General features: G+C 36.2%; 3 protein-coding genes across 4 annotated transcripts; all 3 read left to right on the forward strand.

Moving 5' to 3' along the window:
- Positions 1 to 3,401: 3,401 nt before the first annotated feature.
- On the forward strand, positions 3,402 to 62,207 carry LOC131039602 (derlin-2.1). The gene is made up of 6 exons (XM_057972395.2): positions 3,402 to 3,804; positions 24,900 to 24,999; positions 42,438 to 42,652; positions 42,937 to 43,020; positions 61,592 to 61,645; positions 61,731 to 62,207. The coding sequence occupies exons 1-6, from the start codon at positions 3,706 to 3,708 to the stop codon at positions 61,899 to 61,901; spliced, it is 723 nt and encodes a 240-aa protein (XP_057828378.1). The 5' UTR covers positions 3,402 to 3,705; the 3' UTR covers positions 61,902 to 62,207.
- Positions 62,208 to 87,454: 25,247 nt separating this feature from the next.
- Positions 87,455 to 141,499, forward strand: LOC131039599 (uncharacterized). 2 transcript variants are annotated; one of them, XM_057972389.2, is made up of 6 exons: positions 87,455 to 88,348; positions 88,565 to 88,645; positions 89,086 to 89,206; positions 92,907 to 93,103; positions 93,458 to 93,546; positions 93,736 to 93,919. In XM_057972389.2, exons 1-6 carry the CDS (start codon positions 88,158 to 88,160, stop codon positions 93,888 to 93,890), a joined length of 834 nt encoding a protein of 277 aa, XP_057828372.2. In that variant the 5' UTR covers positions 87,455 to 88,157; the 3' UTR covers positions 93,891 to 93,919. The 2 variants fall into 2 exon arrangements, with proteins under 2 accessions (XP_057828372.2, XP_057828373.2); XM_057972390.2 differs by lacking the exons at positions 92,907 to 93,103; positions 93,458 to 93,546; positions 93,736 to 93,919 and adding exons at positions 116,186 to 116,485; positions 136,852 to 136,917; positions 141,023 to 141,499 and having other exon boundaries at positions 87,501 to 88,348.
- On the forward strand, positions 106,885 to 109,360 carry LOC131876337 (uncharacterized). Its single transcript, XM_059221410.1, has 2 exons — positions 106,885 to 107,166; positions 107,290 to 109,360. The coding sequence occupies exon 2, from the start codon at positions 107,298 to 107,300 to the stop codon at positions 108,366 to 108,368; it is 1,071 nt and encodes a 356-aa protein (XP_059077393.1). The 5' UTR covers positions 106,885 to 107,166; positions 107,290 to 107,297; the 3' UTR covers positions 108,369 to 109,360.
- Positions 141,500 to 144,179: the final 2,680 nt, after the last annotated feature.

Below are 144,179 nucleotides of genomic sequence, written 5' to 3' on the forward strand. Positions count from 1 at the left end.
TCCATCACTCTTTTCTCGACATATCTTGTCCCATGATATCAGTTTCATTTTGTTCTTATCCTCTACACCATTCCAATAGAAATCTCTGATTGTTTGAGTTAATTTCTTATAGGCCCCTTTTGGAAGTGGTATACATGATAGAAGATAGATAAGCATTGCTGCTAAGATTGTTTTTATTAGGGTTAATCTTCCTGCCCCTGTCAGCCATAAGGCTTTCCAAGATGACAACTTCTTCCTCACCCTTTCAATCAGGGGATCCTAGAGTTTGTTGGTTCTAATACCTTTGTCCAGAGGCATCCCTAAATACGAGAATGGTAGATGGTCTATTTTGTACCATAGACACGAAGCTATTCTGTATTCCTCCCGTGCCTCCATATTGAAAAAGAATATTTACAATTTCTCCTTGTTTACCATCTCTCTAGAAGCCAGCCCATAAGATTGTAATATTTTCTTGATTTCCTTAGCTTCCTTTAACTGTCCTTTCCCCAGAATCATTTCATCGTCAGCAAACTGTTGATGGGTACAAGGATCTACCCCTCTAGTGATCTGAATCCTCGTCAGTCTAGTAGACCTCTGTGATGCATCCAGGGTTCTACCTAAGGCTTTAGACATAATTATAAATAAGAATGGGGATAAAGGGTCCCCATGTCTGAGTCCCCTGGATACTCCAAAGAAGCCTTCTGGTTTCCCATTTAGTAAGATAGAGAACCTAGGGTTTGATATGAAGAAGTAAACCCAATTGACCCATTGTTTGTTAAAGCCAAAGGCCTTCATGCAGCTACAAAGGAAATACCAATCCACTTTGTCATAAGCCTTTTTGATATCTAATTTTATCAACATATTAGGTTTCCCTTGAACTTGATAGGAGTGTATAGTTTCTTGTACGATAATAATTCCATCCAAAATTGGGTACAAAGCATGTTTGTTCTTTTGATATTATGGTAGGCAATAGTTTTTTAAGTCTATTGGCCATGACCTTAGCTAGTAGTTTATAAGTCATGTTACATAAAGAAATGGGTCTAAATTCTTCCCACTTTGAGGGATTCTCCTTCTTTGGAATTAAGGACATAAAGGTGTTATTGATCTCTTTTAGGAATTTCCCTACATTGCGAGTTGATTCAAAGGCATTAGTAACCTCACCCCCTAAGATTTGCCAACATTTTTGAAAAAAACTAGTAGGGAAGCCATCAGGTCCAGGGGCTTCGTCTCCCTGAAATTGTGCCAAAGCCGTTTTGACTTCATCATGGGTGATTTTAGAGTTTAACATTTTATTATCACCCTCTGTTATTAGTTTGGGTATGTTACTTAATAAGATTCTATTGTTAGGGAGGTCTGAGTGTTCCCAGTTGTTGAGAATATTTTCAAAGTACTTGGTTGCATCTTTTGTGATCAGATCTTGATCTGTAATGATCTGATCATTGTCATTGGTGATTTGAGTAATCTTATTTGCTGCCCTTTTCATCTTGAGACTGTTGTGAAAAAAATTGGTGTTTCTATCTCCATCTTCTAACCATGTCTCTCGAGATTTCTATTTCCAGTATATCTCTTCTCTAGCCAGAATGCCTTCATATTAACATAAAAGCATTTTCTCAGCCTCATGTTTCAGAGGTCATCCTGTTTTGCATCACATCAATGTTTATTGTCTCCAACTCTTTCTCAATTCTTGACTTCTCCTCGAAGATGTTTTTAAATTTATTTTTGTTCCAATCTAGTAATTTATGCTTAATCTCTTTCAATTTGGAGACCACACAGTACATTTTAGATCCTACAAAGACACTATCATTCCACCATTTTTGTATGTTGGGGAGGAAGTCTTCATGTGTAAACTAGAATTTTTTCAAACTTGAAGGGACACCTAGTTTGCTTTGTTTCCCCCATAAGTTCTAAAAGTACCGAGTAATGATCAAAGCCTGACCATGGTAATACTGCAATTTTTATTTCTGTTTTGAGATCGGTTAGATCTCCTTTAAAGAAAAATCGATCAAGTGTTTTTGCAATGTTGGAGAAATCTTTTCTTCTGTTATTCCATGTGTGAAAACCCGTCTCAGTTTTGATTTCAAGTAAGTTATTGTTATTTATCTAGTTTGCGAAGTCTTTTTGTGGTTGTCTAATGGTTTTTATACCACCGCTTTTATCATATGAGTACAAGATGGTGTTGAAATCACCACCTATGATGATGTGTTTTTGATCCTGAGTATTTAAGTAGTGTTCAATTTCCTGCCAAACTAATCTCTTTTTATCTGTTGGAATTGGGCCATATACATTAATGACAATATACTCAAGATTTAGGCTAAGGGCTCTTACTTTGCCAACCATCCAATTTTGCATCTTGGTTTGACATGTGAATGCAACTACATTTTTTCTCCACATTATACCCAGTCCACCCGATGGCCCTGTAGACTCCACTGCTTCCATCTACCATTGGGTGAATTTTCTACTAAAATTGTTCATATTAGTCTTGCCTAGTTTTGTTTCTTGTATTATTTAAATTTCATAGACCAATCAAAAAGCTAAAATCAATTATTTTTTTAAAACCAAATAAAAAATCATCAATTTATTTTTAATTTTTTTAATTTACACAAACTTCGAGACAAATTAATGAAAAACCAATAGTATCCCTACTATGACCTAAATTTCTTTTGTCAAACAATTTTATTGTGATAGATAGTCACTCTAAGTTGCCTTTCAAATATTAGGGGAGAGGACCTATGTGGAAATTTTAAATCACTCACAAGTTTTATACTGACTTACTTTTAAGTCAGCTTTAAAGTCACAACTAGTAATACAATATTATTAAAAATACTAGACATTAATTAAACTATAACAACTATTGAAACATATTCAACAACTACTAGATCATTTAGACCTAATTAAAATATTAAATATAAAATATACTCTAAATTAAGATACTTTACATATTCAAATATTAGGGGAGAGGACCTGTGGAAATTTTAAATCACTCACAAGTTTTATAATGACTTACTTTAAGTCTACTTTAAAATCACAACTAATAATACAATATTATTAAAAATATTAGACATTAATTAAACTATAATAACTATTGAAACATATTCAACAACTACTAGATTATTTAGACCCAATTAAAATATTAAATATAAAATATACTCTGAAATTAAGATACTTTACATACCAAATGGTTATAAATATACATTGAAAGAAAGCTTAAGTGTGGGTTCTAAAACTCAAGAGAAGTGATGAGCGTAACATTAAGTCACTCGAAAATGCTGGGTGTTTGATCTAACTAAATATATATACAGTGGACTTGTCTACATTTAGAGCATAACATCCTTCTTAGAATGTGGACTTTATTAAAGCCATCGTTTAACATTATCTGAAAAATAAAATAAAATAAATACATTCCTATTATTTTTTGGTTCCCAAGGAACGGAGCCCATCGAACTAGGTAAATAATAGTATGACAAAAAATTGTCGTCTTCATGATAGAAAATGCAACACAACCAAAAGAAGACCAAAAAAATAACAGTCAGCGGGGTTTTGAACTGGTGCTGAAAGGATCGATATGTATTACAAAGAAAACAAAACCAAACATCAATCCGGCTAAATTTTGAGGACTTAGGGTTTGAAATTGTTAAGGTTAAAGATATCCTCTGTAGATTTCTGTCAAATTAGGGTTTGAAATTAACAAAGAAGAAACTAAAAAAATTCGAAATCCTTCGGCCTTCCATGGCGCAAGCAGTAGAAGATTGGTACAAGCAAATGCCTGTGATTACGCGCTCTTATCTCACAGCAGCAATCGTCACTACCGTTGGATGCTCCCTTGATGTATGTATACAAATATTTTCTTGCGTATTTGGAATCGGTTTGCGTTAATTGTAGATATTTTCCATTATAATGGAGTGCTTTCAATAAAATTCATCCACTGCACCATTTTGCAATGGTTTTAATTTATTTGTAGAGGTTTTGCATTGTTATGGCGTTCTTTCGAATGCATCTTTTATTTGCGTTGCCTTTGAATAGTTTCCAGCCAATTGCAGAAATTTTGCTTTATTACGGAGCACTTTCAGATAAATCTTATAATTGTATTAGTTTGAATAGGTTTAGGTTAATTATCTAGGCTTTGCTTTGTTTAGGAGTATTTTAGAGCTGATTTCAGAGATTTGGTTTTGTTTTGGCGTGCTTTTAGGTTGATTACAGAGATATTCGTTATTATGGAGTATTATTAGGTTTATTGCAGAGATACTGCATTGATGAGTGATATTAAGTTGAATACAGAGGTTTTGCAAAAGTTTGGTGTTGTCTAGGTTAATTGCAGAAAGCTTGTACTATTTTGGAGTATTTTCGGGTTATTTGTGGTTTTGGACTGCGTTTTATATGAGTTGCAGAGAGATTACATTTCTTTGAGGTTAACTGCAGAGATTTGGCATTGTTTCAAGAATTGTTTGGTTAATTGTGGAGATGTTTGTATTGTAAATATTTTCACGAGAATTGCAGAGATTCAGAATTATTTTGGTTTTTGTTTTCAATAATTGCATAGATATTGCATTATTTTCGAGTATTTTGAATTTTCAGGTCAACTTCAGAGCTTTTTAATAAGTTTGGAGTTTTTTGTAGTTGAATTTTAGAGGTCTTCTATTAGTTTAGAGAAGTGTTAGGTTAATTGAAGATATCTTTTTCTTTTCAGATTAATAGGTAATGGATATGATTTGTAACCCTCACCCAGAAATGTTCCTAAGGAAACGAAAAGAATGTACACATGGCTAAGCACTGAAACAAGTCAACATAAATCACAAGACTAGCTGCTGCAAAAGGCACCTGAAACATAACGAAAGAATTCTAGAAAACTATATAAAACCATTCTAAAAGATATTAAAAAAGACACTAAACTTATGACTGGGTGAATACTTAGGCTGCGATGGCAATCGGGTACTTCCTGCCGTGGGCCAATGTCTGGCATTGCTGCCACATTCTCATCTACATTCACTGGATGTTGATCCACATTATTAGTTAGTCCTTCATTCAGTCTCTGATGAGCATTATTGACCATGCTCCTTCCTCCTCATCTTCCCCAACCTCTTCCTTTGCTTCCTATGCCTCTGCTTCTTCTTTTGCAATCTTTTTTAGTTTGCACTTGATGAAAAGGTTTCTATGTGTTTGTTTCACTTAGGTATATTATCTAAGTTACCAGTTTGGGTTCGGATCGGGTCGGGTATGAATTCGTGGATTCGGCAATATATTTTTTTTCTTGGGTACGGGTACGGGTTCGTCCGTACACACACACATATATATTTTAATTATATATATACACATATATTATATATATGCTCAATATATACAATCCATACAAAAATAAAATATACAATGTGACTTTCCATACATAAATGATAAATCCGTAATTGCCAATGCCAATAAATATTCATATATCGCAAATGTAATCAGTAAACTAATAACTAAAGTCTAATATCATATTCATAGTTTGCAAAAAAGATAATATTCAAGTTTCAAGTTTCAACTGATTCAAGTTTCAAAATGTGAATATGTCATGACACAATAAAAATTCAAATTACAAGCCATCTATGGGATTTAAATTCCATATTCATTTTCATCTGAACCATCCAACCCAAGCCCAAGGTCATCAAGTGGTTCAAATCCAACATCAATTGAACCACTATCGAATGGAATGCCACTCCCACTAGCCATGTCTCTCTCAAGTTCCATAGCTGCCTCGTCTATAGAGACTTGGTCAAGTTGTGCAATTGTAGCATCTAAATCTGCACACTCAGGGGCTAGATCCCAATTCCTTGTTGCACCCACATTATATCCAGGGTCCTTATGTGACAACAAACGAAGGTTGGAGTGTACGTAGACCAAATCCCTAGCTCTCTTTGCACCCAAATGATTACGTTTGACTGAGTGAATGAAGGAGTATGTACTCCAATTCCGCTCAGCTGAAGAAGAACTTGCAACCTGTTAAAAGTTAAAACATAATTAGAAATTTATATATTATAAAATAAAAATATGATAGCATCAAATGGAATTGGAAAACTATAAAAATAAAAAGATTCATACTTGGGAGAGAAGTTTAATTGCAAGAGGCTGCAAGTAAACGGAGCCTTGACCATGTACATACCACCACTCATCAGCTTCCATCCCATATCTAGCATTGAGAGCTACAACATCATGGTTTTTTGTGGATACAAATTGACCAAACTCCTTCATGACAACATTTCTTGTCTCCTCATCTTGATATATCTTTTTAAAGGCAGCTCTATGTAATGTCCCCACTTTGAAATAAACTTTAATAATAAATGATAATAATAAAATTAAAATATTTAAAATTAAATTAAAATATAAAATAATATAATTAAATATGATTAAGTAAAAATTAATTAAGTTAATGAAAAGTCAAAAGACATGAAAGGAAAAGTTTTGACTCCCTCAACAATGAGATACAAAAGGGAGAAGAGAACCTCATTTGAGAGGGGAAATAATTTGAAAATGAGAGGTGCAGATCTGATTTAAATAATAAATGCAGATCTGATTATGAGAGGTTGTGTCCCTTTCAAAGGGCATAAATAATGAAGAGTTGCACTCTTTCAAAGGGTGCTAATGGTGAAAGGGTGTGTCTCTTGCCAAAGGGTATACATGATGAAGTGGTGTGACCTCTCCCTCACATTGAGAGATATAAAGGAAAGGAATCAAAGCATCCAATAACATCACCATGGATTGATAAGATCAGAACTGTTATTATGTTACAAGCAGTAACATCTTTGTTCTTAGTGGTATGCATGGGGATGAGCTGAGTTGTTCATTCACATTTTGGCATAAAGTGGTTATAAACTTATATATACTTATGGATAGAAAACCGGAAGAACACCACCATCATTTGCCCAGTTGGGTGGTTCTATATGCACAGAGTCAGTAAACCAGATCGCATGAAGACATGGATTGGTGTCAAGGATGACAGTATATACATAGCATAGTGACAAAGAACTACAACACAAACCACGACAGTACAATTTCCATTACAAAATCAGTCATAGACACAAATTGCATACTCATATCAATGAATGACACCTTCAGAACTGCTGGTATCATTAACTCTATCAGTCATAACATATCCTCAATTGTCAAAATCCGGAAAGCTGATCAAGAGAAGCTCCATTATTCGAATTAATCTCAGAATTTTATAGTAAAATATATCTAATTCTGATAAAATTGTATTTATTAATATATTACCATTCTAATTTGTGGTTAGAATGGATGTCTCAGGTTTAAATTAAGGGAAATCCCAAGTGGGGACATTACACTCTATAGCCAGAAGCAACCTCTGCATCTCTATATGGTGGTACCGTCCTTGGTGTTGCAAGCATCTCTGTACTATAAAATTTTGGTGTCAAAGCAAATGTTAAGAGATGTAAGGGATTGGTCATCTTGTTCTAACGGTCAACAATAATATTCTGCACAATTTTGAAAAATGTTTCCGTTGGGTCATTTACTTTTCTTTTTATTACTTCTCTTATTTTCTCCACCATGCAATCCATGCCATCATAAATCTCACCCAAACATGGGCGATCAGTATCAACATACCTAATGATGCCCATGATGGGCTCAGTGAAATTCAAAACATATTCCACATTATCCCACCATTTCTCATCAAAGGATCAATGCTCTTACTTTTAGAGCTCTTTCTGTCTGGGCCTGCTTCCATACACTTCACAATCCGTTGATGACCATAGAACTTAAGGCCTCTCGCACCTTCACAAGTCGTCTTAAGACGAGTGTGTGAGATGCAAATCGTGTTTCAGCTACCTAACATGACATAAAAAAATATACAACATATATCAATTATAAAAAATAAAAACAAAAAAATTAAAAAATAAAATTTAAATTAGTGATTACCTTCAAAAACTCCAACTTGGAGAAGGTCCTAAAAATGGCTTGTGAAATATGATGATTAGTCACAAACATGTGAATCTCCTCGCCCTCCTCATACAGTTTTTTCACCCAATCAATTTGTGTGCCAATCTTTTGCATGATTAAATTGAGTGAGTGGACTGCACGTGGTGTCCAAAAGATGTGACCGTATGTAGCCTCCACTATAGTCCCTGCTGCCCTACAATCTTTAGCATTGTCCGTTATGACTTGGACAACATTTTGAGGCCCCACCATGTCAATGCATTCTATGAGGATATTGGCAATGAAACTTGCATCTTTCACTTGCCCCTCACAATCCACCTCTTTAAAAAACATTGCCCCTTTAGGGCACACTGCTATAACATTGATCAATGGCCTATTTTTACAATCTTTCCATCCATCAGAAACGATGGTCAAACCTGTTTCCGGCCATGTATCTTTGATGACTTTCAACTATGACTCTACGGATGCTTTCTCCTTTGCCAATAAGGTGGTTCTCACCTTTTCATACCCTGGACAAACATAATTAGAAGGTGTGTTGCAAAGGGTATGTACCATTTCTCAAAAGTAAGGTGATCTAACAAGGTTGAAAGGAAGCCCATTGCCATAAAGGCAACGCCCAATGCTTTGATCTGCAATCTCTTTCATTTCATTTTTGAAGGCAGTATCCAATGGGCCTCTTTTCCGTGAAGCCACAACATTTTGATTCTCTAGTGGAGCAACTGGTGGTTTTGGCATGAAAGGATGCGAACCGGCTGGTCTTGTGGAGCCAATACTACTAGAAGGCCTCGTAGTCTTCAAGCTTGACTGGACAAGAGGATGATCAGTCTTTGCTTTGCCACTTCTCCTATCAGCTTCCTCTTGTTCTCTAATATATTCCAAAACTAGAGCTTTTGACAGCCCCTTGCCATCTGATCCCTTACAAAATTTTATTCCACGCCCGAGGATGAAACAAAGGTGGCCTTTCACTCGATAGTATGAGCTGGTATACTTAGTGCCACAATGGTTACACTTCCAAACAAAACCCCCACTACCAGACACTTGCTTGATCATTGTTGTATAATGCCAAAGTGGTGAATCTTGATCAATTTTAAAGGGGTTATTTTCAGTTCGGGTATGGGCAATTGAACTAGAGCTTGCACTTGCACTTCCAGTTTCAGCCATTATGTATGATTACATGAATAATGCACCTAAAATAAAAAGAGAAAACACAACATTTATGAAAAAAATTGATAAAATTTCGGCATTATAACCCCATACTATGCTTACAAAGTGTAAAAAAATATACAAGACTTATTTAAAAAAATTTAAATTTTTTAAAATTTTTTTAAAAATTTGAAAAAATTCTTGAAAACTTGTAAAAAATTCAGATTCACTCACCTTTGATGGCTAAATCTTCCTTCTCTAGTGATTCCTACGTTTTTTATGCATGTCTCACATTTTCATAGTGTCCACCTTCGAAGAAAAATGCAAAAACTAAGAAACCTGACTTTAGAGAAAAAATCTTCAAAAATGCAAATAGAATGAGTTGAATGAATGTTTTGATGCATGAAATGCATCATAAAGAGGCAAATTAGGGTTTTATTATTAAAAAACTATTTTAAAAAGTCTTTTTTTAATTGTTTTTTTGACCCGTGGGCCCCGTTTTTGGGAACCCATGGGCTTGGGTTCACGCGAGTCCTCCTGGGTTCACCCGGTTCCTCCTGGGTTCGACCTAGGTTCCACCCGGGTCCTTAGTATATTATCCATCACTGTGAATGAAATGCACCTTCCACGCAAGATTGTCATTCTTGCCTAAGTGTCTAAGGTCAGAGAGCAGACAAAAAGGGTCTTTAAAAATTTCATCCAGACCTATAAGAGGGAGCTTGTGGTGCACTTTTGCTGATGGTTGTTGAGCTCTGAGCAGAGGTCCTACCAAATCTGCATATTTTCTTGAATTACCATCAGCTGCCATCATCTGCCTTATTGGGCAACTTGAACTCTTGTCTGGGAAGGTCACTACCCAACAGATGGTCAACACCTCTATCCGTTACTGCCCTTGCTACTTTAATTTGCTTTGTCATACTCAGGATGGGTGTGATTTTTCTATTAACATTTTAAGTTTCTCACCCAACAAAGAAAACCTAGATAGAAAATCCTAATTCAGCAAATACCTTTCTTGAACCAGGGCATCATCTGTCCAAATGAATAAATCCTTGAATTAGACCTTTAACAAGTGAGCAAGCGCTTCAGCCTCATTATTAGTACTGTAGTTTAAATGAATGGCCATGGCATCCATAAAAATGCCCACATCATTGTGAATAATACAACCAGCCTCAGTCTTGCCTGGATTGCTTCTTGAAGCTCTGTCAAAATTTAATTTCCAATATGTAATACTCCCTCCTTAAAACTAAATTAAGATTTATCCAACACCCATCATACATGCCTGTGGGTATTAAGAATTTGGCATTTAAGGGATGAGTTTTAATTGTAACTGCTGGGTGGTGGAATATGTAAATCAAACCTTAAGATTAATCCAACACCCATCATACATGCCTGTGTGTATTGAGAATTTGGCATTTAAGGGATGAGTTTTGATTATAACTGCTGGGTGGGGGAATATGTAAATCAAACCTTCTAAAGTTAATATGGCAGCCTATTCAAAAATGAGAGTTTATAAACATGCTACACTGATTTATAATCTGTGATTCATATTTACAATACTAAGATGCCAGCCATCTCGTGGTATTTGGTCATATCCCAGTGATTTCTGTAAGGAAGGATAAAGTAATAAAAAATTTAAACTAAAACTAAAGTTTTAGGTTCAGTAAAAGTCAAAAGGCACATGAAGAGTTATGTCAATTGAAGGAAAAAGGTATATAATGAAGACCAAGGAAGGTGAAGGAGATGATATTGACAATTCATTTTATATTTGATTATTTTTTATTGTGGAGCAAGAACTATGGTTCAACCAACCATAGGATGAAACCCTTGTAGGTTTGGAATTGGAGGACAAAAGCAAACGATTCCTAAGTGTGATCTCACACAGAGATCACCATTGTGCAAATCTGAGCTTGAATTAAAATACTTTTACAATTAGAAGCAGATTGACTCTCTAGGGTCAACTGTCAAGTATCAGGCAGTATGAAAGGCAGAAAAAATACTTCATTGAGTAGTAAATCGCTGCAGAAGAGGGACTGATTTACCAGCCACTGGAAATACACAACTGGAAGTTCAGGTAGCAGAAGCAAACATGGTTAGAGAGAATGACAACTGTGATTATCAAATGAGATTGATAGGAGATTTGGCCTTATGTTATATATGATGGGGCAAATGTTACATAAGAACCAGAAAACATAGAATAATGTATGAAATTCCAACAATCAAAATTGTGAGGCAAGTTCTCCTGGAGCCAATAATAGTAACAATAATAAGCAGTGAAGTCACACACAAAGAACCAAAGTTGGCTCTGCTAATAGACCTCTTTGTCCTTCTTTCATTCAAAGGGGAGAAGAAGTTTCCATTGGAGAAACACAAAATTCAATGCAAGACAATATCATTGTATATAATGAAGAATATAGAAATCTCCTTGCAGAGATTCAAGAATCAATGCCTCTTATGAACTACATGAGCTCTAAGTAAGTCAACATTATCTACATTTGATGATTCTAATAAATGTATTGCTCTTGTGTGGGTGCAAAAGTTAGACACATACCTATTGCTAAAACTGTTGACCAAGGATGACGCCATCAAATTTGCCACCTTACTCTTGGAAGGATTAGCTCACGATAATTCTACCATGGGTTGGTTCCAAGGTCATTAGCTAATAGACACATATGATGAATTTTGCAAAAAATCGATTGAAAGGTTGGATAGGAAGGATCTTGAAGTCCATTTTATTGAGTTGGCCTAGTTAAAACAAGAAGGAACAATGGATAAATATGTAGAAGAATTCCAACAACTATATGGAATGATGCTTGATGTTACGGAAAGAAGATTTGTTGTCCTTTTTATTGAAGGGTTAATTAGACCTCATAGGGGTTGATTATGGCATTTGATCCATTGAACCTTCAAGAGGCTATTAAAAGAGCCTTGAATTTAGAAACTTCAGTGACCAAAAACAAGTTCTTTCAAAAAACCCTTCCTATAGGCTGAATATGAAACCTTTTCAAAAAGGTTTTTCTCAACAAAAGGCATTACCACAAAGCACATTTTTGACGAAGTAACCAAAAATGAACTTTGTCATAACAAATTATGTTTTTCTTGTAGAAACCCATGGGAACCTAGAGACCGTTGTTTAGCAAAGGCCAATTACATTGCATAGAAGTAATGTTTGATGAGGAGAAAGAATTGGAGCCTGGAGTAGGTGAATGTGAACCTTAATAAAAAATAAAAGAAAAAGGTGAACTTTTGAAGGGTGCACTTGTAATCTTGTTAGGTGCTCCTAAATATCACCCTTTTCAATCATGGAGAGTTTTGCAAGGGCACAAAGTTACAGCTCTATTTGATAGTGGGGCAACCCACAACTTCATTGACGAAGGGTTGGTGGCTATAAGAGGATTACAAGTAGAAGATTTCAATGGATTCAATGTTATAGTGGTTGACGGTTTTACCATTCCATGCACTTAGAAAATTCAATAGTTGGAAATTGCTTTTGGTAGACATAATATGCAAGGTGACTTCTATGTGGTGGCATAGAAGAAATTGATGTTGTTTTAGGAGTGTAATGGCTACACTCTTTGGGAAAGTTTACATAAAATTGGCACTTGCACCAAAAGGAGGTGCATTGGATATGTCAATTGTATATTATATAAAATGTGTTGCCATTTCAGCTTAAGATGGGAGGTGATTTGCAAAAAAATTTACTCTTATTGAACCAAATTATTATTCTTAAGGAAACATATGCCCAACATTAATTTTGATTGAAGACATGCGGCAAATATTAAATACACTACATTTTCGAAGATTGCTCATAAAACAAATAGACTTAATGTTGAACATATGTTTTCTTATAATAAATGTATTAGTTAATGATTAATTAAAGTGTATCCTTATTAAAATTTATCATATACTTAGCTTTAACAATTAATAATTATTTAAATAAAAATGAATCCAAAGCATATTATTATTTGTACAAACCATTAAACTACGAGGATGTGTTTGCCCCCCCCCCCCAAAAAAAAAACGTTTTTGGGATGGGGAAGCGGGGACAGGGACAAGCCGTTTCACCACCGCTGCTAGTACATTCGGAGACAGGGGAAATGGGCATTTCCGAGACATATCGGGGATGCGTAGGCGTCCCTCGCGCGTCTCGTTGCCAGACGTAAACAATGCAAAAAGTGTATTTTGTTTTAAATTTCAAATTTTGTTGCATTTTTAGGGCTAGGGTTGACCCCTAATTTGATGTGGGCCCCATCCATGCTCTCTATGCCTTACAAAACCCCCTCAAACCCTAATTTATAGTTCTTCAGCTGTTGAGAGGAACTGGTCTACGTATAGCTTCATCCACTCTCTGAAGAGGAACAAACTTACCTCTAGGAGAGTAGAGAAGCTTGGGGTTGTACATAGTGCTTTGTGTCTCCTTGACTGCAAGACTCTTGTGTACAAAGAGAGTCCAGCATCACAATGAGATGTATAGAGCCAAAGGAGCCATCACAAGTTGATGAGGATTGTCATGTCCTTGTCATGACATTAAAATCAACCATCGAGTGATCTCTGGAAATTGTCTTATGAACAGTAAGACTTCACAATTTCCTTTTCTCTATTGTTAACCATAGCACTAAGTCTACAGATTGACAACGGACTGCATGGGTGGAATTCTTCTTTCATAACTGTTGGTGTTGGGAATAAGCCACACCCGGACCAACGATGGACTGGTCCAAGAGGGGCCAGTAGCTCAGTGGTAGAGCACTCCAGCAGCGTATGGAAGGTCCTAGGTTCGAGTTCTAGCTGGTCCATGTCTCAACATGGTATCAAAGCCAGGTCCAGGCTAGGAGCCCCAAGCACACGAGAGGTGTGGCTTAAGGGGGGGTGTTGGTGTTGGAAATAAGCCACACCCGGACCAACGATGGACTGGTCCAAGAGGGGCCAGCAGCGTATGGAAGGTCCTAGGTTCTAGTCCTAGCTGGTCCATGTCTCAACATGGTATCAGAGCCAGGTTCAGGCTAGGAGCCTCAAGCACACGAGAGGTGTGGCTTAAGGGGGGTGTTGGTGTTGGAAATAAGCCACACCCAGACCAACGACGGACTGGTCCAAGAGGGGCCAGTAGCTCAGTGGTAGAGCACTCCAGCAGTGTATGGAAGGTCCTAGGTTCAAGTTCTAGCTGGTCCATGTCTCAACAATAACAAATTGGTGTTTGCTATTTTGTATCGCTCTCAATCCCTCATGGCAGCAATCATTAGGGAGAAGCACTGGTTAAGAAGACAGCGAAACATAGGACATGAACATAAATATTAACTTAGTTCATTGCGTTCAGAACAAATCATACATAGAAGTGATCTCATTGATTATTTAAGTAATAAGAATAGTGTTTACTAATGATATTGACAAGTGTTGTTATTAATCTCTGAAAAGGTGTGGTTGCCTTAGTTATTATTAGAGTATTAGAGTCAAAGGGCATATAATCTACGGTCATCACTTTGGGAGAAGACATAACCGTCCAAGCTGATGACGGGGTATAAGAGAACAACATCTATGCATTCAAGGAGAATAAAAAGGGATTCAGATGGATATTTGACAAGATATTAATACTCAGCAAGTTCGATTGGCTGTGTGTCATATCCCCCTCATATTCTAAATTAGAGGGGATCCAGAATAATCATACAAGCAGCAAAGCTTTTGTGCGATAACATCTACACCATTGCGATTACAAGGCAATCCAGGAAAGGGACATTGCAAGTTTGAGACTAAGAACAGATTTAAGGAGGATATGTTAAGACCCTATGAGCAGAAAATCTCAGACATTCGTGAGCAGAAATCAGACACATATGTGGAGCAGTCCTAAGGCAGAATTTTGTGAAGGTTTCTTTCAGATTTGAGAACTATCAATTGGAAAATCTGATCTGATAAGAATAGACTGAGTTTGTTACACAGTAAGATACAGCAGTCCATTCCCAAAACAGAAGCACCGAATAAGAGCAGATCTGATAAAGGGCAAAAGCTAGGGCATTTACAAAAAGGGGACATTAAAAGTGGTATCAGAGCATGTGCCTGCCAACCTGAGGGAAAGCAATTAATGCAACTGAGTCAGCGAGCAATTAGGGCTCTAGAAAGGGAAAAGAGGAATGCTATCCACTGAAACAACACAAAGGACTCACAAATGGAGTATGAATTGAGGGGTTTCATGGAAAGAAACGAACAAGCAACCCAAGCATTACTTCAAGCCCTTCAAAACATAAACAATACTCTTAAACCAAACCAAAGGCATGAAAGGGAAGATACCCCCAGCCAATCGGAGAACAATCATGAAACTAGAATAGGGTCAAACCGAAGCACAAATAGACCCCCCTTCTTAAATGAGGAGGGATAATCAAGGGAAAATAGAGAAATCAATAACTCAACTATGAGGGAACTTGCCATGGAATATGCAGGATTGGACCCTGAGGTGAAAAGAAGTATTCCATTCGCAGCATATTGTGAGGCTGGGATGAGGAGCATCCATAGGAAAGGAGATAACCGGCCTAACCTAAGTGTACAAAATAAAATAGGGAAATTGTCCATCCCAAATTTTGATGGATTAGGGAAGGTTACTGCCCATGCATGGCTGCAAAAACTAGAAACAGACCTAACCCTTTATCCTATGACAGAAAGGGATGCCATCACATTTGCCATTTAACACTTAGAAGAAATGGCACACGATTCGTGGCATCATGGCCTAGTTACCCAAGACCACAAGAATATAAAAATCTATGATACCTTCAAGAAAAAACTTATTGAAAGATTTGATCAAACACATCCCCAAAAATATATCAAGGAACTTACAAGGATCGGGCAAAGAGGGACTCTTGAAGAATATATCACAGAATTTCAAAGGTTAGCCATTATGGTTCCTGGGATATCTGAAGAAAGGCTCACCTACCTATTCATAGAGGGACTAAGAGATACAATCCGAGGACTAGTGAGTGCTTTGGTTCCTTCTAGTCTCCAAGAAGTGATCCTTAAGGCTACTCGGTTGGAGGCTGCCCAAACCAAGGGACAGGATCACTCTAAGAAGACAACATCAAAGGATAAGCACTTCCATGACAGGGATGACCATAAGAGTACATTCATTCCTCATGATGAACATCAGGAACTAAGGAAGAAGGGTCTATGCTTTGACTGCAAGAAGAAATGGGAACGAGGATACACTTGTAAACAAGATGAAACCAAAGAGAAAAAGGTGTGCTACAAATGCAAATAATCCAAAAGAACTTAAGCAGAAAAACTTGTGTTTCAAATGTAAAGAAAGATGGGAGGCAAGGCATAAATGTGGGAAGAGAAGCCAAGACCATAATATTGAAGCGATATCCAATAAAGAAACAAGAGATGAAGAAGAAGGATGGTAAGATGGGGGGAGAAATGACTATAGGATTCCTCACAAGGTACACTAAGCCGCAACTATTCTGGTTCCAAAACCATCCGTGTTATTAACTCCTTCGAAAAATCACAGACGTAGTTTTCACAATCAACGGTCTATAATGCATCTCCAACTTCATGATTGTCGACTCTCCGTGGTACGTTAGTGCGTTTTTTGAGCTAGAATAGCTGCGTCTGGTACACCACCTCATATGAGATGGCGGAAGGCCACATGAGACCAAGAGGGATGGAATAGCTGCCCTTGGGCCTAGGGTAGAGGATCTCTTGGGTGCCCTATCATGCCTCCTTATCCTAACCCTTTATGATCGAACGTCCTTAATAAAATTTTATATATGAATTGATTACCCCAAGAGATGGATTTGGTCCTAGTTGGACGTTCCTGTGTCTTGTGGGCTAAGTAATGAATTGATCACCCCAAGGGATGGATTCGGTCTTGATTGGACGTTCCTGCCTCTTGTGGGCTAAGTAATGAATTGATCACCCCAATGGATGGATCTAGTCCTAGCAGGATGTTCTTGCCTCTTGTGGGCTAAGTAATGAATTGATCACCCCAAGGGATGGATCTGGTCCTGGTTGGATGTTTCCGCCTCTTGTGGGCTATGTAATGAATTGATCACCCCAAGGGATGGATTTGGTCCTGGTTGGATGTTCCTGCCTCTTGTGGGCTAAGTAATGAATTGATTACCCCAAGGGATGGATCTAGTCTTGGTCCTGGTTGGATGTTCCTGCCTCTTGTGGGCTAAGTAATGAATTGACTACCCCAAGGGATGGATCTGGTCTTGGTTGGACCTTCCTGCCTCTTGTGGGATGTGATGTAAATGGCCATGACTTGGATATTGCGTGCTCTTGGGCTTAGCTGGGTTGGGCAGTCACCGATGTCCTTTTGAGTCTCCTACCAAACTAAGCAATGATTGGTTATAGAATAATTAGCTAGTCACAATGTCATCATAATTTGCTCATTCACTAAATGCTCATTGTTTCTTAAAACCATTAATGGTAGATTGAGTTTACTTAGCATGTTATTGATTTGTTGTTTCCCTGCATAAACAAGTTGGTTCCAAAATGTGTTAGGGTTAATCTATGGATGCATTCTAGTCAATGAGAGGGATCTAATAATACTTGTCTTTGTGTGTATACTTCGTGTCTGCATATATTCATGTGTATGCTCCGTGTTTTTATGTGTATACTCCATGTTTTGCATATCTACTACATGAATATTTATGATTACTGATTTCTATCATTGTGAACCCTATTTTTGTTGACCTAGAACATGAGAATAACAAGAGAATACCAAGAGAGATGAGTTTATTTAGGAAAGAACATTGCAATTAAGGTCTTAGATGTGTGTCATGCTTCTAATCTTCATCTTGATATATGATAAGTCCTTGTGTTAACACAAAGATCAAAGTAACACAACAAAAGGGGGGATTACAAGCTAGCCTCCATGATCATGCCACTATTGCTTGAGGACAAGCAATTTTGGGAAGGGCGGACTGTCATGTCCTCGTCATGACATTAAAATCAACCATCAAGTGATGTCTGGAAATTGTTTTACGAACAGTAAGACTTCACATTTTCCTTTTCTTCATCGTTAATTATAGCACAAAGTCTACAAATTGACAACAAACTGGATGGGTGGAAATCGTCTTTCATAACAAAACGGTGTTTGCTATTCTGTATCGCTCTCAATCCCTCATGGCAGGGATCATTAGGGAGAAGCACTGGTTAACAAGACAGCAAACCATAAGACACGAACATAAATATTAACTTAGTTCACTGCACTCAGAACAAATCATACATAGAAGCGATCTCATTAATTATTTAAGTAATAAGAATAGTGTTTACTAATGATATTGACAAGTGTTGTTATTAATCTCTGAAAAGGTGCGGTTGCCTTAGTTATTATTTGAGTCAAAGGGCATGTAATCAACGACCATCACTTTGGGAGAAGACATAACCTTCCAAGCTGATGACGGGGTATAAGAGAACGACACCCATGCATTCAAGGAGAATAATAAAGGGTTTCAAATGGGTATTTGACAAGATATTGATATTCAGCAAATTCGATTGGCTCTGTGTCATATCCCCTCATATTCTAAATTAGAGGGGGTCCAGAATAATCATACAAGAAGCAAAGTGATTGTGCAATAACATCTACACCATTGCGATTACATGGCAATCCAGGAAAGGGACATTGCAAGTTTGAGACTAAGAACAGATTTAAGGAGGATATGTGAAGACCCTATGAGCAGAAAATCTCGGACATTCATGAGCAGAAATGATAAGAATTCCACCTAATACATTCAAAGGAGATAAGAATTATTAATTGTGAGTTTTCAAGAGTTAAATGAGGAATGTTTCAACTGCTCATTGCAAGTTTTGGACAATTTTTTTTCAGGCTTCAGAAATACTTAATCCCAATGGGCAATGCCCACACTAAATAGCCTATTGACTAATAATTTATACATAACACTAAATATTTATAAATAAAATAATACAAGTTAAGTTTAATACAATTTTTTGTTTTTATATTATAGATAGTTCACAAAAAATACATCATATGAGCTTTAAAGCAGAGTCTATCAGATCATAACAGTATGTATCGTATCACATCAAAAATTATACTAAGCTATGGAATCAGTCTTATCGGTATCTCCTCGGCAAATGCAAAATTACATCATGAAAGAGTTCATAATATCAACAAGAACGGTATCACCTCGGCAAATACAAAATTACATCATGAAAGAGTTCATAATATCAACAAGAAGACAGAGCTCGGGTCATTATGATTCCCATGACCCCATGATGTTATTACTCCCATCGGCCCTATCCACTTCAAACCTCCCCAGAGGGGGGTCAATCTCAGGTTCCTGAATAGCATCCCATTTTGGCTCCTCATTTTGAATGGTGTCCTTATTCCTGTTGTCAATTTCTTCCTGGGTGATATTGTTCTCCTTCAGGAATTGGTGGGTGATATTGTTCTCCTTCAGGAATGGTTCAGAGCTTCCAATTCCTCCTGATCCACCATGTCTCTGTAAGCATCAAAGAAGTGGGCACTTCTAATGTCTAATTTAAATATCAGCAGCACACCTTTCTGAACAAGGGTCATGAAACTGCTCTTTGGTAAGTCAAGCACAACAGACACCTGCAACATGATATTAAGAAATATGAGTTTAAAATTAAACTCAGCAAGACTTCTTTTCTTATCCTGAAAACTTCCTCATTCCTTTTGGACCACAAGAACCAAAGAATTTCACCAAAAAGAACCGACCAAAAGGTGATCAGACCATCAACAAGACATTCCACATACCCAGCTAGAACTTCCACCCAAGACAGACCGGGTCGGGTATTCCATACCACAGGGTGACTAATAAAAAGAGACCAGACCAGTTTAGCAAAACAGTAGTCAAAGAAAATGTGGCTAACAGACTCAATACAATTGCAGAGAGGACAACACAAGGGAGACAGACCAGCACATCCCCGACAGCAATTTTCTTTAACAAAATCAACCATCTAAGACACTGACTCAAACCATTTGAAATCTCAGGACTCATTAATCCATCTAAGAATCTTTGTATCCTCTCTGATCATCTGATAAATCTGTTTCACTTTAATACAACTGAGGGGAGTACCATCTTTAATTTTAGCTATTCAATGTATTGTTTACTTGTCAAAATCTTCCCAGGGAAGAATGAATCAGTGGCTTTGCAGATTAGAGTATAAGTCTTTTTATGAGAATGAGGAATGCCATATTTTTCACACAACTCATCCCAGGATCCAAGTCGGTTACTCACCAAGAGATCATTAATGGAGATAATTTTTAGGGAATTCCAAATTTTAGCTGAACAACACTGTGTCAAAGCAAGAGGTTTGTTATTGAGCTTCACCCCCCACCACACCGATCGGTCTAACACTGAATATGTAGGAGAATGACCAACTGCCTCTCTAGAGCAAATAAGACTTCTTACCTGAGTCCAGGTTTTGCATAAAGAGGAGAAGATGACAGTGCCAAAAGTTTTAATGTCAAAATCCCCCAAGAGAATATCCCAAAAGCCCAAACGAGACCAACTTCTACTCTATTTAGGTTTGGAGAGACGAATATTATTTCTAATTAAAATCTTCCAAGGTTCACTGCCATCAATCGCTTTGTATATCCATTTAGAAACCAGTGCTGCCCTTTGATTCTTGAGGTCCCTTAAACCAAGCCCCCCCAACTCTTTGGGAGTACAACACCAATCCCATGACACATTGTGCCTCTTCTTCTTGCCTAGCCCATCTGACCATAAAAAATCCCTCAAAATTCTCTCCAATTTAATCATCTGGTAGTTAGAAAATAACCAAGTGGAAGAGTAATAGATAGCATGAGAAGATAGAACTTTCTGCACAATTTGCACTCTTCCTGCCAAAGACAAGAGGTGCATTGCCATTTCATATGTTTCCTTTCTACCTTAGCAAAAATCCACTCCCACATATCTTTAGTTGAATGGCTGATAGCAAATGGGATCCCTAAATATCTAACAATCTTGGTCAGGCCAGCCCAGCCCCAAGCCATGTTAATAAGCCATACAGGAGGAAGTTCTGACCACCCAATCACCGTTGATTTTTGTGGGGCCACTTTAGTCCCAGAAGCAGCACAAAAGAATTGTAATCTCTTCAAAATGTTCTCAAAGTTGCTCTTGGTGAGTTCAGGGAAAAGAGCTGTATCATCTACAAATTGAGCATTCAATAGAACCTCATTATCAGGGAGCCTAATCCCCCTGACAGGATCCCCAAGTTCAGAGCATCTTAGGATGTAGAATAAAGCATCAGGAGCTATGACATAAAGGGCTGGAGCAATAGGATGTTAGCAGCAAAGAGGAGGAAAACTGAGAGGGGGGGGGGGTGAATCAGTTTTCACCGGATCAGCAAATCTAACCACAAAACATAGATCTGATAAACTGCAGCAATAAGATAGATAAGCAAATTGAAAGCACAACACACAACACCAAGATTTTGACTTGGAAAGCCCGGTTAAGGGAAAAACCACGGTAAGATGATACTTTGCAGTAGTATGTGAAATATTACAATGGGGAATGCACATGCATTCAGGCACACCGCCTAGAGCTCATTGCTCAAAAGATAATGACCCAGAAGGCTACAACCTTCAGGGAAGTCTTATTGACTTACAACAAGATTCAGACTACAATCCGGAAGAAATGAACTGAAAAAATAGCATCTCCAAATGCCTGATTACAGTTCCAGTTAAGCATAGTTGTTTGCTCAGCAACACCAATCTCTCCTCAATCACAACACCAAAGGATAAATCACTAGTTCGCACATGCACCACTCTCTGGTAATGCAGACACAACATCGACACCTAAATTACATGAATATATCACCTATTTATACAAATCGTCAACCTTGATAACAAGGTCGGCTAAACCCTCAACCCTCAATTACAAAATTACATCACACGATACAAAGATCGACTACCAGACCAATATAATGATTTACATGACATAACATGGTCCTAAAATAAATTCCCAAACGCTCAATTCCATCGGAAATTATGCCAAGATCAACTACAACACGCTACACCACTAGGAAAACCGCATAACACAAAAATCATCACTGGTTCATAGAAACCATCAAAAACTCACACAACGATCAATGCGGAAACAAATAGGACATGATCAGGAAACACCAACAAGCACGTTAGAATCATCAACAATAAGTGCACCAACACCACTTATCAAATCTTCATCGATCAACAACTGAAACTCAGGAATACTCAAACAACAACAACTGCCATGAAGAAAGATAACTTGCAGAGCACCAAATTAGGATCCATCTAAAATGAAGATACACAAGACCATCCCAAGCAATATCCCAAAAGCTCAGCTCAAGATTTGATCACACTGGAATATATTGGAGGAAATATTGAACTCAGCAAAACAGTGATGTGCAAAACAAAATTGCAAAACCGGATCATAAGATCTTTCCAATCAGCACACACCGGAGCAATTCACAGGAATATGTTGACATCAATGACAACAACATATCCTTGCAGCAGCAATGACCAATGATATCCAACATAGGACACCCTTGCCTAATAGAGCGTTGAAGATGAATCAGGTCAGAATGACATCCATTAACATTAACAACAGTAGAGGAATCCTTGAAAATAATTTCTATCCATCTGCAAAAATATGAAGGAAAACCAAATGCCTTAAGCATCCCAATGACAAAAGGCCATTCAATTCTATCGTAGGCCTTTTCAAAGTCCAGCAAAATCATAGCAGTATTTTGATCATCCTCCTTAGCCTAGTGCATCCCCTCCCAACTAGTGATCAAATTCTCCTGTATATACCTTCCCTTAATTAATCCAGTCTGTGTAACAAAGATAATTCTCCCGAAGATCCCAGAGATTCTTCTTGCCAAGGTTTTAGCAACAATTTTGTAAGAAAGGTTCAAAAGTGTAATAAGTCTCCAATTCTTAACCAATTATCTGTCACCCCCTTTAGGTAATAGCTTGATCATTCCTTTGTTAATATTCTTCCCAAGGGATCCTTTTGAAAAGGCTTCATTATACACCTCATACAATTCCAAACTAATCCATTCAATGTTTCTTTTGTAGAATTCTGCAGGCAACCCGTCAAGCCCAGGGGATTTACCATTTGCCAGGGATTTAATGGTGTCTTCAATTTCAGAGACAGAGATTTCCCTAGACAGCTCTCTAGCCTCATCTGCAGAGTTTAATACAATTTAAAAAAATTGTTAAACATAAATATTATTTAAACAAGCATATAATTTTTTATTAAGCATGCAAATAATCTAAAGATATTAATATTTTTCAAGATAATAATATTAACTATAAAGACAAATACAATTCAAATAAAAATTTAATATTTAAAAAAAAATGATTAAATATAACAAAAAAGATCAAATATAAACTTTTTTATGATTGAAATACAAGCGCTAAACAATTTAAACAAAAATTATATGAGCTAAATTTAAATTGCAACAAAAAAATTATCTGGCCATGTATGGATTCCCACAAAAACCACTGAAGCCATGGCAAATGACTTACCTCAAGATTCTGCAAAAATTGTGCTATGCTGTCAATGGTGCCAATGAGAAAAGTGGACAGCATTTGCAGGGAAAGTATAATGAAACCCTATCAGAGCAGATTTTTTTAAAATGCGACGAACCAAATAATCTCTCTACAACTGCTTCATAATATTCACAATAAATGAAAAGTAGATCTAATTATATCGAGATTTAAGAGCTACTGGATTCTTGATCTCGGGAAAAGATTTTGCAGTCTTTAATGAAAATATTGGTTGTGAGTTAATATTTGTTTAAGCGTGAGGCGAGGACTCTTTCAACTCGGTGAAAGTTTTTTTTTTAATGGTGACGTCAAATGAGGAATGTTTCAACTGCTTGTGAATTTTGGACAGTTTTTTTTTTTCAGACACAAAATGAATAGATATTTTTTCAGGTGTGAGAAATACTTAATTCTGGTGGGCAATGCCCACATTAAATAGCCTATAGGCTAATTATCAGACAATGTAGCTAAGTTTCAAAAGCTCAAGATGTAGTGTTACAAGACATCACTAGCGGAGCTCCTTGAGTTATAGCAGACAAAAGAATGAAGAGGTGTTTTAGGAGTGGACAAGTAGTATGAGCAGGAAAATGTTTAGTAATTCTACAGCCACTGCAAATAAGAAATCGTATCATGTGGACATACAAACACTCTTGGACAAGCGTAGCATGTTTTTCAAAGTCTTTCCTTCAAGATTGCCTCGTAATAGAGGGTTTCAACATATAATAGAATTAAAACTGTGGAGATTTTTATTTGCTTTGAGGTACATTTTGGGTTAGTTGAAGAGATTTGGCATTATTTTGGATTGTTTTTAGTTAAGTGCAGTTATCTGGTATTATTATGGAGTTTTTTAAGATTAGTCACAATAGTTTTGCATTGTACTGAAGTTTCTAAGGCTATTTGTAGAGATTTTGCATTGTTTTGGATTGTTATTTCAGTTATTTGCAGAAATTTTTATTGTTTTGGAGTATTTGAGGTTAATTGCAGGTATTTTGCATTGCGTTGGGTTGCTATATCAGTTAATTGCAGAAATTTTTATTGTTTTGGAGTGTCTTTAGGTTAATTGCAGGTATTATGCCTTGTTCTGGATACTTTTAGGTTAATTGAAGAAGTTGTGAATCATCGTAAGGATTTTCAGTTTAATTGCAGAGATTTTGCATTATTTTGGAGAACTTCCAGTTTGAGTAAGGGTTTATTGTAGAGGTTTTTTGCTGAAAAAACATTAGTGTTGAATCCTTTAGTATTGCAGATTTCTGATTTACTGCATTTTATGGCCAATCTGTTCCTTGGTACATAAGCATCTTTTAGTTTAAACTTTTTAATATTGACAGCAACAAGGGCTTATGAAGCTGCATTTTGTGTGCAGATAATATCACCCTATCATCTTTATTTAAATCCTACTCGAGTTTTCAAGCACTATGAGCTCTGGCGTTTTATCACAAATTTCTTCTACTTTGGAAAAATGGGTAATTATATTGAGCTAATTTAGAAAATATTACTATGTAGTACATTTTAAAAGCAACTTCAATGCTTTTTGGATTTGGTTATGTATGCAGATGTGAATTGTTACTTGAATATAAGTAATTGCTTGTTTCATTAATAAAAGGTTATTACCAATATGCACATAGAAATAGACTAATTCTGCATGAGCAGAGAGGCGCATAAAAAAGAAAATTATGAGATTCCTTAAATACTTTTGCTAAATTTTTTAATCAACCTCAATCTAGAAGTGTTCACAGGAAAGATGAAGTTGGAATAGATTTATTAGATAGTTATTTCATTAATTAGATAGTTGGTGTATCGATTTGCATAGATATTGGCTTTAATGAATTTCATTGTTCAGGGGCTTAGTCACCATTTGAGTATCTCATGAATATGGTTTTTTTTAGTAAAGGAAGATAAATTTTAGACTGAGCGTGGGTATGGGTACATTTTTCGTGCACAGAGAGCCATTTGTGTTCTCTTTCCTGTAAATTCAGCAAAAAATACATCAGGTTATGATCAGTCCAGTTCCTTTGAATCCAGAATCAAAACTATCACAGTCAGCTTCTACCCTATCCACCACTGTATCCACAGGCTGATATACAAAAATTTGAAACTATCCTGTACGGAATCAAATCTATCATGTATCCACCTTTGTTCCTTCACGTACAGACTCCAAACTAACACAGTCATCACGTATGCTAACCACCTTTGTATTCACAGTCTGATATACAAAAAATTTACAGACTCCTGTAGTTACTCACATAATCACATGAGAAATATATATCGAAAAATCGCTAGGAGACCAAGTCTCTGTTCACCTAGTCACCTTCATAGCATTCATGGTACGAACACTGAAACAAAAAAGAACCATGTCACCTGTCAATGGCGCCCTGACTGGAAACTTCATCTGTCTCTGAAGCTGTCCCCCGCTTCTTGGTGCTCTTTGCCCCCACAGGCCGATTTTGTTTGCGCTTGGTCTCATTCTTCTTCCAACCCCTTTTCTCCTGCTTTGGCTCTTCTTCTCCCTGCTGCGCTCTAGCCTCCCTCTCTCTGAGATAGTCTTTGATAGCACAATTTTTAGCCAATATTGCCATAAGTGTTCATCAGAAAATGGGTGGATCTTATCTTGACCTTTTCCAATATTAATATTTTTCAGTAGCAGGATATTTTCACAATTAATTAGGCCTGTTATTTTTTGAAAAAGGGTGAGGAGTATTTTTTGTTCAAAGTAAAAGAGAGATCATACACCATCAGTGTGGCAGTCTGGCAGCCTTCCAACAGGTTGCGTAGCAGTATATTCAATACTTGAGGAGAACCCAAGCAGCCGCCACCTGTGATAATGTTTGATATAAGCAAAATATGAAAAACAAGAAATTTAACTGTTTCTCAATTTAGACCAACTCTTTAGATTAAATGACAACTGAAAGAAATACCATAAATCTGCAAACACAGGTCATTGAGGGTGTGCCCCCCACAACATTAAAATTCAGTTCAGAAACTAAGATAAAGTCATAAAGATCATAAACAGACAATTGGTGGCATGGTATGGTTCAAATCACCAACCTTCACCATCTCGATATTTACTAATGGCTTTCTTCCAACATTACTTTCCAATTAAGTGCACAAATCATGCACCTTGTCTTTAAAGAAAGAATTGGTGATAATACAAAGATGAAAGCTGCAGAGGATTTCTATAGAATGAGGACCATGGTTACGAATATCATAAACAGAACAAAATATCTCTCTAACTTAAGTGGTAAAATTCATAAAGCAATCTTCTGGAGCAGTTCCTTTTCATTACTTGCAGCCTTGGAAATCAGGGCATTAATCTGCTTCTCTTGGTTGAGGGCTTACCCGAGGTCCTAAATTTCCCTTTTCAAATTTATATACTGCTGAAGGTGAACATAATTTGGATGGCCAATGGCATTAGGAGCAGCAGCAGAAGAGCCATACATAATTCTAGGAATCCCTGAAGATGGCAAAACTGATATGATGTTTCAAGGTACAAAGGTCTTAAATAACTGGCTTGAGCTTACTATGGATTTAATCTCTTATTTAAGTGAGTGATGGCTGTTGAACTTTTGTTGAATATGGTGCCTGGTTCTAGTGTCCCTAAGGTCAATAGGTCTGGGAATGCAATAAGGAGAGTCTTTGGAGGAATGAGGTTTTTGGAATTTTGACACAGTCCCCGTTCTATCTTATCAAGAAATTCACATTTGGTGGTAGTTGGAGTGTTGATGATATAGCTTCGGGCCTCATCCTTCTATCAATCTAATTAATAAGCAAATAAATAAGTATAATTAATAAGCAAATAAATTAGTCGTGGCTATATATATATATATTTATTTGGAGCCGATTTTTGTGAAGAGGCGCTTCATTAATGATTACCACCTTTTGTAAGTGATATGTCATTTTGCAAGAGGCCGACGTATCTTGGAGAGACGCATTGTTTGGTAGAGTCCATATCGTCTAGTATTTGTAGAGGGCCCTGCTCTCTCTATGAAGAGAATCAATTCATCAAGACAAGTGCATACTACCACAGGGAGATCGACATCTCTTTTATCAGTCAGATTGTGATTAAGAAAATATATCATTCGTTGTATAATCACACCTAGGAGTGGTGCTATTCTTATTATTTCATATTAGCCAAGCGTGTGGCTAAATTGTAAAGCAGATTTGCTGCTCCTTCATTTATTATGTAAGAGATATAATTGTTGCTGGGTATTGACTGTGTCATATTGTTCATTATTGCTTTATCTCTGTCTAACTGAATTCTGATCATAAAAACAACATGGTATCAGAGTGGTTTTAAGCAAGATCGTGATCAGATTTGTTTAAGATGCGAAACATTCTTCTCATCTTAGAGCGTCTATCTTAGCATCAAAATGGTGAATGGACTCAAGGTTGAAGATAGACTTGATGGTGCCTCTAACTTCACCTTTTGGACGTTTAGAGTTCTTATTACACTAGAAGAGAATGATATTCTCGAATTCGTGGAAAGAGAGGTGCCTGTTGTGACGTTTTCACACATCGCCCCATTGCAAATGGGGACCCTTGCTTTTTTGCTTTTTAGGGTTTGTTTTTTTTAGGTCTTTTAGGGTTTTGTTAGTTGGCCTTTGCATTTTTGAGTGCTGTCGGGGAGATCAATAGGATAGCAGAACCTGTTGGAGTGAAGTCCTGATCCTGAAAATTTGGCTAAGTCTGAAAGTCCTGATCCTGAAATTTGGCTAAAGTCCTAATCCTGAAATTTGGCTAAGTCTGGAAAGTCCTGATCCTGAAATTTGACTAAGTCTGGAAACTGAAAAACCTCAAAAAACTAGATTTTGCAATATAACTCCTGGAGGTTTGAAACCACTCTCAAACATCCTGAAAGTATATATGGAATATAAATGTCACTTATACTTAAATGTTATATTCCATAAAAATTATCCTGATAGAGAGTTCAAAAAGTCAAATTTCGCTCCTGTCCTTCACAGAGGATCCAGAGCGAATTTCGCTCCTGTCCTTCTCCAAGGGACCAAGGCAAAACGCTCCTGTCCCTCACCAAGGGACCAAGGTGACTGGCTAGGGCGCTCCTGTCCCTCTCCAAGGGACCAGAGCGATTTTCCCTCAAGGCAAGTTTTTGACAAAAGGAAAGCAAGTTTCGCGTTTGAGGTGGGTGGAGGAAGACACAATCGATCCGTTGAAGATAATTTTCGAAGCTAGCAAAGGACGAATTGGCTTGTAATTGCAAAAGTGCTCCCGTCCCTCACTGAAGGACCGGAGCTTGAATTTCAAATTTGCACTGTTCTTGCAGGATCAAGACAATTTTATGATTTGAAGAGACCAAGGAAAACATGATTTATCCATTGAATATAATTTGGAAGGCTAACAAAGGACGGATAAGCTTGGATTTGCAAAATAGCTCCTGTCCCTCTCCAAGGGACTAGGGCGAAAAACCTAATATCCAGTCCTTCTCGCCAAGTTTGGACGAATCTAGGCCAAAGCACAAGTTTGGAATGATACTTAAGGTGCTTCGGGGTGGAATGGAGTTGCAAGGACCACAAATTTCGATGACAATTGGCAAAAGCGCTCTTGTCCCTCTCCAAGGGACCAGAGCGAAGTTATCAACATTCGTTATTTTTTGCCTTATTTTAGCAAATCGCATTAGATGCCAAATTCGTTAAAAACTTCAAAATATTTTAAAAAATTTCAATTAAATTGGCATTTAATAAAGGCGCATAGCATTTAATAAATTAATTTTTGAGCCTTAGAAAAATCGAAATTTTAATTATAAAGGCATTTAAAATTAATTTTTATTAAATTAAAATTAAAAGATGAAGCGCTTGAGGTATTATTTTTATTCATTTTATCAAGTCGGCCTCTTCCTTTTTTAATTTTATTTATTTTTTGCCTTTACTTGCAAGGTCGGCCTCATGGGTAAGTGGAAGGTGAGCGCTCTATATATTGGAGGTGTTTTTTTTTCACAATTCAAATCATTCTTGCATTATCTCTCATGCGACTTGAAGAGCAATTTGAGGAAGGTGAAATTCACCTTGAAGGCTATTGGAGAGGCGTATTTCTTGCTAGATTGGAGGATAAATTCCAAATGTTTTGAAGGTATTTGAAGGCGAATTTCCAGATTTTTGAAGAGGAAGGTGGAGTTCTTTTCCAAGCTAAAGGAGGTGCATTGTATCCAAGGGAGAGCTTTGATCTACACTTTGCCTAGCAAAATTCATCTATTTTTACATCATTTCTTAGAGTTAATTCTCAAGAAGAGGTATGGCAAAATCATCTTGACACACTTATTCAAGGTTTGATTTTTTTTTTTGAGATTTTTTAGAAAAGTCTAAGTATTGCATGGTTAATTAGGAAATGATAACTCAAGATTTATCATGAAGTTTCCTAATTAAAATCTTGAATCTTCCTTTTAAAGTTTAATTTTTAGATTTCAAGATATATTACTAATTTTGAAATGTTGTGTAGGTATCAAGATGGCGACTCCCAAGCTCGAAGGATCTACAAGTCGGAAGGTTCTCCTCAAGGAAAATCAAGCCAGATCAAGGACGGTCTCCTCAAGAACGATCAAGCATCGACAAGGATGGCCTTCTTTGGACTAACGTCATCAAGGGCGACCTTCTCCAGTCTAGCATTCCAAGGCGAGGTACATCATCATCCTGCAAATCAAGGACACAAGAAGTCAGAGCAAGGGTTCGTTGAAGAAGGAGATAGTTCCAAAAGAATTAATTAAAGCTAGCTTCTCAACAACATCAAGTTGAATATTTACCAAGTTACAAGTGTCAGACGGGGTGGCATCCTAGTCATCACTTCTCCAGTCAGTGTGGTCCACCTCAGCATGTCCAAATTCAATGTACCTAACTCATGGAAGGTGGCACAAACTCTGATGTACCTACCCAGGCTATCCATTGGTCGATTTTTCTAGAGAGGACATGTGTCCAAGCAATACAATTTTATCATTGGTCAAGCATTAAATGTTATGTAATGGTTGTAACAAACCCTAATTAGGGTTTTCATTGTTGAATCTTGGCCATTGATCTCGAATTGATCTAAGCCATCGAATTGTATTGAGGGCACTATATAAGCCCTGGCATTTCATTTTGTAAAGGCAGTTAGAGAGTTAGGAAAGAGTTGGAAAGCGGTTAGAAGACAAATAGAGAGTAGTTAGCTAGTTGATAGAATAGTAATTAGAGTAGAGTAGAGAGAGAAGGCAAAGATTGTTGCCAAGATGTTGTTGTAAAAGACTTGTAACTTCATTGAAGAAATGGTGAAATTTATGGGTCGATTCGACAATTTGCATGGTCTTTATACTTCTCATATTTGATTTCATGTTATTAGATGAGTGGAAGAAATATGCTTGATTGATGGTGAAATTCGCATATCCATACTACTAGCAGTTTGTTGATTGCAGACTTGCCTTGTGTAGTCAACTGGAATCGTTCAGCTTAAGCTTAACTTCAATTGTCGCTTCTTCATTGATATGCATCAACCTGATGGTGTCTATGCCTGTAGTGATGATTTGAACATCATAAAGCTTCCCTTCGAAGATTGCACTAGCCTTGTGGAGATGGTCCTGCGATGTCAAAACAAGACCTAGTTAGAGTTTCATCAAAGATCAGTCATTGCTCCTACATTCTTAGTATTAGGATTAGATCCTCTCTTCGCCCTCATCTTTTTTTCATTTTTCAAATCTAAGGCAGTAAGTTCTTGTGTTCCAGCAATATTCAAAGGCAAATCAGAAGTTCAATCATCAAATGTAAGTCCCCTTGTGATTCTAGCAAATCACATCATACCACAGAGAGCTTATCCACACGTAGAGATCCTACATACAAGAACCTTGAAGTTTCTCCGATTGATCCTTTTCGCGATAGCTTCAGCATTCAGAAACTTTATTCAAGAGAGGATAAGGTACCCTTGGGTATTTTATTCTGTGCTAGGCTGTGTACAAAATACACGTCAACAGTGCCCCAGCCTGATGATGAGTCTTAGAAAACTCAATGGAGGAAGAATGGCACAAAGGCCAAGAAGATCTTGATTGATTCCATGAAGGATCACCTTGTGCCTATCATCGCCAAGATGAAGACGGCTAGAGACATGTTCAAGACCTTGGAGGGATTGTATGAGATCAATAACACTAGTAGAGCCTTTTCTTTAAGGCAACTGCTTCACCACATCAAGATGGCTAAAGGAGATTCAGTCATCTCCTTCTTCACGAAGATTATTGAATTGAAGGATCAACTATATGCCATTGGAGATATAGTTGAAGACAGAGACTTAGTCATGTTGGCACTTAACGGTCTTCCTCAAACTTGGGAACCTTTTATCCAAGGTATCAGTGGAAGATCTAAGCTACCAAAGTTTGATCGCCTTAGAGCTGATTGTATTCAAGAGGAATCCAGATTGGCTGCAAGAGGGATTGGTCGAAACTCTCACAATGAAGACACTCATTTACTTGCTGCTCAAACTTCCAGAAGAAAAGGAAATGTCAAGAGGAATAGAGACAAAAATCAGATTTTGCTCCTGAACCAAAGAAGAAGAAGGATCTCTCTCACATTCAATGCTTTAGATGTGACAAGTATGGTCACTATGCTCAAGATTGTCCAACAAGACCAAAACAACATGCTTCTATGATTGACGTAGATGAAGTATCACCTCAAAGGGAATCTAGAGATAACTCAGAAGGATTTCTATTCATTTCAGCTCTTTCAAGCAATGTCCCAATCGACAGTAACACTTGGTTGATTGATAGTGGTACTTCACGTCACATTACAGGATATCGAGGGCATCTTTCTGACTTGGTAGAAAGAGAAACCAACTGAAAGTGATAATCGGAGATGATGCTTATTATTCAGTGAAAGGTGCTGGAGCCACCTCTCTTCATCTAGATTCCAGCATCCCTCTTCATTCTTAGAAGGGAAAGTTCTTGCTTGGCCGAAGAACTCTAGCATCAAAACAACTAAGGTGATTGGTGTTCGCCAAGAGTGTCTATATAGACTTTCTACTAGCCTAGTTCAAGCATTGCTGCATGATTCTTCCAGTTCGAGTGAGCTATGGCATTGGAGACTTGCTCACCTTCACTTCAAAGCTCTTCCATCCATGGAGAAGATGGTTATTGGCCTTCTGAAACTCAGTCAGGAGCATGATGGTACTTGTATAGGATGTGCAATGGGTAAGAATACTAAGGGTCCTTTTCATAGTAGTGAAAGTAGATCAAAATGTATTCTAGATCTTGTTCATTCTGATTTGTGTGGACTAATGTCTATGGCATCCTTGAGTGGTTTTTGGTATTATGTAATTTTTATTGATGACTGCTCTAGAATGACTTGGATTTATTTTTTGAAGTCTAAGGAATCTAAAGAGGTACTTGAGAAATTCAAAGAATTTAAGGCTCAAGTAGAAAATTTGTCCGGGAAAAGGATCAAGATTTTGAGATCTGATAACGGAGGAGAATACACCTTTGGAGGCTTCCGTAATTTCTGTATTGAGGCAAGGATTAAGAGAGAGTTTTTTGTTCCTTACAATCCTCAACAAAACGGAGTTGCAAAAAGGAAGAATCGATCCATAGTTGAGGCAGCCAAAGCCATGATCCATGATCAAGATTTACAAACCTTCCTTTGGGCAGAAGCATCTAGAACTACAGTGTATGTTCAGAATCAGAGCCCTCATCGTATATTGAAAAATATGACTCCTGAAGAAGCATTTACAGGTGTGAAACCTGAGGTTAGTCATTTGAGAATCTTTGGTTGTCCTGTTTATATTCATGTGCCTAAAGATAAGAGATCTAAGTTAGAGTCATCTGGCAAGAAAGGGATATTTGTGGGTTACAATGAATTTTCAAAAGCCTACAAGATTTACATTCCAAGACAAAAACAAATTAGAGATCAGCATGGATGTCTCTTTTGAAGAAGATGTTGCATTCAAAAGATCTAAAGGTTCTTACATGGAGATAGGTAATGAAGAACAGGAGACTCCTCAGGACATGGATGTTGATCATACTCCTAAGGTTCAGAGGGAGTCTTCTGAACCAAAAGAGGCTATTGATCTAGTAGCCTTTGGAACCTACTGATGGTCCGAGAGATATTGCTATAGGTCGAAAGAGACCTCTATGGGCATAGACAGACTATGCAAGATGCAAAGAAGTATGCAACTTCTAGAGGCACATTCAGAGAAAGCAAAAGACCACAAAAGTTTCCAGGCTATGTGGCATTAATGAGTCACATCATTGAGTCTGAGCCTTCCAGTGTTGAGGAGGCATCAACTCAACAAGTGTGGAAAGATGCTATGACAGAGGAGTATCAGTCCATTCTCAAGAATGATGTTTGGGATGTTGTTCCTAGACCAGAAGGGAAATCAGTTGTATCTTCCAAGTGGCTTTTCAAGGTCAAGCATGTAGCTGATAGGAGCATTGAAAAGTACAAAGCAAGATTTGTGGCTAGAGGATTCTCTCAGAAAGAGGGATAGATTATGAGGAGACCTTTTCTCCTGTTGCTTGCTATATCCATCAGGACTATTAATGCTATTGCATTAGCCAAAAGATGGAAGCTACACCAAATGGACGTAAAGACAACATTCCGTGATGGTGTGATTGAAGAATAAGTGTACATTGAACAATCAGATGGGTTTGTGATTCATGGAAAGGAATCTCATGTATGTAGATTAAAAAAGGCATTGTATGGCCTTAAACAGGCATCTCGTGCTTGGTATGAGAGGATTGATCAATACTTGATGAGCTTGGGATTCTCCAAGAATGATGCAGATTCAAATCTCTACTTCAAGGTAATTGATGGTGAGACTTTAATATTGGTTCTTTATGTTGATGATTTATTTCTTACCGGAGAAGAACATCTCATTGTCAAATGCAAGGAGTTAGCTTTTGAGTTTGAGATGAAGGATTTAGGTCTTATGCATTACTTCCTAGGACTAGAAGTGTTGCAAAGACCCAATGAGATTATTCTAAGTCAAGGGAAGTACATATCTTGAAGAGATTTGGGATGTTGGCTCCAAGAATGATGCAGATTCAAATCTCTACTTCAAGGTAATTGATGGTGAGACTTTAATATTGGTTCTTTATGTTGATGATTTATTTCTTACCGGAGAAGAACATCTCATTGTCAAATGCAAGGAGTTAGCTTTTGAGTTTGAGATGAAGGATTTAGGTCTTATGCATCACTTCCTAGGACTAGAAGTGTGGCAAAGACCCAATGAGATTATTCTAAGTCAAGGGAAGTACACTATAGATATCTTGAAGAGATTTGGGATGTTGGATTGCAAATCTATGTCTACACCAATGGAAACAAATTTGAAGAAATTAAGTGAGTTTGCAGGTAGTTCAGATTTGGTAGATCCCACCATGTACATGTAGTTGATTGGATCATTGATGTATCTAGTCAATACTAGACTAGACATTTGCTATGCAGTGAGTGCCCTCTGTCAATTTATGAGTGAACCAAGGCAAATTCATCTAGTTGCAGCAAAGCATATCTTGAGATACTTACATGACACAGTAGGATATGGCTTGAGATATACTTCCAGGGTAGATCTGAAGTTACATGGCTACTCAAATTTTGATTGGGCTGGGAGTGTAACTGACATGAAGAGCACCTTTGGATGTTGCTTTAGTTTGGGGTTTGCCATGATTTCTTGGTGTAGCAGGAAGCAGTCTTCAGTGGCTCTAAGCATTTCAAAAGCCAAATATATTGCAGCATGTGTAGCAGCTTGAGAAGCAGTGTGGCTTCGGAAGCTCCTTGCAGGTTTATTTGGACAATATTTGGAGCCTACTACTATTCATTGTGACAATCAAAGCTGTGTGAAGCTATCTGTCAATCCAGTGTTCCATGACAGAACAAAACATGTTGAGATCAAATACCATTACATCAGAGATATGGTATTGAGGAAAGCTATTCAGTTGAGACATATTTGCACTGATGATAAGACGATTGGCATTCTCACCAAGCCTCTCTCCAGAGTGAAGTTTGTGCATTTTTGAGACAAGCTTGGAGTTGTGGAGAATGAAGCTCTTGCTGAGAGGGAGACTCAGCATTAGTGATCTTTTCTGATTTGCTATAATGCATTTTTCTCTAAGATGCAGAGACTTGAGGTGAAAGCCCTTGTCCATCTCTGAGACAGAGACTTGAGGTGAAAGCCCTTGTCCATCTCTGAGACAGAGATGTGGTTCTTTCCACCCTTTGGGTGTAGCCATGGTGGATGTCATGTTGAGGGACTCCATGACAACATCACGTTGAGAGACTCCGTGATGAATTCTTTGTACTTTTGTTTTTCCACACATGGGAGTAGCCATGGTGGACATCATGTTGAGAGACCCCATGATGACATCATGTTGAGTGACTCCGTGATGGGCTCTTGTGCACATGTTTCTTTCCATACATGAGTGTAGTCACGGTGGACGTCATGTTGAGTGACTCCATGACAAAGATTATCTAGAAGGATTCCTCCCTAGCTAAGAGGGAGTGTTGATGATATAGCTTCGGGCATCCTTCTATTGATCTAATTAATAAGCAAATAAATAAGTATAATTAATAAGCAAATAAATAAGTCGTGGCTATATATATTTATTTGGAGCTGATTTTTGTGAAGAGGCGTGCCATTAATGATCACCACCTTTTGTAAGTGATATGTCATTTTGCAAGAGGCCGACTTATCTTGGAGAGACGCATTGTTTGGTAGAGTTCATATTGTCTAGTATTTGTAGAGGGTGCTTCTCTCTCTATGAAGAGAATCAATTTATCAAGACAAGTGCTTACTACCACAGGGAGATCGACATTGAGTAGCAGATCAACATCTCTTTTATCAAGCAAATTGTGATTAAGAAAATATATCATTCATTAGCATTCATTTTGGGCTTCTCTATGTAGACACCGAGTCCTTGGCATAATGGTTAAAGCTTTTTTATAGCCATTGGGAAACAGCAGTGATAATTCCATCCAATCTACCAAACTACTATTTGCAGATTATATAATACTTATATTATCATATATTAATCATATATTTCAGAATTGATATATTGTCATTCTATTAGTGTTTGTTATCAGAGTTGTAATATTCATAAGGATTTAGAGTTTCTTATAAGAAGTCTCTTGCAATTGATTTAGAGTAAAGTGTCTTTTTATTCATAAGAAAATGTCATAAGGGGACATTACAAAAAGCTTCATCCACCTTTGTAGGGAGAATGATAAAATGGTGTGGTTCCACCCCTCTCCACCCAGTATGTTGACAAGAGAGATTCTACTTATAATCTTGGGGGCAGGACTAGAGCTCCTCTTAGGGTACTAAGAAGCCAAGTTTCCATAAACAAAGCAATAGCGGCACTAGAAGGGGATATTTATACAATCTTGTTTCTAAACCCAAGATCGATCATCTTTTTTCAAAGTAATTTCTTCAGGCAATCCTTTTCCATATCCATTTTAACACAATTTTGAGCTTAAATAGTGTGAGAATGTGCCAAACTTTCTTGAGCAACCTCCAAAAAGGTACCCAAAGAATCCCCAATAACCTCATAGCTAGATTTACAGTCACACCAATATATTGATGGTAAATTAGGCCGAAAACCATTAAATTTCCCAAACCACTCAGATAAGGCCGAAAACCATTAAATTTCCCAATGGAGGCATTCCTCTTGAAGGCTTTCGTCTATGTATCTACTTCTTGATTGTGATCAAAGACTACTTTTGGCACCTAATAGACTCTTTTTGCAATCAAACCATCTTTCCATGTGTCATTTACATCCTTGCAAAGCATTCCTTTTTGATCCCTGAACAGAATGCTTGAAGTTATGCCTAGGATTATTAATATTATTAAGATTAAAATTATTGCCCTTTGCAATCACTTTTTGAAGAAATCTCCTCCTGGGCTGGAATGAAACCCCAAATAACTGCTGTTGGCATTTCTTGGGTTTTCTCTCATATGACAACTTTATCTCTTGCCATTGATTTTTTTTTTTTTTCCTCGATTGTTGAAAAATGAGTGGTGGAAGTAGGGTGGTCAGTGCCTTTTTGGTTTAGTTTTTTTTTGTTTTCAAGTGAATGGACCTCAATTGAGACTCATGAGTCTTACAGGACTCATGATTCCTTCCAAATTTGCAATTTTAGTGAGGCTTGTCAAGTTAGCTGAGTTGTAATGTCCCTTTTTGGAATTTACCTTAATTTGGTCCTGAGACAACAATTCTAACTCAAGGTGAGAATTGTAAAATATAGTTTCATCAATTCTGAAGACATTTTATTATAATATTTAATTTATAATACTAAGAGTAGTTTGAAAGGCAGAACTTATCTTGCTAGCTCCCTCTGATCTATATATTTGGGATATATGCCTCAACGTTCTAAATTGTGGCTGCTCAACTGGGCCTTCAAATTAGAGTAAAATAGATCCTTCATAGCTTATGCTATAGTTCTTTTTTTTAACTGGTTCTTCGGTGCTATGTAGTGACTATGGGGCTGCCACATGGTTCTCTTCCTAAGTGTCAATCACTTATTGTTTTGACTTGTAAGAAGTATTCGATCTGATCTGATATATTTGTAATTTTGTAGTCCTATATGAATCCAAAGAATTACAATACAATTATTATAGTAATCTGCAATATGAATATCTTTGTTTCTGGTATGATTGTATAAGCTTGCAACAATGGTTGCGTTGTATCTGATATTAACTATGTAACCCGGGGACGCATCCCCGGCCTGAAAACCCCCGTCCTAGTCCCGGGGACGTTTCGGGGACTTGGGGACGGCCAGGGGATGTTTCCCCCCATCCCCAAATTGCCAAGAATTTAGAGGGGACGTCCCCGAAACAGGGGGACGTCTGCCCTAGCTGTGGGGGACGTCCGTATGTCCCGAGGACGGCTGGGGACGGCTGGGACGTCCCCAATCCATCCCAGGATGGCGAGACGTCCCCCACATCTAAGACTATTAAAAAATATTAAAAAAATAAAAATGTCGTATTTTCATTTTTTTTTTTAATTTTCTACTATGGGCCCCTATTAATTCAAATTGTTATTAAAAAATTTAAAAGGCAACAGTAATTAAATTCATATCAAACCTTTAAATTAATTCATATTATAAATAGAAAATATTTAATTGTTAAACATTTAAAAATTTAAAATTAATAAATAATAATTTATAAATAGGAAATCAAAATAATAAAATATTAATTCATTAGTACTATTTTGATTTTCATATCTATTATCTATTATGATATGCATATTGACATTCTTAGAACTCCCAAAACCATTATATTTTATTGATTTGCTTCTACCAATTGGAAGGCTGGCAGTTGTAAGTTTACTCGCTAGCATCTCTACATGCACAATTGCAAGTTTTTAGGCTAGGTTGATTGTTAGGAGCATAGATGAAAAAGTCGGGAAAAAATCATGCAAATCGCGATTTTTCCCGATTCAAACTTGCAAACTATTAAATTGCCAAAAAAATTGGCACAATTTTTACTTGCAAAATCCTTGAAAATTGCGATTTAAATAGTGTAAAATCGGCGGAAACAAAAAAAACACGAAAAAAACCCTAATATCTTTGCACGAGATATAGATGACGGGTATTTGTCGTGTTTTTCAAGTTCTTTTTTTTTGTGATCTGCAGCTGGTAACTTTGTCTCTCCATTTGGTTACTGTGTAAGTGTTAATGCTTTGCAATGTTAATGTTCTGTAAAAAATAAAAGCATGCATTACTAATTTGCAGTCGAAGACTCTAAATCTTGTGCGTTTTCATTGCTTGAATGTAACTATGAAATATAAAAGTTATTACATTGTCCCAAAAGCATTCTCACGGAATCATATCCACATAATCATGTTTAAACAAAATACTTAATTATAAAGAGCTGAATTTGAATAACGAACTTTAATTTTTTTCTCACAATTAAAATATCAAACATGACCATAAATAGTGCATCATGGTTTCTTGCCTTTCGTGTCAAGCCACTTGAATTAGTTGTATCAAGCAGATCATCATTAGAGAGTTATCATAGACATTCAAACTGTATTGAATTAGTTGTATCAAACTTTGATAAAAGATCTTTGAGCCAATAATATTGTTCATTGATCATTCTGACTCCTAGCCTTCAATCTAAAACCACTATTACAAAATACAAACCTTTTACTTAATTTAATGTATATGAGTGTTTTTTTAGAATATTATAAATAATTATATATTTTCAAATGTTCGATAAATTTTCCGATTTTTAAAAATTTTTCGGCCAAAAGATTTATTGCCAATTAAGATATTTACATCTTTGGTTAGGAGCATATGATCAATCTCTAATCAACTGGCAAATGAGTCTCCATTAGTGGTTCCTTATTTTGCTTCATATTCTCCCCCACACTCTAGGCATGTATATACAACAAATCTATTACCTTTATGGGTACAATGGATTGCGAGACTTGCCTTGCAATAGCTTTATTGGATTTGAGCTTGCTTGTTGTATTTGCATGTGATTGCTGCCTTTCTTCAATCATTTTTTCTCCCTATCTCTTCTCTTGCTTTGACCAATCTTTGCTCCATTGGGGGTAGGTTAGTGTATTTAGCTCTTTTTATTTGGAATCTAGTAATTGCCATTACTTCATCCATAGCCTCACCAATCATATTGATGTTGGCTTGTTTTGGTGATACTATTGTCTTGGTCCTTGGGTCCACACCATTGACAGAAGTCCTACAATACATTGATCAATTGGATTTGAGCTTTCTTGTTGTATTTGCATGTGATTGCTGCCTTTCTTCAATCATTTTTTCTCCCAATTTCTTCTCTTTCTTCGACCAATCTTTGCTTCTTTGGGGGTAGGTTAGGGTATTTAGCTCTTTTTGTTTGTAATCTAGTAATTGCCATTACTTAATCCATAGCCTCACCAATCATATTGATGTTGGCTTGTTTTGGTGATTAACATTGTCTTGGTCCTAGGGTCCACGCCGTTGACAGAGAAGTCCTACAATACATTGATCAATAGGCAATCAGTTGCAAAATGAACCCACTTATTACATTTCCTGTATTGTACAATTGCTCGACCTTGGGCATCATATTGAATAATTCAGAGACGGGAAGACGCAATCATTTGGCTCTGATATTAACTGATAGGTATATGTTGCTAATTTTTTAAGTGTAAATTTGCATAGGAGTGGCCTAAATATATAGGCTTAAGATCTTACAGCATCCCCTGATGTTCCTAGTTATCTACCTACATTAATTTAATTTGGTCTACCCTTAATAGCTGTTCTAGCTGAGCATCAACTTTTTAATTCATTACTATGTGCTCTTTATAGCTGATCCAACTGTCAGTCTACTTAATTCATTTCGACAATGCTAACTTCCTTTTACACTTGTTTCAACTGTCAACTACTTTATATCTAGCTACCTATACCGCTGTCTTTTACTTTATTTCTATCAAGCCACTTGCATGGGGACTATGGTTAGCTTTCTAAATATGTGGTATGTTCTCGTCAGTCATTCAGTAGAAAGTGAGTCCCTAATCTACTAGTCTATCCCTCTTCTCTGAAATATTTCCAAAACCAATGAAGAGATATTACACTAGAGATGTTGAAATGACTAAAAACACAAGCAAATAACTAAAATGAGATCAATGCTTGGGGATAACACTAACATTTCCCTGCTCTTCCTAATGTTAAAAAATCTTTTCCATACCAAGATGGTTAAGTATGAGGTTAGTTTTTATGGGGGGTATCATCTTCATCGGTCATGCAGTCAAGGGAGCCATTTCATTAGGATAATGTTTCAGCCTTACCCTAGATTTCCTCTACCAAAGCATTAGGAGCTAAAGGTCCTTACCCTAGATTTCCTCTACCAAAGCATTAGGAGCTAAAGGTGCTAGGGTTATGCCCATACCCTGGTCAATTTTCTTTTGAGAACAAAGTACTTTGTTATAGAATTTTAGTTGGAAAGAATGATAAAATGATATGCTGATTTGGTACTAATGTTGTGTAGCTGCTGCTTAAGGGTAAAACGATCTTGTCACCATAGAGTTTGGAATTAATATTCAATTTCACGGAAGCTAGACAATATAGGTTTATTTCAATAATTAGAGAGCTGGTATTGTTACATCAATTTTTATTTGATACTTTTTTACATGGCACCTTCAAAGTTTTATGTTGTTCTGATTCATAAGGACTCGGTAATTGTGTTTTTTTCATAGGTAGAAAATGGGTTATTTTCAGATCTATCTGTATACAGCAATTGCTTTGATGGGAGCACTTCTGCAGGGCTGACATATTCATCCAACAATTTCAATTTTTTCACACACAACCATGTTGGTTAATTTCAAAGAAGTGCCTAACTTTGTTATGCTTTTATGACTGTAGGGTTTTGAACCATTTACAAGATTGTGAAATATATAGGAAAGATGGCCAAGGTTATTCAAAAAAATCTAGAAATGGTTGAAACTCAATTATATCATTTTGCACAATGAGTTGTTCTAGGTTGTTCACATATTAGCTTGGGTTTTTACATATTATCAAGGACAAATTCACATTGATGAATCATGATACATTAGGTATTCAAAGATGGAGAGTTAATTTTTTAATAAGCACAGAAAAGTGCAAAGGTCAAATTGGCATGCAATGCAAAATATTTGTTCTCTTGTATTTTTAGCTTGCCATATTGGCAATCCGTATTATCATGTTACCTAATTGTCCTCATTGAAAGCTATAGCCCAAGGTTTTTAAGCAATCCCAATCTGATATAAATTTATAATTAACCAGAGAGTGGTAATATTATTTCCATTAACTTGTATAAGGCAGTTTTAAAGTTTAAGCTTTAAAGTCAATATGCTGGAAAAGAAATTGTCATAACTTTAACGAGTGAAAGACTGTTTTTAGTTCAGTTCTTACTATGTAAATTTGTTTTCTTGTTTATTTTGTCTATATACATAAAAGCTCATAAATTTCATTTTCTTCTACAGATTTGGACTTCCTATTCCACATGTTCTTTTTGGCCCGATACTGCAAACTCCTTGAAGAGAACTCTTTCAGGGGAAAAACAGCAGACTTCTTTTACATGCTCTTCTTTGGAGCCACCATCTTAACTATTGTTGTTTTGGCAGGCGGCATGATTCCATATCTTTCAGAGTCTTTTGCCAAACTCTTATTTCTCAGCAACTCTTTGACATTTATGATGGTTTGTTTAATGTTCCTTTTTTGTTTTGTTTTGCTTTATGCTCTTATTTTTCTTAAGAGTAACTTCTAATTGGTAGTATGTCAAACAATAAGTATCAGTAAAGAGAACTCCTTATTCAAAACAAAATAAAAAATAGAGCACCAGGTGATCCATCGAGCTCATTTATTGTGAAATGTCTATTTTAGATCCAAAATTTTATATTCATGTAATTTAATGGTAGTATGTGCTTTTTCCAGTCACATATGGATAAGACATTTGTCTCTGAACTTTATTTTGCATTGCAGGTTTATGTATGGAGCAAACGTAATCCTTTTGTCCACATGAGCTTCCTTGGGCTTTTTACATTTACTGCACCCTACTTACCATGGGTAAGCTTTGTGATCTGGGTTTATTTTATTTTTGCTTTTTCAATCGTAAGAGATTCATCAATTGATATGTTTAGATTTTGGTGTGTTTGCATTTGAAATTTTAAAGTCAATGAAGAAATGATGTACTTGTCATTTGTCCAGCTCTTTGCTTCAGTGAATTCAGATGAAATTTTAGTCATGTATCCTTGCAGAGAGTTTCCCAAGGTTGTCCAAAAAGTTCTCTAGCATTGTATCCCAACTAAAAAGAATGTCACCCACATATTTGCAAAGTCGTCTTGAAATTGGAACTACCAAGTTTCCTAAGTTCGTTCTTGGATTAATTGTCCAGTAAAGATAACTTACATTTTTTTGAAGTCATCTCATTATTAACATAGGAGACCCATGAAGGACCTCTCTCTAAATCTTGCAGTATTTTCAAGGATATTTGTTCTGCCTTCTAAACCAGTTCTCCTTTCCAAGCCTTCTTGATGATGCCTAGACTACTTGTTTGGGCTTTTTAGAGAAACACCTAGTTATACTCTCATGTTATGTTGATTACAATGGAATCCTATCCAATTCAGCAATTTTGCATGGGGAAGCAACAATTTGAGAATGTCTTCCTCATGTTCTATTGTTTGTTCTTGTGTTACCAGTTTGCCCCCATGGATCTTTAGTTCAGGTCTGATCTGGACCCAATATGGATCTAGGTTTGGTTTGGGAGGGGACCCTTTTAAGGAATTGCTAAACCATTAATATTATGGGTTTGTTTGGGATAAACCTGGGTGAACCTTCGCGAATTTTGACACCACTTGCCCTGCTGCGACAAATTTTGACAGTGTTCAACAAACTTGATGGTTTTAATATAGAAGGTTAAAAACCCTTGATGTGGTTGGTTGTAAAGTTTGCAATCATGGGTAGAAATATAGACATGACATGAGCATAAAAATAGATGTGCCGTGGGCAGTTTAAGATCAGTTACTCAATTTTCTTGGGTTTTGCCATCTGACCAAATTATTGGGTGATGGAGATATGGTCAAAAGCAAGGTAGTAATAAACATGTGCAAATAAAAGATTGAACTGTGTGCTTTTATTTATAAAAAAATTATTAACAGATCATTTTTTCGCAGTCCATAGTAACGAGTTAAGGGAGCTTTTGGATAAAACTGACTTTTTGATGTAAGAAATTTACAGCTTTATCGAGAAGCTTTCTTTAACTCAAAAAATTAATAGTTGTGTATGCTAATTAATTCTCTCTCTCTCTCTCTCTCTCTATATATATATATATATATGTAAATTATTAGGAAATAGCCAATATGTATATTGTTTTAGGCTGTAATTATGTATATCAGATATCTTTATGATTTTTTTATATGTTATTTTATGGACAAACCCAATGTTAATTTTAGTGATCAGAATTAGTTAATCTCAGAATTTAACTCAAATGTAAACACACAAGAGACACAAAACACCAAAATACCCTAGGAAAACCTCCCTCTTGGAGGAAAAACCCAGCATCAAAGATCCAGATCAAAATCCTTTAATCATGAGCAAATTACAAGTACAATGAAGATCAGATTGCTTATCTGATTAAGTCACCAATCTAGGGCAGAGCTTTGCCCAATCTAAATCACTGATGTGCAAGCCCTAATTCGCTGATCGCACAAGTTGAGTTTCGGCACCACAGAAGAGGATGATCGCTGCTCTAAATTAATGAGTTAGACAACTCAATATCGCCTAGTATAGCCGCCCATAATTTGCACAAGTTTGCTCCACAATGGTGATCAGATTCGGGTCTAGAATGGAGCTCAGAATGATCAATAGTTCGCTCAGATATAAGTTAGATTCACAGCTCAGATTCCACACTAATTCGCCCAGCCACAAGAACAGATTCGCATTAATTAGGATGACAAATACGCTAGTAGAAGACCACGGATAGCAGAGCAAATATTCGCTGGTGATGAATTGTATTTTGGTTGACAAGATTGAGTCTTGTTATATACAAGACTCAATCAATCCTTTGCTCAAGTCGGCTGGCCTAATTGGCCAACTCAAATTCATATTTCCTTTTTCTATATTGGTGCCTGTTGTGACCTTTTCACACATCGCCCCATTGCTAACGGGGACCCCCTCTTTTCCGGCTTGCTGCGTTGTTAGGTTAGGGTTTTGGTTGCTTAGTGGGCAATTTTGCGTTTCCTGTGCCCGAGTCTTGGAGTTTTTGATCATGCCTAGTGCCGTTTAGGGTTTTTGAAGTTATAGGATCAAGTTGCAAACGTTGATATTTTAATGATCCTAAATTTTGTCTAAGTGTTGACCTTTTGAACGTTAACGTGTTTTTAAACACGCGCATTAGTGATTTTAAAGTGCCAAGGTATTCCTAGACCTTTTGGAGTTGTTTTCTCGCTCCTAAGGTATTATTTAAGATGATTTCGCACTTTATCCCGATAATTTCCTAGCTTTTCGCTCATTTTTTTGGAAAATTTACCTTAGTTCAATCTAATTTTGAAGTTTCTAAGCGATTTTGAGTGGTTAAAATTCCAAATTCCTAAGGGAAATCCATATTCCAAGGGTTATAAGGTCAAATTCCATGCTAGAGGTGCTTTTCCCCTCATATTCCAGACTACTCACCTTTTTCCCCCACTCAAAATCCATACTGGCTATGATTTTCCACCATTGTTTATCCATGCCTAGGTCGATTTTCCCCTGGAAGTGCTAAAATTTGGCTAAGTGTCAGGGTTTTTCTAGACTGCCATCGATTTTCCACCAGGAGTGCGGACTATAGTGCAAACAATGTTGAGGATGATTCCATGCCTGGATCGATTTTCCACTAGGATGTTTTGTGACAAGTTAGTGCGTATTTTTGTGTAGACTCTTAGTCTATACCCAAGTCGATTTTCCATTGAGAGCATTTTGATGAGTTTTGAGTCCGGATTTTCATCTAGACTGAGGTCGAATTTCCACCAGGGAGTAATTTTTGCAAGTAAAGTGAATTTGGAGTGTGGATTCCTTGTCCAGACTGCCATCAATTTTCCCCTGGAGTGTTTTATGTGCATTTTAATGAAATTTTGTATGGATTTTTGTCCATGCTAAGATCAATTTTCCTTTGTGGAGAAATTTTTGACATTTTAAGTGATTTTAATGGGATTTTTTTAATCCCAACTAAGGTCGATTTTCCCCTAGAGGCTCAATTTGGACTATAATTGAAATATTTAATAAGTGAGCCCCATTTTTAATTGTTTTTAAATGATGATTAATGATTATTTAAAATTTTAAAATCAAAATTAAATAACTTGCAATAAGCATTTAATATTTTTAAACTTCTAGAAGCAAGTTGGTTTTTACCAAACAAGTATATAAGCAAGTGTTTTATCCCACATTGCTTGTGTGGTGAAAGTGAGAGGCAAAAGCAAGTATAAGAGAGGAGTCTCCAGCAATATTTTATTATTAAATCTGCTAGGTGTCTCCATGAAAGGCGATTTTTCTCTCTTATTGGCGAATTTTGGCAAAGTGCTGAAGTGAAGTGTTGGATTGAGGATTTCTGTCCTCCACTTTTTCAAGCTTGGCAATCCATCCCATTGCTGCCATTGAAGACCATTTCCATATTTCTCGATTTTCCAAGTTTGGCGATTTTTGGTGTTTGGTGGCTTTGGCGATTTTCTCCTCCATTGCTGCTTGCTGTTCCAGACCTCCATTGTTGCAGATCTGAGCTACATTGAAGACATTTTCAGAATTTCAAAAATGGCGCTATGTCTAGGAAAGTTCGATTTTTATTTTGCAAGTGCTGGGAGCTTACTTTGGTGAATTCCATGCATTTTTGAAGCCACCTTTGCCTCCCTACTTGCTGTCATTTGCTTCAAATCTGAGTTTGCTTCAGATTTAAACCTCCATTGTTGGCTGTACATTCAATTTTCAGACTTAACTTTTATTGCCCAGCCAGTTGCAACTTTAGCGATTTACATTTGGAGAGCATTTGGAGGCATTTTGGAATCATTTTCAGACCATTAGAAGGCTGTCTTAAGGTCTGCAACTGTGTCAATGGCTGTTTGTCCTCAGAAATTTATCTTTTACCAGCCATAACTATGTTTCCAAAATTAATTATTTTCATCAACAAGACTGATTTTTATCAAGTTTATGCATATTTTTGAAGGATTGCAATGTGTTTTTGAAGTTAATTTATTAGTTGCAGGTTGTCTTCAGATTTGTTGACCTCCATTGTTGACTACGGAAGGTGTCTTCAGACATACCTTGTGTGAAAACACAACCTTTCACATCTTTCCTTAGTCATCGTTGATCCGGTATACTCCTTTGCATTTTAGTTTGCATAATTTCTAAGCATAAGGAGGTATTAGCGAATTTTATAGAGGGTTTCCATGCCCTAGCGTTGTCATACTTTGAATCTAAATGTCAAAATCTACGAAGAGTATGTATTATTCTCCCGACTTTATGCTCTAATTAGCTAAAATCCCTAGAAAGTCAAGAATTTTATCAAGAGCGTTATTTATTTTCCTAAGTCTAACTTCAAGCTTCGTACAGGTGCGATGTCGAAGTCTGGATTTAAGGAAAGGAAAGAACTACTGAAGATGCTGGAGACTAGATTCTATCCAGGGCTCAAGATTTCATCCAGATGGAAGGAGATCACAGATACAAACATGCTTTTCCTAGACTTGGACCAGATGCGTCAGCGGATGTTCGGAGTCGGAAATTAGGTTCTTTCCCCACCATACGCAACATTATGAAGAGTGGTATTTTCCATGCCGCTGGATTTCCATAGTCCATACAGTGCAGTGAGTTTATCCTGTAGTGTGCACGATGTTATGATCCGCTCATGTGAATGATCAAAACTCCTCGGGGCATTGTTATTTGCCTACCTTGTTGAGGATGCTATTGCTGAAGTGTTCGGAATTCCACGCGGAACGGATATGAAGGACGTGACCAAGGATGAATATATAGAAAGATACACGAAGAAGATGGGTGTATGCAAGAATTTGATAAACAAAGAGTGGATGATTGAGCCTAGGTCTCATCATTCCAAGGCTCGCAAGACACTCATGTGCATAGACTTCAAAGAGGAGTATAACGACTTAATATTCCTACTCAACAGAGTGATGGGGATGCCGCAGTGAGCAATATTCGATGGATGGATGTTCTATTTCATCCAGGATTGTCTTAGAGGAACATTGGTAAATTGGTCAAAGATTATAACTGACAATCTGGACTTTCAGCTGAGGAATGTAGAGCGGTCCGAGTCATTCACCATGACTTCTTACCTGGTATACCTGCTTGCACGGTTTGTTTCATACAGAGGATTGATATGCAAAGGTGAAGTCGGAAATGGGCAAGGACAATTCAGGAGTCATGAATGCTACCCCCAGCTGAGCATGTATAGAATTGAAGACTATAAGAGAGTGAATGATGCATTCACTATGTACATCACGCGGATGCTGCAAGGCGGAATCCACATAAGATTGTCCAAGGAGGCAACAAAGATAATAGAAAAATATGGATTGTGGTATATTCAGTTTCTCGCTTTCACATACCTTAGGATTCATGGGTTTCAATCCGAACCCTACAGACTTCCTAGATATCCAACCGACAGAATGATCTTGTTGGAAGTGGTGAGATAACTTTTAGAGCTCGATGTCATTCAAAGAGAGAAGCATAGGACAGGCATGACATTCCCCATTTCAGTTGGGAAGACGTCAGAGGTTTGCCAGTCTGTCTTAGCCGCTAGCACTGCGAGTGAAGAGCTTGCATTCTATCGATTTGCTACATATAAGAAAAGAGAAAGATTTGATCCAGATAAGAAAGTAGGAAGGATCAGGGGAGAGAAGTTCATCCACAAAGTAGACATAGAAGATTATTGGGCCAACTTGATGGACGAGCAAGCAGTGAAGAGAAGAATGTGGTCCAGAATGTCAGTGGATTTCATGAGGAAATGTGGACTGTTCCTCACTCCTGATCAAGTGTTAGATAACAGAGATCATATGCATCCACAATATGAGAGTGAAATGAAGAAGGCAATCTTATTGCCAAATTGGTCAGAGTCAAAAGAGATTGACCTGAATATATTGATGAGAGAAGTCTTGAGTTTCTCCCATGCATGGGTAGATATACAGATGAATAAGTTAGTTGATATGGGTGTTCCCTTCACTTATGAAATGATGAAGCTGGAGGAGTCTACTTCCGACGATGATCAGAGGACTATCAGTGATGTTAGGATTCATGCAGACGAAGAGAGTCAAGCTCCCAAGAGAAGGAAGAACACGTCAGGAGAAGTCAGGGCCAGAGGGAAGAAGATTGAGGAGGTGAAGAAGAAACAAAAGACTATCATTCCTCCACCTATCATTCCTTCACCCCCTCTCAGTGTCTCATCAATCAAAGTGATTGAAGTAACAGAGCAGAACAAGGAGACTCAGCAGTGTTCCAACATAGTGATACTACCAGGGAATACTCAAGAGTTACATGCCACAGCTACATCTACACCTCCAAATGAGAATGATGATCAGTCGGGATCCCCTATTGTCCTTTTGGAAGTTAGTTTGGGAAATGAGGTATACGATTGGACCAGGAATAATCTTGATGATGATGATGATGATGTTATCTCGACATTGAGAGGACTTGATCAAGAAATGTGTCTCGATGATGGTATGGAGATGGCCGCTATTCCTGAATGGCTGATGAGAAGTATGGAGAAAAGTAAGAAAATGATATAGGTACAGCCTATTGATGACATTGATGACTACCTAGCTAGGAGTGTTGAGGAGGAGCCCAAGAGAGCGGAGATTTTATTGCACATAGCTAGAGATGAGACAGGAATGCGGATTGCGCAGATTGTTATTCCTATTGCAGGCATGATAGCAGACATTGCTACTCCTATGGATTTCCAGATCACTTCAGTTGCCCTTGGTCGTACATTCAGAAAGCAAGAATTTCAGGAGGTTGGTGAAAACCTCAAGGCAATCGATGCAAGGTTATATAGAGAGATTGCAGAGAAAGAAAGGTACAAAGAAGAGAATATCAGACTTAGAGAGTATATTGCAGGGATAAGGCGTGAAAATCTCACTCTTATTTCCCCTATTGCAGTTGACCATGGAATACATTCACACTATGAGGTAGCGAGAGATACACTCTCAGAGGTGGAAAAGTGGATTGAGAATACAAGAAAGCAGGCAAATGATTTCCTTACTCAGTTTGTCCATGTATATGATAAGACAACAGGGCTTGCATTTAGAATCCAGTATTTGGAGGGAGTTTGGGAAGAATTCCGGCCTATTCAAGAGAAGACTATTCTATGCCTCCAGGCTTTGAAAAAGATTCCTAATTCCACCTTGGTCAGTGAGAACACTGTGCACAGTGGAGACAGATACGATTTCCATGGCTGGTATTGTTCATTAGCCGTGAAGAAATGAACTTATGAGAACGCCCAGTCGAGTTGTATGGAGATGGAAGGATTGATTCAGGACATTCAGATGAAGATCCTTGCCTTGATTGAGGAATTATTAGGTGTTGATTTTAGTGATGCTAATGGTTTACACTTAGCCGAATTAAGAGACGATGAAATTGATGTAGTTTTGCCAGTTGGACTCTTTGAAAAAGAGTCAAATAGATGACTTGGTCTCTTTGTTGATTCATGTTCATAGTTCGCAGAAGCTCATGCCAGAATGGGAGAACACTTTGTGTGTTTGCTCGGATTCACTGGACGTGATTGATTTACAACAGGATACCTTGCCTAGCATTTCCATGGAGGAGTTAGATTCAGTATTGGTTAGATTCTTGGAGTATGCTAGGAGAGAGAGAGATGAGGGAGGAATCTTCTAGAAGATTCCCTAGTTAATGACTAGGTATCTTTTGATTGGGCCATATGTTGGTGGCACCTTTTTTTATGTAAACCCTAATTAGGGCAATTCTAGGGTTTTGTTGGCGTGATCTCGGCCGTTGATCTTGGATCAATCTTGGCCATCCATTTTGTAAGAGACTCTATATATGCCTCCTTGTCTCTCATTTGTAAGAGAGTTTTTGTAGAATTGTTGGTATATGCTGTAGCTATTTGAATCATAATCATTGTTCAATTGTTGGTGATTTTGCTCTTCAAGTGTTGTATTTGCATTCATGGTTCTCAATTCCTCCAAATTAGATTAGGATTTTACATTAGAATTTATTTTCATGTATGTTAGATTGAGTGAAAGATTTGTTGAATTTATTTGTGTGGAATCCTTAATCCATACCACTAGCCTCTTGCTGCTGGTAAGTGCGCCTTGTGTGGTCAACTAGAAATTTGAGTAAGCTTAACTTCAACTATTATGCGTCCCTTGACAAGCATCAACTTGGATGGTGTCAATTTTTGATGGTGATAGCTTGAAAATCCTTAAGTATACCTTAGACGATTGCACTAAGCTTGTGTCAATGCCTGTTTGTGAGACTTCACCTAGTTTGATTCCACTAGATATGTTCATCATTTCTTACGTTCCTAGGCTTAGAATAAATTTCCCCTATTCCTTTTGCCCATTTTTTAGTAAGAAGTAAATCCAGAGCCTTATTGATAAATCTTAAGTTGTCAGCACACCTACTCCACACCATTCATGATAATCCAAACATTTGCGTAAGTCCCCAAGTGAACACAACAATTCACATCGACCATTGAGTTGCCCACTCGTCAAGACTTGACATGTAGAAACCTTGGAATCATTTTAGTTGATCTCATTCTTAGCATCTGAGGTGATTTTGTTCAAGAGAGGGTAAATTACCTTGGTATTTTATTCTGAAATGTTATGTGCATAAAAAACACATCAACAGTGTCCAAACTTGGGATAATAATTTGATTACAAGTTGAATTGTTTTCCAGTTGGGCCCAGCCCAATACTTTACAAGTAATTTGCTCATGATAATATTATGATTATTACAATATATATATAAAAAAATTCAATTGCCACTTAGGCAACACATTATCCAATTCTAGCTGTCAAATTTCAACACCCAAAGTGAAACCAACCTCAATATTTTTTTGGGCTGAATCTGCAAACCAAACCAATACGAGAATCGATAGCTTTGGCTTGTTCAATAACAGCTGAGATTTTTTATGGACACAAGTACTGAACCTCAAAAGTAGTAGTTCCTCTACAATGTAGATTCCAAGATTTACTTCTGAAAATGAGAGACATTGTAAAGGCAAGGCTAACAATTGCTTACAGTTACAGATATCTGAAATGTAATATCTATCTCATTTTTATTATATACATATTTACACATGGAAATATGAGGTTTCGTTGGTGTGCTATAATTACTTCAATCTTCAGAATAGATCAAATGGCTAGCTAACAAGCTAAAGGATGTCTTATAAACGGTTACAGATTGGTACTGGCTATGGAATGCTGTTGCTCAATAAATGGCTAACCAGGAAACCTATTCTGATATTGAAAATAGAGGACAATTGTCTGTAAGTAGGCACAGCTTATGCTGACAGCCTAAATCATATAAAACTTCACTCATAATAACTATTTTGGATCTTCAGTTCTATAACCTGTACCGTTGTCATTTAGTAAGGTGCCTGGGTGTTTGGTTTCACAATGCAAATTGAATCTATTTTGAAGTTCAATGTCCCCTTGGTGAACATCTCTTAAACTGAAAGTTCTCAAAATCTCTCAGCATGGGAAAATCTTTCAAATTTCAGGTTATCTTATTGGGATATTCAGTACATTATTATCTATTAATCGATATCCTTTCTGTTATACTTGCACACATATAACTTGCTGCAATGAAAGTGGTCAATGAATTCCTTGAACAGCACATTTTTATTGACATCCATGTGTTTAGCTCTTTTCCACTGACAGTCAACCTTTGTTATTTGTTGACCCTATCTTTCCAAGGACAAAATTATAGGGATCCTAGAAGTGTCACATTTAAGTCCAGCCAAATCTCAATGCTATTCAAGTTCAAGAGACATCTTCATGCTATGGGTCTCATGACTCTTGGTTTTCTAGGCCAACATAACCTTTGTTCTTTTGTCTCATGCTTGGCATTAACAGCCTGTTGTAATGATGAAACTGTCATGGCTTCTATTTCAATAAAAATAATGTGGATCTCAATCACGTAAGCCATCTCTAACAATTGCTGATGTTTACTTGATTAATGTTTAGTGCTGCCTATGTTTATTTTGTTGCATTTGCCATTTGCATCAGTCTCATAGCTTGTTTAGGATTCTTTTGTGGAACACGCTGTAAGTTGTAGTTCACCTTGTCTGTGGTTATATTTGCTTCTTTGCACACCATTGGCAACAATGCATTAACTGTTCTAGCAATTTCTGAAAACTTTGCTTCTCTTGGTCCTTCTTTGTGACAAATTCGTGTGCAACTTGCATCAGTGCTTATCCTCGGAGTACTTGGCTTTTCACAGTCTTTTATACAATTTTTGGCTTCCTGGTTCAGAGAGGTCTTACAATTCTCACATTTAGTGCATTCAAATCTCCTCAACTTGAACTTCTCATCCTTCATACAATCTGCATGTTGTAGACGTTGCCTCATCTGAAGAGATCTTTGGCAAGTTGTGCAACAATATGAAAATTATTGGATATTGATTACAAGTTGTAACATTGAACAGCAACATGAAAATTATTGGATATTGATTACAAGTTGTAACATTTGATACTCATTGTGGTTAAAATGAAATTGAACCAAATGTTGATTTTGATGCTCTCATTGAACAGCAATATGAAAATTATTGGATATTGATTACAAGTTTCATTGTGTATTAATAATTGACAAGTCATTGGATTATGAATTTATGAGTCTTTTCTTTTCTGCAAATAATGAGGTATTTAAATATTTTGTTTATTAGCAATTATGAGTATCATTGTTGCCATTCGTTGTATAGTGTGTTGGTGAAAGCATGGCATTGTTGTTGTTGGTACCAAGTTTCGAATCCTCATTGGGCTACTGTGTTTTTGGGTTTTGTGCCCTTGCTGATCCATTATGCCCATGGGTTTTTTGAGCCTTCATGTTAAATGTTGTTTGTGTTCAAGCTGTTGACTTTATGTTCTAAATCCTAGCTGGGGTGGTGTGCTTGCAAGCTTGGCGCCTCCACTAGCCTGCTATGCTCATAGGTTTGGACTATTCACATTAATGTAGTGCATTTGTGCTGGGGATGAGGTCCCCCATTTTTGGCCTCAATTGATTCAGGCCAGGCCACAATTCCCAAGTTACCAAGCAAAAAATAAACTTATGAGTATCACTATTTTTATATTTTATAATTTTAAAATTTCTGATATATATATATATATATAACCGAACTCGTACCCATACAACTTAGAATTAGGGGCATCTATAGAAGGTTACATCCCTTGTTTTTAACAATGTCACAGGATGCTCTAACATCCCTGCAACAAGGTACATTGTGACATCCCCCAACTATGCTTGAGGCTTGAGGATGTCAGGGTGTCTTTAGACAGTCAATTATTCAGGTGCATAACAGTAACTGCTAACTTTACACTATTATGTTTTTTTTTTACCATGGAAAGACCGGCGTCAATGGCAAATTGGAACATTATGTGATGTCCCCTTATTAATCTGTCCCAGAACTTGCTCTATCAATTACTTACACTCAGATTTAGTAGGAGATATAATTCAAATTGTCACTGTTATTACTGATGTAAATAAAATAATATATGCAGAAAGTATGGTTATTAATGCTTTAATAGCAATGTCTGATAGAATAATGATATTAAGGAATAAACCCTGTATATGATGTTTCCTATACTGTGCAAAGACTGTTCAGAATTACACGAAAATGCAACTGAGGATGATGCTTCCAGTGGTAACTGTAATGTCAGATTTAACACGCTACAGGCCACTTTATATTCTTGCCCAAAGTGAACTATGATGACTCAAATGGCTGGCGGGTGCTTGCATTTAATAACGGATGCCAAACTGATATATATAGAGACCCTCGATCTCTGTACTCCCTTAGGTATGATCTAAGGATTGTCTTTATATGTTTGCCCAGAATCGCTGACTGGTAATCAACTCTTGAAGAGAATTGATTCGAATAAAATCCAGACACATAAATTGCACCACCGGAGCAGATCCGAATATGGCTACCGGTAAAAATAAATATTATTCCCCAAAAATTCCTTCCCCATAGTGAACAGTTGAGAATGCCTTCTTATACCCTTGCATTTGAAATGAAGTCACGATGCAAAGGCATGACTCATGTCTTAACATAATTACTTCATAATTGCACCATTTCATGACTCATGGTTCCTTACTAATTCAGATTGGTATTGTACATAATAATCATCGCACCCTTTTATTATGATTAATCTCCAACTAGCGATTGCTGTAAATATCGTCTCTCTTCATAATGATAATAATTATGTTTGCCGATCATTACAACTTAATGTTATAATATCGATTAGTTGAAAGAGATGAAAATCAGTAGTTAAAACTTAAAACTATTTAATTTGTATTAGTTTTAGATATCTACCCAATCCGCATCGATATGATTGAATATGTTATTAGTTGATGATATCTAATCTTATCTATTTATGCCTTAGCCGATCTCTTAATCCTTATCTTGCAATGATGACTATTGTGCAGATCGATATAACTCTCTTATGCTTAGTCGATCTCTTCAACGGTGCTACTTGCAAAAGATATATAACCTGTTTGTTGATTTCTAACTCAAAGATGGGGACATGACACATTACTAACTGAGCACATCACAATATCAGACAGATGGTTGGTTTCTTTTTGCTGCATGTGGGCATATCTACTTTCACTGGAACTGGGCATTTGTTTTAGTGAGTACTAGGATTCAAAGTCACAACCTGTCTAATGCAAGCACTTTCGCATTATTATTGTTCAAAATTAATGAATGCTTTGTTCCAAAGAAATAATAATGGAAAATAAAGAAGGCATAGTTGCCGTTGTTAGTTTATCTGCTTAGTTGATCATTCACCAATCCTCCTTGACAGTAGAATACAGTAGCAACAGTTTATGCACAGAATACCTGAAAATAATTTTTGAAATAGGTAGTTGGCAAAGTACTCTGCGAGTTCAAAACTCGTCGAGTTTTTCTGCTCTGCGAGTTTTTCTGACTTTTACTTGCTGAAAAACTAGGCGAGCTTCGATAAAAAACTCGGGTACACTTAAAAAAAGAGGCCCAAACACGTCAAAAAATTATCTATTTTTGTTTTTTCAGGTCAGTTTCATTCTCTTCATCAGAATATATACATGAAATATAACATTTAAGTATAAGTATGCCACTTATACTATAAGTTGTATTTCATGTATATATTGGCGGGATGTTTGAGAGTGGTTTCGGATCTCTAAGAGTTGTAATGCAAATTCTAGGTTTTAGAAGATCTTTTAATTTTTCAGTAATCAGTATGCTCCTATCAACATTCTTTCGCTCTCTCTATCTCACTCACTTTATCTGCCCCGAATTTTAGACCTATCTATCTCCCTATCACTCTTCCTCTATCCCCCTCTCTACCACACTCCATCTCACTCTCTCCTCTCTCCCCCAATATTTAGACCTATCTCTCTACCCCTCTCTTTCTCACCCTCAAACCTTGGCGAGGGGTGCTACTCTCAACCTAATTTTAATTTGCAGATGCTTGGTGCAAAGTTGGGGTGGAAATACCCCACATCTCAAAAAATTTGCCCTCAAAATCTTATGTCAGCCTTGTAGTTCATCCAATTGTGAGCGCAATTGGAGCTTGTTTGAAGCAATCCACACGAAGAAGAGGAGCAAGTTAGTGCAGAAACACCTCAATGACCTTGTGTTCGTGCAATATAATCTTCGATTGTGCATGAGGAAGGTAGAGGAAGTAGAAGGTGGTCCAATTGACTTGCATGATATAGATCCTTACAGTGATTGGACATCACAGGAGCAGCCTCCATTGTTTTCCGAGGATGACATCACTGATTTGGAGAGGCGGGCTATGGAGGAGGGGGTGGATTTGGTTTCATGCTGGATGACATTGAGGAGGAGAGGATGAGGATGAGGAGTCATTGCCAGTGCCAGAAGCAGGTGGAGACATAGCTTCATCCAGGATGGAGGACGAGCCAGCCATACCAAGAGAGGAGGCACAGTCACAAACACTACAGACTTCTAGGACTAGAGCTGGGAAGAGGAAGTTGTAATTGTAGTGATGTATTTACTTTTGGTTTTACAAAAACTATATTTTTCTTCCAAGCTTCCAGCCATCAGCATTCCTCATGAGGATGCAATTTTTTACAATTTGCATTTAAATATATCTAGAATCAGCTTGTTTCTTTTGTGTTCTCATTTATTGACTCATTGGATGCATCTTCTCATTAAATTTTGCAAAAAAAAAAGCATTTTTAATTAAATTTAAGCGTGTTTTTAAGTTGCTGAGTTTTTTGCCGAGTTTTTTTATTTCAGGCCTTGGCAAGTTTTGTCGAGTGGTTCATCTATGGCCATAGGAATACCATTATAACTATTTAAATAGAACCTATTTTTAATCTAGAATATTTTTTAGTTTATTAAAGATTTTCTTTTTTTAGTTTTTTCAATGTTTGTATTTCAAAAATCCAGATACTAATATCTGTATATTATTTTAATAGCTGTTCTCCTTGGGTTCGAGTATGTTTGTTGGATGATGATTTGGGAGATCTATTTATCACCAAGAATATCAAGTGCAATAGCTTCTGATGCATTGAGTGGGAGAAATTTTTATTTGACTATTATATTGAATAAGGTATTTTGTTTCAACAGTTTGAAGGATTGGGACAGGAAACCATATTTGGCCGATTGGAAGATTTTCTGCCCAAGGGAAAGCGAAAAAACACTTAGCAAAACACTACCAATTTGCAAAAATTCAATTTGTCTAATGGAAGTGTTGGGAAAACATGTGGTTTGAATATTAAGATCATTACAGGTTGACTAAGTAGCACAAAAACTATTAGATATGGTTGATTGGAAGAAGCTGATTGCTTGAAGAAAGATAATATTGCTTTGAAATCAACTTGGGTTGAGTTTGCCACTGCAAGTGATATAAGTGAATTGTCAAAGCTCATGCCTACTCTTAAAAATATATCAAGCAAATAAGTGACAATATTGAAGTAGCCGAGTCTTGTTGCAAAATTTTTAGTAACTTTGATGCTTAAATGAAAAGGGAGACTGTAAGTTGACTCCCTTAGAAACAGATCAGCAGGAGTTGTTACCACTTTTTCTTTTGCATGTTGTCCAAGCATGGACAATTACAAAAGCACATGGTCAAGAAGTCATCTTTAGAACCAAATGATGATGGAGGAGGAATATAAGTTCGGCATTTTGTGCTGCTTGGGACTCATTATGATTGTTGCATCGAAGTTATGTGATCTTCATTTACAATCAGTTTGTTCTCTTTCGGCAGCATTGTTGTTGCTTTGTTGCACTATTTGCTGCTCCAATTCAATTTACTTTTTCCAATTTACTGTATGGCAAGTGACTGGTTGTGTCGCACAGATACAGGGGTTGATTAGTTTGGTAATATGCCTAAAAATGTAGCTATTGTGCTGTCCAAACCCCGCATGGATTTATTAAATCTTTTAAGGATGGCTAAATTGCAAATATGTAATGTATGCTATACAATGTGCACCTACTAATAGATGGCACCAACAAATGTGCACATCTAATGTGGACAAAAATTCAACCATAACATAAATGTGCCATATGGAAATATCACACTTAAATTTTTATTTTTGATCCATAAGTTTTAAGGGGACCCAAAACCCCATACAATAGGTTTTGAAGGAACCTGAAACACTCGGATTTTGCATGGATCCGGAACCCAAAGAAAGAAAGTTGCAACAAGATACATAAAAAATAACCTGCAGCCCAACCACAGCCTAACAACAAATGATAAACATTAAGGGATCAGCTGTAAAACAAGAAGGCCAAAGCCAACAAAACAGACAACTCAAGCAGCCATAAGATTAGGGTTTTTCCCCGCTCCCTCAGCCAAACCAATGGGTTTTGACAAGGCTCCCATAACTTTCATCTTGAGAGATTTTAAAACAGAGCTCTCCTTATCATTCACGAACTCCACCTCCGAAGGATACAACTGAGAGAGGGAAGAGAGAGGGGCATCAAAAGCTTCCCCACAACCAAAAAATAGGACACTGACAGCCCCCAAGCAACACCGCAAAACTTCTCCAGAACAAACCATCTTCACCTCAATAGAACATGGCACCACCTCTATAGGACAATCTGAAGAAAATCTGTGATGCTGAAACTTAATCTCCAAACCATCTGACCAGACCCTCTCCACCTCAATAGGAGAGGCCAAGGCACAGATTTATTAAATGCATAAGGGAGCCGTACCCCATAAAATGAAGATCCAAAATTTATTAAATGCATGCCCTTGTCACAAGGGGTGTAACAAAAAAGCAGCACATAGTTGTGCTGTATATCTCTATTCAATTAACACAAAAATATAACAGTGTTAGTTTGATGTGCTCTTGGAAGATCCCCCCACAGAGATATTTTCACTGTGTCCACTATTTCCCCTTTTGCAGAGGACTTGAACAACATTTGGTGCTTGCTTGCATGAGACTTTTTCCTCTTAACCTCTGTCCATCCATGCTCAGACTGGGAGGAGACCAAGATGTTTTGGTTCACTTTGTTTAAGGGGGACATTCTCCTCATATCTTCGGTCCTTGCCAGATCAGCATGAACATCATCCTTGGCACCAGTCCCATCAAGCACTAGGGCTTCTGAAGAAACAGCTGGAGGAGCTGTAAGGTTGGAATCCTCTCTCCCCATGGAATTATTTCTTATCTTTCAAGGAGGAGAGTAGTAAGAGCCCTGAAGAGGAAACCCTGGAACCTGGATCTTGGAGATTTTCTGAAGAAGTAGAGTTTGCATTTGAGCAGACTGGCAAAGGGGCCTCAGGAGAGCTTGACATCGTCTGACTAGAGATCAAGTAATGATGAGATACAACACCAATGCCCACGTGGGAGTGTTGCACGAGACTTGGTTTCCAAACTCACGGCTTTTTAATTTTGCACATTGAGGCATGCAATGCTATTTTGAAAGACACCTCCTACATCTGAAGGCAATCTTTTCAGTCTACTTGCTGCTGCCTCTAGTATCTCTTCCCTACTTTCAATGAGATCGCCCACACAAATCTGAGCACTGGTGGTTCTCACATAATTGATTATCTCCGTTGAAGCACATAAAAACTTGCCCAAGGCATTGCCAATGGTCTGCAAACATCCAACTCCCAAAACTGAATAGGGAGGTATGGTCTCTATGCGAGGATTGAAGGAAGTATACCAGGCCTTCATGCATAAGAAATCGCCCTGAAACACCTACAACCATTTTTTAATGCCTTTTCCTCATCCTCAAGGGATTCGAATTCAAGGATGAAGAAACCCTTGGCACAAGGGGAAATACTGATCTCCTCATCTAGTCCGACTTTCTAGTGGGTAGTGATCCATGCATGAAGATCACGCAGCTTAGGCCAGATTTTAACAAACCTGCAAATGAGAGCATGGTCTTGGAGGAAATCCTCCCTATCATGGATTGGACCATCAACATAGATCTTTGGAACATGCCTAGAGTGATGCAGATAGAATGGAGAATGAGCTTTGTCACACCCAGCAACAAGAGAACCAAAATCTTTGCGTTGATCAGAGCCATCCTTCGTCCCAAAATCTAAAGCCCTAGAAGGCCTGAGCGGACCAAAACATAAATCGCGGCCCTGACAAAATTGCGAACTCTTATTCTCATGCTTGATAGACAAAGGGGGAAGGGAAGACTCCATTCCCCGCAAGACAGATCCATCGGTCAGGCCTTGGTAGGAGCGGCGTGGAGTAGGATGATTTTGGGTGGTCCTGCTAACCCTATCATCATATCGAAGGGCATCTACCAAGCTTTTATTGATGTTCCTCCCGAGATCCTAATTTGAGGAGGCGGGGATAGAGCCAACACCCATCAAGTCTTTGCTCATGAAACCGCAGTCCATAGGCTTGTTGCTGTTGTTGCCAAAACCCTTGTCGCTAGGCAGCACAGGACCTGCAAGAATGAGCAAAGCGAAACATTGTGAAGTTTAGTTTATATTATAACACTTTAATTTTATCAATTATTCAGTACTATCATTTATTTTTCCTATATGAAATAATATATGTTGTTCATTTGGTACATTTTAGCAGCATAGAAGCAAATTAGGTTTTGGACAATTGCTAGCATCCGGTCTTGTGCAGGCAAAAAGAATTACATTGAGGCCAACTCTAGGTTGAGTATGACATAGTTAGTCTTGAAATAAAGATAAAAACTCCTTATTTTGATCATTGAAAAAAAATCTAAAAGTTGTATTAAGTGGTAACTATATGTGAAATCAATTTGAGAAACACATTCTATGGGAAATCTTTAGAGTCTACACTACCCACTCCTTTCTCTGTTTATATGGTGTGTGAGCTTTTGAGCTTTTAAGAGAATAAAATGAGTTTTATCATTCCAGTACACTTAGGTTTTACCAGATAATAAATGTTGTGTTTCAATTATGATATTTTAGCATAATCTTTGCAATGTTTTCTCTCTGAAGTAACCAAATGGCCCACTTTCTTACAAGGATATTCCATTACTTTTGCAGGTGCTTCTTGGCTTCTCCGTACTTGTCGGCAGCAGCCCATGGGTTGACCTTTTGGTATAGTAATGCTCAATAATTTTTTTAATAAACCCATATATTTGCTTTGAGATCAAAACTTTCAACTCACAAAATGTGTGTGCAGGGTATGGTTGCTGGTCATGCATACTATTTTCTTGAAGATGTTTATCCTAATATGACTGGTCGCCGGCTGCTAAAAACGCCTGCATTGATCAAGTCATTGTTCCCTGAGGAAAATATTGTGGTTCCACCACCAAACGTAAGAATGCCTGCACAGGGGCTTCAGAGAGATTGATTTCAGTGAATGAGCAAGGGTTATAGGGGCTTCACAGAGATTGATTTCAGCGAGTGACCAAGGGCTATATACATTTTAAGATTTCTGTATATTTTAAACTCCATCTGGATGAATACCATTTTGTTGCAGCCTTTGGGGTTTGAATTCCTCGTGGCAGAATCAGGGAGAGCCCTTGAGAGTGCAAGTTTTTGAAAGGAAATTGTTTGATAATTAATTTTTATTCACCAAAGAGGGCAGGCGCGAACATGATAAGTGTAATGAATAACTTTATTTTGATAGTTTGGTGGGTGTTGATTTCTATCTTTAGGTAGATGTTATCATATGAACGTTCTTTCAAAACTAACATGCTTGTTTATTTTGTATAACTGTCTATAGTAATCCCTGTTGAAAAAACTCACCATAAACATGCTGCCTATAATTTACTTATAATATTTTTTGGGGGGAATTTACTTATGTATTAATATAATAGCCATAGAGTGGTTAAAATGACAAAGTAATTCACATCTTAGTTCTCAATTATTACATAATTTTTCATCTCTGACAAAGAGGTGGGTAGGCCTGGTCTAGAGTGTTACGGTGTCCTAAACTCATAAGAAATACGCATGAAATATTTTCAATTGTTCAATAATTCTTATTGCTATAACACCTTTTGGTTTTAAAGCATAATAGCCATGTTAAAAAAAAATTGAAATGTGATAAGTTCAATCAAAATTGTTAGTAGACTTTTAAACGACTCTTGGGAATTTGTTTCAAACAAATTATCCGAAGTATGCAGAATATCCCTTAATTTTTTTATTTTATTTAGACACAATTAGTTTAGAGATAAAGTGTGAGTCAATATTTACCCATTTTAAAAAAACTGAGGGCATCCCCAGTCCCCGAAAAAGTATTTAAAGTCATTTTCAAAATAATTTCATTAATTATACATTTTAAAAGTATTTAAAGTCATTTTCAAATTTATTTTATTAGCCGATAGGCTTTATTGTAGGAGGAACTCCCGTCGGAATCCACAGTTCTCACGCGCGTATCGGAAAGTTTTGGCAGTCACATCAGTCAATATGTTTGACCACACAAATTTGTTCCAAAGGTCCCAGTGTCGCACACGGACGATTTTGATCTCATGGATCGTACTCATCTGTCCAAATTGTCCTATCCAAGACCAGAAATGCAAGCAACAAAAGAATTACCTGCGTTGTTTCTCTCAATAGCCTTCTCATGTTCATTTAGGTAGCTACATGAACGATTTCCTGCCTTGTACATTTAAAACAAAAAAAAATCTTTTATAACTCACACACTCTCTTCTCTTTTCTTTCTGAGAAGAATTTCGCAAAAGATCAGCGATGTAAAACACGCAAGACAAACACTTACCCTTTTAATTAACCCGCATAATCCCTCCTTTAGTGGGCACTGTTTGCTTTACTTGTAGCATTTCAAAAGCATACAAGGATTATCCAGCGGTCACAAAAGGAAGGCATAAATAGCTGCTTACAGAAAATAAATGAACAGAAAATAAATGAATGAAACAACAGAGAATGATTTGAGAGAAGAGTAGATTATCAAAGGTTTGAATTATTAATTATTTTACATTAATACACAACTGTATTTTATATCTGCTCAATGTAATACATGCATTGCTTTCGTGACTACTGTAAATTTGTTGTTTGATTGAGATAAAGGAAATGTCACAGTACCGTTCCTTTTCAATGGTGTTATTTTTACAGCGCTAAACAAATCGAAAATACAAATTGCGTTAATCTTGGGATGACTCTGATAAAAGTGAAGTAATTTTTTTTTCTTTTTAATAAGCAACTGTAATATTATATTTTTTTGGCTTGCTGGTATCACATTTAATCGAGAATTGAATGAATGCATTCTTTAATAACCCTATGTCCCCATGCAGCTGTTTATGAGCATTTTTTGTCTAAATTTAAGGAGTTAAAGTGGTCCCATGTAAATTTTAATTAAGGGAAAAGAATTAATTAGAATCTTTCCCTATTTTAATGGAGCGGTAGCTACTTAAAAATTGAAAATAAGCTTTGGAAAAAAAAAGGGGGCTAGAAATAAGCAATGGGTTATTGAAAAAATGACACATGGCTTTATATTTTTTTTGCTTTCCTATTTATTTGCCTACAATTTTGCTTATGAATATTATTTGTAAGAAATATTATCAATAATTTTATTTACAAAATGATTTAAAAAGATTGCATAAAAATAAGGAGCCGTTTTACTATCCATGGGGCCACCTGGGAACAAATTGCTCCTTAAAAAGTTGAGCAGCGGTTCCGAATGTTAAATATGCTAATAAATTACATGGCACTCTTAATTTTTATAATTCTAAACCATGAAATGATATTTCATGGTTGCAAGTTGTATTATGTATTGCCTAAATTAGTTTTTAAAGAATTTTTCATTATTAAAATAAATAGATAATATTATATTATTTTTAGTAACAAGATAGAGAAAATGTACTATAAATAGATAAATACAATTTTAATTTTGAATATAATCTTAAGTTTACATAAAATATAATTATATTAATTGTATTGTTTATTTTTTTGCTCGGTGAAAAGGCCTAAGCCATATTTTATTAATAAAAAGTGTTACAATCTCTGCTCAGTGCGGGCGTCGATAGGAAAGAGCGGAGAGGAGAAAACCTCTGGCCTTGCCCGGGACCATAGGTCTATTCAGACTAATAACATTTAATTTACATATAAACTTTTACAGGTTCTGCATTCTGGCTTATCAAAAAGCCCTTCATAGGTAGCATCTTTGATTTTCGAGGGATAGTGTATTTCTACCAAACTTTCCAAGTTCACTGTTGCCATATTTGCCATCTTTTGCTTATCCTGCAAAATAGATTTTTAAAACATTCTTCTGCAAAACCACTTTGTTAACTGTTAGTGCCAAGAGAAGAATAAGAGCCAATATTATTTCTGTATACTCACCCCTATTGTCATTATAGACTAGGTTTCTTTCAAATAAGTCAACAATAGAAATTGTTGGCTATATACTATGAAAGGTTACCTTGTCTACAATAATATCATAAGTGTAAACACTGGCCAGCAAAGGATTGATACTAACACAACCTATCTAGCCTGTACTTTAGACTCTTACTGTGATATTTGAGATTTATATCTGTTTAAGTATAAATGCTGAAGTAAACCAATATGCTAGAACCTTTAAAGTACTCCCTATTACTGTACTTTAGTTTATGCCTACTTCATAAAATATCCTCGTTCTAAACTTCACTTAATTAATATAACTATATGTTTTGATATTGTCATCTAGTGGGTATCTTGCCCTTCACTATGTATGCTATATCAAAGGAAATAAACAGTTCACTATGTACCATGTTCTAACTGCAGATCCTATATTGCTATGTATAAGATTCGTTATAATAGTAATAGCAAACAAAACTATGTAACTAAAGCTTAATCTTCTTCCTTGTCATTTGTGGCTTCCATGCCAGAGGCCTGTGATTCGGTGGGGTTATTAGCCTGGAATGGGGTCCATCCCTCTTCTACCATATAACTCACCCAACATTCCCCTTTTGGTTCTTTTACCACTCCAAGTCATTGCTTAAGGAATGCAATGCTTCTTACAATCTCTGTTTGTCTTTGACGACAGAGTTTTTGATCCTTATTGCTTAGAATAGGCCTTTTGAACTCTACACTGAGCACCTCATCCTAATCTATAGCTTCCACGACTTTGGAGTAATCTTCCGGGTAAGGTATTTGGAGATTATCATCCACACATTTTATCGCCATTTCCAGGTTGCCCAAGTATTCTTCTTTGAAAATCAACCTGCATAATGTGACTGTGACTGTTTTTCCTTCTCCCATTGTGAGTAGTATTGTTGCAAACCCTGTTGGGATGCTGCTATTAACTCGTTTCTATGTTTTGAGAGGATAATCTCATCACCCAGAATCCTTTTGGTCGCATGCAATATTAATTGTATTGTTTTTTTTTTTGTTTTTTTTTGTTTTTGGGGTAAGTGTTATCAAGATGGGGATATCGCCCTATATTGAAACTGAAAAATTTCGTTACATAGAAGATAATGTCAGTCGTACAAAAAATAGGACCAATCGGCATAATTGACATTTACATATAGACAACATCTACCTAATAAAATAATTCGAAAGCCACCACTCCGGAGCGTTGGTAAGTCTGCGAAATGGGGACAAGTCACCATTACGAACAACACACCTGGACACTTCCCACGCATTCTCTCCGAATATCAATCGTCTTTCCCACTCAGCCGCCCGTTCTTGCAGCCTCTGAAAGTAGCGACCCACGACCTCATTCTGGGATTCCTCATTAGAACCCGCTTGCGAGTCTTCCTCTGAGGAATCCGATGGAAGATGATCTTCCACGTTGAAGTATGTTCTCAGGATGCTCACCCGCACATCCACCAGGAGACTTAGAATGCCATCCGCAATGGCATCTCCCATAGCAAGCTTGACGAAGCCATCTATGAGCTCAACCAGCACCTCTTAGGATTCCATAATGTCAACTAACGGGAGGAGCATGGCTTCATACACCCTACTGTCACACCAGTGCCTGTCACTGGTAAGGGTGACCTCGATCAAACCTCGAATAGCCTCATATATGTGTTCCTCTGTGTTGAAAAGGTTGCAGATTTGCACCTCTAGGCATTCCTCAAAGTTAACACATGAGATGTGTCCAAAATACGCCATACTCAGACAAAATTCCTTCAAAAACAACTCTGAGTTCGGTTGCCCATCATTCATCCAGGGATCCCCTTAAATAGAAATAGCCAATCTCTAGATTGTATCTACATCCTGATTTAGTTTTTATTGAAATTCACGTGGGAGACTTGTTAAATCTTCATCACCAAATTGAGAATACAGTCCCAACACTACCGCCGAGCCATGGCAATCCATTCTAGAAGAGGACATTGGGAGACTACCGATAGGCAAGCAGTGGTTTGTGTTATCACTTCATATCTTGCCACTGCACCTCACCAAGGACACATTTCTCCTCTTTTCGATCAAGAGCTCTGCCCTTGATTTGAATCGATCAGATCTCTGACCAATTTGGGGGTCGTCGAGCTGTCAAAAATTGTATTGTTTTATTATCTTATATTAACATTATATTATATGCAAATACTATTACTATATTGATGTTTATAATAATGAAAGAGTTAGGTATATAGATTAAATAAAAAGCTAATATACTTGCATTTACAATTATTTATTATTATATTATATTATAAATAATTTTTAATATTACCTAAAGAATTAATGTAGCTGGAAGTTAAAATTGTTTTTAACCATTAGAGTTCCAAATATTGTTACTATTATATTTAGAGTTAGGGATGCAGTTAGACTTAGGATTGATTTTGACATAAGATTAAGAGTAGAGTTAGGTTATTTTGATGTCATAATTTATTATAATATTCTTATTTTATTATTATACTATTATTAAACTTAATTATAATCAATATTTGTAATATTTGTTTTGAGGGCTACGAATTCTTTTGATTAATAATTTATAAGAAAGTGTTGAAAATATTTTAAATCTAAAATAAATACTTTATATTTAATTTGAATTGTCAATTTTTTTTGTTATGATAATTTTAATTGATCAAATTATACTTTTAGATATGTGTTTTTTTTTTAATATATAAATTCTATAATAGATACTAATGTTATTTTTATACTACATTATATTGTATTTTAGTTTACTATAAATTTTATATTATACTATGTTTATATCATTTATTAAATAAAATTATATATTATAACTATTGCACTTTAACTCTAACTATTATTGTAGAAATATATTTCTTTTGTTGTGGATAAAAACACAATTAGGTAGTATTGTAGAGCCAAGGGACCATATATTTGAGTTTATTTTAGTTTATCTAAGATTATTTAATAATCTTTAAGATTTGTTTAATTTATTTTTTATTCTTAGAATATTTTTATTTACATTGACAATTATTCTATTTTGTTTTGAAAGTAGACAAGATTTGTTATATTTTTATGTACTTGGAGGTTATTTCAGTGAAAATTGGAATTATCTTATTTTATAGAAAGTAATATAGGGAATAAGAAAAGAATCTTGAATTGCCTTTGAAAGAGTGATTATGTTTGATATCAAATTGTTTACGTGACAAATAATCATCACTTATAAATGAAGTTGAATTTTATGTTTTAAGATACATAGTATATATGAAACTGATGCACTAGACACACATGTATGGATTAACCATTCACTTCTATTTAGTTATTATTAATAAAGACAATTTTTACTTCCTACATTTATATCTTATTATCGGTTGCACCCCATTTTGGTGCAAGTGCTACTTATTATACATTTTGAAAGTTTTTAGCTACCATGGCTTTAAGGGAAGCAATGACTTGAAGAGTGGAATTCATATTTTAGAGCAATTATCATGGTACATTCTAGTACAAGGCACTAGGACGTTTAAGATCGATAGATTTAATATGTAAAATGAAGCTCATGGTCAATGCAATTGTAGATGTACCTTCTAATGTTTGAGAAAAAAATGAACATATTATCTTACTTTTTAATAAGGTATGTGGGAAAATAACAATGGTCCATTCTAGCACAAGGCAACACACATCTTTCTAACAACAATATATTTAAGAGTATGATATATAGGTACTCGTTTGGACGTATCATTGAATGTACTCAAGGAGATGCCATTAAACAACTTACACAAATCAATAGCCTTGTTTGGTAAGCTTCGAAGCTTCCAATTCACACATACTTGTTTATGAAGAACATTAATCACATTCAATAAGTTGCTTTCCACAATAATATTTTTACAATTGTGACTTTAAAAAATCATCTTAATATTAAAGAAATATCATCCCTTTTGTTTCACTACTAATTTTATTATCAAAGAAAATAGATTCGATCTAGACAAGAATATCTAAGGAATTTCGAAGAATAATCTTATTATTAATTTCATTGGGGTTCTTTTTAGTAGTTTCGTCAATTTGATTAAAGAAGCTAACAAAAGGTGGTTTTTATTAGCATTCATCTCTTGAATGGGATTGAAAAAAATCAATGTTCAATTTTTTTTTCATTTTCTTTAAAAAAAAGAATTAACATTTTGAAAAGGGGATTTACCAAAACTCAAGATATTGTCTTTAATTCAAACCTCGACAATATGTAATGGGAGAACAATATTTTGAAATAATTTTTATTTTCCTTTCCAACCATGTTCCCAAAAATCAACAAATCAAATGTGCCTTTTAAAGAGGACTTAAACATCGAGTACCCTTTAGATAGCTACATACATTTGGCAAATGTGATTACGAACACCTAACACATTTCACGTTTACAAACCAAATTGTTGTAAATGGTTTAAGAAAAGGAACAAGAAAGTAGTGCATGAGCAATAGATTCTAATGCCAACATGTTAGTGAAGGATGGTTAAGTACACCAAATGCACTTCAACTTCACAAGCCAAATTATTGCAAATGGCTCAAAAAATGAATAATGAAGAAGCATGCGATCAACAAAAGCATAGTTGACATTATAGATAGCACAATATGATGGGCCATGGAAGCTAATTTTCATTAAGCTACCAAATGCTAGCAATTTATTCATGATGGCCAACCAAACAAAAGTTTTGCCTTTTAAGGGGTATCATTTGCCAAGCCATATCAATTGGCCAATCCTAGGGAGGTAGAATGTATTGGTTATGTAATAAATCATAACTAGCCTTGAGCCCATATTTCCTTAGTACGATGAAGTTCATTTAGCCCGAAAAAAAAAAGAAGAAGAAGAAAGAGAGGAGCATTTTATTTATTTATGTGTAATTAAGCCAAGAAATATCCCTCCATTTTGTGGCAGGCCTTGCATATTTCAATGCAAAATTTCAATAGTCATAAATTGATCTAACTAGCAATTGGAGCATTTGGATGGTTGAATCTAGGAAATATTAAAAAACATTTTTTTTTTTTTTTTTTAATGTTTATGTAATTTTCATTTTTATAGGCCTCTGAAGAAGAACTGATCCTTGATAGTTTCATTGTTTGCTTAAGAGAGTTGTAGGTTGTTCTTTGAGCAAGTCAAACTAGGTCTCTTTGAGACCTTTCTAATGTATTGAACTAGTTCATTTCTTTCTCAATAGGCTAGGAGTTATGAAATGTTGGGATACCAAAATAAATATTTTTTAGTATTTAAAATTTTGTTGTTAATTTATCCTTTAATGGATATCTTTTCCAACTTCCAAGGAGGACAAAAGTGTGGTGTCTGCTCAATTTTTATTGTCAACAATGGTTTACTAATTTTAATAAGTTTTCTTGTTTGATTTGTAAAGGTGCATAAAGTGGTTGAGTTTGAATCAATGAAAACTAGAACTTGTCCATCTTTTCCATTGAGTTTGCCAAGTTTGTATGAGCTCTCAATTTTGGATAATTTATCTTGTTCAACTTCAATAATCATTGCTTCATATTTTATTACTTTGTCAATTATTGACTACTATATATTTGATCCCTCATTAGTGTATCGTCCTTTGAATATTTTGATCACTACACTCTTTTCCTTGGAAGTTGAAATACATAGTTGAATGAACAAAAAATAACTACAAAATTAAAAGATACTAGGAACTTATTTAAATTTTTATTATCCCAATTTGGTGGGATCATCACTCTAAGCCTAGTGGGCATAAAATGAACTAATTGGATGTGGGGCAAATCTCTCATAGTGACTTAGCTTGAGTTGGTTGATGGAAACCTATGAATCTCTTCCTTAAATATCAATAAAAGCCAAAAGGGAAAAATTCTCTTTGAAGGATTTGAAAAATGTTGATTATAAAAATGTAGAAGTTTGAGGAAAAAATATTTTGAATACTTCCTAAATTTGATCATGTGCAAATGCCATCTAAATCACAAACTTTTGGCTCTCAAGCACTAATGCAATATTCACGAACCTCCTATAGGCCTAGGATATTAAAAAACATATGATAACCATACCAAGCATCTATCTAGAAGTTACCTAATGATCTATCTCCAATGTAAGTCGAGCTACAATTGGATTGTGAGAGTGCACCATAAAATTCCAAATAATAAAACATGAGGGGGCTCCTTTGTTATAAAAAATTTGAAAGGAGATTGATTGTTTAAATACTTAACTCCTAAAATAGAGGACTAGGGTTGAGAGGGATCTTCCAAAAAATATCATACTATATTTACACTAAGAGACATATCTTGAAGACCTAAATCTTTGATGCCAACCCCTTGGATTTTTCAAACTTGCTTTCACCCACTTCATTAGGGTAAACGTTTTATCCTCACCCATTCTATCCCATAGGACGATTTAACATATACTAGAAATCTTGGTGACAAAATTTAGGAGGAAAAAAATAAGAAATTAGAATGACTAAGAAGATTGCTTTAATTTTAAGCATTTTTCTATCTAGACTAAGCCATTTCTTACTCCATAAGGAACACTTATCTAGAATATTGTCCAAATTCTTTCCAAAAGGAATAGTGATAAATAACATGAATAGATTAATCCCTGTATATTTAATGGGAAGAGAAATACTCATGATATAATACTTATCTTTATTAATAAGATAGCCTACAATTGGTCTCTAGAAACCCAAAATATTGGTAAAATCGTATAGCCTCGATTGTTGTAGCTTTCTCAAAGAGAGAGTTATATCATCAACAAATGAAGACGGGTAGTTGAAGGAAAATGGTGGGGCAAATAAACCAAAAAGGTTTCTAGCAGCCCATTTGGTTATGATAAAAGTATCCAAAGATTCCACAACAATAATAAATAAATAGAGAGGATTCCCTTTTTTTGATACCTTAAAAATGTTGAAAAAATTAGTCAAACTACTATTAATCAAAATGCAAATTCCAAAAAAATCAACACACTTGATTGTAGGATTTTGTAATGTCCAACTTGATCACCATATGTTTCTTGCTAGAGCTAAGATAATATAAAACCTAATGAATGATAATCATGTCATACATAATTTGATTATCATGAACAAAACCATCTTGTTCAATGCAAATAAGGGAAGAAAGAAATCCTTATAATTTCTTTGATATTATTTTCAAGAAAACATTGATGGTATTGTAGAGAGCAATTGGACAAAAATCAACAAAAGAGGTTAAGTTAGATATTTTTGGGAGGAAAAAATGAAAGGTACATTTGAACTCTCTAAACATTTTCTTTGAGTCACAACCTTCATTAAATAATTGCCCAAAATATTTGACTATTCTTGAAAGAAGGCTTCTAGAAAATCATTGGGGTCCAAGGCCGTATCTCCTTTTAATGTGTAACTCCCTCTTACAACTCACTTATGCATCATTATGGTCTTATACTTTTATGTAGGCAACCTAACTTGAGGCAGCCATAACTTTAGACTCAAGAAGCTACCTAATTTTATTGCTTTTAAATTGAATGTCTCAAAGAGATCCATGTCATCTTAACTTTCTTTAGCTAATTAAAACATTGTATTGATTATTTTTGGAGCCAAAATGACCTATATAGACTAGATATTCATTTTAGTGTTCTTAACATTAAGATACAAGATTGAGACACCTTTCCTAACAAGATCTATAGATGAAAAAATGACATCGATTAGTTTTGCACTCATGGACCCCAACTAAGGTGTGAATATGTGATTAAAAAATCATGATCGATTCTAGGGGAGAACTAATAATATGATAAAATTATTTTCTACCTTGAAAAATACATCATATTGCACACTTGTTAAAGTATAATTAAGATAGCTTATTTATTGTGGGTTCAAAACATAAGAAAAAAAGCCATAGGTATGTGATTTTCACCATTACAAATATATTTCTACTTGAAAAATGTAAAGCTTCAAGTCAATAAATGTAAGCTTAACCCACAACCGTATATTTATAATAACATAAAAATACATCTATCAAATTATTTTTCTTTCTAAATTATTAGAGCATACAAGAAAGGATTGTTTTGTTTCTTCTTATCACTAAATAAATACACTTCTTTTATTACTAATAATATCTCACTTTTCTCCAATACACAGTTTGTTAACTATATCAAATTAAATACTCTAAAATGTGTAATTTCACTTAGCACTTTTCAACTTTCGAGTAAATTTCCATTTCTTTGTAGATAACTAAGAAAGATAATAAAATACTTGAAGAGGACAAAGATATCATACACCAACAACCATCGAAGCATAAATAATATTATTTACTAACATTTTCTATATATTTTCACTTTTACATGCTCTAAATTAAACTCTCAATTATCATGTAGATATATATAAAAACCCATGCAACATATTTATTGAAAGGAAACAAAGGTGCAAAATACACTTCTTACAAAGATCTATGAAAGGAGAAATATGAAAAATTAATTTCATCATAATCCACTCATCAACTTGGGTGTTCTATTTTAGCTTTGATATCTATTCAAATGTGTCTTATCATGCACCATAACACATCATAAGCTGTTCAACAAGTGTATCTCCCTCCTACATCTCTAATATGTTAACTTGGTGTTTTTATGTTTTCAAAGTAGAAATCTTAACTTGTCAAGGCCATAACTTTTGATTTGAGTGGCAATTGAGGACCGTTTTAAAAAATATATATGTTGAAGAGATCTATGCACTAGGAATCCTTATAAGTGATGAACAACCTAAAATATATTATATGTCCAAAAATTAAGTACAATTCAAAAATTGAACTTTTGTATTTTAGAGGCTTGAACTTGTCAAACATATTGGAAGATAAAAAGTAGCACCAATACAATCACCTAATTGTTAGGGGTTGAAAGGCCCATAGACTTATAGCACCACCTAAACTTTTATGTACTCACTATCATCATCAATGCATTTACAATATTATGTAAAGTGTCGAATTTCTCCAGCATCACCCTCCCATCCTCTACCACGTGATGTTCAAAATGGTATTAGATTTCAATATGTTTTTTCCACACATGAATGTTGAAGTTCTTTTCTAAACTTTAATGTTTCAAATTAGATGATTTTTTTAAATAATTGTATTTTAGCTCATTTTTTTATATGTAATGAGCTAAACAATTGCAAATAGGAAATATGACATTTAATATTTTTTTGTTACGTTCTAATCCAAATTATCATTATAATTTGGTCCATTAAATATTGAATATTTTTTAATTTTTTCATATTGGGCATGAGGTTCTTCCTAGGAGTGTTGAATCCATTCTTAATTGGCTTTTGTAACTGTAACCTCAATGGTCCAAATGACCTTTCAAACTAGCATGAATCAAGAGATCGAGCAAGGACAATTTAGGCAACACACATGTTACTCACAACTCACAAGCACACTCAAGCCCTGACAAGACCAAACACAACAAAATGGATGCAACAAAATGGTCACTGTCAACCTTGGTAGACTCTCAACCAAGGCCATCACTTTAGTCCCATTGAGTATGTCTAGGCCTAGGAGGAATCCTTCCTTCACAACCATAAGATAGGGGTTGGTTATCTCAATTCTCTAAAATGCCATGCTAAGGCACATAAGGAAAGGAGTGTTCAAACTATGTCATAATTGAAGCAATGAGAACACACATATCAAGCACACTACCACCATGTTGGCAATAACAACAACCAAATATCCTAGTGCTACAACATGAGATTGTATACTAAATTTAATGTCCATTTGAAGGACCTAGGTAAAACATGGCAGAATGACATTTTTTTTGAAACAACCAAAGATAATACTAAACATATGACTGTGACTTGTTGCATTTGTACTACAATGTGCACAAAGGTGTCACAAGGAACAATATGAAATAAAGGAAAATAACAAGGAACAAAATCACCATTGCATATGCAAGGTGACACTATTAGAAGAATAATAATTGTGGGACAATTGAACCATGATGAATTGGTGAGATAGTGAGCAACGTCCAAAGGATGATCAAGTGTACAAAACAATATGTTCTCTCCCAAGTCACACATATATGGAATGATTGAATCATCAACCTCCAATCCATACCTCAAAATACACCTTACAACACACTCAAGAAACTAACAACAATGGAACGTATCTAGGAATTGATTTTGCTCAACTAGATGTCAAAAAAAGGTGATACAAAATAATATAGTGTGTAAAATTTATCTGACCACAATAATAGACTATAAATACCCCCTAATATTTTATGTATAAAGGATTTACTCATTAGTTTTTGTATAGAGGACATGATCGTTCAAACAAGGTACATGGCCACCCAAACAGACTTGTCTAATTTTCAACTTTTGCTAGTTATGAAAGGGTTGCCCCAACATGATATAGGGATGCCCAAATAGGGTATAGGTATGCCTCTTTTCTTACAAGGCCTCCCAAACAACCTTAGACAAAATTTTGGACAAATCTAGGTAACACAAGACAAAGTCGCCCATACAACCTTAAACAAAATTTTAGGCAATTCTAGGCCAATTATGGGTAACATAAGGCTACTTAGATACTTGAAAAGGCCACCCAAACACATAGAAACATCAATTAGGTTCATTTTAAGCCTAAAATAAAATATTCCCAAGTCCATTTTATCTAATTACAACATTCAATACTAAAAAATGAAAGTGCAAGGCCTTCGAGTTTGGTACCAACATTGATACATGCAAATAAACTAATCCATTCTCATTTACCTCAATTACAATCTACTCTATGAGAGAATTCCAAGAAACAATATTACAATTACAAGATAATAGCACTCAAATGTCCTCAATTACACATTTAACAATAGAATGACACTAAATACATTTATATTAAATGCAAGAAGGAAAAAGAAGAATCCAATGGCCAACTTGATTCATAATCTTCAAATCTCCAATCTCCAATAGTGGTTCCATGCCACTCTAGCACATGGAATCAAAAGATTCACTCCCACCATGCTAGGAGGTGTCACGAGGTCCAAACACACACACATACACATATAAGGTATACACTCACACTCTTTACAAATTAGACATAACATTCAAATTTACATCATGAACAAATTCTCAATACAAGTAAAGGATAGGGTCTCCCTCAACATCCAACAAGCTAACTCCAAGAGATGGGAAGAAGCAGAGTCATCATAATGGTCTCATGTACCTACAAAGTGGATTACCACTATACCTGTCACAAGAAATGGGGCAAGCTACTAATACATTCATACTAGGTCACTCAATGACCATGAGAGCTGAAAAACCAACAAAATTTCTCAAGGGTGCCTCAAAGATGAAAGAACAAATCAGGAAAACATCTTAATTTTAAAACTAGAAAGTGACACAAAAATCAATGCACAATAACTTTCACAATCAAATTTTTACAACATGAATTCATTTGGTTTGATTCATCATTTCATGAAGGAGACTCTTAATCTCACATTAAAATTCCTCATAGATCTCTCACAATTTTTAAATTTCTAAAATATATTCAATAAAAAACACATTTTCCAAAAGAACCATTGGGGAAAAGCTTCAAAAAATTATTATCAACTATAAAAAATCTAAAGATACCATTTTTCTCTAAACATGCACAACACCCATTCTAAGCTTGAAAATTCATGTTTCGTACAATTCTTTAAAAAAGGGCAAAATAATCTAGGCCATATTTGGAAATTTTGAGAAATTTCTCATATAGAATCCTATAGCATCTAATTTTAAATTTGAAAGCAGTGGGGGCACATTTTGTACCTCTCCAATCATATTCAAAGCATTTAGAAATAGAAACAAAGGAAATTTGAGAAGATATGAGAAACTCCATCTTGATTAAAAATTCAATTGGCAATTTTTTTGCACACAAGCAGATGAAGGATTCCATGTAGACACATGTTCTTGCATCCATTCCTAACCTAATGCAACTGACCTCACTCAATTTCACTCAAAATTCCTCACCCAATCAACAAAACAATTTTCCCATGGAAAGAGATTTGCACACACATTTTTTCTTCTCAAAAAAACAAAGAATGCACAAAATAACTCTTTTTCTTTTATTTCCTCCCTATTTCCAAATAAAATAAAATATTATAAATTAATTTTGTTTCCATTTCACCCTTGTACCCAAAACAAACATTTAAATCAATCTCTTTGACATTCAACATTACAATTTATCATTTATGGCAATATAAGCGTACTTTAGATTTAAATTACAAAAAAATACGATTTGAAATCATGAAAGCTTATTTTTACAAATTGACTATAATAAGCATTGCCGACCCAAAATTCCTTCTATAAATAAAAGTAATTTTACTTTATTCACATTCTTTTCACCCAAACACAACAATATATTTAAATCCATAAAACACATATTTCTATATTTAATTTGTATAAAAATACGAATTTAACCAAATATTTAAACACCCACATATATTGGCATTCATATCGGGTTAGGTCTTCCAGAATCCTACCAAAGATAGTATTTGGGTCTAGATTGAAGGACAATTAGGGTATCACCCTCGTATCAAGTATGATTGCGGCCAATGTGACACTTCCATATAACCTCTGTCAAGGTATGCTCAAACCTATGGACCCTAGTGAAGTTAATACCTTGTACCTCTAACCACTTAACACACACATCAAGTACACCTTTTCAATACAAACATCAATAACTGAAGCATCGAAAAATCACCCAATGGGGGCTAGCATCATATCCACAATATCATTACATTTTAAATGATACAATCATGATATCCTTTGACAACAACATCAACATATATGCATCTAATCATGAATTGCAACATAATAATAATAGTTTGGGAAAGCCCACAACATTCAGACATATTCCATGAAATATCTTCATAATGAATCACCTTTAACATTAGCATCAAAATGAGATCATCTAACATCACAACATACACCTAGTTTCTCAATCATATGTTTAGTGTCAACACATCATATAATTCAAGCTAGGGATAGGTTGGCATTACATATCCTGCAACTATGTTGAAGAGTTGACAAAGGATCATATTTGAATGGTTTTTTAAGGTGGGGGAGGTTGGAAGCAAGAGAGCAATAATAAAAGTAATTGATGAGGGCAAGTAGTTAGGTGGCCACCTGCACAATGGGAGTGTGTTAAAAATCTCATTTTCTAATATTGTTCAAATTATGAACTCTCCCTCCTAGGGGTCAATTGTAGCTCACAATTAGGTGGAAAACACTTACATTGATGTCGTTAAGGGAGCTCTTCCCTCTATTGTCATTTGACCCTCAGTTGGCTTGATTGCGAGAATCTTTGATGCTAATGTTGTCAGGCAAGAGAAAGTCTCTACTATGGTGTTGTAACTTTATAAGGAGTGAAACTGCAAGTACTTGGGCACATTCAACAATTATATTTCTCACTAGAGGGACCTCTTCTCCCCTTTGCAAATTGAGAGGACTTTTGAGTTTGGTTAGGGAATGCGATTAAGGAGCTTATAGATGGGTCTCCTCCACTATGTAACTTTTATTTTTTTGAAATAAAAAAGGGAGTTGCCCCCACTGGAAGTGCTTATTGATAAAAAAATAAAACAATCTTCTTCATTATTTACGACAGACGAATAAGCCCAAATATATATACCTATTATTAGTACTCGCCCTAGACGATAATATTGCATTCATTTAAAACTTAACTAGTTATTAATAAATTAGTTTTCCACCAATTACAAAATTATAGTTATTTATTTATAAAATTAAACTTCATAAAGTTAACATGTGAAATTTTTAACTTTACAATCTATAAAAAATGATTTTTCTTTAATGTGATTGGCTAAAATCATTTGAGTGGGATAGCAAGATTTTTTAGGTTTTTTTTGTGATTTATTTATATTTAAAAATAAATGTCGATTTTAAAAAGTTTATTTATTTATTTATAATATATTCAATAAAGTAATTTTCCTATAGATGAAATTGATGGCGCTGCGTCTGTTTCCTCACGCTAGGGTTCCTGTCGGGGCTTCTTTCTGCACTGGTTTTCATCCTCATAGGGGTGCAAACAATTGGGCATCTGTGGCGAGGAGGGGAGCTAGACGGTTTGGCTCGGTGGTTGCTCTCAAAAGGGTATGGCATGGTGAAGATCGAAGCCAGGGAGTTTTGGGTGAAGGTGAAGTTGAAGGTAGTGTTCGATGTGGAAAGGGTGAACGATCCCGACCCTGGTCTTTTGCAAAGATTGGACAAACTTTGGATGCTGTGAATGGTGATGGGTTGGAGAGGGGAACCCATCTTTCAATTCTTATTGGTGATTCAGTGCCTCGTGGGTTGGTTTTTTCGGGGTCTGCTGCAACGGCCTCAACAACAGAGGTTAAGCACGTTGTTGTTAAGCTGACGGGAGATTGAGAGGGAGGTTGAGCATAATGAAAAGGTTTTTGTTGGCTTAGGGTTGATTGGGAGGTTTAGAGGACTTTGGTCGAGTCTTGGTGATCTCCACAAGTGGATTTCTTAGCTTTGGGAACCCATTGTTGAGGATTTTGTGTAGATTTACCCTCATGTTCAAGGTTTTTTCGTTGCGGTTTTCTAAAATTAGGAGGATAGAAACAAAATTCTTGGATGTAGTCAATTGTGTTAGGAGGCCAATCATCCATTGATGTTGAAACCCTGGCACCCTGCTTTCAATCCTTTGACGAAATCTTTTGTTCATTCCCCTCTTTGGATCAAGCTTCCAAATCTTCCAATGCAGTTTTGGTTTGAATCTTGTTTTGAAGCTATTGGGAATTCTTTACGTAAGTTTTTAATGATTGATGAAGGTTCTTTGAATTTACTACATACTACTTTTGCTCACATTTTGGTTGAAATGAATGTTTCTAAGGATCTCCCTTCGAAGATTTCTATTTCAACTTCAAAAAGAAGTTGGGTTCAACCAATGGATTATGAGGGGGTTCCCTTTAGGTGTAGGAGATGTTTCAAAACTGGACATAATGCGGCTTCATACGATCGAGGCAATGTGGAACGATCTGCGTCAAGGTGGAAGGGGATCACTCCTCAATTCTATACGGTGGATAAGGAGGTGAATCAAATACCACCGCAAGGATTAGGGGGTTTGAGAAAAAATGCTAATGCCTTGGTATCTGAAATTGATTTAAATTTAGGTCCAACAAATTCTAATGGTGGTTTACCTGGGTTTTCAAATGGAGGGGTGAAGGATGATGCCCATTTGGGTTGTAGTTCAAATCAATCTGGTAGAGAGGTTGCTGTGGAGTTGAGGGCTTAATCTGGTGTTTTGGAGGGAGGTGTTTCGAGGAGGATTGAGGTGATTCAAATTGAGAAGCAAAATCATAGGGGGTTGGATGGTGAAGGGGTTTCAAATTTGAAATTATTGGAGGATGTGAGCACGCAAGGTTGGATAAAGGTTAAATGGAAAAAAGATAAGAAGGGGAAGGGGGGAAATATTAACTTTATCCCTTCTTCAATTGAAGGAGGTGATGCTTCTCGGGAGGTGGCTCCCTAATTGTAGCCCCACCTAGTTCGGGCCAGTTCAAATCCTAATTTATTAATAAAATATTCACTATTACCGAACAAAAAAAAAGTAATTTTCCTATATAGATACAAATTTTAGTAATTTTTTATTTCTCAAAATATAGGTAATCAAATATATTAGTTATTTTATAAGGATTTGGATTAATACAATTAAAATAATAAAATAAAAATTAAATTAAAGCACATCTCTAAAATACAATAAAAGAGATAATCTTAAAGACTTCATATTACATAGTAAAAATAAAAAATAAATTATATCTTAAACTTTTTTTTCGAATAGATATGCGCCACCATAGGAGGCAACTCCATTTATCATTAACAAATAGAGTTTACAAAATATTGTGAAATATATGGATTATGCCCTCAAAAAACTCATAGACCCTCTTAGCTTGTGGGGGATAAAACAAGTCCCTATACCAAAAAAGTGTTGCATTGCAGCGTAGTTCCTACCATGCTTGGCAAGACAATTTTGTTGGGGACTATCTTGCAAATATGGATAAATTAAAGGGCTATGAAAATAGTTATGGAGATTGGGTAGCCAGTGTTACCTCATTTTCAAGTGCTCTCAACAAAATAACTCATGTTTACTTGGATGGAATTGAGTGGGTTTTGTTTGTTTATAACTATAAATACTAAATATTTTTGTGGTTTGGCTTAAGAAGAGGATTGTTGGATGTACAAACATTGAATTTGTGAGTTAGTGTAGTTCTATAGTCTCAACCTCATTATAGTTGATAATTTTAAGACAATTAATGCTCATAATGTCAAGAGTAATGTGTTTGTTCCATACAAGCTCCCCTCCTACTAGTGACACAACAGTGAATTGTTGGTGGATAGTTACAAATTCTCCCTAGGTAATAGATTTCTTAGGCATGTTTCTATGGACAATGATTTGTATGCCACTATTCTAATTAGCAGTTACCATCCTTTGCACTATATATATGTGTTTATAGTTTCCTAAGTCAATTACTTCAATTGTGGATGTTTTTAGAGCTATTCCTTTATCCATGTCTTCTCTCTCTCACTAAAAATTTTCATTTTCTTAATATTTAGGGCATACGATTTTTTGATTCTCATGTTATAATCATTACCACCATTTTGTCAAAAAAACCTAGTTTTGATACGGTGGTTTAGTTTTTATAGTTCAACTTTAATTGAAAATATTATTTTATTTATATAAATAAGTGATTACAAATTTTAGAGATATTGGTTAACCATGTGTGGTTTTTTGAAGCATCTTAAAGGTTGATTCAATAGTGGAACTTGTAGCCTTGTTGTATTATGATTTGCATGTCATAAAAGGGAAATAATCTTGATATTTTTTTATTTTATTTTTTTATCTTGGGCATTTAATTATCCTAGTTGTATAGCTTGTGAAGAAAATAAGCCTTTGAAAATCTTTAAGAGGACATGTTTATCAAATACAGAAGAAAAGTGATATGTTTGCTATTTGGAATGACATCCCAATTTCCCTCTCTATTATGGTTCATTTAATCATTTGAAGTTGTACCATTTTGTTTCCTTTTGAAAGTACCAATCCGATATCTAGATCTTGACTTCTTTGAAAAAATTTAAATTTTGTTTCATCATTACTTATCATAACCCTCTTCCATGAATTTATATCTTAATTAATTATTTCAAATTTCATTTTAAATAGAGAATAAAAAATATTAAATATAAAATCTGTTATATATAAATTATGACAAGCTGTGATTTATTTTTATTCATTTCATTTAAAACCCTAATTATACCCATAATGACACACCACTAAAGTATAGGGAAGACTAATACTAGCCAATGCCAATAAGAGGTCAATCGACCAACTTGTAATTTTGCTTAAAATCTTTAAGACTGCATGGTAATGGGAGGGGGATGACAAAAATAAAACATCATGGAAGTGGTGGAAAATGCCTTCATTTAATCTAAACGTGAGAGTTGGAGGAGGAAACACATTTTTTTGAGAATATGAATCGAAGAAAAGATCACAATCTTGGATGGCAGTGGGAAATAAAAGAGCTTCTCGAGTGATAAAACTTAGTAATCGACCATATTAGCTTTGGAAAATGAGAGGAGCTATATGGTTTGTGTTTTCTAAGGAGAATAAAAATAAAGATTCAAGCACTGCTCGGATTTGGTGACAGCGTATGGACTTTTCCTTGCAATGCACTAACAGACATCATGTGAAGCACATTTCTCCCTACAACTGCCCCTGCATCACACTAACAAACATCATATGTTGTGCATTCTCTTGGATAGAAATTCAAAATTTCATTCTGCACCCTTCATTAGAGGCCAATAACATGCCACCAAATTTCACTTTAGTTGATTTCCAGACATGTTTATTTATTGAACATAGGTTTTAAAACATATATAACAAAAATCTGAATTTTGATTGGTCGTATGCATTTGGCTTGATCATTGTTTAAATTTGTTGCCTCCCCAAAAGTTCCAGGTATGGGCGAAACTAATAATGTAATTGCTACAGCAGCGGAAATACCTCTTCTCCATGCCCGCCCTATAAAAGATCAAGGCATGCTCCATGATCTATTACTCACTCAGAAAACTAGCATAAAAAATCTTAGCAATCGATGTGAACGAAGGCATTTTGTTGATGGAAGAAATGGACGTTTCTCAGAAAAAAAATAAAATTAAAAAAATGGACCTTTTCACTTCCTCCTCATTAGGATCTGTGACCAGGTTGTGCCCAAAAATGGAGCCCCGTGTAATCTCTTCCATGATTTGTACCACATTCATGAAAATAAGTTCATATACGTGACCGTTCTGGATGTGTCCACTTAACCAATGTGTTGCTCCAATCATCTTCATTATCACAGTCCTTGTTCCTTTGTCCACCACTTTGAATAGTCTTCAAACCTGTTCCTCCATTGTTTCCTCAACACAGTTGTGCACTGAATGCCTTAAAATATTGCGATTAACCAACTCTAGAAGCATGTATTTATGCTATCCCAACCAGAGGAGGAAGATGCATTAAGATAGAAGGTCAAGTAACACTCATAGGATGATGCAGCTAGAATAGAACACCCGTGAGGCACAATGGAGGGGAGGAAAATCTCATATTAGTGAGTCGTAAAGAGTTGAGAAGGGTGGCAAGGTTGTGGGGGAAGGAGATCTTGAGGTCCCCAAATTAAAGAGAAACCAATCTACCGTATATGCAAAAAGTCCCATCAGTCACATACAAGTCACCAAGAGGCTAATCAATCCCCATATCTATCTTGACAATCTGACTAAGGCCATGCCAAGCATTTGTGGTGGATGTAATGATGTCCACCCCGGAGACACCAAAATTAACAAGATGATTGGTAGCTTGGTTGGATTCTTGGTTCGCATGATTGAGTGAGAAATACTTCAATTGTTCCAACTTAGACCAAATAACATCAACCCACATTTTGAGATACCAATATTTTATCTCTTTAAATTTGATTGCATTGATGTTAATGAGGGAGTTTCACTCAATATCTACCTCTAGGATACCTTTTGTTTGTGCATAGATTGAGGACCACTATGATTGCAACCAATTTGGCTTTGTTAATAGTATTATCCTTCAATTTTTTTGACAAATCCTAGATAATATCTCGATTGTGATTTCTAATGATGCATCTAGCACCAAATAGTCTCAAGTTTATCACGAGAGGTCCCATCAAAGTTGAGTTTGAGCCTCCCACTTGGACCTGGTGAGCCCATTTGTCCTACTTTCTCCTAGCATTTGAGCTCACAAAGCATGAGTTGTAGTGCAAGGGGACAATGAGGCCCAACCACTATTTCATAATTAATTCATTGTCATGCACGACAACTATGAGATAGAGTTGAGTAGTTCAATGATACTATTTTCCACTATCTATTGACGACTTGTTAAATTCTTCTACCTTCACTATTAAAATGAACCTTTTGGTTTCATTTATTCCAAATCTAGAACCAAATAAGGAGGGAGGGGCTTGCTTATTTACCTTTTGACTGAGCCAATCCCAACATCTTCTAGCAAAGGAGTAGTTCGCGAGAAGGTTCAATCAACAAATTCCTTGCTAGATTTGCATATAATGCAACAACTTGGGCCAACAATACCAAGAGTGCTATAACTATATTAAAGGGTGCACCACATTGACACCAATACAAAAGAATGATAGTATGCACAATCCAATATATCATATACAATATCGATAATGGATCAAAATGATGATGATAGAATGCAAACACATGAGACATTACAAGATTCAAAATGATTTTGTCTACTACATCTCACACAATTTTTTTCTCCTCAATCTCCAACTCTTGCAACCGTTCTCCCTCAAACGATATTAGTTGATTTTAGAAGGAGTTTTCTTGATGGCTATAATTTTGATCCTTGCAAAGAAGGCCAATTCATCATCCCCTAAGTGAACTTCTAGGGTTTTATGAAACTATTATTGATTTTATAAAGACAGTCCCCAACTAGTATTCCATTAGGAGATTGTACATTTGAATCCACAGTGGACCATTTGCTGACTCCATCACATGTGGATTGAAGTTTGGTTCCCATCTCTATACAAAAATGCATGCCCCATCAATTTCCCAAATGCCATTGTTCAATATGCTTTCCTTATTGCCCTTTGTATTAAAGTCAGCCATGAAAAAGCCCTTCGGTAGGAAGAAAATGTTTGCAACCTCGGTCCAATTTTTGTTGATCCAACTTCGCACACCATCCGAACTTAATGTCTTACCAAGTACATGGTCGATTATTGTTGTTTGCTTCAATTCGTTAGCAATCTTATTGATAATTGCAACAACACTTATAATGTTGTTGGAATTATGCACTCTCAGCTACGAAAGTCAGTCCATCACCATCTTTGCACTGTGAAAGTCACTTTTTTGCTCAAAAATTTGAGGGTCATGTATCACAGATTTTATTGTTGTATGTGATTAGGGTCTATTTAAACTATTTTATTAGTTTATTACAAGCATGACCATTATTCTGGTTTTTTAAAATTTATTAACTTTAAAATATAAATAAATAAATACAATTAACAATTATATAAAAATAACGAAAATTATTATACTTACTAATTAAATTATAATTATGATTAATAGATATAATGTTTTCTTAGGTTCAAAATTCTCATATTTCATTCATCTAATATACTACTCCCAATATTAATTCATAAGTTTTTATTGCAATGTCATTCTATAATTCTTTTCTGACATACCATCAATTCAACAATATTTAACAAATATTGATTCTAATGAAAAAAATTAATTGCATTTGTGCATGCCACAAATCAAACTTAAGTCAACATCGGTAAAAAATTATAATCTTCTAATAATCTATTTCAATCAATTGTAAAAAAATTATATTTATGAAGAAGAAGAAGACAATTTTAACGTCCACGAGGCTAAACATAGCCTACGGGACAACTTGCCCACTCAAATCGACTTATGCAAATCAATCCTTTTCCTATGCAAGTTGATGATGAGTGTCCCCAACTTCTCAATGTACTTACTCCTCGTTGAATAAATTATACCATGGACTAGCAATTAAGACATTAACAAACTTATACTTGTTGTCGTTGAAGGCATCACACTCTAAAATAAAATGCTTTTCTATTTCCACTTTCTTAGAAGTGCAAAAAATACACTCTTTCTTCCCAAGCTTCTTTTGGCCTTTTCTAACGCCCGGTTTCACAACGAAGTTGATGAGAGTTAGTTCTACACTGAGCAATAAGAATTTTAGGTCTTCACGAGATAATGGCCCGTATATAAGCTTTTTGAAGTTGATTACACGTGGAATTGAACTCATTGATATAATATTTTTTCTTTCTTCCTAGCCCTATACCCTAAATACTCTTGTAGAACTTATCCATAACAAAAACTTTTATCTCTTTGTTGTTTGTGGGGCACATATTCAAATAAATGTTCTATTTACTCATCCATTTGATGTTTTGCTACATCCAAGTCTTTTTTTTTTTTTGCACGAAATGTCATTGAAGATGACCTTAGGCCATCTACCTTCCATTTGCTCGGTTCTTTTTAAATAACTTATGAGATGCACCATAGCAATTGCTTCAATAAGAACATCTCTCGTTTCTTTAATTTTGAATTTGCTTGTGATCAAACATTTTTGAATTTTCTCAATTTGCTTCCATAGTGAGACTAAGGTACTTTTGGCCCATAATTCACACCCATAAATAACAAATAAAGAACAACGAACAATACTAAAAATCCAAAAACAGTTTGTATAGTTTTCCAATCTCTTAACTCTCCCTCTCTACTTTTATTTTGAAGAGCATAAAATGCTCTCCAACATCCTAAATTTCTTTTCTTTCTACAACCTTCCCAACTTAAATTTTGTTGAAGTCAGTCCTAAAATAATTATAATTTGCGACTTCTACTACCAAAAAAACCATGACTTTCATCTTTACTGATATTGACTTGCATCCCCACTATTATCTAGAAACACTCAAAAACCAATAAATACTTTGCCAACCAAAACAATCATAATGAGATCATCCACATGCTCTTGGAAATCAAAACGAGATCCAACGATAAAAGGCACAGGCAAAATTTTTTTTTCCAACATTTTAAAAATAGCGAAAGAAAATCATAAAATAGTGAACAAAACGGTCAAAATTAATGTTGAAAAAGTGATTAGAGAGTTCGCAGGAAAAACATAAACCCTTCTTCACTTAAAAAACAAACAAATAGGGGAAAGGACCCAGTAGTCGTGCACCCTAACTTCACGCTTCTCAAAATCCTACTTGGAAATTTCGAATCACTCCAATTTTTTTACAGCAGCTTACTTGGCAAGTCCCTTGCTTATAACTAAGGTTTCAGGGCCACATCATCAAATATGATGCCACATCAGCATGCTTTTTGCCAAGGTGTCCAAAACAGCCCCCAAAAAAAGTGAGACCAATAGGCGTGCATTAGAGACCCCAATAGTTGTGCAGCCGATGTGGCATCCCCTGATTGGTTACTTTTTACAATATTAGTACATTTCTTAACAACTATTGGTACATTTCCTAACCACTGTTGGTACATTTCCTAACAAAAATTGATATTTTTTGTTTCAAACAATAGGTTTTATTTGTTCAATTTTTGGAACAAAAGGTATCAACAACCCTCACAACAATTGGAACATGCTCAACTACTGGGTCCTTTCCCCTATAAACCCTACCAAAAAAACAAAAAAGAGACGAATATCAACCAATCTTCTTGCAGCTGGTGCTTCGATTTATTCACAATAAACGAAATGCAGAACTGGGCTATCAAAATGTTAAGGGCAATTTTGAGCTGAGTATAGGATTGAGATCTTTGGCTTCTGAGTTCGCAGGAAAAACATAAACCCTTCTTCACTTAAAAAACAAACAAATATAAACCCTACCAAAAAAAAAAAAGAGACGAATATCAACCAATCTTCTTGCAGCTGGTGCTTCGATTTATTCACAATAAACGAAATGCAGAACTGGGCTATCAAAATGTTAAGGGCAATTTTGAGTTAAGTATAGGATTGAGATCTTTGGCTTCTTCTGTTCGAATAAACGAAATTCATAATACAAGATTCCTTTGCTACTTCAAAGATCTGTAATGTCATTGGAAGAAAATCATATTACAGGGCAATTTTGAGTTAAACAGAGGATTGCGATCTTTGGCTTGTTCTCTTCGAATACAACGCACTCAAATGATACAGCTTAAAATAATTCCATGATTGAACAGCTAAGGCTGCAAGTCGAAATTATCAGAAGTTTTAAAATAGCATAATAAAAAAACTATATATTTGTTTTGAGGGCACAGGACTTATTTGCGTGACCCTTGTTTGCAATCTTATTTCATTTTTAAAGATGAGGGTGAAGAAGCAGAAGCAAAACCGAAAAACTGTGAGGTTTTACAAGGCGTGCTTTGCGTTTCGAGAGCCCTACAAAATTCTGTGCGATGGCACCTTTGTTCACAAGATGCTGGAATCTCGTTTGGGTGCTGCCAGCGAAGCTCTTTCTGCCCTATTGGGTGGCCATACCAAGGTTTTTGTCACAAGGTGCACATTCTCTCTCCATAAAAAATCTGCTCTGATTGTTGCTTTCATGCTGTAAAACCATTTCTGTTATTTTTTATTTCATTGACTCGCATGAACCTAATCGTCGTCCTCTCTCTTTTTATCTGAATCGCTTAGCTCTACTTGTTAATTTTTGCAGTTCCTTTCATTGAGATGATTTCTTCACGCCACTCCTGTTATCGTTGGTGAATTTTGCAGATGTGTCATTAATGAGCTGAAAAAGCTTGGGGAGTCATTTTCAGGAACTGTATTGGCAACTCGAAGGCTCACCACAGCAAGGTTGGTTGTTTTTTGATTCATTAAAAGAGTCTGCATTCATTTTGTTCGCTATAAGGAAATTCAGCATGCGATTTGTATCTTGTAAAGAGAGATTTACGGTTTGAATAATCTCGGCATTTCACTGATAAATTTTTATAATAGAGCAAGATTAAAAGACCCATTTTCAGTGAAGTTAAAGAGAGATATCTTATCTCTTCTCTGAAAGGACATACTAAACTATACCAGTTTTTATATGATGTTCAGTTCATAGTTTATTGTGACATTCCAGTTACTCAAAAAAATGCTTTAACTTTTTAGAACAAACTAAGCTGCAGGCTATGCTTTGCTTGATATAATTGTTTACAAGCACATCACGGAATTAGGTGGCATAGTGGTATCTCGTCTTTGGTGATAAGTTTTATCAGTCATGTGCTAAATAAACATTGTGGTATGTGGTGTAGGTGCAATCATGAAATGCTTAAAAGTGCTGCAGAGTGTCTCGAGGCTATGGTTGGTACGGATAATCCTGAGCATTTCTTCATAGCAACTCAGGATGCTGGTCTTCGTAGAAAGTTTCGACAGGTTAATATATTTCTCCTGGAGTTCGATATATGGTTTTGTGATAAAAAATATCAAAACTGTATGTTGGTAGCTGTCAAGTTTTACTTCGTTTCAGGGCTTTCCTAGTTTTGTTCGGTGAACCCTATTCCAAATCAGTTTCGATTAAATATTTCAATGTAAGACTTTCAAGGTTTTCATTCGTTTTGTTTTCATATACATCAATTGAGTCAACAGAGATATGAAAAATACCACAGCCCAACCCATAATTTCCATAATTTCTTTAAATGGTATGGAAATAGTGAAAGCTAAGCAATAAAATGTATTGCATGACATGTGCTACCAACCAATTCAAAGCTAAATTCTGTTCTTGGGTTGCATAATGAAAACAAGAGAAACACCTACGCTGTTAGGCAAATGAAAACCTAGCCAATGCATCTACATCCATAGACAGTAATTGAACCAGAAAACAATCAGGTTTTCAAAACCTAATGGAGAGAATATCCAGAAAGTCCATCTTTTTAACACATTGCTTGAAACAAATTGTAATGTACCCTTTTGGGGCTGTACCTGATTTTTGCCCAAAATAACAATTACAACATACACTTTATTTACAAATAGTATTCTATGAATAAATTATGTAACTGCAGTCAAAACTTACAGAGAATTGTAATTAACTAACACCAATCATTATGATAATAAATAATCCTTATTGAAAACAAAAAATCCTAAATTCATATGGATCCATTGCATAGCTTATTTCCATCAGCCAACCATATTAGGAATGCAATGAGAAAGCATGATAGGGTGCCAGAGACTGTCCTCCTCAACCAAGCCCAAGGGCACGGAAGCCTTCGAGCCATTCAGCCCCTTGGCCCACAAGCAATCCAACATGGGGTGGGGTACTTGATGAGGGAACCGGTATTGCAGAATCTCCCTACCAAATATTTTACATTGATTCCAGATATAATTGCTTGATAGGAATCAGACAATGACTAATCTTATAATTGTTGATAGATTGGCAAGCTAATTAAATAAATAAATTATAGCTTCGTAACAGATTCTTAATAAATAAATAGTAAATACAATCATGCTGCATACCAATCACTTTTATAAATATTATAGACTGCTGTATTTCCTCTGTATTATAATCAGAGTCAGACTTGATCAAATGATGCCCACAAATTGGATTGGTATACCCTTTTATATGTTCCACAGTAGGATGAATAGTCACCACCTTTATTACCATCACGACCCTTAACAAAGGGTGCATCATTTCAGTCACTGCCTGAGTCGGCTCTTTTGTAAATAGCTCCATTATATTCTAGTCAGCCTCTAAACATCATTCATTCTTTCACCTAGGAAGAATAGTTCTGTCTCAGCCTCTAATCATTATTCATGCCAGAGCCTAGGAATAATAATCTAAGTCAGCCTTCTAAATGATTTTTATGCTCTTGCCTGGGATTATTATAATTGAGGCTGCAACCTGTTTTGTGTGCAATGTCTTATGGTGGGGGCATGACACAAATTGTTATGCTTGAATGTTCTGTCTATTCCATTCTAGAGGAAACAACCATAATTTTGTTTGCAAGAAATTATCAGGCAATAAAAGCATTCACTTTGACCATTGTGTGATTCTCTTGGTATTAGGGGGAAGCCTTGTAGGGTTAATTCTCTTCTTCATTCCATGCTCTCATTATGCTGGATTGATCATTTTTGTAGTATTGCAGTTGGTACAAAGAATGACATTGTTATTTTTCGCATGGACTGGACATCTGGAACATACTCACAGTTCCACATACATACATCATTGTGAATAGGAACATGCTCGATTGCTCACCTTAGTGGGAATGACCTCACTGAGCTCTCAACCAAGGATAGTGACACACTTGAAATGATAATTCGATGTTGTAATTAATTAAGGAGAGGAATACTCCTTATATAGAAAATTACAAGAGGATCTTTTCATAACGGAAACAATCGAGAATAGAAACATGAAAGGAGACATTCTAAAAGGAGACTAAACACAAAAAGGGAAAGATCATAAACTAACTAACTGAATGACCATTATAGAAACATTACATAATTACTTTAATACCCTTCTTTAATGGTCATTCTACTAACTACTCTACAAAAAACTTGACATAATCTGCAGGTCATTTGACCATGAATGCATAGAAGGCTGCTCCGTTCTCCTCAAAACGCTTAGTGACATGAGCTTACTGCTGAGACCCTCCTTGGTTCTACAAAACTCTTGGTTATGACCAAGTTTACCATAATCCTTCCAACCCAACGGTAGCAAATCTATCCCTCCCGTTATCCAAAGACATTGAGATCAGCTTCTCAAAAAAATTTGATTTTTGTTGACAAAAAGCTCGGCAAAAAACTAAAGCCTTGATTTTGTGGAAAAATCAACATTCCCTCCACTATGATTTTTTTTTGAAAAAATCAGAAAACCCACCATAATTTTTTATGGAAAAAAAATCAGAAAACCAACCACCATGATTTTTTATCATAAAACCCAGAAAGTAGCAACACCCTTAATGTTTTTTTGTGAAAAAAATCAGAAAACCCCAAAAACACCAATACCCTTCATGATTTTTTGTGGAAAAAAATAAAAAAACCCACAATTTTTTTTACTAGAAAAATTTGCCAAAAAAGAACCTAAGCTCTAATACCATGAAATGATAATTCAATGTTGTAATTAATTAAGGAGAGGAATACTCCTTATATAGAAAATTACAAGAGGATTTTTCCATAACGGAAACAATTGAGAATAGAAACACGAAAGGAGACATTCTAAAAAGAAATTAAACACGAAAAGGGAAAGATCGTTAACTAACTAACTGAAGGACCATTATAGAAACATCACAAAATTACTTTAATAACATTCAACTACTAAGATCTTGCAATAAGTGGGACTGGGACACATGCTATACTCCACAATTTTGAACAAGGACACACACAATTGTCTACAACACTTTGTGACTAAGGACACACAACTGTTAATGATATAGCTGCAAGAGATTTCATTTATTTCCTACGATGGCTGAATATTCTTCTTGCTGATATCGTGCCTTTCAAATTTAGCTCATCATATTCATTCTGCGATTTTGACTTCTACGAGTTCGAGCTGGTATTGTATCAGCTTCCTTATTCCTCGTCACCATCCTGTGTGTGAGCTGGCAGCATTCTCCGATTTCTCTTGTCGGTGGTGTAACTGACAATATTTCTTAGCGCATAGCGTTTGGTATTCTTCCGGTGGGAATTATGTCTAGTCGTGCTCTTTTCTTTCATGTGTTACTTAAGAGCCGTGGATGCGTAAAGTTCAAGCCTTCCTCTCTATTTATCTTAGCTATTATTCGAGATTGGAGTTAGGATGTTTTGTTTTCTATATCTGGTTCTTCCTCTAAAGTCAATTGAATTTATATTCTTCAGCATCTTTTAGTGTCAGTGTGGAAGAAAGCTATCTCTGCAGCTTCTGTGATTTGGTTGAGTTTTCTTCTATCTTCGTGTGTATGTTTGTAGTGCTCTTTCTACATTTTTATAAGGGGTTTATATCGGAGGAATGGTGGTAGTCACTTTCAGAAGGTTATTTTATTATTTTGTTGATTGTTAAAGCTGTAACAATCATTGCTTGTGAAGTGTATCATAACTGTATCAGATTTGTGTTGATTAATAAAGCCTATTTTTGTGTGGCTATACTGCTCCTACTCAAAATCAGCCTAATCCACCCACCTTAGGAAAAGATGAAGAAAATGATTGCAAAGCAAGAGAAGCACTTTTGAGCGCATTATCAGATCAGCAAATCATGGGATTATCAGATAGATCTACTGCTAAAGCTATTTGGGACCATCTGGAAACATTGAATGAAGGAGATTCCACAGTCAAAATTGCAAAACTTGAAAGCTTCCAAGTCAGGTATGAAAATCTGAAAATGGAAGAAGATGAAAGGATTTCTGCTTTTATGGAAAGAATTAATGAAATTGTTTTGGGTATTAAATGTTGTGGAGGAATCTTAAGTGAAGATGAAATTGTTTCAAAAGTTTTAAGAGGATTGCCACTGGCATACAAAATGAAAGTTACTGCTATAAATGAGTTAAGAACAATGCTTAATACATTAGTAACTAGAGACACATTGATTGGAAAACTTTCAGCTTTTGAAACTGAGGAATTTGGTCATGTTGCTACTATAAAGATAGATTTAGCTTTTAAGGCATCAACATCATCTTTACCATCATTTGAGAAATCTGATTGGAAAGCCTTTTATGCAAGAAAACTTGAAGAAAGCAGGAGAGAAAATGAAGAACTTGAAGAACTTGAAGCACTATTTGCAAGGAAAATGCCCAAAGGTCCAGTTGGAAGTAAGTATGAAGGTAAAGCACCCTTTAAATGTTTTAACTATAATAAGATTGGTCATATGGCTTCAAGATGCCCTGATAGACATGCTAGACTAAGAGAAGAAGCTAGAAGAACATATAAGCCTAACCCTAAATATCAGAGATACAGATTTAAGAAGAATAAAGATAAATCGTGTTATCTTGCTGATGAAGGAGTCATTGATGATTCTGATGAGGATCCGAAAGATAATGGATGGGTCTTTGTTGCTATAACAAAAGATCAACCGACACCTACTGTTCAACCAATAGAGCAGGCCATGGCAGCTAAAATTGAAGTCAAGGATGAATGGATCATTGATTCAGGATGATCACATCATATGACTGGTGATAAAAGCAAATTCTTGACTTTCTAGGAATATAATGGAGGTCTAGTAAGATTTGGAGATGATAAAGCTTGTTTAATCAAAGGAAAAGGTACTATATCTCTTGATGGTAAGCATAATACTGACAATGTTTACTATGTTGAAGGTTTAACGCATAATCTTTTTTGTGTTGGTCAATTAGTTGAGAAAGGATTTCAGTTACAATTCAAGAATGGGAAATGCAAAATTATGAATAGAACTGGTTTGGAAATTGCAACCGGTAATCAAACTAGAGGTAACATCTTTTATTTGAATAACAGTGAAAAGACATGCTTGATTGCACATATTGATGAAAGTTGGCTATGGCATAAGAGACTCTATCATATAAATTTTTTCACCCTCGGGTGGAGGGTTTTCCTAGGATAAAATTTTGTGTATCTTGTTCTTGTAAGATTTTCTAAGTTTCAGATTGTTGTGTTTTACCTTTCTTTTTCTAACATTAACTGGGACACTGAAAAATAAATTGAATGAATGATTCAATAATCGGATAATCAATTCAACAATATACAAGTGTATATATAGAGATTACAAGACGACGTTTTAAATTAAGAACAAGTCGTTTAAAGTGAACTACTAAAAAGCTAAACACTAAATAAAGCTTAAAAGCTAATTAACTAAAAAGAAAAAGCTAAATATTAAAAAAAGCTTAAAAGCTAATTAACCAGAAAGCTAAATGACCATTAAACAAGGAACTAAATATAGGTGACTAAAATATAAATTCTAATACCCTCCCTTAATGGTCATTTTATCTACTAACTACCCTATAGAAGACACTGTAGATCTTTTGATCACAAATGAAAAGAACACTCTGCTGCAGTGGAGACCCTCCTTGGATCTGAAAAGTGTTGATGACCAAGAATACCAGAATCCATCCAACTTGACGTTGGGTAACCAAATTGAAACCTGAAACCATGATTTTGAGGAAAATCGGCAAACCCTTTTGCAGAAGAGTATCAACTCCAAAACTGACTGCAAGATACCACGGTTGCAGATGTTTGCCCTGGCAGGTGTGACCCAAACTAACTGCAACAAAGCACGATTTTGAGGAAAAAACCGTCAAACCCTGAAATAGGAACCCTTGAAAAGAGAATTTACGATTTTGAGGAGAAAATCGAAAAACCAAGAAATCTGAGTTTACAAATCATCGTTTTTGTGGAAAAAAAATGGTAAAACCTAGATAACTAAAATCTTATGCGAATATCGCGGATTACAGATGAGATAATTTTTAAGGGAAAATTATAAACCCTACGAACAATTTTTGAGGAAAAAATCGTGAAAACCCTCCATGAATTTTTGTGGAAAAAATCAGAAAACTGACAGACAATTTTTCAGGAAAAAATTGTGAAAACCCTGGGACCTGTAAGACGAGGTCTGGCCTAAATCAATCTGATCAAGGCAACGATATTCAGATATCGTGAACATGCAGTTTCCAGGTGTTGTGGCAGTTGTTGAACTTTTGACTGTGTTTCAACATGATGTTGGTCAAAGATGCCATCATGAAAATGGAGGTTGAACGAGTTCAACCTAGTGAAAGCATGAGATAGAGGAATCAGATTCAAAAATCAGAATAGAAGCAGCTGCACAAAAAATCTGAAACCCTGGAGGAGAATTCTGGCACGAATTCCAAAGCGAGAATTTCGAGGTTTGGAAGAAACCCAGAAATTAAAATTTTCTGCAAACTTAAAACAGTGTAAACGGTGCCCTGAAGACAACAAAATTCCCAACGTCCACAAAATTAGCAAAAATGCGAACTGTTATTAAATTCCAAGGCAAATTTGCTGGCACAAAATTTGAGGTGCGGAAAACGAGGCACCCAAAAAAATCTGAGACCAACCCAGAAAATCTCTCGAAAAAACCCACCAAGAATCTGAAATCAGAATGCAGATCAAAATACACTTCAGTTCCATTTCAAATCAAAGGACATCAACTATGTTTATGATATGAAATATAAGGATAAAGCACAAGTAAATTCTGATGCAAGATTGTTGGCAAGTGTTAAGAAGAGTAAAATGTCTATTGGGGGAGGACAACATTACATTGACATTTGTTATAAGTAAAGCGCATATTAAAGATTATATCAGGATTAATTTGAATAGAAAGATGATACATCAGTCTAAAATAATCTGATGCAAGATTCATAGTATGACTATGACCAACAGTTAAAGCACAAAGACCCTATAATTTAATAGCAGTAGGAGTAGATTGTTCTTCTAAAATTGTTTGTCAAGTTTAACTGTGCTGCTAGAGTAGATTGTTCTAGTTAAAACTTAAAAGTATTAAGTCAAGTTTTCTGATAAAAAATAATTAAACTTTTAACAGAAATATATACTTTTTTTCAAGAATTATTTTTTAACTGTGCATCTAGTATATATTTCTAATAATATATTATTTTTTAACTATGCATCTAGTATATATTTCTAATATTTAAGTGTGCATCTAATTTATATTTCTAATTATATATATTATTAGAAATATATACTAGATGCACAGTTAAAAAATAATTCTTGAAAAAAAGTATATATTTCTGATAAAAGTTAAATTATTTTTTATCAGAAAACTTGACTTAATACTTTTAAGTTTTAACGAGAACAATCTACTCTAGCAGCACAGTTAAACTTGACAAACAACTTTAGAAGAAAGCTTGGCTTAATATATTAGATGCACAGTTAAACTTGACTATATATATTTTTTATATATTAAGTCAAGTTTAATTGTGCATCTAATATATCAAAAATTCTAATATATTCTGATTCAGAATACATATTTTTTTCAGGATACATATTTTTTTTGTGAGAATACATATTTTTCAAGAAAATGTATTTACCAGGATACATATATTTTTTATCAAAATTTCTGATAAAAAATAATGTATGCTGATAAATATGTATTCTGATTAAAAAATAATGTATTAATGTTAGAATACATTATTTTTTTAATCAGAATACATAGTTTTCAGAATAAATATGATTGAAAACCCCAAAAATGGGAATATGGCATGACAAAATACGTATTTTGTAAAAACAATTAATTCTGATAAATATGTTTTGTGATTTAAAAAAAATTCTTGAAAGCCCAACAAAATCATCAACATAAATGTGATTGAAAACCCGAAAAAACATTTGGAAGAAATCAACATTCCTCTGTCTATCGCAGCACCTGAATGATGAATCAACCTCGCTCGGCTCTGTCGTAGCACTTGAATTGACCTGGCAGAGAAGAGATAAAAATGGCAGGGAAGAAACTTGCGTTTAACCTCCTACAACCCTGCGTCCGTTATAAAGGCGTCGCGATGATTTTTTCGCGCGATTTTGTGATTTTTGCAGCAGTTTAGGGTTTGGCGGTTTAGTGATTTTCGCGTGTTGTTTTTACGTGATTTATGGGTTCGTTTTATTCGCAATTAATCGCGTTAAAGTCGTTGAAAAACCCCAAAAAACCGTTGACCGATTTTCAACGATTTTTTCGGGGAATTAATTGCCAAATTTGCCGATCTGTGATTAATCGCGATCAGTCGTGATTTTTTTGTGATTATTGCTTCTATGATATCATTAACACTCCCTCTTAGCAAAGGAGATATCGTTTTCAGATTTTCAAGTCATGGAGTCTCTCAACATGACAAGCACAATGGCTACACCCATATGTGTAAAAAACAAAACTTTATCACGGATTCTCTCAACGTGATAGCATCATGGATTCACTCAACATGATGTTCACCATGGCTACTCCCATGTGTGAAATAAACACAAGCTCTCATCACGGAGTCACTCAACATGATGTTGTCATGGAGTCTCCTGATGTGACATCCACTATGGCCACTCATGATGGAGTCTTCCGATGTGACATCCACTATGGCTACTCCCATGAGTGGAAAGATCACAAGGGCTTTCACCTCAAATTTCTTCGTCACAGAGAAAAATGCATTACAAGGGCTTTCACCTCAAATTTCTCCGTCACAAAGAAAAATGCATTACAAGGGCTTGCACCTCAAACTTCTTTCGCAGAGAAGAATGCATTAACAAAATCTTCATGATGATGTGGCTCCTTCTGAAGCTGAAATGTCAAACTCCCTCTGAAGCTAAAAAGTCAAGCTCCCTTTGAAGCTGAAATGTCAGACTCCCTTTGAAGTTGAAAAGTCAGGCTCCCTCTCACTGGGAAAGCCCTCTTGTCTCAATTTTAATATCTTCAGTGTTGTAGCGGTCAAGAAGTATGTTGGAGCATACCCCAATTCCAAATCTCCCATTAGTAGAGTGACCAACACTTCCAGCAGTATGAAATATAATGATAGCTCAGATGATGCTCAGATATAGCATTCAGTTGGAAGTTCACAAACACATGCTATGCACCTAGAACATGTGTAGCCACCACCTCTTTATTGCTGGTTCCCATTGAGTTAGTCCTGTAGCTGAGTCTTATCTTCTCATAAGACTCCTCCAACACTGTTCTTTATATCAGGAATCTTTTGGTATGCATTAAGGTCTGCTCAAATACACCACATACTGAGTGTTCTCTCCTTTGAACAAAACAGAGATTGTAGATTATAGCAACGATAGCAATGTGATAAATGATCACAACAAGTACAAGCTGATAGGATGCAGATGCCAGATAAGAGCAACAACACAAAGAAGCCATGATCTTGTCCTTCCAAAACAATAAAGTGGACCTCACATGATGTGATACCCAGATCAGTCGCATTGCAGAGATCTAGTTGAGTTTTGCAGGGCCACTCAAGAAATCCAAAATAGGAAGAAATGAAGTTGCAGCTTAGAGAAAGGTGTAGTCTTCATAAAAACAGTTTGAATAACACCAAACAATAAACAAGCAACCCTCCCAAAATCCTAAGACCTCATGTGAGGGAGACGGCCTCAGATCTGGCTTTGATACCATGTTAATGTTAGAATAAGAAAGGTAAGACACAACAATCTGAAACTTAGAAAATCTTACAAGAACAAGATACACAAAATTTTATCTTGGGAAAACCCTCCACCCGAGGGTGAAAAACCCAACCACACAAAAATAGGCTTTATTAATCAACACAAATCTGATACAGTTCTGATACACTTTACAAGCAATGATTGTTATAGCTTTAACAATCAACAGAATAATAAAATAACCTTCTGAAAGTGACTACCACCATTCCTTCGATATAAACTCCTTATACAATATGTAGAAAGAGCACTACAAACATACACACGAAGATAGAAGAAAACTCAACCAAATCACAGAAGCTGTTGAGATAGCTTTCTTCCACACTGACACAGAAAGATGCTAAAGAATATAAATTCAATTGACTGTAGAGGAAGAACCAGATATAGACAAAACAAAACATCCGAACTCCAATCTCAAATAATAGCTGAGATAAATAGAGAGGATGACTTGAACTTTACTCATCTACGACTCTTAAGTAACGCATGAAAGAAAAGAGCACGACTAGACATAACTCCCACCGGAAGAATACCAAAGGCTATGCGCTATGAAATATAGTTAGTTACACCACCGACAAGAGAAACCGGAGAACGCTACCAACTCACACGCAGGATGGTGACGAGGAATAAGGAAGTTGATACAATACCAGCTCAAACTTCTAGAAGTCAAAATTGCAGAATGAATACGATGAGTTCAAATTTTTAAGGCACGATATCAGCAAGAAGAATATTCAACCATCGTATAAATAAATAAAATCTTCTGCAGCTATATCATTAACAGTTTGCTCATCATATTGGCAATAAATGGTCAAAGCAATTAATGAGGCTTCAAAAGGGTACATGGGCTCGGGTTGTTAGAAAATGTGTAGTGCCTTATTGGAAAAGGAGGATTCATTGAAGCCCTTAAGGGATTCTTGGGCCAAGATATGGGTATCCATCGTGTTTGATGGATGGAAGGATGCAAAACATTGGCCATCGATCAATATTATTATAGCATTCCCCAAAGGGACAATGTTTTGAACCCAATGAATTGTGGGGGGAAGGTGAGAGATGGTGCATTTACTACTTATATTCGATGTCAAGCCATTGAAGAATTGGGGCTTCAAAATGTTGTTCAAGTCATGTTGAAATTATAGAGTAGTTGGTTTATTGATTGAGAAGTTTTATTCGCACATCTTTTGGACAACTTGCACAGTTAACTTCCTCAACCTCATGCTACAAAAATTTCGGATCAAAATTGATTTGATCAAAAAAAAATTTTGATCAAAATTGATTGGATCAAACAAATGTATAGTAAGGCTAAAGACATCCAAATGTTCATCACCAACCACCAAATATCTTAAAGCATATTCAAAACATTCTTAAAAATGAAGTTGTTGAAGACAAGTAATAAAGATTTATTGAATATTTTAAATTTTATATTATGTTACACTTCAATAATTTCATTTATTTTTTAAATTTAAGTTTATGTTTTCTTCTTTAAGAAGTTAAGATTCTTTATTTTTTAATTTTGATCTGTATTAAACAAGTTGCCAATATCCATTTTGCCTCCAACACAATTTTCTTAATATGACTTGTGAAGGTCATCAACCAAAATTGGTCCCTATGGAGGCAATCTAGCACTGCAAAGACAACAAATGTTAAGCAAATGATCCTGGATAACATTTGATAGGATCGTGTTAAATATCTCCTTAGTTTCATTGAGCCCTTATTGAGTATGATCTGTTATACCAACATGGATAGGCCTTATTTGGGAGAGATGATGGCATCGATTCAATAATTGAGAAGGTGAAAGCCATCATAAATGCAAAGAGTAGGCTCTTGAAGAAACTTTTTTCAAACAATTATAGAAAATTATTGAAGAGATATGGAACAAAATGACCACCCTACTACATCTACTTGCCTTTCCATTGAGTCACAAATATGATAGTGTTGAGATCCTTTTTGTGTTGACAAGGATTGCCTCATATAGAGATCTTGAAGTTGGCCAAGGGTACTGTAATGTCCCCTTTTGGGATTTCCCTAAATCTTGCCTTAGATTACTTTTCTCAATTGATAAGGGAGGGTTAGAGAGAGGGTTCCTTTATCTTCTTAAAGGGAAAACAGTTTGCCGGTCTCTTTATTGTTTTCTGTTCTGCTAAAATATTCTCCCTTTTGATTCTTTTTTCATTTAGATCAGAGTGTAGATCGAACTTCTGTCTATATCTGCATAGTAATCTATTTGTATGTGTTTTCTATCTGCATAAGGAATTCACTGGTAATCATACCCAGATGCTGTTATAAGCGATCAGTCAATTTCGGTGTGGCTTTCTGAAGGTATCTTTAAGTTTGATCCGCCCGTGATGTTGATGTAATTCTGAGTGCAGTCTATTTCTTTCCAACTGATTCATGTATTATGGATTAAGTATGAATGTCATACATATTGCAGTCTATATTAATTTTACTACTGAATTCTGCATAAGAACCTTATCAGGCTTCATATATTAAGCATACATATTAAGCACATCCCCAACCAAGAACAACGATGTTACTGCCCGTAACTTAATAACAGTTCTGATTTGATCTGATCAATGGTGATCTCCTTGGATGCTTGGATTCCTTTCCTTTATATCTCTCAATGTGAGGGAGGTGTCACACCTCTTCACCATGTATGCCCTTTGGCAAGAGGCACACCCTTTCACCATCAACACCCTTTGAAAGAGTGCAACTCTTAATTATTTCTGCCTTTTTGAAAGGGACACAACCTTTCACAATCAGATCTGCACTTTTATTTAAATTAGATCTGCACCTCTGATTTCCAAATTATCCCCCTCAAATGAGGTTCTCTTCTCCCTTTTATATCTCATGTTTGAGGGAGTGACAACTTTTCATTTCTTGTCTTTGACCATTCTTTAACTTAATTAAAATTTAATTATATACTTTTATATTTTTATTTTTATTTTTATTTTACTATTATCATTTACCATTAAATTGTATTTCAAAGTGGGGACATTACAGGTACAAAACAAGGCTTTGTACACTTCATTAATTTTGACATGTGGGATGCTTGAGTTCATGAATTTTGTACACTCCATTGACTTTAGTATTGATGCTCTTCGTAACAAGTTTAAGTCTGATTCCATAGGCAATCATTCAAAAACCTACAACCTCTTGTGATCAAAATTTTGTTGCAAGTTAGTTTTATGAAAAAAAATTATTTGTTAAATATCATTTATAATTTAAAACTTTATGTTTATAACTCTTAACTCTCTCATTTTGTCTTAATAGGTTGTTTGTTTATCTACATTTGAGAGGAATTGAAGCATGTACTCCATCCACTTACTAAAGCATAACTTATTGCTCTCAAAAAAGATAGAGGACTTAGTGTATGTGTGTTCCAACTTGTGTCTCCTTTCGCACAAATGGTGGCTACAAGGAAGGTGTTGATGTGTGTTTTATGCACATAACATTTCAGAATAAAATACCAAGATAATTTACCCTCTCTTGAACAAAATCACCTCAGATGCTAAGAATGAGATCAACTAAAATGATTCCAAGGTTTGTACATGTCAGGGCTTGACGAGTGGGTAACTCAATGGTCGATGTGAATTGTTGTGTTCACTTGGGGACTTACGCAAATGTTTGGATTATCATGAATGATGCGGAGTAGGTGCGCTGACAACTTAAGATTTATCAATATAGCTTTGGATTTACTTCTTACTAAAAAAATGGGCAAAAGGAATAGGGTTCGAGAAATCTATTCTAAGACTAGGAATGTAGAAAATGATGAATGGATCTAGTGGAATCAAACTAGGCAAGGTCTCACAATCAGGTATTGACACAAGCTTAGTGCAATCGTCTAAGGTATACTTAAAGATTTTCAGGCTATCACCATCAAACGTTGACACCATCCAAGTTGATGCTTGTCAAGGGATGAGTGAATAGTTGAAGTTAAGCTTACTTAAATTTCCAGTTGACCACACAAGGCGCACTTACCAGCGACCAGAGGCTAGTGGTATGGATTAAGGATTCCACACAAATGAATTCAACAAATCTTCCACTCAATCCAACATATGTGAAAATAAATTCTAAACTAAGATTCTAATCTAACTTGGAGGAATTGAGAACCATGAATGCAAATACAACACTTGAAGAGCAAAATCACCAACAATTGAACAATGATTATGATTCAAATAGCTGCAACATATACCAACAATTCTACAAAACTCTCTCTTACAAATGAGAGACAAGGAGGCATATATAGAGTCTCTTACAAAATGGATGGCCAAGATTGATCCAAGATCAACGACCAAGATCATGCCAACAAAACCCTAGAATTGCCCTAATTAGGGTTTACATAAAAATGGTGCCACCAACATATGACCCAATGAAAAGATACCTAATCATCAAATAGGGAATCTTCTAGAAGATTCCTCCCTGCATCTCTCTCTCTCCTAGCATACTTCAAGAATCTAGCCAATACTGAATCTAATTCCTCCATGGAAATGCTAGGCAAGGTATTCTGTTGTAAATCAATCACATCCAGTGAATCCTAGCAAGCATCCAAAGTGTTCTCCCATTCTGGCATGAGCTTCTGCGAACTATGAACATGAATCAACAAAGAGACCAAGTCGTCTATTTGACTCTTCTTCAAAGAGTCCAATTGGCAAAAATACATAAATTTCATCTTGTCTCTTAATTTGGCTAAGTGTAAACCACTAGCATCACTAACATCAACACCCAATAATTCCTCAATCGAGGCAAGGATCTTCATTTGAATGTCCTAAATCAATCCCTTCATCTCCATACAACTCAACTGGGCGTTCTCATAAGTTAATTTCTTCACGGCTAATGAACAATACCAACCATGGAAATCGTATTTGTTTCCACTGTGCACAATGCTCTCGTTGACCAAGGTGTAATTAGGAATCTTCTCTAAAGCCTGGAGGCGTGGAATAGTCTTGTCTTGAATAGGTCGAAATTCTTCCCAAACTCCCTCCAAATACTGGATTTTGAATACGAGCCCTGTTGTCCTATCATACGCATGGACAAACTGAGTAAGGAAATCATCTGCCTGCTTTCTTGCACTCTCAATCCACTTTTCCACCTTCGAGAGTGTACCTCTTGCTGCCTCATAGTGTGAATGTATTTTATGGTCAACTGCAATAGGGGAAATAAGGGTGGGATTTTCACGCCTTATCCCTGCAATACACTCTCTAAGTCTGATATTCTCTTCTCTGTACCTTTCTTTCGTTGCAATCTCTTTGTCTAACCTTGCATCGATTGCCTTGAGGTTTTCACCAACCTCTTGAAATTCTTGCTTTTTGGATGTACGACCAAGGGCAACTGAAGTGATTTGGAAATCCATAGGAGTAGCAATGTCTGCTGTCACGCCTGCAATAGGAACAACAATCTGCGCAATCCGCATTCCTATCTCATCTCTAGCTATGTGTGACAAAATCTCCACTCTCTTGGGCTCTTTCTCCTTAGCATTCCTAGCTAGGTAGTCATCAATGTCGTCAATAGGCTGTACCTCTTATCATTTGTTTGCTTTTCTCCATACTTCTCATTAGCCATTCAGGAATAGTGACCATCTCCATGCCATCATCGAGACATATTTCTCGATCAAGTCCTCTCAATGCCGAGATAACATCATCATTATCATCAAGATTATTCCTGGTCCAATCATATACCTCATTTCCCAAACTAACTTTCAAAAGGACAGTAGGGGATCTCGGCTGATCAACATTCTCATTAGGAGGTGTAGATGTCGCTGTGGCATGAAATTCCTGAGTATTCCCTGGTAGTATCACTGTGTGGGAACACTGCTGAGTCTCCTTGTTCTATTCTGTTACTTCAATCACTTCGATTGATGAGACACTGAGAGGGGGTGAAGGAATGATAGGTGGAGGAATGATAGTCTTTTGTTTCTTCTTCACCTCCTCAATCTTCTTCCCTCTAGCCTTGACTTCTCCTGGCATGTTCTTCCTTCTCTTGGGAGCTTGACTCTCTTCGTCTGCATGAATCTTGACATCATTGACAGTCCTCTGATCTTCCTCGGAAGTAGACTCTTCCGGCTTCATCCTTTCATAAGTGAAGGGAACACCCATATCAACTAACTTATTCATCTGTATATCTACCCATGTACGGGAGAAACTCAAGACCTCTCCCATCAATATATTCAGGTCAATCTCTTCTAACTCTGACCAATTTGGCAATAGGATTACCTTCTTCATTTCACTCTCATACCGTGGATGTGTATGATCTCTGTCATCTAACGCCTGATCAGGAATGAGGAAAAGTCCACACTTCCTCATAAAATCTACTGACATTTTGGACCACATTCTTCTCTTCACTGCTTGCTCGTCCATCAGGTTAGCCCAATAATCTTCTATGTCAACTTTATGAATGAACTTCTCTCCCCTAATCCTTCCTACTTTTTTGTTTGGATCAAATCTTTCTCTTTTCTTGTATGTAGCAAATCGATAGAATGCAAGCTCTCACTCGCAGTGCTGACGGCTATGGCAGACTGGCAAACCTTTGATATCTTCCCAACTGAAATAGGGAATGTCATGCCTGTCCTGTGCTTCTGTCTCTGAATGACATCGAACTCTAGAAGTTGTCTCACCACTTCCAACAAGATCATTTTGTCGGTCGGATACCTAGGAAGTCTTTAGGGTTTAGATTGAAACCCATGAATCCTAAGGTATGTGAAAGTGGGAAACTGGATATACCACGATCCATATTTCTCTATTAGCTCCATTGCCTCCTTGGACAATCTTCTATGGATTCCGCCTTGCAGCATCCGTGTGATATACATAGTGAATGCATCATTCACTCTCTTATAGTCTTCAATTCTATACATGCTCAGCTAGGGGTAGCATTCATGACTCCTGAATTGTCCTTGCCCATTCCCAACTTCACCTTTGCATATTAATCCTCTATATGAAACAAACCGTGCAAGCATGCATACCAGGTAAGAAGTCATGGCAAATGACTTGGACCGCTCTACATCCCTCAGTTGAAAGTCTAGATTGTCACTTATAATCTTAGACCAATTTACTGATGTTCCTCTAAGACAATCCTGGATGAAGTAGAACATCCATCCATCGAATATTGCTCCTTGCGGCATCCCCATCACTCTATTGAGTAGGAATATCAAATCACTATACTCCTCCTTGAAGTCTACGCACATGAGTGTCTTGGGAGCCTTGGAACGATGAGACCTAGGCTCAATCATCCACTCTTTGTTAATCAAATTCTTGCATACACCCATCTTCTTCGTGTATCTTTCTTCATATTCATCCTTGGTCACATTCTTAAAGTCTATTCCGTATGGAATTCCGAACACTTCTGCAATAGCATCCTTAGCAAGGTAGGCAATGACAACGCCCTTAGGAGTCTTGATCATTCTCGTGAGCGAATTGTAACATCATGCACACTCCAGGATAAGCTCATTGCACTGTATGGACTGTGGAAATCCAGTGGCATGAAAAATACCACTTTTCATAATGTTCGCATATGTTGGGAAAGGAACTTGATCTCTGACTCCGAACATCCGCTGCTGCATCTGGTCGAAGTCTAAGAAATGCATGTTTGTATTAGTGATCTCCTTCCATCTCGATGAAATCTTAAGTTCTGGATAAAGTCTAGTTTCCAACATCTTCAATAGTTCTTTCCTTTCCTTATATCCAGACTTCCACATCGCACCTGTACGAAGCTTGAAGTTAGACTTAGGAAAATAAATAATGCTCTTAATAAAATTCCCAACTTTCTAAAGATTTTAGCTAATTAGAGCATGACGTCAGGAAAATAATCCATACATTTGGTAAATTTTGACAATTAGATTCAAAGCTAAGTTGCAGGGTTCGCCCCTGAGAAGCCCTGGTACGGGTCCGGGTTCGACCGGGTCCGTGGTACGGGTCCGGTTCAACCAGGGTTCGTAAAACCCAGGGTGGGTTCGACCCGGGTCGAACCCAGTCGAACCTGGGGTCGAACCCAGTCGAACCCGGGTGGACCCAGTCGAACGCGCATGCCTGGGCGGCCCAATAAGTTAAAAAACAAACCAAATTTTTTTTTTTTTTCAATTCCGCCTTTAAAAAAGCGAAAATTATAACCTAAAAAACACTTCTAAAACATCTTATTGACACATTTCACCTCATTTGTGTTGCAAACAAATTTTTTATGAGAGCAGGTTGAAGAGAGGTTGAACAAAATTTGGCTTCCAAGATCAAAGAGGAGGAGTTGAAGACTGATTTTAGAAGCTTCAACAAGTGTTGCAGCATCATTTCCATACATTTTCAAGCTTCCATTGGCAGCAAGAGGTAGGTTTTTAAACATTTTTTTCCAACTATTTTTGTTTCACAAATTGTCAAACATGAAACTTGAATTTTTTTTCATTATTTAGTTTTTGTTTTTGAATATGTTTATTTTATTTCTTGCCATAGGAACTAGAATGGCATCTACATCTTCCTCCATTGGCAATGAACAAGTAATTGCAAAACAAAGAAATGATCCAAATTCTCCCTTATGGAAATATGTGGACATTATAAAACAACTTCCGGGAGGTGGGGGATTCCGTTGGAAATGCCATGGATGTGATATTGAACGTAATAGTTCATATTATCGAGTGGTAGGCCATTTGTGTGGAATAAAAGGAAGAGGCATCAAAAAATGCCCTGGCAAAAATGGTAAACCTATACCAGATGAGATAGTGATGAAATATATTAGGGAGCATGAGGCGGCAGAAGAGAGGGAAGCCCGTAGATTGAACCAAACCGCATCAAAGAAAACAAGGGGAATGCAAGGCCCTTCTAATCCCAGTATTGTAGTAGAAGACCACCCCTTCTTTGCCACAAATGAACCTCAAAGTGAACCACCCTTGACAGGTAAAAGAACAAAAGGGCCTTTAGAAACCGCATTCCAAAATGAGAGTAGAGACAATGCTGATCAAGATATAGTAAGGTGCATTTATGCAAATGGTTTGTCATTCAATGTTGTTCGCTCCCCATATTGGAAGCAAATGATAAAAAGTGTTAATGAGGCACCAAGAGGGTATAAGGGCCCCGGTTATGAGAAGGTACGTGGAACATTATTGGAGAAAGAGGTGAAGAGGGTTGAAGATGCATTGAAACCCATAAGGGATTCGTGGGTTGAGACAGGTGTAACAATTGTTTCAGATGGGTGGAAAGATGCTAAAAACCGTCCCTTGATCAATGTCATAGCGGTGTCCCCTAAAGGGGCAATGTTTTTGAGAGCTGTGGATTGTGAGGGCCAAATAAAAGATGGCGAATTTATTGCAGAAATTCTCATCTCTGCCATTGAGTCTGTGGGACCCTGCAATGTTGTCCAAGTCATAACGGACAATGCAAAAAATTGTAGAGCTGCTGGTTTGTTGGTTGAGCAACGCTATGATCACATCTTTTGGACACCTTGTGCGGTACATTCACTCAATCTTATGCTACAAAGGATTGGGCAAAAAATAAAATGGATCAGAGATGTGTATGCAGAGGCTGAGGACATCTAGATGTTCATCACAAACCACCACATGTCTCAAGGGATTTTTAGAACCTATTCGAATTTGGAGCTATTGAAGGTAAGTGAAATAGTAATTTAATTTTACATTTTCTGATTTTTTTGAATTTTCAATGTTAATAATATCATTGTGTAAGCTATATTGTGTATTCTTCTTTAAAGTTTGGCTTTATTTTTTAATAATTTGGCATTAATTTGTGTTATAGGTTGCTGAGACCCGTTTTGCATCAAACACAATCGTCTTAAGACAACTTGTGAAAGTTAGAGTGGCACTATGCAATATGGTGATCAACACCAATTGGACTGTATGGAAGAAAAGTAGCATTGAGAGGGCAGGAAAAATTAGGGATAGAATATTGGATGAGAAATGGTGGGATCTTGTTACATATCTCTTAAGTATCACTGAGCCCATCATGAGCATGATTCGCTATACAGACATGGATAGGCCTTGCATAGGTGAGATTTATGATGGCATTGATTCAATGCTTGAAAAAATAAAGTTCACTATAAATGAAAAAGAGAATGATCCTGAGGAGAAATTCTTCAAAGAACTGGAATTAATTATTGTAGAGAGGTGGAATAAGATGACCACTCCTTTGCACCTTCTTGCCTATGCCTTGACACCTAAGTACTATAGCAATCAGTTTCTTGATAAACCAGGAAGGATTCCACCATGGAGAGATCTAGAAGTATCTGATGGGTATAAGGTAGCATTTCTTAGACTATATCCCGATGATGATTTGCGAGATGTTATTACAAATGAGTTCATAGAATTCGCAAATGGGAATGGTCTAAGTGTTGATGCACTTCGTCATAGATCCAAGAAAGATGCTCATAGCTGGTGGTACTTCCATGGCACATGCTTCCAACACCTACAACCCCTCGCTATAAAAGTTTTATCACAAGTAAGTTTAATTAATTAAAATTTTTAATTTACAAGTTTTAGTTTATTTATAGTTTACTTTGTCTTCATAGGTTGCTAGTAATTTTATTTTTATTAATGTATAACTTTAATTGTTTACTTTGTCTTCATAGTTTGCTAGTTCATCTGCTTCAGAAAGAAATTGGAGCACATACTCTTTCATCCACTCAGTAAAGCGCAATAGGCTGCTATCAAAAAGAGCGGAGAATTTAGTATATGTGCATTCCAACCTACGTCTTCTTTCACACAAACAACATGACTACACACATGGGGAAACAAAGATGTGGGATATAGAGCCAGAGCATACTGATTTGGATGCTCCTGCTTCTCAGCTTCTTGCATTGACACTTGATGACTCGGAAATTGAGCCAACTTATAGTGCAAGTGCAAGTGGCATTGGCTCATGTAATGTCAATGTCAATGAGGATGAGGAGGAGGAGGAGGAGGAGGATGAAGAATTAGATGATCCATTTGATGATTAAACTTTAAGTTTATATTGTTGAAAGTTGAAACAATGATACTTGAATATTTTGTCATTTTGATATTAAACTTGATGTATATGATGCTATTATGAATTATCAATTATGGTATGATCATGATGCTATGATTACAAGTTTATGTTTGTTTTGTTGTTCATATGATGCTATGTGACATGCATATTTTAATTCATGCTTATAGGCTTTGATATATATATATATATATATAAAAAAAATTTACATGTTTTTGTACTAACGAACCCAAACGAACCCAAACCCCTTTTCAAAATTTTGCCGTACCGGCGTATCGGGTTCTTCGAACCGGAACCGGAACCCTAACCCGAACCGGCAACTTAGATTCAAAGTGTGACAACGCTAGGGCATGGAAACCCTCTATAAAATTCATTAATACCTCCTTATGCTTAGAAAATATGCAAGGAGTATACCGGATCAACGATGACTAAGGAAAGGTGTGAAAGGTTGTGTTTTCACACAAAGTATGTCTGAAGACACCTTCCCCAGTCAACAATGGAGGTCAACAATTCTGAAGACAACCTGAAAATCAGACTTTTAAAACATGTTGTAATCTTCGAAAATGTGCAGAAACTCGATAAAAATCAGTTTTAATGATGAAAACAATCATATTCAGGAATGTAAGTGTGGCTGGTAAAAAATAAATTTCTGAGGACAAGTCTGAAAATTGATTACTTCAGACTTACTAGCACCTTGCAAAGTAGTTAAAAATCCCTGAAAATGATAGAAAATGGTTAAGGAATCAGCTCCAAGCAAAATCGCCAAAGTGGCTAGGTGGCTGGAAATGAAAATTTTTGAAGACAACCGCCTAACAATGGAGTTTTCAGACCTGCAACAGCGATAAGATGGTCTAAAAATGCACAAAAAACTCCACAAAACACCTCCAAATGCAAAACCTAAGTTGGAATTGGCTGGGCAATAAAAATTGAAGTCTGAAAATTAATGGGCAACCATTAATGGAGGTCAAATCTGAAGCGAACCTCAGTTCTGAAGCGAATCAGCAAACTGGGAATGATAGCAGCCACCAAGCATGCATGGAAATCCACCAAAATGTGGCACAAATCACTCTTCAAACAAAATTGAAAATTTCCCAACTATGGTGCCAAACTAAAATTCTGAAAATCTCATCAACGACAACCTGGATCTGCAACAATGGAGGTCTGGAACAACAAGCAAAAAATGGAGGAAAATATCGCCCAAGTCTCCAAACACAAAATCGCCACCCTTCACCAAAAATCACCAAATTTGCAAAAAATCGCCAAACTTGGAAAATCGAAAATCTGGAAATGGTCTTCAATGGCAACAAGGAGAATGGATCAGCAAGCTGGAAAAAATGGAGGAGGAAAGAATCCTCAACCCAACACTTCACTTCAATCACTTGCTAAAATTTGCCCAACTTGGAGAAAATTGACTTTCATGGAGACACCTGGCAGATTTAATAATAAAATAATGCTAAGGCTCCTCTCTTATACTTGCTTTTACCTCTCACTTTCACCACACAAGCAATGTGGGATAAAACAATTGCTTAAATACTTGTTTGGTAAAAAACTAACTTGCTTCTAGAAGGGTAAAATTGTTGAAACTTAGTAGCTTTGGTAAGATAAATGATTGAATGAGAGACTTCATTTATCTCTCATTCAATCATCTACCTTATCGATATAACTACAATTAAATATATAAACCTCATAATCGATAATATTACTCATGCTGTGATTAGACCAAAATTATAACTACCATAGCTATCATATGATAGCATCGATTAATGCTATCATATGATAACTATAATAGTTATCATTCTAAAATGCATGTTAAATACCGATCATTTATTTGTAAACTTATCCCGATCATTTATCGGGCATCTATACTAATTCATGTTGCCCCGATCATTAATAGTTATCGGCATATTCAATATCGTGACCGATTGCTATCGGCATAACTCACGATAAAGAGAAATGATGTGACCGATAGTTATTTGTATTAACATATGCTATGTGTTAATCTTAATTGAACGGTGTCTATGCACCAATCAAGGCATGTCTTGATCGGGCATGTCTAAAAGACATGACCGATCAAGGCATGCCTTGATCGGTGAAGCATAGGACTATAAATAAATGCAAATGGAGTGCTGAGGATGCATCAAAATTATTAATGTTATCTTCAACAACCCGTGACATAAGAAACAGAGAATATTAGTAAAGAATTAATAATATATATAACTTCAAACTTGAACATAAATTTGAATATCATTTACAAAAATATTAAATGTTTATTGCAAGTTATTTAATTTTTTGCTTTTAAAATTTAAAATAATCATTAATCATTATTTAAAAGCAATTAAATGGGGCTTACTTATTAAAATATTGCAATTTAAGTCCAAATTAAGCCTCTAGGGGAAAATCGACTTGGGTTGGGATTGAAAAATCCCTTTAAAAATCATTAAAATTGTCAAAAATTCTCCATAAGGGAAAATTGACCTTAGCTTGGATAAAAATCCATGCTCAAATTCATCAAAATGCACATAAAAACACTCCAGGGGAAAATCGATGGCAGTCTAGACACAAAATCCACACTCCAAATTCACTTTACTTGCAAAAATCACTCCTTGGTGGAAATTCGACCTCAGTCTGGATGAAAATCCAGACTCAAAACTCACTAAAATGCTCTCAGTGGAAAATCGACTTGGGTCTGGACTGAGAGTCCGCACAAAAATCCGCACTGACTTGTCACAAAACATCCTGGTGGAAAATCGACCCAGTCATGGAATCATCCTCAACGCTGTCCGCACTATAATCCGCACTCCAGTCCGCACTCCCGGTGGAAAATCGATGGCAGTCTGGAAAAATCTCGACACTTAGCCTAATTTCAGCACTTCCAGGGGAAAATTGATTCAGGTATGGATAAACAGTGGTGGAAAATAATAGCCAGTATGGATTTCAAGGGAAACCCATGTGTAGTGTGGATTTTGAGTGGGGGAAAAGGGTGGGTAGTTTGGAATATGAGGGGAAAAGCACCTCTAGCATGGAATTTGACTTTCTAACCCTTGGAATATGGATTTCCCTTAGGAATTTGACAATTTAACCACTCAAAACCACTTAGAAACTTCAAAATTAGACTGGACTTGGGCAAATTTTCCAAAATATTGAGCGAAACGCTAGGAAAACATTGGGATAAAGTGCAAAATCAACTTAAATAATACCTTAGGAGCGAGAAAACAACTCCAAAAGGTCTTGGAATACCTTGGCACTTTAAAATCACTGATGTGCGTGTTTAAAAACACGTTAACGCTCAAATGGTCAACACTTAGACAAAATTTAGGATCATTAAAATATCAACGTTTGCAACTTGATCCTATAACTTCAAAAACCCTAGATGGCACTAGGCATGATCAAAACTCTGAGACTCGGGCACGGGAAACGCGAAATTGCCCACTAAGCAGCCAATACCCTAACCTAACAACACAGAAAGCCGGAAAAGAGGGGGGTCCCCGTTAGCAATGGGGCGATGTGTGAAAAGGTCACAACAGAAGGGAACACAAAGAAGTGGGATATCAAAACAGAGCATACTGAATTGGATGCTACCACTTGCCACATTGCTCCATTTGATGAGCCAGTTAGCAAGCATGAGTGTGCGAATGCCATTGTTTGTGGTCCTTCTTATTGACTAGTACTTGCAACATCTAATATGGATGGTGTTGACATATTTGAAGATGCTGATGACATTGATGCGTGATTAGTGATGGCTGATTGCTGACACTTGACATTGTTAATTTTGGTTTTAATATATATCATGCCATTTGACTTTGACTAATTGAAATCTTTGTATTTTTTTATTTTTAATATTTTATGGAGGTTTTGTTTATTGTATGATACTGTGTGGCATTTTGAACAAAATTGCTGCTGCAAATATGTATATATTTATGATTTTTATATGTTTTTTATGGACAAGTCCATAAGGAATGCAAACTCCAATTTGTTTTGATTGAACCTGTGAACCCAAACCCAAACCAGTGCCAGGATTGGTAACCAATTCTTATCTATCTTAACTTGCTGCCTAACAAGCCATTTACTTGTCAAAAACAGTTTATCACAATATGACCCCATTGTTCGCAGTAAAAGCACACAAATTGATACTTCGATGTCTAGAGCTGATTTGTCCTGGTGGATGAAGAACATTTTCTTGATCAGTTAGAAATTTTAGTCTCGTTCTTTATATGTAATGCTGGTTCCTTCTTAATCTTGTTGTTGACTTGACTTTCTTCCTCAATTAAATAAGAAATCACATTTTCCAAGCTGGGATTAATTTTGTTCAATGTGGACACGATATTGGCATGTTAGCAAACATAATATTCGACAGAACATCTAACATCAACATTAGCTACCTTGCCAAAGGGCACTTGGTTTAATGGCAAAGTCCATATTGTAGGCATCTAGATGGTGCTGAGTTCAAATCTTCTACAATACAAAAAATACAAAAAATAAAAGAAACATTAGCTACCTTGGCATTTATCCCTGTAAACTAATTCATTAGAAACAAAACTTATTTTATGTGATGGATGAAATCATCACCTTCCTCAATCTTTATTCCAAATAGCATCTGTTTAGGGCCATTTTCGCACTTCACGGTTGTGATTCAAACAGTACATTGAGAGCCCAGACTTGTTTTAAAACCTTGGAGAGATCTAAGTGATGCAGATGTCCATCTAATTTTGGTTTTTAATAGAGTCCACTTCACCACTTCATTTGAGTCTTTTTTTATTTTTAAATGTGCTGGGGAAAGGGGGACAGCTGGTTGTCCCCGGGACAATTAGGGGATGTCACAGATGTCCCCAACTGTCCCCAGGATGAGGAGACGTCCCCTTTGAGAATCGCTGTCATCCTTAAATTTGCGGGACATTTCTCAGGAAATTGCAATTTTGGGGAATGGGGATGTGGAGGGGGGGGTGATGTCCCCACTTCCCTGAAACGTCCCTGGTACGAGAACGGGGAATTTTGGCCCAGGGACGCATCCTCATGGAACCTTGGTACATACATAAAAACATAAAATATATTCATTCGTAAAAATACCATATTTTGTGAAAATTTTTAAATCATCATACTTCGGAAAAAGTTACAACAAATACTATTTACACATTGAGAAGAAATGTATAATCTTTGGCATCAAGAGGCTATATACTAATGCAATATAGAAAAAACTAACCTATTTTATAGCTAGAGGCAATATAATAATTGAACTATAGAAAAGGCTAAATTTACTCATCAATGTTAAACACTTTTGCAGACTATTTTTTTTAAATGCGTTTTGTGTTGCTAATGTTCATGGTGAATGGATATAGATACGAGCACCAACATGGGTGTAGCTTCCAATCTAGATATGGCAATGTTCTAGAAATTTTTGGATATGATATAGGTGGGATAAGGTAAAAATGACAGTGTCATAAAATATATGAAAAAATATTACCTTAAAAAGTTAAAACATAGAATTGTTAACCAGAAACCCATTAAATATTAGTTTTACCTGTGAAAATAAGGTATTTTGACATTCCCTGTAGTTTTAAACTGTTCTTTGCTTTTTCATTTTTAAACTTTTGTTCGATATGGATCAGTGTTTGCACTGGCCATATCTGATACGCTACTTAATGATATACATAACAGATTTGTGTCTGAGGGATGTATGCAAGGAATATCATATCCAAATCCCTATTGGATACAGGAATAGTTGTATCTGAGAGAGGGAGCATATCTGTTCACATAGCGAAACATTGCAGTTCTACTTTATACACAATTTGTTTACAACATACAAAGATTAAAAAAGGAGTTCGTATGCTTGGCACATGTTTCTTTCATTGCATAAAGGTTTGAGCTTATAGATTCTGAAATACTGTGCAAGAAGAAAGAAAAACAGACCCCAAAAAAGTTAGTTGGTATAATTTAGATATAATATCTAGGCAAAGAGTAACTTTGTATATAGATTACAAGCTATTGTTTGACAAGATCCATATAATGACAATTTTTAGGAATTCATGGCGCTTTTTAGCATTAACGAAAAAATATATTTCTTCCCACTTTCTTTCTGCATAGCTAGCATGTTTCAATACCTATTGGCTTGAGCTTTAAAGTTAGGTCGGCATTTCATTGTATTTTCATGTAAGTGGGAGGTACAGGATCAGTTTGTTTTTTGGGATATCATATGAGTTGGGCAAGTAAACCTTTCTTCTAAATTCTGTTGGATTTTTTATTTTTTTGAAGCATGTTTCCTGTTTGTGTAGAATGTCAAACCTCAAAGGCATAGTTGATTTAAAGTTTGTGATAAATTTATTCTATAAAAATTTTCAGGGCGTAATTTTTTATCTTTTGACATTTTAATTTTGTTATTTTGTAGGTTCCAGGTGTTCCAGTTCTTCTTGTCCAAAAGAACTCATTACTTCTTGAAACACCTTCTGACTATCAACATCAAGTTGCTAGGATGAGTGAAGCTGAACGAATGCATATGAATGAAAGAGAATACAAAGTCTTGGAGACTCGTGAGGCAAAAAAGATAGAGTCCCATGTAGATAGTGCTAGTGCACATGATATGTCAGGAGATGAGTTGCCCAAAAAAATAGAGTCAGAAGACAATAGTAACAGTAGAAGGATGTTAGCAGTGAAGGATCAGCCCAGATTCAAAAGGAAGAAAGCAAAGGTGAGATTTGTATGGTTCAGTAAGATTTTAAGATATCAAGGGTAGTACTGTTTTTTTAAGTAATTTCTTATTGTTTGTCACTACTTTCATATCTTCATTATCCATCCTCATTTGACATGCATTTTGAAAATGTTAAAGTACATAAACTGTGTTACTTCCAATGAGATAATTTATGTCAAGTTCTTATATGATCCTTCCATTTATTTCTTGCTAGGCTGAACATATAACATTTTAAATATAAACTTTATGAGGCTACTTGAAATATTCAATAATTTACAATGCCCAACTCAGCTTGTCAAAAAATAATGATGAGCTGTTTTACTAAGTATTGATGTGTCTTTTGTACACGACCAAACACAGAATAAAATACCAAGGTATCTTATCCTCTCTTGAACAAAGTTTCCCCGAGTGCTGAAGATCTCGCCGAAATATCAATCGGAGCAACTCCAAGGTTCTGATATATAGGGTCTCTACGTGTGGATAAGCTCTTGCGGTATGATGTGATTTTGCTGGAATCACAAGGGGACTTACACTCGATGACCTGAGCGTCTGATTTGCTTTGGATATCACTGGAATGTGGGTCTTTACTGATCCTTGATTTTTAAAAAAAGGGAAAAGGATAAGGGTTGGAGAAGGATCTAATTTTAACACTAAGAATGTAGGAGCAATGGATGACCTTTGATGAAACTCTAACTAATTCTTTCTTTGACATGCTATGATCATCTCCACAAGGTTAGTGCGGTCTTCTAAGGATAGCTTTATGATATTGAGATCACCGCTACAAGCATAGACATTGTCAGGTTGATGCATATCAATGAAGAAGCGATAATTGAAGTTAAGCTTAAGCTAAATGATTCCAGTTGACTACGCAAGGCAAGTTTGCAATCAACAAACCACTAGTAGTATGGATATACAAATTTCACCATTGATCATACAAATTCCTTCCATTCATCTAATAACATGAAATTAAATTTGAGAAGTATAGAGACCATGCAAATTGTAGAATCGACACATAGAATTCACCATTTCTTTAATGAAGTTTACATTTCTTTTGCAACAATGTCTTGACAACAATCTTTGCCTTCTCTTTCTACTCTACTCTAAAATGCTATCTACTATTGAGCTACTAATTATTGACTCTCTCTTTGCTACCTCCTAACTGTTCTCTGACTATTAACTATTAACCCTTACAAATGAGGAGCCAAGGCTTTATATAAAGAGCCCTTTACAAATTGACGACTCTGATTGACTTAGAATCAATGGCTAGGATTAAAGGATAGAAACCCTAATTAGGGTTTGTTATAGTGAACTTCCTTAGCCAATGAGAAAATTACATTCCAGGAGTGAGGACCAATAGGAAGCAGGGGTAGGTACACCGAAGTTTGTGCCGTCTCCGAGGAGTTAGGTACATTGAATTTGGACATGCTAAGGTGGACCAATCCAACTGGAGGAAGAATGACTGGGATGCCACCTTGTTTGATGTCTGTGTCTTGGTTGATCTCTTTTCTATCTTTTGACGTGATGAATGATGTACCTCCTTGACTCCCATATGCTTGATGAGGCTTCCTCGTTGTCAAGTGTTCTTTCTCTGGTAGCATACCTTGCCTTGAAGTGTCATTCTTCTCTGTCATCATGCGGTTTCTTCATGTGGTAGAATGAGGTCTTGAGTCTAGCTTGCAACTCCTCGAACACTTGAAGTCTTCCAACACTTCAAAACACCTTGAGTCCTCCTTTATGCATTTGGGACGTCCTTGATGGTGATGGGCTTAGAATTGGTCGTCCTTGTCTTGGCCTGATTTTCTTCCATCTGCAAAACAAACCAAAAGATGATTAAGTACACATGATATATGTATCTCACATACCATTTTCTACCTTAAATCATCAACAAAAAGACATTATAATGAAATTCGCTCAAGATCCTCCCTAGGGATAGGCCCTATAAGAATTTCGCTCTGGACCCTTTGGAAGGGTTAGGAGCGAAATTTGCTATTTTGCTCAATTTAGACCTCATCTCCTTGCCTTGAACTTCTCTTGACCTTTGAATCGCTTTCTCCTGAAGACATCATTGATTTGACCTCCAAAAAGACCAAAAAGAGGATTTCGCTTTGGACCTTGGCCAAGGACAGGACCTATTTAGAATTTCGCTCTGGACCCTTTGGAAGGGTCAGGAGCGAAATTTGCATTCTTGGCTCAAATTCTTCTCATTTTGTGACCATACTTGCTCAAATGCATGCCTAAGGATGCCCTTAATCTCAATCAACACTAGGTTTGATGCAAAATTGGAGCAAAATAGAGGTTTTAAGAATTTCGCTCTGGACCCTTTGGAAGGGTCAGAAGTGAAATTCCTGATTGGACCACACTAATTGAAGCCTTCCATGAATAGATTTGTGCACATCGATAGGCCTAGGACATGTGACAACATTTTGCAACGTTGCCGTCTTGACATGTTTAGACTTCAGGAGTATGTGATCACGAGATATCACGACATGTGGACCACACTAACCAAATTTTTTCATTAAACAACTTTGTGCACATCGTCAGGCTCGAGACACGTGGCAACATTTTGCACCATTGCGGTCTTGACAAGGTTTAGACTTTTGTACTTTTGTGGCGGTGTGCAACCAATCATGACATGTCGCACTAGAAAGAATATTCTGGTTGGGCTTCGCTAGCCCACTTTGACATATGGTCACGCCACATGGTCGTGTAGCATCACAATTCTGACAAGGTTCAGACTTTAGGAGTATGTGATCACATGATATGATGACACACGTCAACATTCCGCATTGTCGTGACCTTGAGGTGGGCCAACTTCAAGGAACCCACAATAGGTTTATAGATTGTGTTTCAATGAGAACGCAATAGTTGGTGTTGACTCGACAGAGGGCGAGGGTGATACCATAAGCCTTTTATCAAAAGACTTGGGAAAAATAAAAATGTATTCGAGGTGATTGGGAACAAAAGGTTAGTAGGATAACGAGGCTAGTAAGCACACAAAAACAAAGGCTCAAGTCATAACTTAGATAACTAGATGTGAGCTACAATAGGTCAACACCAAAATATAACAAAAGTAACTTGAGTGCATACAATTTTTAGGGATTTTAAGTAAGGGCAAGAAATAACATGACCAGGCATGGTTAGCAAAACCCTAAAAAATTGCAAGAGGGAGTGTTAATGCATTAGTAGCTTCTGCAAGATAAGACTTTCCTAACTCGTTAATCTCCTCTATTATGTTTTGGTTTACTAATCTATGCTATTAGATTATCTGATTTATGCTTTCCGAACTGAATATGTTTATCAGACTACAACATTGATCTTGATTATGATATTGATATTGGATAAAGATGGATTAGATCGACGACCTGCTTAACATAGTTAAGCGTCGATCTAAATGCTATCGGGCTCATAACCCGATAGCATATATAATGCTATTTGTTATCGGGCTTGTTTGATTTGACACCGATTCATTATCGGGTGTGTTTATATCGATCTGTTATCATTTGCTTTGACACCGATTCATTATCGGGTGTGTTTATATCGATCTGTTATCATTTACATTGGCACCGATTAGTTAGCATAAACACCAAGTGAATCGGTAGACAGTCACGACCAAGTGACATCTTGGTCGGACATGTCCGATCAAGGTGCCACTTGATCGTGACTGCCTTGCTATGTATACATCATTCAAAAGAAAAGGGATGACATTGAAATCGATACATGTTCATCCTCCATACTTGCAGATAAGAAAAACGATAATATTATTGTCATAGTAATAATACCAAAATCTGAAATACACCATCTAGCATATAACTTGTTCATTAAATTGGAAATTGCAATAACATTTACATGGTATCGGAGCCAAGTTGATCGAACTTGAGGCTATTCAATTTTGTGAATAATTTAAGAACAAGGTTATATACTACATCACATTTCTCCAATGGCCAGCGCTATCAGATTCAAAGACAGACTCGAAGGTGGCGATGATTTTCCAGCTTGGAAGTTCAGAATCCAGTTGATCTTAAAAGAGAACAAAGTGGATTCATTTGTTCAAACTAAAAATGACCAACCTGAAAATGAACTTGACAAAACAACATGGATTGAGGGAAATGAAAAGGCCATAAAAATAATAGTTGATGGGGTAAGAAACAACATAATGCCCATCATAAGAAAACATCAGATAGCCTATAAAATGTTCAAAGCACTTGAAAGCGATTCCAAACATTGATTGATTGCCAGCCTTCTTGGTTGATTGCTTTCCTTGAATGACTGCTTCCATCGGGAATTCATGAGTGAAGTGGTATGAATCTCAGATACCGGTTCTCCCCTTTTTTGCCTGGGTCCTGGTCCTGGTCCATGCCCGGTCCTGGTCTTGGTCCGGTTCGCCCTGGGTCCCCCCCGGGTCCTGCCCAGGCGGCTGGGTTCCCTGTGGGTCCTGCCGCCTGGGCAGGACCCGGGGGGGACCCAGGAGGACCCGGGTGAACCCAAGCCCGTGGGTTCCCAAAAACGGGGCCCATGGGTTAGAAAGCATTTAAAAACAATAAAAAAACAATATTTTTAATCTTTTAAATACATCTAAACCCTAATCCGCCCCTCTATAATGCATTTCATGCATCAAAACATGCATTCAACCTATTCTACTTGCATTTTTGAAGATTTTTTCTCTACAATCAGGGTTCTTAGTTTTTGTATTTTTCTTCGAAGGTGATGACTACGAAGGTGTGAGACACGCATCAAAGGCATAGGAATCACTGGAGAAGAAAGATTTAGCCATTAAAGGTAAGTGAATCTGAATTTTTTTCAAGTTTTCAAGAATTTTTCCAAGTTTTTTTCAAATTTTTAAATTTTTTTAAAAAGTTTTTTAAAGTTTTTTTAATTTTTTTTAAAGAAGTCTTGTATATTTTTTTACACTTTGTATGCATAGTATGGGGTTATAATACCAAAATTTTAATAATTTTTTTCAATAATGTTGTGCATTCTCTTTTCATTTTAGGTGCACTATTCATATAATCATACATAATGGCTGGAACTGGAAGTGCAAGTGCAAGCTCTAGTTCAGTTGCAAATGTCCGAAATGAAAATACCCCCTTTAAAATTGATCAAGATTCACCACTTTGGCATTATACAACAATGATCAAGCCAGTGTCTGGTGGTGGGGGTTTTGTTTGGCGATGCAACCATTGTGGCACTGAGTATACCAGCTCATACTATCGAGTGAAAGGCCACCTTTGTTTCATCCCTGGGCGTGGAATAAAATTTTGTAAGGGATCAGATGGCAAGGGGCTACCAAAAGCTCTAGTTTTGGGATATATTAAAGAACAAGAGGAAGCTGATAGGAGAAGTAGCAAAGCAAAGACTGATCATCCTCTTGTCCATCAAAGCTCAATGTCTAAGAGGCCTTCTAGTAGCATGGGCTCCACAAGACCAGCTGGTTCACATCCTTTCATGCAAAACCCACCAGTTGATGCAGTAGAGAATCAGAATGTTGTGGCTTCACGGAAAAGAGGCCCATTGGATTTTGCCTTCAAAAATGAACTGAGAGAGATTGCAGATTCCAAAATTGCACGTTGCCTTTATGGCAATGGGCTTCCTTTCAACCTTGTTAGATCACCTTACTTTCGGGACATGGTGCATACTCTTTGCAATACACCTTTTGATTATGTTTGTCCAGGGTATGAAAAGGTGAGAACCACCTTATTGGCAAAGGAGAAAGCATCCATAGAGTTATAGTTGAAGGTCATCAAAGATACATGGCAGGAAACAGGTGTGACCATTGTTTCTGATGGATGGAAAGATTGTAAAAATAGGCCATTGATCAATGTTATAGTAATGTGTCCTAAAGGGGCAATGTTTTTGAAAGCAGTGGATTGTGAGGGGCAAGTGAAAGATGCAAGTTTCATTGCCAATATCTTGATAGAATGCATTGACATGGTGGAGCCTCAAAATGTTGTCCAAGTTGTAATTGACAATGCTAAAAATTGTAGGGCAGCAGGGACTATAGTGGAGGCTACATATGGTCACATCTTTTGGACACCATGCGCAGTACACTCACTCAATTTAATCATGCAAAAGCTTGGCACACAAATTGATTGGGTGAAAAAACTATATGCAGAGGGCGAGGAGATTCAAATGTTTGTGACTAATCATCATATGTCACAAGCCATTTTCAGGACCTTCTCCAAGTTGGAGTTGTTGAAGGTAATTTATAATTACTAATTTTAAATTTTATTTTTTAATTTTTTAGTTTTAAATTTGTATTTTTTATAGACTTGCATTTGATATATGTTGTGTATTTTGTTATGTCATGTTAGGTTGCTGAAACACGATTTGCATCTCACACGCTCGTCTTAAGACGACTTCTGAAGGTGCGAGACGCCTTGAGTTCTATGGTCATCAACAGCTTGTGGAGTGTATGGAAGCAGTCCCACATAGAAAGAGCTCTAAAAGTAAGAGCATTGATCCTTAGTGAGAAATGGTGGGATGATGTGGAATATGTTTTGAATTTCACTGAGCCCATCATGAGCATGATCAGGTATGCTGATACTGATCGCCCATGTTTGGGCGAGATTTATGATGGCATGGATTGCATGGTGGAAAAAATAAAAGAAGTAATAAATAGAAAAGAAAATGACCCAACAGAAACATTTTTCAAAGTTGTGCAGAAAATTGTTGTTGACCGTTGGAACAAGATGACCACCCCCTTACATCTCTTAGCATTTGCTTTGACGCCAAAATTTTATAGTGCAGAGATGCTTGCAACACCAAGGAGGGTGCCACCATATAGAGATGCAGAGGTTGCTTCTGGCTATAGGGCTGCCTTTAAAAAGATATATCAAGATGAGGAGACAAGAAATATTGTCATGAGCTAGTTTGGCCAATTTGTATCTGCAAAAAATCATGATGTTGTAGCTCTTAATGCTAGATATGGGATGGATGCTGATGAGTGGTGGTATGTACATGGTCAAGGCTCCATTTACTTGCAGCCTCTTGCAATTAAACTTAACTCCCAAGTATGTATCTTTTTATTTTTTATTTTTATAGTTTTCCAATTCCATTTGATGCTATCATTTTTTTATTTTATAATTTTAATTTGTAAATTTCTAATTATGTTTTAACTTTTAACAGGTTGCAAGTTCTTCTTCAGCTGAGCGGAATTGGAGTACATACTCCTTCATCCACTCAGTCAAACGTAATCGTTTGGGTGCGAAGAAAGCTGAGGATTTGGTCTACGTACACTCCAACCTTCGTTTGTTGTCACATAAGGACCCTGAATATAGTGAGGGTGTAACAAGGAATTGGGATCTAGCCCCTGAGTGTGCTGATTTAGATGCTACAGTTGCACAACTTTGCCAAGTCTCTATAGACGAGGCGGTTATGGAATTTGAGAGAGACATAGCTAGTGGGAGTGGCATTCCATTTGATATTGGTTCAATTGATGCTGAATTTGAACCACTTGATGACCGTGAGCTTGGGTTGGATGCTTCAGATGAAGATAAATATGGAATTTAAATCCCATAGATGGCTTGTAATTTGAATGTTTAACTTTATACTTTATTGTGTCATGACATTTTCACATTTTGAAACTTGAAACTTGAATATTATCTTTTTTGCAAATTATGAATATGATATTACATTTATGATTTATGATATATCAATATCAGAATATTTATTGGCATTGGCAATTATGGATTTATGATTTATTGATTTATGTCAATGATTTATCTGTTATCATCTATGTATCATTGTATGGGAAAGTTACATTGTATGTTTGATGTTTCATATTTGTATGTTTGAACTGTGAACATATATAATTTTGATGTTTGAAGTTTGAACATATATATATATATATATATATATATTAAAAAAAATTAATATATATATATATATATATATATATATATATATATATATATGTGTACGGACGAACCCGTACCCGTACCCAAATTTTTTTTTTTTTTTGCCGAATCCGCGAACCCGTACCCGAATCCGAACCCGAATCTGAACCGGAACCGGTAACTTAGGTATGAATGATACTTGGTTCAATATGTGGGGTTTCCCCCCCAACTTCACAATATTGAAATGGCTTCTGCGCTATATATATATATTCGGAGGAAGGCACATTCTCAGGGAGGGGAAATGCTATTGACTTCGTGCGTGCACACCAAACACTCACTCAATAGTTACACACCCTTCCAACTACTACTACTACAATTCGTCTTCCACTTCTTCATCAAGCCATTGCCAATGAAATGATTATGCACATGAATGACATATCTACCAAACAACTCTCACCCTCATACCTGAACAAACGGTAAGAGATGGAGATCGGGATCAAACCAGTCAGTAGTCCTTTGAACTACCCTCGTTTTCGAAACCCTGGCCATTTCCGAATACATTTCTAATAAACTCGGTTCGGATATTGTATATGGGGTTCAATGCCCACTATCGTATATGGTCTATTTATATGGTTCAATGCCCACTCAGAATCACGGGTTCAATGCTCACTAAGCTAAGAATCACGGGGATAGGTTCAGCATCCCAATGCCCACTCAGAATCACGGATAGATCACTCACGGATGGATCGGTGCCCACTACGAATAACGGATAGGTTCAGCTTGTAACGATTGGTGGGCGATGGATGGATAAGGTTCTTGTAACGATTGATGGATGGCATTAAAACGAGAAATAAATCATATCACCATGAACAAGGGGGAGACAATCAACGCCTACTTTATGCGGATATCAATTCTAAGAGACGAACTAGCAACTCTGGATTACGAGATCCAAAGCAAAGAGTTAACACTCATTGCTCTAGATGGGTTGCCTAGTGGATGGAGTACATTCGTCCAAGGCATCAGTGCAAGGTCCAAGTATCCTAAGTTTGAAAGATTAAGGGAAGATTGTCTCCAAGAAGAATCAAGATTGAACAAGATGGGAATAAAACAAAAGAACATAGATGAAGACCTTCAAGTTCTAAATACTAACACAAATAGGACAACCAAGAAGAAGCAATTTAGGAAGAGGAAGGGTCATCAAGGCAAGAACACTTCAAAGAGAGACCTATCACATATTCAATGCTATAGGTGCGATAAGTTCAGACACTTTGTTGCAAAATGTCCAGAGAGAGCCAAACAAGCCACATTTGCCAGAGCAAGAAAATCCAAAAGAGAAGACGACTCCCAAAACTATGTCCTCTACTCAACACTTACAAGCCATGCATCAAATAAATTTAATTCCTGGGTGATCGACAGTGGCTCATCCAGACACATTACAGGGTTTAGAGAAGTGCTAGACTCCATGACAAAGGATAATGATGAGGAAGTAACCATCGGAGATGATTCCTCACATCCAGTTAGAGGAGTTGGTTCCTGCACCATCAAACTGAAGACAGGCATATCATTGCAACTCGAAGGAGTACTATATGTCCTCGACATCAAGAGAAATCTAGTCTCCATATCAGCCCTAGAAGATAACGGATACAGAGTAACCTTCATGGAGAACAAGGTGTTGGCTTGGCCAAGAAATTCTTCCATCAAGAAAGCTAAAGTCATTGGTCAAAGACAAGGCTATTTGTATGAGCTGTGCACAGAGCCCGACCTAGCCCTAATTCATGAAGCAACAAATGCAAATGAGGTCTGGCATAGAAGACTAGGCCACCTGAATTATAGAGCTTTATCATCTATGGGAAACCTTGTCACAGGTTTACCGAAGTTGCAGCAATATCATTCAGAGGCATGCAAGGGATGTGCCCTAGGTAATAATATCAAGGGTGCCTTCCATAATAGTACTAGGAAGACAAGCAAAGTTTTAGAGTTAGTCCATCCTGATGTATGTGGACCAATGTCCGTTTCCTCTCTAGGAGAATGTTTGTATTATGTAATATTTGTTGATGACTACTCTAGGAAAACATGGATCTACTTTCTGAAGTGTAAAGAATCAAAAGAGATCTTTAGTAGGTTTAAAGAGTTTAAATCACTGACGGAGAACTACTCAGGAAATAAAATTAAAATCCTAAGGACTGATAATGGGGGGGAATACACATCAAAACTATTTAAAGATTTTTGTAAAAACTCAGGGATTAAGAGGGAGCTAACAATACCTTATAATCCTCAACAAAATGGGGTAGCTGAGAGGAAAAATAGGACAATTGTAGAAGCTGCCAAAGCCATGATTCTTGATCAGAATCTAAATATCAATCTTTGGGCAGAAGCAACTAACACTGCTGTGTATATACAAAACAAATGTCCTCACTCACATCTTGAAGATAAAACTCCTGAAGAAGTATTTACCAAACTAAAGCCAGATATCAGCCACCTTAGGATATTTGGGTGTCCTGTCTATTTACATGTACCTAAAGAGAAAAGACTAAAACTAGAACCTTCTGGAAAAAGAGGAATACTTGTAGGATATAGTGAAACATCCAAGGCCAATAGAATATATATACACGGTTAGAGAAATATTGAACTTAGTAGGGATGTAATCTTTGAAGAAAATTTAGCCTTCAAAAGAGCCCTAAGTACAATAGAGCCTGAAATCTATATCCCCACTCCTAACATAGAAGAAGATCCTACTCCTGAGCTTCAGAGGGAGAATCTTGAGGAAACTATAGGTGAAACTCCAATCCTACCTAGAGAAAACCTCAAGAAAAAACCTCTATGGGCCACCAAGACTGTAGCAGAAGCTCAGAAGTTTGCTGCTCCTTCAGGGAAAGCAAAAGACCTAATAAATTCACTAGCTATGTTGCTCTTATGAATGATCTCTCTAAAGTTGAACCAAACAATGTATCAGATGCACTTAAACATCAAGTATGGAAGGATGCCATGTCTGAAGAGTATCGGTCCATTATGAAGAATGATGTTTGGGAGATCGTTCCTAGGCCTACTAAGAAATCAGTTGTTTCATCAAAATGGCTTTTTAAAATCAAACATGCTGCAAATGGCAGTATTGAAAAGCACAAGGCCAGATTTGTAGCTAGAGGGTTCTCTCAAAGGGAAGGAATAGACTATGAAGAAACCTTTGCACCTGTGGCCAGATATACCTCAGTAAGAACAGTACTAGCCATTGTAGAAGCAAAGGGGTGGAAGGTGCACCAGATGGATGTTAAAACAACATTTTTTAATGGTGAGATCTTAGAAGAAGTCTACCTAGAGCAACCTGAAGGATTTGAAATTTAGGGTGTAGAGTCTCATGTGTGCAGACTCAAGAAAGCTCTCTATGGGCTTAAACAGGCTCCCAGGGCTTGGTATGAAAGAATTGACACCTATCTCTCTAAACTAGGCTTCTCTAAACCTTGGTTTCAAATATGAGAAAGTCGATCTAGACCTACACGGATTTACAGACTCAGATTGGGCTGGGAGTGTGTTTGACAGGAAAAACACTTCAGGGTTTTGCTTCAGTTTAGGATCAACTATGATTTCTTGGATCAGCAGAAAAAAATCTTTTGTAGCATAGAGTTCCACCGAGGCCGAGTACATTGCAGCTTCCATGGCTGCTCGAGAGGCAGTATGGCTTAGGAAGTTGCTTGTGGGACTATTTGGTGAACCCATGAAACCCATTGTCATCCACTGTGACAACCAAAGCTGCATAAAGCTTTCTATAAATCCAGTATTTCATGACAGATCTAAGCATATTGAGATTCCATATCATTATGTACGAGACATGGTAGACAAAAATGTGATCAAATTGGAATATGTTAGTACAGGAGATCAGACTGCAGATATTCTGACCAAACCACTTTCTAGAGTGAAGGTTGATCACTTCAGAAAAGGTTTAGGTATGATAGAAAGGTAATTTGCTTTGTAAATAAGATGTTTAATGTGTAAACTTCTTTTGTCATGTTGAGACATTCTAGGTTTCACCCCCTGTGTTCATATCTAAGAGGTGACGATCTCTCAGATTATGAACACTTATATGTAGACATCATAAGGTGACGATCTTATGATTCTCTAAACCAGTTATCATGTTGGATCTCTAGTATGTCATGGATGTGCCATGATGGTGTTGTGATAAAACATTTGTATAAAATGTTTGTGCACATATCACAACCAGGATAAGATGAGAATCTAACCATCCTCATATGTTTATCCTTAGTATTGCGTGTTTAGGCAATACTGATATCACGTGTTTAGGTGATATCTTGTCATAATGAAATGATGAATCTTTTATATCACATGGTTAGGTGATACTCTATGAGTGATGTTTTATATTTGTATATTATGTCCTGATGATACTTCATATCATATGTATAGATGATATATATTCTTGGAGACTAACATTATTGAAAAAGAAATGTGATGTAGGTTACTTTATCTATCTTCCAAAGCTAAGAGGGAGTGTTAATGCATTAGTAGCTTCTGCAAGATAAGACTTTCCTAACTCGTTAATCTCCTCTATTATGTTTTGGTTTACTCATCTATGCTATTAGATTATCTGATTTATGCTTTCCGAACTGAATATGTTTATCAGACTGTAACATTGATCTTGATTATGATATTGATATTGGATAAAGATGGATTAGATCGACGACCTACTTAACATAGTTAAGCGTTGATCTAAATGCTATCGGGCTAGTAACCCGATAGCATATTAATGTCGATTCATTTATGAATTGGCATTAATATACTATTGGGGTATTAACCCGATAGCATATATAATGCTATTTGTTATCGGGCTTGTTTGCTTTGACACCGATTCATTATCGGGTGTGTTTATATCGATCTGTTATCATTTGCTTTGACACCGATTCATTATCGGGTGTGTTTATATCGATCTGTTATCATTTACATTGGCACCGATTAGTTAGCATAAACACCAAGTGAATCGGTAGACAGTCACGACCAAGTGACATCTTGGTCAGACATGTCCGATCAAGGTGCCACTTGATCGTGACTGCCTTGCTATATATACATCATTCAAAAGAAAAGGGATGACATTGAAATCGATACATGTTCATCCTCCATACCTGCAGATAAGAAAGACGATAATATTATTGTCATAGTAATAATACCAAAATCTGAAATACACCATCTAGCATATAACTTGTTCATTAAATTGGAAATTGCAATAACATTTACAAGGGCTACCACAACATATATGGGCTTTCACCCAACTATATAAACTAGAATATTGAACATAAAATCCATTGCAAATCCAAATGTAACTCCCGCCTCTTGGAACTAGTTGTATCATATCAACATATTTCCATAGAGGAGAATTTAGAGCTATTTTGAATTTAGGTTGAGTTGTGGAGCTAGAACTAGTTGCCATTGTGATTCCTATGTCAAGAAATTTTGTAAACAACACATTCAAAACAAAAAAAAAAGATTTAATACAAAAATAGATATATAAAACTTACCTCTTTGAATCCTTGATACACTCATAGAAGAATGGAAAAAACATATATGCACAAAACAAAGAATTTGTTTCATGTTTGTAAAGCAAACATAGAGGAAAAAAAATTGAATAAAACTTACCTCTTTGCAAAAATATCCTTCTATGATCTTTTTGGTAGCCAATGAACACTTGTAAATGTGTAGGAATTACAATGCAATTGTTGTAGAACCTTCAAAGATGAATTCTCAATTCCCTTTGTTGACCCAACAAGCAAAAATGAATGTTCAACCTCTTGGACTGATACATTCATTTTTGCTGTTTGCAAAAGAAATGAACTAAAATGAACTTTTTTTGGTGTTTCATGTGTTTTAGAAGTCACTTTTTTTCTAGGGCGACCAATCAAAGTTAGATAAATAAAAATTTAAGAAAAAAGCAAAACAATTCTAAAAATTGTGGTTGCATTGATGGGGTCGTCATGGGTGTGTTTGGGTTCATCTCAGGTTCACCCGTAATGAACCAAGGTTGCTAAATGCCACATCCTAGCTGGATAAACAGGTGGACAAGACCGGTACTGGGATCCAGTTCAAACCAGATCTGAATCCGGCCTGTCAAGAAGCAGATCTGGTATCATAGCTTCAGCTGGTCAGGTTAGAGTTAGATGACAAGAACAACATAAAAAGTGCTTGGAGCAATGGAAACAAACATTTAAGTGGTTAAAAGACTCAAAACTCATGGTAAGTATTCAAAACGTGAGGTGGGGTCTTTCAAGTGGCAAAGGCATGTAAAATAAGTAGTTTGTTGGTGTTTGAGTGACAAACATGCACAAAAGGGATCCTGGACTAATTTTGAGTGTCAGAATGGAAACGAAATGTGTGCTTGTAAGTAGTTTGTTGATGTTAAAGTGACGCAAGTAGCCATAGTGTTTGCTTGACATGTTCTAAGCAAGTTTAGTGGCATAGGCAGTGAATATGCATGCCTGAGAGAATATAGAAGCATTTAAGTGGTAGATGCAGAAAGAAAGCATGCCACCAAAACTGCAGTTGGAGTTTTTAGAGTTTTTCTGGCCAGCGAGTAGTAACGCCATTGACTCGCAAAAGAAACTCGCCGAGTTCTTAGGAATAACTCGCAGTGTTTTTGGCGAGTTTTTCACAAAAACTCGATGAGTTTCTAGAAAAAACTCGGCTGCATTAAAAAAAGAGGCCCAAACATGTCAATTTTTTTAATTTTTTTTTCAAGTCAATCTCATTCTCTTCATCAGAATATATACATGGAATATAACATTTAAGTAGAAGTCACATTTCAATATGTCTTTTTCCTTATACTTAAGACTATAAGTTATATTTCATGTATATATTGGCTAGATGTTTGAGAGTGGTTTCAGATCTCTAGGAGTTATAATGCAAATTCTAGGTTTTAGAAGATCTTTTAAATTTTCACAGTCAAATTTTAGTAATCGGTAGGCTCCTGTTAGCATTCTTTCGCTCTCTCTATCTCACTCACTTTATTTATGATTTTAAATGGTTGTATCAATTTAATCAATACACGACTAGTCAACTTTGGTTTGTGATTTTAAATGGTTGAATTGTCAGAGTCATAGAAGAAGCGGATAAATGGAAGGTTGAGAAATTCAGGCAGAATTTTGGGCTTTGTAAAGTGCAAATGGAATCACTTCTCATTAAGCAGGATTTCTCACTCGCGCTTGAAGGGAAAGCAAAGAAGCCAACTACGCTGGCTGATGAAGAGTGGGAGAAATTAGACAAGAAGGCAAGGGCAACGATATTTCTCTCGCTGACTAGTAATGTTCTTTTCAACGTTACTGCTGAGAAGACAACAAAGGTGTTATAGGACAAACTCACTGCCATGTATGAAATGGCATCAACAGCAAATAAAGTTTTCATCATGAAAAAACTATATAGTTTAAAGATGAAAGGAGGAGGGATCATGTCGAATCACCTCAACGAATTTAATACCCTTGTCAATCAATCAATTTCCGTCGGTATGACTCTAGATGATGAAAACAAAGCTGTTCTTTTATTGTGTTCTCTACCGAACAGTTGGGAAGGAGTGGTGATGGCTGTTAGCACTTCGGTGTCTAGCAAATTCAAATTAATATTTGATGATGTTGCAGCCACTCTACTCAATGAAGACATGAGAAGGAAGAATCAAGAAACTCCTTCCGGTGAAGCTTTAACAGTTGTCAGTCAGGGAGGCCTCAAGAGAGAGGCAAAAAATAATTATATAAGGAGGTCTAAATCAGCTAAAATATCAATGTCTAGAGGCATAAATAATGTCTGCTGGTTTTTTGGTAAAGCTGGCCACATCAAAAAGAATTGTCGGTCTTGTAAGAAGGCACAAGAAAGGTTCGGGACAGCGAAGCCAATACAGTTTTTAACAAAGATGAATGTGTGTTAATTCTCTCCACAAGTGACACCACTTCAGATTCGTGGGTGTTAGATTCCGGTGCATCCTTTCATGCTACCCCATGCATGGAGGTGTTCACAAACTACTAAGGTCAGTTTGGAAGAGATTTTCTAGGTGACAATAAAGCTTGTGAAATAATCAACAAAGGTGATGTTTTGTTGCAGCTGGAAGGTGGAGACAAATGGCTGCTAAAAAATGTTAGACATGTCTCATAGTTAAAAAGGAATTTGATATCCGTAAGTCAGCTCTATGCACACGGATGCCATGTTAATTTTTCTCCAGATGCTTGGAAAGTGACCAAGGGATCCATGGTAGTTGCCAAGGGTAATAAAGTGGGTAGTCTATATGTATTAGAGAGTCACGCTGAAGAGGGAGTTGCAATGGCGGTTGAGGATAGCGGGACAAACCTTTGGCATTGAAGGCTTGGACACATGAGCAAGAAAGGACTCAATGTTATGCTCACAAGGTATCAGCTTCTGGGTCTCAAAGTTGTGGATTTAGAATTTTGTGAACATTGCTATTGTAGCAAACAAAAGCGGGTCAGCTTCTTGAAGTCCAGACGTGAGAAGAAGACCACACCCTTGGAGCTTGTTCATTCAAACGTTTTTGGGCCTACTGAGGTAACCTCCATTAGAGGAGCTAACTATTTTGTCACTTTTCTTGATGATTGTACAAGGAAAGTTTGGATTTATAAGCTCTCTAAGAAATCCGAGGTATTCTCTAAATTTAAAGTTTTTAAAGCCTTAGTTGAGAATCAGATTGCACATAAGATTAAGTGTTTACAAATGGATAATGGTAGAGAATTTTGTTCACTAGAATTTGATACTTTTTGTGCGGATAATGGTATTCATAGAATTAACATAGTTCCCTTCACACCTCAAGAGAATGGTGCAGCTGAGAGGTCAAATAGAACGATTCTAGAACGAGCTTGATGTATGCTCTCTAATTCAGGTTTGGGTAAAGAGTTTTGGGCAGAGGCTTGCAACACAACAATGTATTTGATCAACTAGAGCTCTTCATCTCAGTTGGATTTCGGTATTCCAAAAGAGGAATGGTTGGGTAAAAGAATCTCCTACTCGCATCTTCGGGTCTTTGGATGTGAAGATTTCTCTCATGGTCCTAAGGAGAAGAGTACCAAGTTAGACCCCAAATCGTAGAAATGCATGTTCGTTGGGTATGGCGAAGAAAAATTTGGCTTCAGGTTGTGGGATCTGGTTCATAGAAAAATTATTCGTAGTAGGGATGTGTTTTTTAATGAAACCTCTTTTCCAGCTCTGCAAACCCGAGTATCAGACACTACAAAGTATGTGCCATTATTAGTGTTTGACACTAAACAGTCATAGGGATCATTCGTTTCAATCCCTCCTACCACAGTTGTTTCTCCAGCCTCTGCTTTATCACCCCTCATTCCAATGCAAATTCTTCTAAAAGTGGAGAGTCCTCCACACAGTTTTTGCGTTTTGAAAAGGAAGTGGAGTCCATGTACTCCCCTCCCCCTTCTATATTCTCTCCATCTTTGCCCGCCACTACCCATGCAGCGCAAAGCTTGTCCAAACAATCACCGCAGGTGCTACAAGATAAGTTTCACATGCCATGGGTATGCACACCTTCCACCGTGGCTAGGTTTGATGTGCAGCATCCCACGCAATCTAGGTTTGATGTGCAATATCCCATGCAGTCTAGGTTTGATGTGCAATGTCCCACGCAGTTTGTGCACTCATCAAGTTTGGTTGAGGATACAAATCTATATATTTCCACACACAACATGCCCTGTTCTTTCTCATCACAGGAAGCATTACCTATTCATTTGCAACCCTCACATCCTGTGGTTGGCATGAGAGTTCACTGTGCAGATAGGGATGGGAAGTGATTCACAAGAAAATTTGCTTCCTATTCAAAGGCAAATTGAGAATCCAGTAACTTCAGTAAGGTGCTCTACGAGGCAAAGGAAGCCTCCCACTAAGTTTAATGATTATGAATTACTATTTTCTGAAGAAGTTGCTCCCGAATTGTTAGTTTCTGATTAGGTAGAACCTATTAATTTTAGGGATGCTTGCAAGGCCATTAATTGTGATGTGTGGATGTTTGCAATGCAAGAAGAAATAGATTCGTTATTGGCAAATGATTCTTGGGAATCTTGTCAAGCTTCTACCTGATCAGAAAGCATTAAAAAATCGATGGGTATACAAATTGAAAGAGGAAGAAAGGGGCAAGAAGCGATATCAGACCAGACTGGTAGTTAAAGGGTATGCCCAACAGAAAGGGGTGGATTTTGATGAAATTTTTTCACCAATTGTGAAAATGACAACGATTCAAACAATTTTTGGTCTTGCGGCTGTTTGGGATCTTGAGTTGGAACAACTTTATGTCAAGACTGTGTTTATTCATGGCGATGTTGGTGAAGAATTATACATGGAGCAGCTTGAAGGTTTTATAAAACAGGGGCAAGAACATCTTTATTGCAGGTTGAATAGAAGCTTGTATGGGCTCAAGCAAGCCCCAAGGCAGTGGTATATTAAATTTGATGGTTTCATGACAGAGCATCACTTAATACGGTATGAATTTGATCCATGTGTTTACTACAAACAACTTCCTAATGGTGACTTTGTTATACTTTTGCTCTATGTTGATGACATGTTGGTAGCTGGAACGGGCACGAGGATTGTTTGTGAATCATAGAAAGAATTAGCTACCAGATATGCAATGGAGGACTTAGGGGCAGCAAAGAAAATACTTGGGATGACTATTACATGGGATAGATGGAAGAAGGAAATCCAATTATCACAAAAGACATATATTGACAAAGTTGTGGATAGATTTGGCATGACTGATGTGAAAGTTGTTTCTACTCCTCTTGCTGGCCACTTTCATTTATCTTCTGAACTATGTCCCAAGACACCCGATGATCAAAAGTTCATGGCTGTTATTCCTTATTGTTCAGCAGTTGGTAGTATCATGTATGCCATGGTTTGCACTCGTCCGGATATTGCCCATGCAATGGGAGTAGTGAGCAGATTTATGAGCAATCCAGGTAAACCTCATTTGGAAGCAGTCAAATGGATTTTAAGATATCTAAAAGGTACTTAAGATTATGCCTTGTGTTTTGGTGGGAGTCCTGTACAGTTACAAGGTTACGTTGATTCTGATTTAGCTGGAGATTTAGACAAACGGAGATCTACTACTGGTCATGTTTTCACTTTTGCCGGAGCAGCCATTAGTTGGGTCTCTCAGTTGCAACAGTCAGTTGCTCTTTCATCCACCGAAGCTGAATACATGGCTCTCTGAGAAGGGGCAAGGGAGATGATATGGTTACAGCGGTTGTTGAGTGATTTGAGATGCAAACAAAATGGTTTTGTTCTGTTTAGTGATAGTTGCAGCACCATTTTTATGGCTAAGAATCCTACATCTCATCGTTGCTCTAATCATATTGATGTACAACATCATTTCGTTCGTCATGTGGTTGAAGAGGGTAGGTTACAGGTTGCAAAGATTGACACAAAGGTAAATCTGGCTGATGCCTTGACAAAGGTTGTTACTGAAGAGAAGTTTGAGTTTTGTAGGGCTTCTCTCGGCCTTGTCAAGATGTGACAATAGGATCAAAGTAGGGGAATGTCTCTGATATGTTGTGGCAATCGTTGGCCTTAAGTGGGAGATTGTTTGGTATTGAAGCCCAATGGTTTGCTCTTTTATTCTCCAGTTTATTATGATTGTTTGTTTGCCTCTTAGAAAGCTCTTCAAGAGCTGGATGATTAGTGGTTATGTATATATAAATAAGAGCCAGCAAAAGCTGCTGCAATGTATTACTCAGTTCACTGACTTATAAGAGATTTCCCCTGCTTTCAAAGTGGATGTAGCCAATTTGGTGAACCACTATAAAATCTGTGTTTGCATTTTCTTTGTAATTGTTTTCTGAATTTATTCGTTCTTTCTGAATTTACAGTATCACATTGATGGTATTGATATTGATATGCAAACATGCACAATACATATATATGATTTACTGTTAATGACACTTTCATGTATATTGAGGATATAAAATGCACTTTGCGGGAAACTTTGCAGTGGTCTGTATATTGACAAGTAATAAATATATATTTACATGGCTACTTGATAGTGCTCATTTATTCGGTAATTAGGATAGTTACGTCACAATGCTATACATTTTTCAGAAATATAATCAAATGCCCTAAATGCAACACAAGTAATAGATAGAACCGTAGTTTTATTCAACAAGGTAGTTTAGAGCTCAATGCAATGCTTGGGTGCAGTAAGGACCTGTTACAACTGCATCCTCACCCTGACTTCCATTTTAGTTTTTACTATTGAATGGCGGGTTGACCTAAGAAGTTTATTTGTAGATGCACATTTGTTAATCAAACCATACAAAAACAAAAAATAATCAATGCACCACCTAGGCTTAGGATGCATAATTAACAAGAAAAGAAATTTGGTAGCAGAACTTCTCATACATTGGATACAATAGTGACAATATAACTGAGTACAATGATTAAACTTAATGGATTAATGTGAGTTGGGAAAAAGATTTTTAATGTTTGTTTGGTACTTGTTTTCATGTGCATAATTGCTAACAAGGTTCATACCATTTTAATGAACAGGGCCCAAATCCATTATCTTGCAAGAAGAAGAAAAAAGTTGTCAATCCTTCAACTACACATAACCAAGTACGCTTTCTTTTCTTCTTAGATTAGGATTCATCTCTATCATGTCTTTGAAAATCCATTGATATGTGCTGCTAATTTGATAGTAGTGTTTGATTGTCATTGACAAAAGTTTTTTTAAATTATTTTTTTCAACAATGACAATTACATGACTTGGAGGGAACTCCGCTAGTTTTTCCATTGCTCTTTGCAGTGTGCTATGTTTAAAATATGATGCCACATGTAATTTTGATTGTTAATGGAATTTCTAAAAGAAAATTAGTTTAACTCTCTTTTTTGATTTGTCCAATAAAATTATCTTTATAAACTTCAGTGTATGAGAGCCTTAGATTTACATATAATTGCTTTTAACTTCAGAAGGTTGTCTTAGTTTCTAATTCTTCTGTAGTTGTTATGTTACCATTATCTTAGGGCTGGTGCCCTAAGATTGTTTTTGCTTAAGGCATAAAATTGGTCATAATATGTTTATTATAAATGTACACAAAGGCTTTAATTTTTAAAACTGCTCTTTATTGGAAAATTTTAGCGTTTTGCTGCCTCAGCTGGCTAGAATTTGAATTTGCCTCAGGTGGGATCTGCATTTTTCAGATGAACGTTATCATTCGTAACTTCAAAAAATACTTATTTTTCTTGTCCAAAAATGTATTCCTATGGAGATCAACCTGTTATGGATATACAATATTGTGTTAAAATTTATTTAAATTTTTCTTTTAGCTGGAGATAGAAATTATAAAATGATATTATGGGGAAAAAGTGTTGTTCTGTATATTTCTCCCACTAGAATATAGCCTTGTTAGTACAATATTCTGCTATAAAATACTTATCATTGTCCCATGTTAATCTGAGAGGATCCGGTTAATACTGAGAGGGGGGGTGAATCAATATTAACAACAATTCAGAACTTTAACTTAAACTGATAAAACTTCACCAAATCAATCACAATCCAGTAATAAACTATTTACCAGTACTAGTAATCACTGATATCCAACTGTTAAACTGATTTATCAGAACTGCTCATTAAGTGTTCATCAACATGCATAAACTGAAAGTAAATCAAAACAACACATCAGAAACATTCACCACATGAACACCAGAATTTTCACGTGGAAACCCAAATAGGGAAAAATCATGGTGGGAATTGGTACCCACAAGAATTGTGCACTCTTTCAGAATGCACCATGTTAGGAGCCTAGTCCGGTTAGGAGCTTACAATGATGCCCTATTAGAAGCAGACCCCGTTAGGAGTCACCTGGTTAAAGGATTGCTATGATGAGCCCTGTTAGGAGCTTTGCCCTATTAGAAGCAACCTCTCAAGAGGATTTAAGACTTGGATGTTGAGCCACCCGGTTAAGGGATTTACAATTTAAGGCCTGTTAGAACCTTCCTGGTTAAGGGATTTTGTCTACTGCAACTGTTAGGGAACAACAGATGAATGATTTGGAAATAGCACTAACTGCTTGCTTATTTAGATCCAATTCAGCTCCAATCTGCTACACTCTTGCAGATACACCACATTGGTTTGGTTTCAGGCTCTTTTCTCAAATCACCGACACAACAAACATCAACTATACCGACCTAAATAACCTTTACATCTTAGTCGGTTACAAAACCCTAGAAATATCAAAATTCAAATGAATTTACAATACAAATCATCATAAATTATCATTCAGATCATTACAACAATTTTCAAGACAATATCAGTCGTTGAATGATCGTAACTCATCACAGCAACTCGTTCTAATAGGCAGTCAAACCCATAAAACACTCTTCTATGCTCTTCGTCGTTTCCCAAGAAATTCCATCCTTAATCGCGCCGAAACATCAACTTATCTTTTCACACGGGTTGTGCCACGTCACCATCAACATTTGAACATGATATTAATCACCACCAAACCATAAAACATCACCGGTTAAAAGAATTTGTTACCGGTTCTAAAACTCTTCTTGAACCCTACAGAAAATACAACAGAAATCATAAACATGACTTCTGGGAATCAAAGCATGATGTGGTTCTGGTCAAAGATACATTACAATGATACAAATACATGTTCCAAACCTCAACACTTGACTCATCACCAATCTCCAGAACCAATCAAAACATTTCCTCGTTTACCGGTTAAGGTCATAATTCCTAGTTCACTATCTTCATTACTGATAGACCAAAAAGACTTAGATGACAAAATAAACATGAAAAACATAGTTTGCCATCAATGACAACACAAATAACTGATCAGAGTCATTAAGCCAATAATCTCAATCTCTTCATCACTATATCATTACCAACAATCCTTTATTACTAGTTCACTGTCTTCATTACCAACATTTATTCATAGGCAACACCTTTAAGTTGCATTGACTCATCACCAATCTCCAGAACCAATCAAAACATTTCCACTTTTACCGGTTAAGGTCATAATTCCTAGTTCACTGTCTTCATTACCGGTAGACCAAAAAGACTTAGATGACAAAATAAACATGAAAAACATAGTTTGCCATCAATGACAACACAAATAACTGATCAGAGTCATTAAGCCAATAATCTCAACCTCTTCATCACTATATCATTACCAATAGTCCTTTATTACTAGTTCACTGTCTTCATTACCAACATTTATTCATAGGCAACACCTTTAAGTTGCATTGAACTCCAGGAGTGATTTGATTTCTTTCCCCAAGATTCTTTTCCTTCTGACCCTCTAAAAATAGTGACTATTTTTCCTTTTCTTCAACAATGGTCTGAACGACTTCCAAAAATTTCTGCTAAGAATTGATGCCATTTGCTTCAATAATTTGGCTGTATAAAGTTTTTAAATTGCATTTGGTTGCTCTTGGGCCTTACGTATGACTTATGTTTTCGAAAAAGATTAATTTCTTGTGAAGTGGAAAATATTTACAAATGCTTAGTCTTAATCTGGACTTAGGACACTGGCATTTTTCTGATGATAAGAACTTACAAGTCATTCCAGAAAAGGACTCAAAATATCAACAGCAAGCTACAACCCTGAGGAAAGATCTCATTCATATTTGTACTAATATCTTGACTGACTATTGCATGCTAATATCAGAAGGAACTGTCAAGTACATTTTTATGTTATAGGTATCATTAGATTAGTACACTAAAATTTATTTTCATATTTTTCATTACATATTTTGAATTTATGTTTTGTGCTCTATGAAACATGCCTTTAATGCTACTGTTTGTCAGAAGTGTTTCTGTGTATAATCATATATTTGTATGTACCTCATTCTTTAATCACAAATGTTAGTCGTCGAAACAAGAAACCTTAGCTTTTGAACTTTCTTTGACATTAAAGGGCCAATGCAATAAGAATTTGTATTCAGTTACGGTCCTCAGTACTTATGATCAGTGTCCCATTTCAAATGTACCGTTTACAATGAATATAAAATCCCAATAATGTTTTGAGTGACGATGGCCTTTCAAATAGACTGTTTTCAATGAATATAAAATCTCAATAATGTTTGAGTGATGATGGCTAAAGAATAGCAACGCAAAACTTACATGTAAGATTTCACTTAGTAGGCAGTTATTGCCCAGTAACATTGATATGCTTAATCCTCAAAAGATTTTTGCATCCCCAGTGAATTAGACGTTCAAGTTTCTACTTTTCTGTATGTTGATTTCAGCATCGTTTAATTCAAAATGCCTTCTTTAAGACTGATAATTATGTTCTGCTTGAAGATAAAAACTATGCACATTGCTCCATTAGTTTTTCCTTTTCTGGCTGGTTAAAATTGAAATTCCCTTTTTGTGGTTCCAGCCTTCTGCTGGACTTGCGCATGGGGCTTCATTCGTTGGAATACACGAAACCTTGCATGCTTGATGTTGTATTTTACACAATTTAAAGACTTAATCATGTCTCCTGGGTCCTGAACCTGGGCTTGCTTTGAAATCCACTTTTCTTTTACCACTTGAGTTAATCCCATTTGATGTTCAGTTTTGGGTTTTAGGAACTACTGTTTTCAAAATTGGTTGATGAGTTTTCAATTACATATTAAAGCTAGGCTGTTTTCAAATCAAAACCTTCTCATGAATTATTCCTTATACTGAGATATGTTGTCATATATCATACGCATTGTCTTACTGCAGGGGTTTCAAGCTGAAGGAACCTCAGGTGAGAAAAAGAGGTCAAGGAAGAGGAAGAGAAGGCACCACAAAGTAGTTGAGTCTGGAGAGGCAGCTGGCTGAGATAATGAATTTTCATATTATGATGTGTTACTAACTGGGCAGGATTCCTAATGGCAGGTTGGAAGTCTATCGCCTTATTTTTGGAGTAAATGACTTTGCAGAGTGCTCATATTCTAAACGGCATTCAAATATGCAAATAGTCTACAATAGGTGTTTGCGTCTTACTGACTTTGTACAGCTGAAATTCCATGCGTGTGCTTAAAGATATATACTACTTCAATGTGTCAATGAACATTATACCTAATTTGCATGTTTCTCATTTAATAATTTAGGTAGTTGTCACCATCTAATTTGTTGGCCCAATTTAGCAATTTAGCTTGTGTTGCACTGATGTCTCTGACAATCTTTATCATTGAGCTATTTGGCAATCGTTCTTTTTGGAAGGGATCTTATTTCTCAAGGCCACTGTGGGTCTTTATTTAATCGTTAAAGCAGTATACCATGTACTGGAGAGAAATACAGAGTCCTTAGATTGAAAGTATATGTATCGTCTAGAAATGTATAATTCTTTAGATGCAAATTAGTGCTAGTATATTCATTACGTCAGAGGTGTAATTACAGTAACAGCAATAGATGGAATGTATTGTCTAGAAATGTGTAATTCTTTACATGCAAATTAGTGCTAGTATATTCATTATGTCAGAGGTGTAATTATAGTAACAGCAATAGATGGAATGTAATGGGATGAATGTGTTACAAATATTATTAACAAGTCAACATATATTTAAAATAAAATTAAAATTCTTTAGTAAGTTAAAATAATTGTTTAAGGAAGTGAAATCACTCTAAGTAAAAAGAAATAGCTTTGAGAGTTAAAAAAAATGTAAAATACTATTTAAATAAATAAAATGATTTCAATAGATGTATTCAAATATGATTTATTACACTTTAAAATTAAAAGCAAAACAAAAGAATTATCAAAATAACAAATGGACAATTACCTCTACTCTTGACCGTGATTTGGTGCTGGGAAAGTTGTGGTCTTGGGGGGATCACTCTCTCTCCATTAAGCCTTGGTCTCTTTCCTTCAACCCCCTTATTGAATCTCTATCTATTCATCCGGTTTGGGATCGCCTCCCCAATCTCCCCCTCCATTTCTGGGAGCCTTCTTGCTTTGAGGCTATCGGTAACTCCATTGGCAGTTTCCTGAAGGTTGATGATGCAACGACCTCCATAGGTCACTCTACCTTTGCTCGCCTATTGATTGATATTGACACATCTCTAGCCCTCCCCAAGGATGTGGTGCTTATGGTTGGGGATAAGCCTTGGGCTCAACCGTTGGATTATGAAGGCCTCCCCTTTCGCTGTCGACGATTCTTCTCAACGGGACACTTGGCTTCAGCCTGCTCTCTCTCCCGCCATAGAGGCATTGCTACTTGGTGGAAGGACGCTACTGAAGATCACTTGACAATTAATGCTTCTGACTCTGTCTCGGTTGAATCCTCTCGAGATGAGGTGCCCCTTGTTGTTGATGATGCTTTTGCTAAGGCTACTACTGTTGTAGACTCTTTTGTCCCCTTGGCTCCTACACCCATTGCTTTTGATCTTCAGCTTCGCTCTTCCCCTGGCAATTTTGTACTTCTTCAGCAGTAGTCTGTTGTGTTTCTGCAACATCAGGCTGTTGGTGTATTGTTGCAGCAGTCTGATAGTGTATCTGTGGGGTCTCCCCCACTTGATTTGTCTTTGAATATTCCTAATGATAGTGTTGCCTGGATGGTTGTTTGTCGCAAGCGGAAAGGAAAATCTACCCCCTTTCCCCAGCCCCCCCTTCGTCAAGGTGTGGACTCTCCCCACTCTTGAGTTGGGTTGGTTTGTCGATGGTTTGACAGTGGGTTTGTTTGCCCTATCTAACCTTGTTTGTTTGGGGTTTTCACCCTTTGTTTGTTTGTTTTTTTCAGTTAGCCGTTCAGCTTTGTAAAGGGTTAGCGCCCTTGTTATCGCTGCTTTATTTATCAAAAACAAATGGACAATTTTTTAAAATAATTAATATTTACATAAAAAATAACGCTTCAAAAAAAAATAAAAAAATAATAAAATAAAATATTTGTAAATTAAGAACTAACCTTTTTCACAAATATAATAAAATAAAATAACTCTTAAGTAACGAAGATATTTTAACACCTTATTATATAAAACTGGTATATCTATCTTTCAAAAAATTTATGTAAAATGCGTGGATATATATATTATTCTCAAGATGCCTGTTCAACTTAAATAACAAATCCAATAAAAAATAGGTGTCTCAAGAATGATATATTTTGTCATTTATGTAGATTTTTTTAAAGATTAAGTATGCTAGTTTAATGTCGAGAAATTCTCTATAATGTTTCTTGTGCATGGAATATCATATAATTTATTATGGTCTCAAACATAAATTATCTTTATATATAAATTAATTATATGTGATTCATTTAGGCTTATATTCACACATTGGTTATTCTCCTATCCTTTAGGGTGTATTCTTTACATTATATCAATGCCTTCTCATTCAATGTGCTTTGACTATGTTCACCTTTCCGAGAGAAGACAAGGAACCCCAATAAGTTTTTAAAATTTGTGAGCCTTTTTATATATTGTAGAGACACTTGGCATTTTTTCTTGCAATATTCAACACTACCTACACCATCCATGCTCATGCAATACTATATACAATGTTCACCTTTCCAAGAGAAGACACGGAACCCCCAAAGTTTTTTAAATTTGTGAGCCTTTTATATATTATTGAGACACTTAGCATTTTTTCTTCCAATATTCAACGCTACCTACACCATCAATGTTCATGTAATACTATATGCAACATGTTTACAACAACAAAGTCGTGATTAATACCATCATGTAGGCTTGAATTCGAAAATGTGTGTTAATGCTTATCTACACAACAAACTCCAATCGACCTTTTCAATTTCTTTATCCTTTGGTTTTTACAACTTATGTGCATAAATTTTGTACTAATTAATCACATAGAGTTGTATCATAACCTCATTCATGGTTTGAAGTTTGCTTGACAAATTTACTCCATTGTACACAAATGCCACAATGTTCATGATAAGCTCGAATC

Source organism: Cryptomeria japonica, chromosome 5 (genome assembly GCF_030272615.1).
Source record: "Cryptomeria japonica chromosome 5, Sugi_1.0, whole genome shotgun sequence".
NCBI classification, from domain to species: domain Eukaryota; kingdom Viridiplantae; phylum Streptophyta; class Pinopsida; order Cupressales; family Cupressaceae; genus Cryptomeria; species Cryptomeria japonica.

Bases quoted from the DNA above. Each gene is read 5' to 3' on its own strand.
- LOC131039602 (XM_057972395.2), top strand. From the start codon at position 3,706: ATGGCGCAAGCAGTAGAAGATTGGTACAAGCAAATGCCTGTGATTACG. The intron at 43,021-61,591 runs GTAAGCTTTGTG...TTACTTTTGCAG, and splicing joins CTGCACCCTACTTACCATGG to GTGCTTCTTGGCTTCTCCGT. The intron at 61,646-61,730 runs GTATAGTAATGC...ATGTGTGTGCAG, and splicing joins GCCCATGGGTTGACCTTTTG to GGTATGGTTGCTGGTCATGC.
- LOC131039599 (XM_057972390.2), top strand. From the start codon at position 88,158: ATGAGGGTGAAGAAGCAGAAGCAAAACCGAAAAACTGTGAGGTTTTAC. The intron at 88,349-88,564 runs GTGCACATTCTC...TGAATTTTGCAG, and splicing joins ACCAAGGTTTTTGTCACAAG to ATGTGTCATTAATGAGCTGA. The intron at 88,646-89,085 runs GTTGGTTGTTTT...TATGTGGTGTAG, and splicing joins CGAAGGCTCACCACAGCAAG to GTGCAATCATGAAATGCTTA.
- LOC131876337 (XM_059221410.1), top strand. From the start codon at position 107,298: ATGGCATCTACATCTTCCTCCATTGGCAATGAACAAGTAATTGCAAAA.